Raw genomic sequence first — 144,179 nt, forward strand, 5'->3', positions numbered from 1 at the left:
GGATAATTTAGGTCTTGTATTGTTCCCGTCTTACGGTTTTGTTCCCTCCGTACCCACTCAGCCTGTTCGGCAAGCAGCTCGCCCCTATTTACCAAGTCTTGGTAATGTCTCCAAAAGGAACAGCATCATTACTTACCTGTTGTTTTATATATATATATATATATATATATATATATATATATATATATATATATATATATATATATATATATATATATATATATATACTCAGCTCACAATACACCCTTTGAGGCCGAGTGAAATCATAGCTGTAATGATTACCTCTGATACATTGACATCTAGGTCAATAAGTAGCTCTGTTAAGTGTGTGATGTGATGACGTTTTTTCAACGGCGAAGCTCTGATCTGTCGGTTTCTGTTCAAGCATGCACATTTACTCTGAGGCAGAACTAGAAAAACTGTGTTTTAGGTTTCTCAAAAGTCATTCAGAAACAAAAGCATTTAGCTTTAAGGTAAACACCCCACTTTTACACGGGGCGGTGCTAGAATGGGCAGCTGCACTTCTTGAAATATCACAATGAGGATATTGAAAGTGCAGTGGCAGTTGAGGTTCTTTGTGGTAGGACAGGTAAAGCAGAAGAGAGTGGGGTGTGGGGGAACAGCACACACAGATGCTCTTGCGTTTTGTGCAAGGTAAAAATGGGGAACTCAGAAATGCAAATCAGCCTGATTTATATCACTCCTGTTTCCATACTAGAAACACCGTTCATGTCAATAAAGAGGCAGACATAGTTAAAATAAGCTTATAACTTATGCTCCATGCTGGCGACCACCCGATCAGAATATTTGAACTTCTAAACAGTTTTCGGTCTTCGATAGTTCCTGTCGAGTGCGCCGCAACATTTTTCTCAAACTGTCAAATCCTCACCCAGTTTACATGACAATACAAGACAAGCCTGAAGTTTTCCCAGTAAAAAAACAGAGTGCATTTAAGATCAAAACAAGGAAAAAGACAGCCGCCTCACATGTCTCATGCTCTGTCAGCAAACTGTGTGGGATTCGGTCTCTTTACATTCGACGGTAGTGGGAGGGAAGTGCTGCTGTCTCTGGAGCTCAGCAGACCAGTAGTCGAATGTGTTGGAAGATAAAAAGCATTTGAACTCTCAACCAAGGACAGCAAACATCATTTAAGCTAATCTAAAAAAAAAAAAAAATATGCTAGCCTCCGCGTCTAGCTCCCTGATAGTATCTACTGAAGATCCTGATTAATGAAAAACATTTGATGCATGTCAAAGAGACATACAGATAGAGTCTGTAGTCAAAGCAAAAGTCAGGGTTTTTATTAGCTCCAGGAGGCCTTGTGGTTTTCCTGCTGAGATGGCACAGGCTGTGTGTTTTTGATCTTCAGTGTTACCGTAGACGTCCTGTGGAGCCATCTTGCTTCAGGCTCATGAATATCTACATTATTTACAGTGTATACAGTACATCATAAACAATCAAGTGATGTGTGCTGGAGCTGCCTAGGAGGACCAACCATATCGCACCTTGCTTAAATAATTATCTGGTCTGTTAGTTCCCTGGTTAAAGTGTAGCTGAAATGGGTATGTAGGCATGCTCTTGAATGCCCTCACTCCCCCACCTCCCCCAACTCAAGGCCTGGACACCTGGTATGCCCCCGAGGTCCCAACTAACAATGAACACTTGTGTAAAAAGAGACAGATAAATCTTTATTCAGGCTCATCCGACAGAACCTTTTTGTCTAAGTTGCTCCTTCTTAAATCTGACCATCACTGTACTGATGCTGTTTTCATTGACCTTAAACTATTTGATTCAAATTGAATTCAGCAACATTACATCCTTGGAGATTTAAAAGGATGCCTATTCATATATTATTTGTCTGGGGGTTAGAGTATGAATATGAAGGTTTGCTATCTTCAGTCAGCTATAGTCCAGTCAGCAGGGCAGAACGCTGCCAAAGCTTAGAATGAGCTTTTCATAGATTATTTGAACTTAGTAATCATTATTGATATGAGGAATGTTATAATGTAATTTGAGTCAGTGAGGTCAAGGAGGTTATTGGCTCATTATGCATTTCAATTTAATTCCTCAAACAGCCTAAAAGTATTATTTAGAGGTCTGGCTCCCGGCACAGGGTAATAAGGAACAGTAGTATGCTGCCATCTGCTGGTCACTTGCTTTATGATACCTGAAATGACCTTTCCATTTACAAAGAAGAAGCGTTGTGGGGGGTGTTTATACTGTATGTTAAATGGATGATTTTTAAATCAGAGTTGCCTCAGTGTCTTAAGCTGTATATTCTGTCCTTTTTCCGTCCTTCTTTTTTTTTTTTTTTTTTTTTTTAATTGATCTTTTTAGAAGAAACAACATACAATGAAAACATGGAAACATGTAATCAAAGATACGCATTATACATTATACATTGTCCCCTTTTTTTTTTTTTTAAACACACAAAACCTAACTAAGGAACAGAGTCTCTGTAGCGTTAAATAATAAATAAACAGATGAGCAAGAAATGATCAAAGGAGGAAAGTAATGAATGAGCAAAAGTGCATACAAAAAACAAATGCAGTGGTAAATGCAAATGCCCATCGCTGATATCCCATTAAATGGAAATAAATAAAACATAAAATGCAACATAAATAATAATAATAAAAAACAAATAAAGGAAATGAAAAGAAAATTAAGGGAGGGGGGGTCAGTCGGTGGGTAGAGTCTTCAACGCGATAAAGTGATCTATGAAGGTCCTTCTTTTACTTTTAGAGGACTATATGGCTAAGCTTGGCAAAGGGCAGAAGTATTCCCCCTGCCTCAAACATGAGCTGAGCACTCAGCCTTAATTCTGGACACTTTATGTTGTTGTAGAATCTCGCTAAGTCGTTTGGTCTCTCAGACGCTGGTCAGTGCTTCGGCCTGTCCTCTGGTGGTTTTCTCGGTTCTCTCGCTCCTCCCTGCATCAGGCTGTGCTCAGTGTGAAACAAAAAGGCAGGTTTGAATTCCCAAAGCCTGATGAAACAAGGTGTTTGCTTGCACTCAGTGTTTGATCCATTAACATTCATTTGGGGTCTATATATTTTCTGAGCACAAGATTAACTTCTTACGAGAAGTAGGCCAGATCAAACAGCTGGTTCCCGTCTTCTTCAGCTAGTCCCTGCGGACCCTTGCAACACAACACAGAAATGAGCTCAGTGCAATGTGGCTCCACATTAGCTGAAACTGAGTATGAATTTATAATATTTTACAATGCAATAAACATAAGAGACCTAATCAGGTTATAACATTAATCTGATGTCATGTGGGTTTTTTATATTGCATTTATGATGCGCGGTGGAGGATTTAATGGTGTTTTGATAGCACATACACACATGCTCCAACACTATCAGTCCCCCCACCTCCCAGTGGTTTCTGCTGTGTTACAGCATTTCATGCTTTACATTAAATATGTGTTTGTGTTCCTTCTGCTCAGCTGGACGACCCGTCAGTATTCCCAGCTGTGATTGTGGAGCAGGTGCCTGCAACAGATCTGTTGCAGGTATACTCAGGCCTCGAATCCGATGAGGTGACCAATGGCATCATGGTGGACACCACTCTCCATGTGGTGGAGGAACCGTCTATTTTGTCAGGAGGAGTAGACCTCTCAGGTAAATATGTTTTAATTCACAATTATGTGAAACATTTTTTTTTCTGTTACATTAACTGAACCTTGTAGATCAATACAATGAGTTGGATCTGTCGAAGGTCAGAATCAAGGTCAAATTTGTTTATATAGCACATATTAAAACAACTCATGTGGACCAAAGTGCTTTCAGATGAAAGTAAAAGTATATAAATAATGCCCATGAAAACAAACGGAGTGAAAACACAACTAAGAATGATATACAGGACTGTCTCAGAAAATTTTAATATTGTAATAAAGTCCTTTATTTTCTGTAATGCAAAAATGTCATACATTCTGGATTCATTACAAATCAACTGAAATATTGCAAGCCTTTTATTATTTTAATATTGCTGATCATAGCTTACAGCTTAAGAAAACTCAAATATCCTATCTAAAAAAAATTGAATATTCTGGGAATCTTAATCTTAAACTGTAAACCATAATCAGCAATATTAAAATAATAAAAGGCTTGCAATATTTCAGTTGATTTGTAATGAATCCAGAATGTATGACATTTTTGTTTTTTTAATTGCATTACAGAAAATAAAGAACTTTATCACAATATTCAAATTTCGAGCGATCTAAAGCTCAACCCAAATTGAAGACCAGAGAGCAGAAATTTCAAGATTTGATCCAGCTTCCCGGCACAACGAAATACATTTCAGCATAGGCTGTCCAAAGAGAACAAGATAAAAAAAATAAATAAATAAAATAAAACATGGGTAGACAGGTGCCCGAGGCTGCAGCCATGTGTAGGCGCCGCCTTTTCATTAGGGTTTTCAGCAGAGATTTAAAAGCAGCAGGAGTTTGAATTGCCTTTATTTGTAAAGGTAAGTTGTTCCAGAGGGTGGGACCAGCAAAACCTGGCTCTAGGAACAACAAGGACCTTCTGATTGGATGATCTAAGCCAGGGCTCGGCAACCCTGCTTCTATGGAGCCGCATGTTTTAGATGTTTTCCTGCTTCATCATGCTGTGATCCAAGTAGCTGTGTCATTAACAGACTTGTGCAGCACTATCTAACAACCTAAAAGTGAATTTTAATTAAATCAGGTGGGTTCATGCATGGAAACATCTAACACATGCAGGACTGACTCTCTAGGACCAGGGTTGCCCACCTCTGATCTAAGCGTTCGGATCGGGGTACAAAGATGAAGACGTTTAGACAGAAATGACTGTGCCATTGCATTTAAAACTGTAAAAACTAGCAATAAAACCTTAAAATTAAACTCATTTAAAAATGAAATAAAATTGACGAGGTAACTTTTTGATCACAAAGGGCGTTTGGAGAGAGCCAAAAATTGGAGTGAACGGAAGAGTCTACAATCGCTTTTAAAAAAAAAGGGTCACACAAGGGATTGGTGATCCCAGACGTAGGAGACTTTCTGAGACCAGAAATTCTGTCTACAAAGAATTTCAGGAAGTTCCCACGCAGCGTATTTAATGGTACAACATGATCTGAGTCATGAGGACTGATGAAAGAGTTAAAACATTAAAAAGAACCCGAGGCCTATGACTGTTACTGGCTGTGATGCAAAGCAGTAAAAGTGAATTCAAACGTTCAAATGCTGCTCCACTTTACACCAGAGACAATGTTCAGTTGGTACACTTTTAATTAAACTATTACGTTCAATTAATTCATCTTTAAAAAGAGGCTTGCAGCCGCGGTAGCCACTAGGCTGTATTTGACAAAGAGCCAAATGTACGAGAATACGCAGAGTATTTACATACAAGGATTTTATTTCTATATTGATGAATGCGTGGTTTTCTGTGGGACAGAAACGAGAGTCTCTGGCACGGAGGACAACATGGAGACAAACGAAGCTGCAGCGGCTCTTCTGAACATGGAGTCTCCAAACAACATTTTGGATGAGAAGCGTATGAGTGAGTTTATTTCATTTGTGTTTCTACTGTGTATAGGTTGGTAGCATGTATGTTATTCTTTTATCCAACACATGAGGCTCATTTAGGTTATGGTCTGTTAAGGTGTTGTATGTCTTAATCTGTTCTTTCTGTGCAGTTCACAGCTACAGCACACTGCTGGAATCAGATATGGAATACACTCATCTCAGGGCCGACCAGATGGACAATGTTGCCCTTGATGTGTCGCTAGATGAGGACACTTCATCCATGGATGACATTCCTCTTAAGTGTCCCTTAAAACCTCAGAAGAAAACCAAAGGTAACGCTGTTTTCTTCTTTTCAGCTTGTGACACCACAGAGATAGTCATTCAATAAACATCCAGTGTAGTAGGTAATTCGATTGTTGCATTGTGTCCTTCCACCTCATAACACGCTACCCCTCAATTTGATCTGTAGTGCGAAAGCCACGGGCGGTGCGTCCCTGCTCTCCCATCACCACCCCGAACCTGCCACTCAAGAAGAAGAGCAAAGAGGGCAAAGGTAAGGCCCCCTAACTAGTCCAGTTCGCTGTGTTGAGCCAATAACAATCAAGGTCTCTCCTCCTCTTGTGTGCACTTGGTGTCCTCATGCGGACTGCGCAAACAGCAGTCCTCAACCCTTGCAGTCCAGCGAGGTGGGATCTGGGCGAGTTAATGGATGAGGGGGATCTCAGAGTGCTGTGTTTCGCCGAGAAACAGAAGTGATTGCAGCCTGGAGGGCACGCTGATGCTCTACTGATAGAAGCCGAGTAGAGCCGTTGGACCCTCATTGCACCATTAAATGTGAAACAAAGAGGAGGGGGCTGCAAACGGCAGGTTCAGCTGCGCACATATACATCACCCTGTCACGGTGTCTGGGATACGAGTGACTACTGGGAGCGTTGCTGTTTTTAACCACTGCTGGCCAAACCGTCTCACAAATTAGAGTAATCTACTCCGAGGCTTGGTATAATTAATTTCCTTGTGAAGCACACACACACACACACACACACACACACACACACACACACACACACACACACACACACACCCTAACTGACATAACAATAGCTGTAGGGAAGGAGCAGTTTCTCCTGTAGCTCCATGACTTCCACATATAAAATGAATTGCCAAATGAATTATAGATGCCTTTCGCACAGCTCTAAGGCTTTGCCATGAATGTCCAATGTTCCTGCATGTTTAGACTGTCTGACTCAGATTACCTCCCCCTCCAATTTGCAGGCAACACCATCTACCTGTGGGAATTCCTTTTGGCGTTACTCCAGGACAAAAACACCTGCCCCAAATACATCAAGTGGACACAGCGCGAGAAAGGCATCTTTAAACTGGTGGACTCCAAAGCAGTTTCAAAGCTGTGGGGCAAACATAAGAACAAGCCCGACATGAACTATGAAACCATGGGAAGAGCTCTGAGGTGAGAGTAACACACTAATGAGAGACATTTCCATCTTTCCAAAGTGCCATCATCATGTCCATGAGTTCTGATTTGACTCTTATCCTTGAAGTCTCAATTGCACTGTAAGTTCATATTAACACACTGAAATGGCAGTTAAGGATTGTAGAGGCTAGTAAAATGTGAACGATGATGATTTCTACAATGCGAACGGGCCCTTTCCTATTTTCTCCCTCAGGTACTACTATCAGCGAGGTATCCTTGCTAAAGTGGAGGGGCAGCGGCTGGTTTATCAGTTTAAGGAAATGCCAACTGATCTGGTGGTGATTGAGGATGAAGATGTAGGGACTGACACCAACAGCGCCTACGGGAACCAAAGATCTTCCAATGGACGGTCTGTGGTCCGAGGAGGGTCTAAAGGGCACGGGAGGCCTCACAGTCAACACCACGTGCCGGTGAAACAGATGAAGAGGGAGCCCAGTGATGAATATCTTTACCAGGACGCTAATGGTGGACAGGCTGAGCAGATCCTCCACTCTCTTCATATATTACAAGACAGCCAAGATACAGCACAAGTTATGAGGTAAGACATTCGGAACAGAAATGAACATTATTCACTAAAGCTTTCCAGACTTTGAAGTACAGAGAGACTATTGAAACGGGCCGTCATCAAAATGAAGAATAGTTCCTTTATGATTTCATTTTACTGCGGTCGATACTAGCAAACATCATTTTCTGTTAATGATCTTTAACTCCAGAGCTAGAGGTACAAGTTGTTTGGAGTAATAATAAACCAGGTGACATCCCAGTGGCAATCAGACTCCTCAAAGTAAGTTACAGCACATAGCCCATTAAATCAAAACCTGTATTTCTTCCACTCATGTTACAGTTTGGACTTGACAGTTCATTACAATTTGTTCATTGGGACTGTTTAAACGTGGAGATAAAGCCTCAGCAGAATGTGGGAGAACTTAAAGTGTGAATGTTCAAGATAAGGTACCAAGCTGCTGGCTGCAGTCCCACTATAAACTCCAAAGTAAAGATCTGAGAATAGTATTGATTGTCTCATCTAACTTTCAGCAGAAAACCACACGGGAGTCAGCCAAAATGTCAAAATATGTCTATAAGCAATCTAAAAGTCATATCTTAGTTCTTGGCACATCAAATTGTACTTTTGATGTCTTAAGATGAAATAAAAGGTGTTGCTGTAAAATATCAACGATGACTTTAAAAAAAATCCAGTGTTGGATAGACAGCCTCTACTCTAGTCTTAAAATGTAAATGTTCCAATGTTGTACAACTTTAACCCTTTAAAGCCTGACGTGCAAAATAGTACGTTCTATTTATTTGAAGTGTTTATTATATATTGAAATTAAAAACATTCCCAATTTAGTCATTAATAGTGTCTAAAAATAAATGTATTTGTATCTGTTTTTCATTTATTATATGGAGCTATTCTCTTATATTACTTTGGATTATGGGTTTTGTGCAAAAATATGTATAAAATATTATTAATAGTAATAATAACAATAATAGGATTTAAAATATATAAAATATATATATATATATATATATATATATATATATATATATATATATATATATATATATATATATATATATATATATATATATATATAAATATGTGCACTTGCTCCTGAAATGTACAGTCCTTCATCTTGTAAGTAGTGTAGTGTAGTAAATGTTACTACACATTAATACCATGAGATTAACATGCAACAAAACAAACTCATAACTTTGTAATGTTTGTTATTTCACCACCTTTTGTATACTCTGTGGTTTTTGTTGCTCTGTGATTTACTGTTCATTTTATTGTGCTGCTGTTGAGTCCACATTATGAATGTATTATCACTCCTGACATATCCAGAGCCGTTAAACATGTATGGAGTTAGGAGTAGAAGAAATACGCAGCAGAGATAGCGGAGCAGTTTGTAATATTAATAAGGGCATTAGTTATGCTGTTTAGCATCATAGCAGTACTCTTGTTAACTTTTTCAGCAGGGGTCCATTAAAAATAAACCTCAGAAATAAGTTTAAAAATACATAATGAATATTCCATGACATCATCTCTCTCTTTCGTGCTCTCTCTGCAGGAGCATCGGTGCTTCTCCAGGGCTACCTATGGTGCTGACGTCTTCTGTTTCTCTTGAGCCTGTTCCTCTCACCACTGTTCTGACCAACGGGGACTCCAGCGACTCCTCCCCTCCTCGGGTCATTCTCCACACCGTGCCCTCTACGACAGCAGGTGGTAAAGATGTCCTCACCATCCAGACAGCCTCTTTAGCAGGTGGGGCCAACAGCCTGCAGGAAGGCCTCCCGCAGCAACTTCTGGTCACCAATCTGGGCTCCTGTGCCATTTCCTCCTCTGCCTCTTCCTGCACTTCTCCTCCCGGAGTCATTAGTTCCACCTCCAACTTCGGCAATCTTGCCCGCCTCGTCACCATCAACACCACGGGGGGGCAGACCATGGTGGCGCAGCAGCCTGGCACCGTAATAGCCACCGTGCTGAAATCCAGCGACCTCTCTTTGGGGCTGCACGTCAAAGAGGAAATGCTGGACCCCAGCTACTTTCAGTCGATGGTGAACGGTGACCCGTCGCTGATGGCACATACATTTGAGAAGGAAGAAATGGAAGCAGGAGAGGCGGAGTTGCAGTACCGGACTGTTATCATTGATACAAGTCAAAGCCAGGTCCATGGGGCTGCATGTGAAACGATAATTAATAGACAGTCTTCCCAGAGCAGCAGCCCCAGTGAGGGCCTGACCCCTGTGGAGGAGCTGGAGGTACGTGGAGAGATGTCCCTGCAGCCTGAGCAGGGAATCAAAGGCCTGCAAGAGCTGCCACTGTCTGTTCAATTGCCTGCAAACTTTATCCAGATAAAAGCAGAGCCTGCAGAGGCTTAGGGCTGCAAGACATTTTTCCACACAAGCTCAACCAAAAAAAAAACAAACAAACAAAAAAAAAAAGACCCAACTGAATCCATTTTGACCACAAACCTAATATTTTCTTTTCCTACCACAACAATCTGATTTCGTATCAGAAGTGAGGGATCTTGCAGCATGTTGCTCTTAAAAGTTGGTCAGTTCAGCCTCAGGATTTATTGTTTACTCACATATCTTGTGACCATGTGCCTAATTTAAAAAAAAAAATAATCAAGGGAGTGATTAGTTCATTTTAAAGTTGTTGTTTTTTTTTTTTTAAACGTATTTTTCTGATTTAGAATTATCCTTTGCAGAAATGAACTCAAACACACAGAAGATGTGGACACCAAACCCCACATGTACACAGGAAAATTCCTTCCTCTTTGAGAAAGCAGCCCTCGGAAACTTGGATCTTTGTCTACCAAATGTGCCAGTTTGTTTCTTTCTTTTACGTCACATTGGACTAATATGTCTAAAGAGGAGTAGGCAACAAACCAAAAATGGGAAAAGAATGCCAAACAGACAAATGTAATTTGACATCTGAAGAAGTCTGCTGTGTTAATATTTTCGCCTTCAACAATATGGATGAGAAGTGGATGTTGTGTCATGGTATCCAATCTACTGGAAAGAAACAACAACAACAACAAAACAACCAAAAAACTGATGAATCTCAGAGTTTAGTTGAAGACTGCTCCATGGGGAGTTTAAACGCTCTAGACTCGGTTGGTGTCTGTGGAAAGGATGAAAACAAAATATTTTATTGTTTATACATTCAAGAACTTAATATTCATTTATTTTGATATAAACAGAGCAGATATACATATACTCCTTATTAGCCCTGGCCTTAAAACACTGTGTTACTATGGAAATGGGCATTTTCTGTTCACCAAGGACAGTGCAACATCAAAACTGTTTATAGAGATGCAGACTGGAGGCACAGCAAGATAGGGAGGCACAAATGGAGAGAAAGAATACGCAGTATAAAACAGATTTTATTGGTCCTTGCCTCTGAGGCTCTATGGTTGAAATCCTGTTTATATAAAGTAAAATATATATGAATTTATATATCTGTATATATATACATGTATACATACATATATATATATGTATATGTGTATATATATATATATATATATATATATATATATATGTATGTATATGTATATATATATATATATATATATATATATATATATATATATATATATATATATATATATATATATATATATATATAATATGTATGTATACATGTAATGTGCAATTGAGATTCAATTTTAAGGCCACAACAAATTTATTTATTTTGTGAATTCCAAAATTCTGTATAAAAAGGCACATTTGTGTTTTATTTACATGTGTAAACCTGAGGGAAAATGACAAAGATCATGAACGTTAATGCCAGAAAGCTTATTTTTTTTGGTCTTTTTTATGTAAGATTGCCTTTTTTCCACTTGTATAGCATTCCATATAATCAGCTTTGATATTGTCTTGAGTTCCGGTCTTGAGTGCTCATTGCAGCATCATTATTCCACTGTTATTATCTCTTGTTGTGCATATCCTCTGTTATGTGTCTGATTTTAACGTGTACCGAATGTGCGTTTTGTTTCCACTTTTCAGCGGACATACCTCTTTACTTTTACCAACATTCAAGCAGTCGAAGCCATGCATTGAGCGTATGTTGTTTCTGTTGCATAAGTATAAAATGAATCTATCAATACTGTATTCCTGTGAAATGTTATCTCAAGTTTCTTCATTTGTTGGGCATAAAGATGCACCAGTGCATTTTATTTTTCATTTTTTAAAGCTGTGCTCCTCTTCTCCTCGTCTTCTCTTCTTCTGTCCTGGTCTCGGGTCAGTTGAGTCTGTGCCTTCTTTATCTGCTGTCTCACTTGGTTAAGAACCTCTTAGCCCTGCCATCCGATTGGCTCCCTGATCCTACAAGGTGTGAATCCATATTGATCCTAAATGGTATCAGGGCTAAATTGGTTGTATTTTCCAGCCATCCTGCAGCTGCAGAGCGAGGACATTCAGACATGGTGACCTCCATCCACACTGGCACCTCAGTTCAGGAGTTAAAGGCTTCTTCACAAGCTCACATGAGCCCAAGGGCTCAATATCTGCAGACACTCTGAATGTACGCTTATTTTTTTAAGGAGGCTGTGTAAAATTTTCAACAATCGATACTTAAACAGGGTTAAATATCAGCTTCATAATGTATAAACTGTTTTTCACTTAAAGCATGGTTGTCTGTGAAATGTTGAGGTATGTCCACTGTTTTATCTTTCTCCCTTTGTTTTGGGGTTTTTCAGTGGCTTCCTTTATGCTGAATTTAGAGTAGATTTTTAAGAAAAAGTCGGTATGCTAATTAAAAAAATCTTTGCTGATATTCTTTGTATTTTATTTATTTATTTTTTGTTCCTGCTGTGGTTGGAAATGGTTGTGAGCCACAGATAAAATAATAATGAAAACTAAATTAAGTCTGGAAAACAAATAGCAGTTACATGAAGTCAATTAATGTCTGCCGTCAAGATAGTGAAGCAGTTTCTACCTGGAGGATATTTGATCTCACGGTATTGGTAAAGAAAGTAAAAGCTGCTGTAGGAACCTGGATTTGGAGCCTTTAGCGCTCCAAACACTGCTGGGACTCTATTTAAAGGAGATGTGTTATGACCTTTTTTCACACGTTGACACAATGCTCTGCTTAAATACTACAGAGAGGTGGTACAAACGTTCCCTTTACAACAGTGTTTGAACACCTCTGTTCTCACAGACAGTCAGACAGTCCACCTCATTTGAGAGCTGTCATACAGCTTTGTACTTTGCACCACAGTATCTCCAGCATGACAAGAAGATTGATTGAAATCTTACTGTAATCTGTGTCTGTGATGTCATAGTATCCTATAAACATTAATGGTTCACTGAATTACCTATTTTTAAACTTAAGGGACCCCAATAATTTGGTACTCACTTTTGACACCCAAACACGTACAGGACTGTCTCAGAAAATTAGAATATTGTGATAAAGTTCTTTATTTTCTGTAATGCAATTAAAAAAAAAAAAAAAAAATGTCATACATTCTGGATTCATTACAAATCAACTGAAATATTGCAAGCCTTTTATTATTTTAATATTGCTGATTATGGTTTACAGTTTAAGATGAAGATTCACAGAATATTCTAATTTTTTGAGATAGGATATTTGAGTTTTCTTAAGCTGTAAGACATGATCAGCAATATTAAAATAATAAAAGGCTTGCAATATTTCAGTTGCTTTGTAATGAATCCAGAATGTATGACATTTTTGCATTACAGAAAATAAAGGACTTTATCACAATATTCAAATTTTCTGAGACAGTCCTGTATATTACATCCTTAAAGAAAATGACAATTCAATTTTTGCAAACATGTCAATCTCAATCTTCTTCGGTTAGCGTTTGTTTGAATTCAATTCAGGAGGTAGCGATCAATATGAGATGATATCATATTTTGATTGAACACTAGCACTTCCTTTCATGTCAAATTGCTGTAAGTAACTAAAATCTCTCAGTTTTTTTTTTTTATTTCTTTTTTCTATAGGCCTATTTTTATTCCCGATTTTTTTTCCCATTTTTACAACCATTTTTACCACCCCGTGCTCCTACCTAAGTCAGTCCTGGGCATTGCCATCCTCTACCAACCCCGGGAGGGCCCTGCACTGAGCTCAGGTCTCCTCCTTAACCTGAGGAGTGAGCAGGCCACTTCTTTTCACCAGACATGTGTAGCCCAGGACTGCTGCATGTTTTTGTGAGGGTAGCTCACATTAGCTACCCAAAGGAACACGGGGAGAACACGCAAACTCCACACAGAAAGACCCTTTCTCCAACCCCACCCAGGGTGTGGGCGCCGAAGTCATGGGGGAACTTAACACGCATTCAGTGCCCACAGCGTCCCCGGCGGGAATTGAACCAGGACCTTCTTGCTGGGTTGAACCAGAATATTAAACGAAAAATGATCTGTTCCTTTAATAAAAAAAACACAAAAAAACTACAAACAAGATTACAACAGACTACTTGATAGCATGTATTGATGAGGATTATAAACATTGACATTGATGATCGACAGTATTAATGCTATTGGATTATTCATCATTAAATTGATGTATCAATGCAGATTGATTGATCATTTCATACCTAGTGACATTACCAGAGCTGAAGACATGACTTCAATGTCTGCCAACAGAACTGGCATCATGAAATAAGTGTGTGTGAGAATGCACGTGATGGATTTGGCTAGGATTGACTGTGTGTGTGTGTGTGTGTGTGTGTGTGTGTGTTTGGGGTGGTGGTGGTGTTTAGGACTCTGTCTGGCAGCAGGGCTTGCCTACTGTGCCTGGCTCTGTTTACACCCGCATGCCCACAGCTGTGTACAACACAATCCAGTCTTGTCATAAGAGTTAACACAGGCTCAGAAAAACCAGGCCGCGAGTTTGCACAAAGCCACACCACAGACACCACCTTCTTCACCCCGGCAAACATCTTCCCAAGCTTTTTACTGAAGGGAAAAATATTTGAAATGAGAGTTAAATCATTGCACACACTGCCCCGTTCGGCAACAAACAACCCTCCATTCCATTCAAACAGACACTTTACTTTTCTGTTGAGTGGTTCATCGATCTCTTGCCTTATGGTAAGCTGAGGTTCTAATGGATTACTAAAAAAAAAATAAAAATGAAAGGCTACTAGCAGCTGTTATATGAGTGCTATTCCTTTGGTTTGTGAGTCAAAGACCCTGAAGACGGAGTGAGAGCCTGGTCCGGAGAGAGGAAGACTATTTCTGTGACGCCTGCAGCCACTGACACAGTGCGACTGTTTACTGCTGTGCCATACTGCCTCTCACAGTGGGAGCGGGTGAAGGATGACGGCTGACATAATTGTGCCTCCAGCTTGTAGTGGGAAACAGTACAGGGAGAGCTTATTTAACCATAGGGTCACCAGGCTGACTGCAACATTAGAGAAAATGAGTTGACAGCATTCTCATGGACACTGCAGCTGCTCTCAGTCCCTTAACTTGAAGTTGTTATGGTTGGATTTAGTTTTTTATAGTCCTTTAGAGACATGAGAGAGCTGATTAAAGGACAATGGATGCATCTAGATTAAAAAAAAAAAAATCTATGGAAATGGCAGTAGTACAGTTATAGTTTTATATGAAGTACATCTTTTTGAACGCATGGTGGCAGTAGTGATACACGAGTCCCCAGCATGCATTTGAGAGAATTATTCCTCCAGGTCACTAATCTAAATACAGATGCTTCTCATACTTTGGTTTTTCGCTCTCTTCTGCCCCAGAATAGCAGCTCTCGCATCCAAACCAACGAGAGATTATTTGAAATGAAAATAAGCAGCTGGGAGGTAAAGTTTTCATGCATTTCCGATAAGTAACAAAAAGAATTAATTCACTCGTGAGCTTCAATGAAAGTGGCCATTCCTCAGGCTAGGTGGGGAGGGGGGGGAGAAAAAAAATCCTTTGAACTGTGATAACCTGGTAAATGCTCAGTATCTGTGTTTATCCTGCAGAGCAGTCGATCTTGTTTCCCCCTCTCATCAAAACAGAGATAAACAAGTACTGGAGGGGGTTGCCTATATAAAATGCATGAGAAAAACAGTGCAGGACTTCATATTAAATTATATATCCTTTAATTCTGGTCTGGAGGGAGGAGTTCACTGTCACAGACAGCCTCATAGTAGACAGTATTGAGCCCCTTCATACATTGTAGGAATGCAAATACATTTGCATTTTGAGTTATGAAAAGCCCTTTGGTAGTAATCAGATATTTGATATTTTGAAATGTATTTTGATTATTTATTTATTTATGTTTTCTCTTCCCCCTTTTGGGTTAACTACGTTCCTCTTGGTTGCTTGCTGTCTCTACTGTATTTGCAGCTCAGCGACCCCAAATTTTAGATTTTTGTGTCTACCTTTTTTCTGATCCATTCAGGGATTTTATTTTTTATTTTTTATCAAAATGAATCTGCTTTTTACAGTAAGTGAATCAGACCTCCAATTTTCACTTTCATTATTTAGTGAGTTTAAGGGTTCAAAAAGGCTACACAGAAATGTTCCTCTAATTTAGCTAAAGTGGACATAAATGACATAAAGTGAACATAAATGATATTAAAAATATGTATTGGAATAGCATTCAGTTCTGTGCATTTATTATTCAATTATACACTTAATGAAGCCATGATGATGTTCTGCTTATTGCGTCATTCACATGACCAGTGCATGCATATATGAAAGTGACTGTAAACATGGTATGCAAGCAACGGTGCAAGTGTGAATTATGCTTTTTATCAGATTTTTATCCGGCAGTAGCTGGACCCAGATCATGTTTTTGTTCTCATATAATTTAATCTGCAGTATCGCTACCATCCAGTGTCAATCCAAATTTTCTCATGCAATAACTTTTAATCATAAGATGTCTGTTCTTTAAAGTTTGACTTTCATGGTTAATATTGGACTTGTGTCCCAACAGGCACGAGGAGCTCTCAGGGAGCCAGCTGTAATATCTGTGTCAGCCTCTCCAGTTGGGGTGAGCCGTCCCAATCTGACCGACTCTCAAAGCCTCCATGGCAATTTACTCTCACGACTACACAAAAGAGTCCTCGGGGTCCTCAGAGGCACCGCTCACCAGATAGACAACTTACACAAATCATACAAGAAATACTTAATTGTACTATTTTTCCAACGCTGTGAGTCAGAAAGCTCAAACAACGGGATGCTGAATGTATCCATTTTAATAAACACTTTACTATTTGATGTGATCAGCGGAAAATAGTGGGAAATGAATTATATAAACACTGATTTTATGAACTTTTCATAACTGCCTCAGGAGCTTTGCAGTACACTTGTCAGTTTATTTGAAGTATGTTTGCAATTACTGCATTTGTTAACTCATACCAGCATTTTTTACTTGACACGTTGCTTTGGGCTATTGACATTATTGATTTAAAAATAAAAATATGGTTGCTGTCTGAACTCCATTTATGAGCATATTCATGAAACATTTACATATACTGTATTTATACAGCATTTTAACCTCTTTTTTCAAAAAAATCCATGTCACTGCCAATATTTTTGATATCATTGACTTTATTATAATACTGAGCCCACATGAGTCAACATCTATATTTACATAGTGGGCGAGATCGTTTCATATCACTCTTAATAAAGTGTTATGATCCACTGCATGCACAGAAAGTGTCAAGATATGAAAGAGAAACAATAAGCTAAATAAATGCCTATTTTATCTTGTCAAGCAGATACTGTATGATGCTAAATGTTTCTGCAAATGAGGAATGCGATTAATGGAGAGGAGAGGAGGAGATTTGTCTGGATTTCATGAGCTAGATTCAGATCAATACTGCTATGAGTTTTCTGACAAACACCACTGGCTATGAAGAGTCTTTCAAGGAAATGTTAGTATTTCATGTGATATGAAAACAGAGATTATTCACACAATGAAATTTAATTGAAAAAACAAGGAAAGCCATGGAATCATACATAAGTCTTCAAAACAAACTATCTTAACATGAGTGCTTCAGTTTTGTCTCTCTGTTTAGCGTCTGAGTATTCTCACATAGCTCCAATACTCTTGGGCGTTTATGCACCTTGTTATTGTGATGACAGAACATCAATTACAAATGCATATCTCGCTTGCTTATCTGCGTGTTGCAGACGAGAGTTGTTTCAGCTCGACACGCCGAGATGCATTGCTACAGATTAAAATTGCCTCAGCAAAGAGGAAAATGTTTAAACAGTAGCACTATTTTAAGCAGCTCGCAGATTGCAACAGCCATGAAAACAAAAGAGGATAATACATCAGTAAAGTACATCACAAAAGACAGCTGAGGTCTGAGCATCTTTAATTATACATCCTTAGTTTAACATGATGCCAAAACAGAAGAGAACTGGTAAAGAACATGGAGTCAGGCATGGACTGTCAAGGCACGAGCATCACCAGCTTCCTTTGTTTCTCGTTACCATTTTTTCCTTATTGCACCATTTTCATTCAGATGGTGATGTATGACCTAAGGAAGCTTGTATATCATGTCGATCTTAATATTCTGGAGATCATGTGTGCTGGGTTTTGTGGTGTCACACCAGTGGCTGGCATTATAGCAGCCATGTATCTCAATATCTAAACTCTTCCCTTTTTAATTGCATTTGCATTATTTATATGTTTTCTGTATTATAAGGCATGCTCGAACTGGGTTTTTGTGATCAGGGAGTATCGTAAATCTTGGCTTGTATCTGCTGGTTCTTTAAGCAATGAAAAAAAGAAGCAGACATGCACTCTGCTGGGAATACCTGTGCAATCCCATGCAACCCAGTTGAACACTGCAGCCATAAATACTGTTTACAAGCTTTTATATGTCTTAATAGAAGTTGTAAGAAAGGTGATATTTACTCCTGAGGTGGACGTGTACTGGACTGCAGCACTAATACATTCCATGCATGTTAACGGGTGGACAAATTATTAGGAAGACCTTTTAGAATAATGCAGTCCAATAAATCACCATCAATAGCTGAATAGGATTAAGAATTTATAGCAGGACTGTTTTATCAGATTGCACCGGTGCTCCTGTAGTGTTTGGGGAGTCTCTATCTCCTCAATAAAAGAACAAAACTCCTTTTATTTCTTTTTTTGTTGACAAGCATTACTCCCAAACTTTCCGATGTGTCACCAGGCACCTTAAGAAGTGCAGCGCTGCATCTGAAGCTTATTTGTTAATTTTTTTTATTATTTTTCTCAACATTTTCATCAGCTGACCTTCAATGGATTGCAAGCAGAGCTTAAATCACAGTTCAAATAGTAAGGAAAGACTGATTTATGACTTCCAGGTTTATCTGCTTATCCTAACATGCTTGTGACTAACTAATGTTGGCGTCTACTCAGAAAATTACATTACAGTACACTGCAATACACTGCATACATATACATTACAATATTTGCAAAAAAAAACTATTCTAAAGTCATGAAGTAAAAATTAAATGCAATGCAAAGAAAGAGCAGAAACTGTTGAAGTATTAGAATTAGATTCTATTGACATCTTTTAAAGTAATTGCTCTAAATGAACAGCACCATAAAGAGAACTAAATGAAGGGAAATGAGATGTCTATAAACAAGCAACTCCTAAGAATCAAAACATTTCACCTTCCATGTTTAGACTGCATTTGATGGAATAGAAAAGTTACAAAAAAATGTGTGCACTGCACAGTTTTGGTCTCTGAAGTGGTCTGTAATATTTATCAAAGAGAAGAGTTTCACCTTTAGCAACATAAACAATTTAAATCCCAGACAGCGTCTGCCCCTCAGATCCTCCCCAGCATACGAGCGATCCACCAGTTGCACGGCATCACAATTTGACAGATGACCCGGCCTCCTTGGTAGTAGTACGGCCAGGGGTTGAAGCCGCCCAGGGGCTCGTGGTAGCGGCGGCAGTGGTGGTAACCACGGCGACAGTACTGGCAGCAGTAGCCACCTTCATCCAGACGGTTATCCAGCTCGATTCCCATATCCCTCTGCAGAGGACACAAGAGTAAAGGCAGGGTCACAATCACACACATGACAAATGCCAGTCCTCCAGAGGCAAGGGCACGGGAGAAGGTAGAGGGGATGGTGACATGAATTGATGAGGCTGCTTTGGTTGTAGGTCAACAGAATGTATGCAAAGAGCAAACAAGAGTGAAAAGATCAGAACTGATGTCAGTGAAAATGCAAAGTTGTGTCATGCCTGACGACTGTGACAAAGAGCTTGAGATAGCTGTTAGAGTGAGCAGGCTTTAAGAGCATCAAATCTGATATAATACCCTTGACCTTTCTCCTATTCATGAGGTAGCACAACTGGCTGTTGCACGGTGAATCCAGCTTTAACACCTCTCTACCAGAACTATCTTCGGCCAAAGGGACTCTAGGTTGCTAGTTGCCGATATAATTACGCTATTTCTTTCATCCTTGACCTCTTTACTCCCTCAAACGGAGCACGTGCTGCACTAAAATGGCTGCCCCTCCTCCAACAGGGCATTCAAATTAGAGCTCCTCATGTCTTGGCGCCCTCCCCCTGACCTTGACTTTAACTGGAAGGCACATTTCTAAAGCAATTAGCAGAGTAATGATCGCCTAAGAAGGATTCGTTCATTTGCTCTTGCTGGCTGCCTCGGAATTTATAGCGGGTCCAAATGAAACCCAAACGAAAGGTAAATTGGGTAGAATTAATGGACCCTGGATTCTTCCATTGTGCTGGTTAGTTCATGCCCCCACTGACTCGTGCGCGCTGAGAGTGCCATGCCTTTGATCAAGAACGGCTCCAAATGGGGTTTGAAGAAGCGCCGCTCAGTTCTTGAGGGTGCACGAGGAGCAGCGAGCGCCCACATTTCAGTCTCTTTTAGTAAATGATTCCATAGAGGAGGCGCAGCGCCGGCGTGTTGTTAAACTGCTTAGATCCAGGACAGCCCCGCGATGACTTAACATTTAAAAGCAAACTGGTGCATGAATGCTCATAATGATTCAGCTAAATGTAGTCACTCAGAACAAAACACTGTTGGGAATAGAAAATGTGTGGGAAACGTTCAAGAGGACAGGACCCTCAGGGAAACATGCTTGAGTCCCTCCAGGCCCCCAATCACCTTCCACAGGGCAATAAAGGGATTTAACAGTGGCTTCACACATTTTGTATTTGTTTTCTATTGTGCCAGAATTCCCTACAAGCAAAACTAACTAAAGAAATATGCTGTGTTTGACGTGAGCTATGATAAAGTGAGTAACATTATACACTTGTGAGACATATTTAAAACACATAGAAAGGGTGCGACAAATGATTTTGAGGATAGGTGGGTTTGATTTATTGCTATGACTGGCAGGGGTATAGGCTTTAAGGATTTATTGTTTCAGTCGCGTTTCAGGTCATCAGCTTCCAGGCAACAATCTGTTATGGAAACAACACGAAAGCTGTCAATGGACCAAAGATAATCTTATCTGCTTTTCACAGCCAGAACTGGGCTGGTGTGAAAGTCTGGAGCTCCAGCTCCACAAAATGAAGAAAATGCTTTTATTCAAATGATGTTTGTCAAAACAAAACAGCCAATAGGTAGCGTCGCACCCTTAAAGACAATTAATCAGAGCTATCCCTTTTAAAACAGAGGGTACATATTAATCACTCCGGCTTTGAGACGCCGTCTCCAGTGGGAAGCTGCCGTGATAAGAGGGGTTCACCTTGGGAAATGTGAGACAGTCACTCACAAACAAGCAGCATTAATGAAGAGTAAAAGCCATTACCCTCTTGCTGCATCTGATTTCATCACACACTCGCACACCACTACACACACACCTTTACGTATAATATGAGACGCTGGATGCGAATGATTCGGCAGAGTAGAAAAACTGTGTCAGTCATTCAATAAGATGTAACGAATCAAAGCATGACTCCTCTAATCTCCACACTTGTTGGTATTATTTCACACATGCTGATCATGAGCTTGAAGCTCATGCCTGGGCTGTGTTATTAAAACTCATAACAGTGCTCGTCGCATTCATCCCAGAATCAAAACAGCACAGATAACATTTCTGTTTCCCAGCCTGCTTTATATTGAAAAAAAAATAGGCTTATTTTATGTAGATACATGGGATGGAGGAATATATGAGATGCTTTTTGCAGTGAGTCTTGACCTCAGATATTCATCTCACTGTGCTCCGCACGGAGGTGGACTGACAATGGAATTGGATGTATATTAATTCAACAGCGCACAGTCATGTATTTCAGTCTACTGAAAGCGATAAGAAGCTTTAGCTTCAGTGTAAAGATTCCTCTTGAGGCACAAATAACACCTGCATTCATGGATTTGAATTCCTTCGGCTTTTTTACACCTCTTTTATGCACGATGCTGCACTCAGAGGTTTGTGAGGATTTAACAAGTTTGACACACAATATGAACTGTTGGACATAACAAACATGTTCAAGTGTGTGTGTGTGTGTGTGTGTGTGTGTGTGTGTGTGTGTGGTGGGGTCTTATTGGAAGCTCACGTTTGCTGTACGAGTCAAGGACAGTGGTACAATCCCTTCAGGCTTGTCAGAGGGTAGTTATTCAGTTTGAAATTTCCAGGGCCACCTCTGAGACGCACTGCACTCTGACATGGCAGTCATGGCAAAGTTCAGCAACATATATCTGTCAGCCTCTGTCACAAGGACTCAGACGATTATTCTGCTTTATGAGCCTGCACCGTGGCCAGACATGGCACTGGGTTTCAGGCTTATGAAATGCAGATGAAGTGAATACATGATTTTTCTGTCTGCTTCCGTGACAGAGGAAAGGATGTCGGGAAAGAGAAACAGTCTGAGTAGCACACTGTGTAGGTGTGTGTGTGTGTGTGCGTGCGTGCGTGCGTGCGTGCGTGCGTGCGTGCGTGCGTGCGTGCGTGCGTGCGTGCGTGCGTGCGTGTGCCGGCCCACTGGCATGAGCGAGAGTTCAGACTCCCAATTACAGACTGCTGCTTGCCCTCCGCTTGGCCACAAAGGCCTTTGTTATCAACAGACCCACAAACAGCACGCAGACGTGCTGCTGGAATGGATTGCAATGGAATGCATTACTCAGCTGATAGTGGCACCACGTTTCAAAAGGAGAGCCGGGTTTTTCATCCCCTGGTATGTTTTAATTGCATAGTGCTGCATCTCCTGCTACAGACAATGAGGGGGAAGACAGAGGGCTGGGGGGGGAATTGAGGATTTGAGTGAGTGGGAGGCGTTTTCTGGGACCGGACTGATAAGTGTCAACATTATAGGACATCTCCTTTCTTTGCATGTCTCTCACCATCTCCCCCTCCTCTGAGAAGGAGACTGAGCCTGGCTCATTTCTCTTGAAACTGGCGTTTGTGACAATTCACCTGTAGATGTTGGATGTTTCTCTGTGTGTGTGTGTGTGTGTGTGTGTGTGTGTGTGTGTGTGTGTGTGTGTGTGTGTGTGTGTATGTGTGTGTGTGTATATCCCTGCTCTTGTGTATACTGCTTTAGCAAGCAACTACAGCTTTCTACAGTCACGAGTGTGTACTTTTCAAGTAATATACTATGCAATCTGAATTTCCCTCAGAGTACGGGAAAATGAATCATACAGTATTGAGTGGTTTACATGCAGCACGCCAAAATATGCCACTCAGCCTCTCCATTTTTTGAATGTGCTTTGATAATTAAAGCATTATTAAAAAATTTAGTTGATCTGTACAGCAGTGGGTGACCTTGAGAGGGTTTTCTTTTTTTTTTTTGTACAATGCTTTCACTGCCACGAGGAAGAAAAGAAAGGAAGAAAAAAAAAGGACTAACGGCTGCTGTGAGGCACAAGTTGCTGCCTTTGAAAGCCTGGAATTTCCTCTCAATTAATGGAGACATTAAGGGAGTCTTCAATGAACTAGCCTTACCTAAACAGATATATAGAGCTATTTCTATGCCCTCTGGTGCACAAAGTCAGTTTTAACATCAATTAGTGGGCGATTTATATGCAGAAAGAGTCGAGAGCAGAGCCGGAGCTGACTGAGGCAGCTCTACTGTATGTGTGTGTCACCATGTGTGTGTGTGTGTGTGTGTGTGTGTGTGTGTGTGTGTGTGGTCCCCGGGGGAAGTAGTGGAGAAGGATGGCTCCACTTACGTAGTCATTTACAGGAAGGTGGTCCTGGACATCACGGGTAAAACGCTGACCTACGGCCTCAGCGTCAGGTGTGTCCACATCCTGGGTTTCAGCTTCTGAATGCACAGGGAAGGCAAGAGGGCAAAGAGATTTTCTAAATGATTATGTTATTTGAAGAAAAATGAAAACCCTATTAGATTAATGTTTGGCTTGCAGGCTCATGATTGTGATCCCATATGGCTTCATGTTTCTAACTCTCAAGTTAAATCTGCTCAAATTCATTCCAGCATCTTTCTCTTGCTGTTGTTGTTTTTGTGAAATTAGAACGCAGAGACTAATTTGCAAAACCTCGTCATCTCAATGAGAAATCTCCTTCTCTAGTTAATCAAAAAGAGACAGTTTGTGTGGCAGGGTATATTTATGCGATTAGATTTAAGATATATTTCTTTTTTACTCTCCTTGAAAGTCAGTTACTTCTAATTCACAAAAATTTTGAGAAAAATACAACATTTTGCTGATTGCTTTGTAGACACTTCACATATTTCACGCATGGTTTCACGCATCATTGTGATGAGACATTATTTTCTGGCTTTGTTTAATGAATCTCTGCCATGTGGTGGAAAAATTTCAACTAACTGAATAAAACTTTACTCGTTGAACATATTTTCAAGGAATTTTTAAACAAGCAACACCTGACATCACCTTTTTCAAGTTAATATGTCTTTTCAGTCAACGCTTTTGCACATTTCCACAACAGGCGGAGAAAAAAATAAATAACCAAAGACACACTGAATTATTGTCTCTGATCACCTGGCAAGCGCTTACGTTATTTTCAATTTTTTTTCTTATCTTTACCAAAACAAAAACTGCATAGCGGCAACAGGCTTCACGGTGAGCTGCTGCTGCTGGTTGTTAACTGTGTCCACCTGCTGTTTCACGCCGAACTTGTAGTGGAACATTTCAGATGCAAAGAGAGACATGAAAAAGTTGCAGATCAGACAGCGACACAACGAGCCGAAGGAGCTTAAAGTTAAGGGCTTGCATGTTCATCCCGAAAACTGTCCAGTGTCACATTATTGCATTGCTTTGCCGCTGCTGTTTGTGTGGTTATTTTTTCTTAATAACATACGTATTAATCATAGTTTTTAACTTTTGTCTCCCCCGTCTGCTTTCCTTTAAAACTGAAATCCTCCCTCAACTCTGGTACACTGGCTGCTGGATGAGAGCAAAAGTCCAAAATTCCTTTAAAAATGTAGAGAGGAGATTTGTAGACAAATAAATTGACCAAGAATTGCTCTTCTACGAAGCTGGCCACTGTTAAAAAGTATATAAACACAAACATCGCTAACAAATAGCTAAATTGTTGTCAGACAATAACACATGGCTTTAAAATACAACTGTGAAGCATTTTTCCATGTGTTGTGGCCCACACACTGCTGCATCTCTGCATCCCATTAAAGCAAATGGGCCACAAGCAGAAACTAGAAAGGTTACAGTAATCTGAAAATCTGCGGAAGCCGGAACATTTGACCGTGCTTGAACTTATTCTCTAAAGATGTTATCTGAAGATCATTATTTGCTTTATTTCACAATAACAGAGTTTCTTTTGTTGTAATAATGGTTTGCTGGCAGAGAGGAGGGAGTTTGGCCAACCTCTGACCTTACATGCGTACTACAAGACGGAGCTGATAACTTTGAAAATAACTACGCAAACCTACGTATTTAGGTCCCTTGCAGATCTTTCCATAAAGTCATGAAAGATGTGAGCAAGTGTGACCGAACTTCTTCTGTTTTCTAGTCATTGTAATTATCCTGTGATCTTAAAAAAACAATGCTTCTTTTTCTTGTTATTATGGGTTCTTTTTTCTCATCCTCTGAAGACAAAAAGCAGCTTTCAAGACAAATATTTAATGATTGTATTCCTCATTTACTATGCTCTTCTTTTCTTTATAGCTTGCTTTTTCAAGATTACAAAATTCTCATATACAATTGTAGATGCAGCTGTTGTATTTGGCAGAGACTATATCCAGTCTCTGAAGCAAGGGTTATTTTTTTTTTTATACATTTGCTTGGACGCTTCCATGGTTTTTCTGCCGCAATCCTAGTTGTTTTAACCTTTTCCATCTCACAGTTGCTCCCTTCTTCGGTTCTTGCAAGCTGTTCATTGCTGGCTGACTCAGAAGGCTCTGATATCTGTGCGCCGCTGTGGTAAGTCCCCGCGGACAGCAGGTTGAACAATTTTTGCAAACTGTGAAACGCATAGATTTAACAGGGGTCTTATATTTATTCTTCTTTGTGTGAACTTGTCAGACAACTTGCAGGTCTTCATCGTGACTTCTAAAAAGTTCTTACAGCAGATAGAAACAGGCTGAGGTTTTAGTAACTCAAATGTTTGACCCCCCCCCCCAAAAAAAAAAACCCACCAGACTAAGTTGACTAAGAGAATATCAGTTAAGATATCAGTTCATTTAATCTCTCGAGGAATTGGTTTGAACATTAAAGCCTATATATCATTAATTAATTACTGTGTATGTTAAAAAAAACACGCCTGATGAGTATTAGTGAGGATTGTCACTAAAATACATTCGCTGATATGCAGTACTCGAGTTGTAAAAAAAAAATCAGGGGGGATGGTGGATTTTATCATATGGGGACAGATAATTTGTGCTGATTACAAATAATATAATATATTACAAATAATAGCACTGACCAAAACACCTGCAGGAATGACATAGCAGCAGTTAAATGCAGCCTTCTGTAAGCTTTAAATATCCACTGGGCTTACATCAAATACATCAAAACACAACTATAAAAAACAGTTTTCTGAACTTATCAATATGACTCTGTCCTTCATAGGATAAGTAAAATGGTTCACTGCAAAAACTCAAAATAAGAATATTTGTCCTATTTCTAGTTAAAATTTCTCATTTTAGTAAAAAATCTTATTACACTTAAAACAGGACTCATCACTGGAAAAAAAAACAACAATTTTCACCTGTTTCAAGTAGATTTTCACTTAAAATAAGTAGAAAAATCTGCCAGGGGAACAATATTTTTTTTTGCTTGTAATGAGAAGATAAATCTTGTCCCACTGGCAGATTTTTCTACTTATTTCAAGTGAAAATTTACTTGAAACAGGTGAAAATTGTCAAATAAGTTATTTTTATGGTGTTATTTTTCTGGTGATGACTCTAAATGTTGAAATAGCAGTAATACCACATTCATTGATGAAATGACATAAGGGATGGAAAGGGGGGATGGCAGTTTTACAGGGGGGATGATTTTTACTGTTTTTATTTCAGGGGGGATGCCGTCCCCCTCATCCCCCCTCAACTCGAGTACTGCTGATATGAATGAAAGACTTTTACTTGCAATATTTTGTCACTACAGCGATGATATTTTGTGTGAGTAAAGGGTCTGCATCCTTCTTCCAGCACAGCCCTTTAGTGTCTAAACTTTCCTGACACACAGAGAGCAGCCTGGGCCAACAGCTCATACAGTTGCTAAATCATCCTGTCTCTATGGACCTGTGCATGGCCTGCGGGGATGCCCTCCAGCCAGAGTGTTAATAGTCTGGATTTAGAGGCAGAGCTGCCCCCCCCCTGCTCTCACCGGCCAGGGAGGAGGGATGAATCCAGTGGATGGGCAGCTGCTGGCAAATCTCCCAGATCTTGGAGTCAAGGAGGAAGTCTGGGTTAATGATAGGCTCCTCAGCAGGAACCCACACTTGGGAGTCCACCACCTTCATATCCACGGCCTCGGTTTCATCGACCTGCAAAGGAAAACAACCCACAGTCACACATGTTGGATCTACAAATATCAGATTCTGCAAAAAAAAAAAAAAAGAAGACCTGGGCCCCCTCATAAAGGAGAAAAAAATAGAAGAAGAAAAATCTGTCCTGCATTTTCACTCTCCTCCCCTGAGTCAGGCAGCAGTTTCATCCGTGTAGTTTCATCCATCACCTTTCTGCCTGCTGAGAGGACAGCAACTTCCTGACTCCTGACTCCCACTGCCCCGACTCCTTCCTCACTTCCACTCTCACTCTCTCCTCAAGCCTCGGGCATGCTCTTTCTATTATAGATCATTGAAATTCACAGACAGTGATGATTTGACTTTTAAATGACTTTAGAAGCGGTCTTCATTACTCCGAGTGTGGCTGCAATATCGTTTAATGTGACAGACACAATAAAGCCGTGTATTCTCCTTCTGCCCTCCGCCTCCCCCCTTCCCTCTCTTACACCAACCCCCCCCCCCCTCATACCACCACAATGCTTCACTTGGCACCCAGCGCTATCAGTGGGCTTAATTTGTTGATACTGTAGTCCATGAGCTGTAAAGTAAACTATTATTGCTTAATGATAGGGACTACATGTCAGTGTTGTCTAATAGAGACATATGAAGGGGCTTTGGTAATGCTCTCCCCTAACAGTGCGGATATTTATTTTCTTCATGTATATGTAAATACACACACAAACAAACCCCTCTTCCCATTCCCTTGTTAATTAGCAGCCCAGAACAGAAAAACAGCTCACTTGACAAATGTTTTTACAAGGTGATTTTCTTCCAGTCTACGGCTTAATTGCACATTAGTTAAGCTTGATGTAGAATCCTGGGGCTATATAGGAGCAGGAATCATTTATATCAGGCCATGCCCACCCTCCACCCCCCCCATGTTCACCCCTGTCACTCTCGCTTCAATTAAAATTTCGCTTTCCATGGCGCTTCTTGTTTGTCACCCAGTGATGCAGACGTGACCCGCTGAGGTCGACGATTAGAAAAAAAAAAACGAATCCAAAGCGACACGATTTAAGTACATTTTGTCCCACCAGAGATTGTGTTCAGTCCAAGAGGTGTTCAGTCAAGCTTTTGACACACTTTTCTCCCACTTTTAAGCTCCGACCAGCAGACTAATGACGACTCGGAGGACTGATGTATAGGGGTGGCGGTGCCGGGGCGGCGGGAAGGGGGTGCTCTGTTCCCGGGGCTGCAGAAATTAGAATCAAACTCAAAGAACACAAACAGCGCTCCCTAATTGGACCTCTTAACCGCTGAAGCCAAGTGAGTCTTCTGTGGAAAGTAAATGGAGGTCAAGACATGGGGCTCGCAACATGACTTTGACTTCACAGTTGAGAAACGAGTCCAATAACTCGTAGGACGGAGCGCCTGGGGCGGAAGTGGTAAAGGTCAACATTTTAGCATGGGGCACGGGTTTCTAAATACCAGTTGACAAGCACAAAGACAACAAAATTACAGTCTGCCAGCCTGTACACACTTTTGAAAGGCTTTTGTATTTTGCTATTGACAAATGATATATTATCAGGACACAAGCAACTTTTTTATCAAGTATTGGACCTTGAGACTGATGGTAATTTGTTTTCTACAGCCCGCTCCTGGTAAATGTATGCTTTTTGCCTACAGCACGCAACTTAATTATACACCAGTTGTGCTGCAGTTAACGAATTTACCCTCTCCTGCCACTGTCTCCTAAGGGAGGGAAACACTGTCGACATGATGCATCGTTTAAAGTAGCGCTATAGCTTCGCCAGAAATCAACAAAGATTTTCCCACCCTATCCAAGAGCTTTCACTCACTGGATCCAACACAGCCGAGGGTTTTTCTTTTTCTTTTCTTTTGTCACGGAGATAATTCAACCAGGTTCTGAATTTCGCCTCACAAACTCCTTCAAGCAGCTTACAGTGAATACTGTTATCTGGGCACTAATAATGCAAGATAATAGCAACAGTTAAAAACTGAACCTTAAAGGAGCTTGAGGCCGGATTGTGGCAAGATTTATGAAAAAAATCCATATACGTTTTAAGTTTTCTAGTAATAATGTCAGATGAAGCGTTCCAAACCCAAAAGAATGAGCCCTCTAGTGTATCTCCTTTGCCTTGAACAGGCTGTGTGCTGCAAAATGTGCTGCAATTCGGTCCCGAATTTCCCGCACTGGGCTGCGGATGTGACGTCACATGACGCTGCATGCGCGTTCTCCCCGTTCTCCCGTGCCGGCTTCACTGTTGGCTGCAGTACCCCCAACGGCCGTCGTGGTGAAGGGTGGCGCTAGAGAGTCTCATTTCTTAAAAGGAGCCTCAAGCTCCTTTAATAAAATAAAATAAAAGAACAACCTGGAAGAACATTTCTCATATTATTAGCTATGTTGCACCGTTACATTTTATCAGACCATGCTCCATCAGTCAGAGAGAGTAACGGGTTTCCAGAGGTGATAACATGTTTTTGGCTGGAGCGTAATTGTCAATGCCAACCACGCCCCGCCATGCAGCCCATAATATACATTCATTAACTAGGAACACACAATGTACCAAATATCATACAACTTGTTTTTGCAATTACCACAAGGAAGCAGAGGATGCATTTTCCTGTCTCATTTTCTGTGAAACTGAGCATAATAACACATAAATAAGCAGGGGAAGGCGCAGTCTTCCTGGCCACCCTGCCCTGAGCTCATGCAGATGGACATCAGACAGTCCACTCTGTGCACGGCAGGACTTCACACCCTCTGCAGTGGTGTGATTTCTTCACATGCTGTCTTTTTATTTGCAGTTGTTGCCCGAGTGGGAGGTTTAGGGCAGCTGGGTGAGCGCTGGCCGTCCATATTAAGTGGCTGTTTAATGGACCAAGTAATATCCACTGACAATGTTAAAGTCTGTGAGGGAGGCGGACGGCGATTTTCTGTGTCAGACTTGGGGGGAGAACTTGAATGAAGCTCAGGGATTACTCCCTAAGACATTTCCTACAGAAGGTAAATTGAAAAATGAAGAAAAAAAAAATCCTGGCAAACAATTCATGTTTGTCACCTGGTTCACCCTCACAGGGGCTGCGTTCTCCTTATCAGCCCCTTGCAGTTTTTCCACAGTTTTTCCTTTGTTTTTCATCCCAAGCTCTAAAGTCTGCCGCTTCTGCTCTTAGCTGTTTTTTTTTTTTGGTCAAAGCCTGTGGCTGGGTTAAGCTTGGAACCATTAGTGCTTGGCTTTAACCCCTGTGAGCGTCGTGTGTTTCTCCATTTGTGAGGCAGAACGTGGGTGGACTCTCACAGAGGATAGATCAAAGGCTGCTGTGTATGTGAGGACAGATACAAGTCACTGTTTATTACCTAAATATCCCCTCCCTGATGTTTACAGGGTTTCTGTAGTCCAACCTCGTGTTTTGTGTTGAAATCGTGTTTTACAACATTTGCAGCAGCAGTATAAAGTACAAGCAACAGTTCTAACAGCGTAAGGAGTGACAGCAAAAATAGATTGAATGGCGCTTTAGTACACTGTATGCTATGTATTGATTAATATATGTGCCAATATGAGCTGCGTGATGTAGTGGTGATTACTGACATCTCACAGCAAGAAGCTGAACCCCTTTCTGTGTGGAAAGTTCCCTTGATGCCTGAGCGGGTTCTCACCAGGTAATCTGGCTTCCTCCCACAGTCACGGTCACAAGTCTGCATAGTCATGTGACGGACAACGATCCAGTCCAGGGTGTAACTCACCTCCTCCTCAATAACAGCTCGGATACACTATAGTCTGGAAAATAGATGTATGTACCTGGATAGATGGATGTTATAAGAGAGTAACTAAATTCTTTTTTGTTATTCCTGCTGACCCCCCTGAACCAAAACAGGGAAAAGCATGTATAGATAATGGTTGGATGAGGGACGAGTAACTGAAAGACAAAAGGTAACAAGGCTTAAAATCTGGAACACAGTGTAAAAACTTTGACGATGAGCTGCATCCACCAGAGTGGTGAGTCCCCTGCAAACCTCTTCAAATATACTTTACATTCACATCCTCTGGTGCTGACAGCGGTAATACCAAGACAAAGACGGCCCTTTTATGACGAGTATTTTTTCTTCATGTTTATTGCTGTCTAACTTTCAGTAGAATAAACTAGTTCTCTAAGGAGGTTCTTTGTTGCTGTGTTCTTTAAACTACATTTTTTGTAAGCATTAAGTTATATATATTTATGGTGCTGTCCACATCCTACATGAGTTAGTTAAAAGTCTAGGGGAAATTGATACATTTTTTGTAATTATTTTTTAACAAACCATGCTCATTTATTTCCTCCACAAGGATTTTTAGTACGGTCATAAATACTTATAGATGTTCATTTAATTTTGTTCTTTGGTGCCAGTGAGATTAATCCTGTTTTGTTCAAGCAGTTTTGTACTGCAATAAGTAACAAGGTATTCATATGAAAATATAATATTTGCAGGTGTGTTTTTTAAATTCATACATTTTTGATGCATTTGTAAAAATGGACGATTTTTTTTCTAAACTGTAGAAGCAATTATTGATTATTAAAATCAAACGAACCAAACACAAGGTGTATCTAAAATTTAAAGGGGACCTATTATGAAAAACACTTTTTCTCTCTCTTTTTCTTTAAAATGGTCTCCCCTCAGCCTGCCAACTCAGAGAAGGAGGAAAGCAACCAAATTCTGCAGTGTCTGTACAGCCGCCCGGATGAGCCATCCAGTGTGATGTGGCTTCTACGAGCCGTTCAGATTCTGCTCCCTTTGCGATTTACATAGGTTGGCCTCCGATGTGTGAAACCACGCCCACAACTAACTCCGCCGGCCGGAGCTTCTGCCATTTTTTTCGTAGCGGTGTATCGCGTCATTCAGGCAGCCAATCAGCACAGAGCCTCATTATCATAGCCCCGCCCACTCAGAATCCCGCATAGATAATGAGGTTAGAGAATGGGAAGATAAATACATGGCTCAGAGGCTGAATTTCTAATTTATTTAGCAAAAACAATCAAAAGCTTGTTTTTAAGACATTCAAGGCCTGTTTAAAATAGGTATTAGATGCCATAATAGGTCCCCTTTAAATATAAACGTACATACATGCCACCCAAAATACTACAGCTAATACCTACATTTTTCATGCATATTGATTTATGTTTAAACATTTGTGTCATTCTTGGAACAAAAATTCTCAAAAGTAATCAGTCTTTGTAAGCATATGTTCATAGCTCTTTAAATCTTACTTTTTCTTCATTTGTTTATGATCTTACTTTTGATTAAAGCTCAAACGTATCCTGTTGTTATTTGCATCAGAATATTAGATTACCTTGTGCTTGCGGGGCTGCGTCAGAAAGGGCATCAGGTGTAAACCTTGCTGAACCATGTGTGCGGGCTACAAGGCCCTGCTGTGGCGACTCCTCTGTCAGGGGAGGGACATGGCTGAAACGTGATAACTATTTGCATCAGTTTATTAGTGGCAGACAAGTTTGCCCGAGGTTCCACACAGTCTTTGACTGACACTATCCTCACAAATGGAGCCAGTTAAGACCATTAAGCCTGTGCACAACTGGAATCACAGATAATGAATTAGCAACGTTGGCATTCACAGCGTCTCACAGCTAGATGGTTGCAAGTTTTAATCCCAGCTGAGACCTTTCTGTCTGGAGTTTCCATGTGTAGGCTTGTGTAGGTTCCTCCCAGCACTCCAGCTTCCTCTGACAGTCCAAAAACAAGCCTGGTCGATGTCTGCAGGAATGATTGCGAGCATGATGCTTCATGACCCTGAATAGGACTGAAGTGTGTATCGAAAATCAACGATTAGCCTTAGCAGCAAACTGCAATCTGTGGAAAAGATACTTGTGAAGGCAGAGCCTGAAAAATCTACAAACCTCCTCGAAAATGATTTGAATGACATTTGTTCGACTTTCAAGTGAGAACCATGCGGTTTCTATCAGCAACAGCTAACCTGGACCAGGCGCACAGAAGAAGGCCACTGACATTATTTCAGGTGAGACAAACACGTGTATATGTTTTACTTACATAATATATTTTTTCTATCTTTATTTCTAATTTTATTACAAAAACCTCGCCAGTTTTCAGAATCAGAATCAGTTATAAATGATAATAACCTTAATCATACTCTGTAACAATGCACCTTTCATTACCATGTCTACCTCATACTGCTGCACCCTTCACTTTAAAAAAAAAGTATATATGTTAATAAGAGTCATCTGTCATTTGTCTATTTACTGTACAGTGAGCGAAACAACCACAGTCAAATTCCCTGTCTGGCATGTTCATACTTGGCCAATAAACCTGATTCTGATTCTGATTCTGCAGAGGTTGGCAAGTGGGAGGAGGAGGGAGGAGAGGGATGGACTGATCTCAGGGCAGTGAGGCCACACAACACAAACTGCTCCCAAATAAATTGTATTTCATCCGTACAATTTAAATAGACCCATATACCTACATGTAATTAATTGGGTAAGGTGAAAAAAAAACAAAAAACAACCAAACAAAAAAAAATAAAAATCCTTGCAGTCATATTCGTGATTCAAGTGATTCTGGTTGATTGACGGGTGAATGGACGGTAATAAGAAAGTTAATGATGTCAAGTCTCTTCATCATGGAGCAAACTAGTAAAAAACCAAAGAAGCCACCAGGTTCCCAGTTCAGAGAAAGATGAAGAGGAGAAACGGGCAAAAGATAAAGGTATGGAGATTTCTATGAGTGATGTTGTATATATGTATACGTAATAGCCTATGCTGCTATTATCCACAGGAGACGACTGCGTTTCTTTTTTTAGTTTTGCTGAACTAGCAACTATAAAAACTGAGGCTTTATGTCATGTAACTAATTTCCCCCACAGGCAACCTTGTCTGGTTTGTTTTGGAAACAATGCGCAAATTCCCACCGACATCCTGATTGTGTAATTATTTTATTGCTTTATGCTAGATGCTTGGTAAAATAACTTTTAATATACATCGACATGGCATTTCGTAATCTAGATGTAACAAAGCTTTTTAAACAATTTGTAGTGTGTCATGCTTAATTAATAGGATGCCTGTGTACATTGTACATTTGGTGAAATAAAGTCATTCTGATTCTGAAAGCGTTGTCAGACAACTTATAAAGTAACATAAATGGCTTTTACCTTTTAACAGCAAATACCTTCCTAGTTTGACAAGGCATTTTGTAAACACAGAAGAAAAATCCCTTGTGTCAAACAGCTAATGTCTTGGTTATGATTCAGTTTTTAGGCACATTGTGGTCATGCGTTGAACATGCAGAAAACTTGTGTTGCTTTTAGAAACATGGATAAAGCCTTAGACTTACTTTCCCTAACCCTCAATTTACTACCTGGAATATTATAATAGAGAACAGAGCAACGTGCACTGCAAATATGTATGTTTTTTCAGGTCTTTTTGTAACTAAATATTTCATTAAACAGGGGAAAAAAACAACTTAAATCTGCTTGGACCAAATGAAATTCCTTTTCAAGTATGTTTGTTGCGGAAACGTGACCTGCATGCTTGAAAATGCTGATCACAGCTTAACAGTTTGTTGTGCTCAGTCAGGCAAAATTCCCATATCTCGATGATAAAACAACAAAGGTATTGTTCATATTTATTCTATTCAAAGATGACATCTGACATCCTACTCGTCTGTTGTGTAGTGACTGAAACCACTGCTGTGAATCTTCGAGTAGGTGTCCACCTTTAGCAGAGCAGAGCTAAGTCCTTTCCTGGACTGTGTGATGACATCCTGGAACTGTCTGAATTGTGATTTATGGTTTTACGTAAAGTAGCAACTCGCCTACGTAAGGGACCTACGTCATAGTCAGCATTTATACTTTACCAACAAATGCCAACTGGTGGTGGAGGTTCTTTTCTGCATTACAGGGCTCCTTTTGTTTACTTCCTTTATGTACCTCAGACATGACAATAGAGCAAATAAAGCACATGCAAGATGGGGCTGCTTAACAGCTTACTGAGGAACAGTTATTTTTTTAACTTGTTTTTATGCAGTGCTACCAAGCAGATCAATCAGATTTGTTGCAGGCGATGCGTAGTTGCATTTCTGGGGAGGTGCATCTCCGTCTCTGTCGACGGTTACAATGTTGACTTCCCTGCTATGAAGCTCTATTTGGAAGACTGAATAAACAAAAACCTGCATCAGATGGAATCCTTGGATTATGTTTTGATTTTAAAGCTGTTAGGTGCAGGTGCTTAAGGAGACATCTTTTTTTTCTGCACAAGCTGAAACAATTACACCAGCTGGTTTCAGGAGGTGGAGTCAAGCACTCAGCTCCACTCCATCCATATTCGGTATGATGTGCCTCCTCTGTGATGATCGGCATAGACGTATGCTTCTATACAAGTGTAAATTTAAATGCAAATAACACTTGATCATCCTTGAATCACGTTATACTGATTATGCACATTGAGTTGGCATGTTTATTCCACAACCCTTACATTTCCCTCATCTGCACTTCATCACGGACAGTTGACACTTATGCCTCTTTTAGGTACAAACTCATCCTGCAATCTCATTGTGAGTCATGTATTGAACCAACCCATGTTTTTAAAGACCATACCATGGTAAGGAAGGCTGAAGTAACATTACAGCCTGCTGACGGTTGATAGAGGAGTCATCATCATTTTGATTCCTTCTTCATATATGGCACTTTTCCACTAGTACCTACTCAGCCTACTTGGCTTGCCTCCACTCGGTTTGGTGCTTTACCAACTAACGTGCCGAGTAGATACTTTTCTGTATCTATGCTGCCGAGGTTCTAAGCGGCTGAGTCGGGCTGTATCTGACGTCATCACACTACAGGACACCGATTGGTCGGGGGGTTGGAGTCAGACGTCTGAGTCAGGATGTGAACCTCAGCTGAAGAGCGACTCTGACGGATTCTTGTTGATTTTATTTGACAGGCAATGGCAGCATAAGTCTGTTTCATGATCCAAATCTGAGGTGCAGATGTTCATAAACCTGGTGTTTGAGTGAGAGAATTAAAAAGGGATCTATGTGGGACATAAGGAACAACCAGATCTACCAGGAGCTCTGTCAGTCCATAGCTGCTTGCGGCTACCAACGGACTTTTTAGCAGCGCCGAGAAAAACTAAAAAAAAAATTAAAAAGTGTCGCCGCTTGAAGCTTCTCTCACTCACAACGGAGTGTTAGGGCCAAACTAAGACAAAAAAATAATTGGAAATTACGAGAATAAAGTCGTAATATAATGAGAATAAAGTCGTAACATTACGAGAATAAAGTCATAATGTTGCGAGAATAAAGTCGTAATAGAATAAAGTCGTAATATTATGAGAATAAAGTCGTAACATTCAGAGAATAAAGTTGTAATATTATATTACGAGAATAAAGTCGTGACATTACGAGAATAAAGTCGTAATATTATATTACAAGAATAAAGTTATATTATGTATATTACGTAATATTATGAGAATATAATTTATGAGAACTCTAACAGGAAGAGCAGTCTTCTCCCTGTGTTAAAATGAGGAATATTGAGCATCTTGTGAAGTTATGCTTATATATTTATAATATATTTAATATTACAAATGTATTCTCGTAATATTACGACTTTATTCTCAAAATATTACAACTTTATTCTCGTAATATTATGACTTTATTCTCGTAATTTTACGACTTTATTCTCATATTATTATGACTTTATTCTCGTAATTTCCATTTTTGTTTTGTCTTAGTTTGGCCCTAATACTCCGTCGTACATATGTAACATAGTTGAATAACTTGTAGTTAAAATTCCGCAAAATGGGGAAACTACGCCCCCTGCTGTTCTACATGCATCAGGCTTCATGTTAGCGGGGAATTGTGGGAAATCCTCAGTGCTGGAGGATTCCCATGAGGCAGGTAATGCGTCTGCATGTCTGTGGACAAAACACATTACAAACGTTTTAAAAAGCACTTAAAAATTAATCTGGGATAGATGTCTGAAAGCTAACTACATTAGACCAACTTTGTCACGTTTTTTGTTCAGTCAAACATATATTCTGTGCATGTTTATTACTTGTAAAAAAAACGTCTCCAGTACAAGTAGCTGACAGGTTGTATTGTTGTTTTCCCAGACAGACCATGTGCTTTGGTCCACACACATCTGAGTTAATGTGTCTCCTGTACCCCTTTTCTGTTCAATGCTGCAGGTATGTCGAGTGTCACAATTTCATGTTTTGTGCAAATTCATTGTATTTGATAAGTAAGCTAAAATAATACATAAAAAATGGCAACAGTCCATGGTAAAACGATACTACATGTATTTTACATTTTCTGTATTTCATATACCGGTATTAGACATTTGATTTATTTCACTTTAATGCAACTGTATCAAATCCACTATACGATCAATATAAAGCAATCAGAACACAGTATAGTATACTAGTACTAGTACTAGTATACTAGAGTGTGCTGGAGGATTCCCATGAGGCAGACAGACCATGTGCTTTGGTCCACACATATCTGAGTTAATGTGCACTGTCTCCTGTACCCCTTTTCTGTTCAATGCTGCAGAATAAACACCCTCAGAGCTGTTACCACCACATGAGTTCCAGAGTGAGATTAATGCACAGAAGACGTACATCGGTCACATAAAACCTCCTCCATTATCTACATCTTAAGTGTTGTTGTCTTCTTCGTTTAGATCACACAATCAAATACGTCACAGCAGCTTCGCTCCAACCCTCCTACTTCTGCTCCTGGTACTGAATTGTTATGGAAAAGACACCAGGCCAAGTTGAGTCGAGCCGAGCTGAGATGAGCAGAGCCGAGCAGGTACTAGTGGAAAAGTGCCAATAGAGTATAGGCCTGATTATCCCTCAACATCACTGTTCCACTGCTGATTTAACTTTTCAGATGCTAATTTTAAATGGTTGAAGCAAACACTGCATTAGATGCATTTACAGTACATCACTTGTGCTCTAATAAGCAGTGAAATGGGCACACAGATCGTAAATACTAATATCTTGTCTTTTGTACCTTTTGACAGCATGTCTGTGTCTCTCCTCTTGTTTCTTCATTCTCTTTCTGATCTCCCTTTTCCTGCTCTACCCGGCTGGTTTTCAGCAGGAGGGCTCTGAGCCAGGTCCTGCTCAAGGTTTCTTCCCTCTTAAAGGGGAATTTTGTCTTGCCACTGTTTGGCATAAGGCTTTTCTCCTACTTGGGGAGTTTTTACCTGCCATTGTTTATGTAATTATTGCTCTGGTGTAGGAATGGGCGATATTTTACCGTTCACGATATACCGTCTAAAAAATTCCCCACGGTAGGAAATTGCCATCTCGCGGTAAAAACGATAAAGGAAGGAAGGAAGGAAGATGAAAGAAAGAAATGAGCCAGAAAGAAAGAAAGAAATGAGCGAGGAAGAAAGAAAGAAAGAAATGAGCCAGAAAGAAAGAAAGAAAGAAATGAGCCAGAAAGAAAGAAAGAAAGAAATGAGCCAGAAAGAAAGAAAGAAAGAAAGAAATGAGCCAGAAAGAAAGAAAGAAAGAAAGAAAGAAAGAAAGAAAGAAAGAAAGAAATGAGCCTGAAAGAAAGAAAGAAATGAGCTAGAAAGAAAGAAAGAAAGAAAGAAAGAAAGAAAGAAATGAGCGAGAAAGAAAGAAAGAAAGAAATGAGCCAGAAAGAAAGAAAGAAAGAAATGAGCCTGAAAGAAATGAGCCAGAAAGAAAGAAAGAAATGAGCGAGAAAGAAAGAAAGAAAGAAAGAAATGAGTCTGAAAGAAATGAGCCAGAAAGAAAGAAAGAAATGATGATGAGATAGGTTTATATTTACAAAGGTTGAGTTGAATTAGTATTTTTTTTTTTATCGTCATTTTTATCGGGATAAATGCCAGAAATTATCGTGATAAATTTTTTAGTCCATACCGCCCATCCCTACTCTGGTGTCATGTTCTGGGTCTCTGGAAAGCGCCTAGAGACAACTTGTATTGTAATAGATGCTATATAAATAAAATTGAATTGAATTGAACCGAGCATCTATGTTGAACCAAGGTCTGCGGTCTGTGTAACATGATCTGTTTTCCAGCCATGTTGTGAGGACCCAGTCCATGTTATTGTCATATCCATAAGTGACGCCGTGCAAAAATCCATAACATATTCAAACTGAGAGGGCTGTGACTGCTATTCACTGCAGTAAATACGCAAACTTCTCTTTAGTACTTTAAACCGCCCCCTTAATCAAGAAATGTTCATCATATTTAATTATGAAGCAAAGAGCAAGCGCAAGAAGGTTTTCGAGTTCTGAGGTGGAGTGCATGCAGTGTAATTTAAAGTTGTGGATGAGATAATAGGAGGAGATAAAGATGGACACTTTCTGAGCTGGTTCTGTAATGTACCGGTACCGTGATAATCTGGGTGGATGAGAGAGCATCACACCCAAGCGAGAGTCTTTTAGTTGGTTTTCCTTTAGATATCAATAATACCAATATGCTTCCAAGCATTGCAAAATGGATGTCTCATCAATATGTCCACCTTTAAATAATAGGTTTTTGAATAAAAAAAATGTGGAATTTCTGCCCATACGGATGAGTAAATTCATTTTCATTTTATGTCTTTATTTAACCATGAAGCCAGGTTGTACACCTCCACTTCAGAAATGCCATATGTGTCAATCAAACCAGTAACTGTTTTCGCCAGAACATTCAAAACAAATTAGTCATTGAAAGTAATAAAAAAATGTTGGAAAAAACAAAGCAGATATGTTCTTTCATTTACTGGGTATAACTTTGCATATTTGCAGTCAGTAAAAAGATCCCGTATGAATCCTTTTTAAGGCAACGTTGTAACCGTGAGAACAGCCAAATATAAAACTCAAGTTCAAAACACCTTTCGAATTATTATTTTATAAAACATAAGGGGCTCCACAGACACTAGTATGAGCCCCAGTTACAATGCTGGCCTTAAACGATTTGCTTCGAGCTGTGAATTGAGCCAATTATACTTCACAGCACAAAAAAGAAGAAAAAGATGGCATGGACGTTTGGTGTTGCCAGGCCAATTAGTGTCTGTAAATTTGGATAAGACAATATAAAGATGATATAAAGATGAAAGGAATAAGAAAGAGAAATCTTTTTTTTTTGTAGTGTAACAGCTATGTTTTTTTTTTTACTAAAGTTAACACTCATGCAAGAGTGACAGTTCGCTTTCTTTTTTCCTTTTTTCTTTTTTGAATTTATTTATTTATTTTTTTAATGAAGCACTGACTGCGGAGCATCAGATACTCACCAGACACTGCTTCTCTGCTCCGATGTGAAATGTAAATTAGAGCATGCTTGCGGTTGGGACATTTGAGAGAGGGATTTTTTCTTTGAACATGCAGCACATTCAATGAATTGCACTGTGACACTCAAAAATTGGAAATTTGATTGACTGAATTTCTTCCATTTCTCATTCTGCAGTTCACATTCAACTATGAAAACCCAGAGAAGTAAAATGAATCACCCTGAACTTGGAGAGGGAGCGTTGTGAGTTTCATATAAAAAAAAAAAGAAGCACCATTTTAATGGTTTACTTCTCACTCCGACCTGTGTTGCACCCTTCCCCCTTCAGGCTATTTGGGTTGAGCCTTTGGAGGAGATGATTAAAAATTAATATTGGCTGAAGATTGACAGCAAGCATCATTTGATGTTAGCCACAAAGAGGCTACTGGCTTGTGGTTAGTTTTCTGGCAGTTTCACAGGCAGTACAAACCCTAGTTTATTCCACAGTGAGAGGGGTGGGAAGATAGGATGAGACTGACAGGCTGAGGATTTATGTGGTGCTCACAGAGCTCTGCACTGGTTATCTCCTGACAATATGCATCACAGCCACTGCAAGACTACGGGGAGTCCATCGTACGTGGAGCAGAGTGTGTGGGGGCAATACTGTACCAGCATTTCTCTGTCCCGAGTCTCCACTTCTGCCACCATGGGTAGTTTCTTCGTTTGGGTCCTGATGTAGCATCTCTGATGTTCAGCAAACCGAATCCCAGTGATCCCCTTTGAAAGCGAAAAAGAAATGAAGCGATACTCAGAAATTCAGATATATCTATCATTCATTGGCTGTCTGTGATGTGGGTATCCCATAAGCAGTGGCGCGTTCTTTTTAAAATGGTCAGGTTTCTGCTGATAATCAAAGCTGTCAAAGCTAGAACCTAATAAATGGGAAAGAATGTGTGTTTTCATCTTTTTCGTTTTTCAAATATCACCATGAAATTGATGAGTGCATGGCATTAGAAAGTGACGCCCTGACTTTACAGCTGAGTGAGGTGTAATACTTCATGGCAGGATATAACGCACAGGAGAGCAAAGTGACAGAAGTGTTGAGAATTATTTTTTTCCCTCTACACTGAGTGCCCCCATTGAATTAGCCAGTCATAGGTCCTTGTCACTCTCTTAATCTGTGCAGTCAAGTGTGGATTCTCTCTCTTCAGCTCCACTGATGATCCTCCACTACGTGGACTTTGCCTCCATTCAATCTGACACGCAGAGCCTCAATAAGCAAGAAAGAGCTGTTAATTCTCTCTTGCCACTATTCTATGTTAATCTAAGATGTTCAGCCAGAACAAGTCTGAAAGACCTTCAGATCAGATTGTATCCAATTTATTTTCTGCAGAGCGGGGGTGCTCATTCAGCATACTGTATTAGAACAGACGGCTGGATCTACATCTGACACTGCTGCTTTAAAATTCTATCAACTGAAATTTGTATGAGCTGTACCATGCAAATGGACTTGATCCAATCTAAATTTAATTACAGTAACACAGTGATTGTTATGACATCTCCCGTGAATCAGTTAACTTGACCATGTGCGTGTGAGTTCCACGTTTTCCGTGGGGCTGTCACTGTTCGAATCAGATACCAGCTGCATGAGATAAAGTACAAAGTGATGGCCGTCATAATCTACCACATGTAATTTCATCTCTTTGAAAAAGGGATGGGGCAATAATAGTCTCAAGCACAAAAGCATGATGTTTATGCCGGGCTTTATTGTGACGAGTCTTTGTTTAATTTAGGTCTGCTGCGTTGGCGAGCTGCAGCAAAAGAGAATGGGGCAATGTTGTGATGAGACACGATGATTACCGGGCTTGGTCAACCAGAAAATGAAGAAAGACGCATTAACAGAGGGAACAGAGATGGAAATGCAATGTAATTTTAATAGACAATGCTGAAATATCCACATGCTCAGGCTCCGAGCCTCTGAGAACATCTAACCGCATGCATCATTCAGCTCATTCAGAGCTAAAATCATTTCAGCACGTATTAGTTTTGTTGATACCTTGATAATACAAAGGGATCTGTACATTAATACTTAAGTATCTTTTTGCCACTGTTAGAAAATTCCATGTTTTTAACCTTAAATACATCAAATGTGACTATTTGAAATGGCTGTATTAGCTTATAACGAATCATAAACTTATCATACATTTATTTTGATTTTACAATCCCTGGACGCAATCAATCAATCAATCAAACATCCAAGCAGGATGTTATGTAGGCTGTCCTCTATATCATCTATAATTTACCTGCTGCTCATGAATAAAAAAACAAACAAACAAAAAAAACCTCCAAAGGGAATATAGATGGGTGATTGCCAGAAGCGAGTTTTGATGCTTCCGTTTCATTTACTACGTGAAGAAGAGGGTTGTAAAGTGCATAGGAGCAGAAAAAGGTTAGACTCCCTCCAATTTCCCTTTGACCAACATGCCCCCACAGCTAGAGGGTGTGAGAAATAAAGAGAACTGAATAGGTGTAAACCTGCAAAATAGCATTTTATGTGGAACTTAAATAAACATTATTTGTAAATCACCAGACCAGGCGCATTTGGTTCCAGGGTTTGCCTGCTATGTGATAGTTAACAGGTGAGAGAGGGAGAGAAAGTGAACCAAGACCTGTTAAGATGGAGTTTGCTCATTACAAAAACGGATGCACTCACCAGCTGTTTCTCTCAGCATCTGTGTCAACGTATGAATATTGGCTACCTCATCATTCAGGCAGTCCAAAACGGATTATAAACAACTTCTGCAGTATCAACAGAACCAAAGTGGATATATTTGTGAAAAAAAAAAACAAAACGAGCTAAAGGTCCTCTGGTTTTCTCTCACACTCCTCCTGTTCCTCCACAACTAGATATGATTGTGAGTGTGATGTAAAATACATGCTGAAGGTGTCTTGCCTCTTGTCCAGTATTACTGGCATCATTTATAGTTTGAAAATAGCAGCGGCATCAACCAATTCTCTAGTCCATGCACATATGTATTATAGGGCTGCACGATTAATCGTTAAAAAATCGCGATCTCGATTCATGCTTGAATGCAATCTCATTTCCAAATGACGACGATTTAAAAATAATTTTAATTTTTTTTTTTTTTTTTTTTTTTTCTATGTTCAATGTCAGCTGTTACAAAGTTGATGCCAGTCTTTTATCAGGCACCATCATATTTTTTGTAACGTTTACCTTTTGTATCGGCAGCTTCTTAATAGCAGCAAAAGGCAATGGGGGGTTCATCCCAGCCAGAGGAATAATTTGTTGCCTCAGAACTACAGGATCTGTTACAAGTCCCCTTTCTGAAAGGGTGTTCAACTCAGGGAGGAACAAATATTGTTCAAAATTGTTATTATTGTTTAAATTATTCAAAGGTTTGTGTAAAGAAGACAAGAGATGTTTATTGTTATTATATTTTTGTTCAGCTGTTGCAAAGTTAAAGTAATAAGTGCAATAAATTTTATATTGGAAAAAAATCGTGAGAGAATCGTGATCTCAATTCTAAGCAAAAAAATCGTGATTCTCATTTTGTCCAGAATCGTGCAGCCCTAATGTATTATTTAAAATAAGTGGTTTTTCTCTTTGTTCTTAAAACTAAATTTGACAGTGATTGCTTCAGTACATCACTGTCTCACCTTTATTCTCCAATGACGTGCACACGTCCACCATATCAGACCAACCTGTCTTCTTAGAAAAGTTTATTTTTTCCTGTCTGCATGTCAAGGCAGCAAGTCGAGTTTCTGGATACTTTTACCCTTCAAGGAGTTTTCTAAAGGGTTCACTTTCAGTGACCTAAAACTTTGTTGCAAATGGATGAAAGGCCAAAATACTTCCACACAACTACTTTAAAAAGAGCTGTGAAGAAGCTTGAAGACTCTTAATGCTCCTGCTTAGGCGGTTTCCATCCTTTCCTCTCCTCTTAGAGGTTTCTAGCTCTGTGAGATTTCTGGGTTGTCTTGTCTGAACTGCTTTTGAGATGCAGCCACATCTTTTCTATGATCTTTAGGTTGATGGGACTGTGAGGGACATGGCAAAACGTTGATTACATCAACCAACATGGACACAATTGCAGAGGTGCTGTCTGTTCAAAATTATACATACCGGTAATTCTTTTCTCCAAATCCCTGATGCTTGGAATAAAAAAAAAACAGCCAACTTTTGTATGTTTTGGCTTGTTCAACTGAGATAGACTTTCTGAGATAGACGATAAGGCCATATTTGTGCATATTTTGCTGCACCGCAGATCAGTAAGTCATCAGTAATGTGGGAAATCTTCTTTAAGGTCTTTTGCTAGCAAGTATCTTTTTCTTTTCTTTTTGGCAATCACATGAGTAGTTATGATTTCTTGGGCCTTAGACCTTAACCTGGCATCCATCATTATATCATCTGCCATCATCTAGTCGTTACAAACTAAGGCACATATACTTATACATATGAACTCCCACAGCCTTTTCTGCTTTGTGGAAACTAGCCAATATTTATAATGCTAAAAAGTCGCTTGGAAGAGTCACTGACTGTTTATTATTGGAATAATGTTTTGTTTTGTTCATGATTTTTGTGTTAGGTTTTTGATTTCTTCTTCTGTTTTTCTTGGATTTCCTCATTTTGTATTCTAGTTCCTGTTTTTATTTTGAAAGTCCATGTTTTGGTATTTAAATACCAGTTTGACTTCTCTCGTTCCACCTGTCCTGTTTGTTTGCACCTGTTTCTCATCAGCCCTGTATACATATTGTCTCGGCATCTTTTCCTCTCTGCTGGTCCGTTTGTCTTTCACTCCTGTCTGTTTGCCCGTCTTCATCTCTTTTCTGTATTTTCTGTTAAACGTTTTTGTATTCAGTTTTTTGACTCCTGCCTGAGCAGTGATGCCAGATTCCAGAAACACAAGATGAGATGTTGATTCCTGTGCGAGCACATATAAATGACTGGTGAATTGTCGGTGAATGGTGGACTGAATTGAATTTACGGGACGCATCGTCAGTAGTGTTCCTGTGGGTCATGGGGTGTTTCGGCCTTTGACTCTACACACCCTCCCCAGAGGCGGCCAGCTGCAGGCTGATCAGACCTCAGCTTGCGTCCCGAGCCCAATTAGCCATGAGAGTTGCCCTGTTGTCAAGTGGCAGACATCTCAGGGGACTATGCATGGCAGGGGCATCCTGTTCCCGGAGTCAAGCCTAAGGCCACCGCATTCCTCCTGGCTCACTACCTACCAGATGCACGATAATTATCGTATTTGTACGATAACTTTGACAGTTGGAATTGTACATTAATTTCACAATCCTTATTGAAAATCAAGTATTTAATCACAACTGTTATTCACTATTAGTCTGATTTGGAATTAGGTTCAGCAGATTAATTTGTTGATCTCATGTTTTGTCACAGTTCGAAGGCCCTATTGTATCTGTAGGAAATGTTTTGGTTTTTCTCGGTTTTCTCGTTTTTCTTCTGACGAAATGAGGGGCTTTTTGCCCCCCTAAACGTTCCCCAAAAGTCAACAAATTTTGCACGCAAGCCAGGCCTGGCGAAAAATGTGATATTTAATGGTTTGCATTAATGGGCGTGGTCTAATGGCTCAACAGCGCCCCCTAGAAAACTTTGTGCCTCAAGCCCCACAATACGGTTTGACGTACATGCACGAAAATCGGTGCACACCTGTATCATTTCGCAACTTAAAGAAAAGTCTCCTGGCGCCATGGCCGAAACCGAACAGGAAGTCAGCCATTTTGAATTAATCGTGTAATTTTGGCACAATTTATGCCATTTCTTCGTCTGTTAATGCGGCCCAAACCATAACGTGCACCCAGGTGTGTTATACATCAAAATGTGCGTCTCGATCCTGCGACAATGCGCATTACTTTTCTCAGTCAAAAGCGTTACCGTGGCGACGTTAGGCGCCAAAAAGCACGCCCCCACTTCATCTGATTGGTACATATTTAATAGTTCCTACTTTTTGCCATAACCTTTGAATGGTATGACATACAGAGTCGTGGGTGGTGTCATCGGACTCGGTTTTGACTCCTTCACCTTAATTGGTGCAAATGAGCCCCGCCCCTTCTTCTGATTGGACGATATTTGATAGTCCCTATTTTCTGCAATAACTTTTGAATGGTTTGATATAGAGAGTTGTGGGTGGTGTCATCCGCTAAATGTCCAGGCCTGAAGAATCTACATGCGAGTCATACAAGCTTCCACTGCAGCACGCCTGAACGTGCACAAGGGTGCGAGGGCCCGTTCATCGCTGCTTCCAGCTTTAATGTTTATTTTATTCTCACTTTCTCTCTCACACAGACACGCCTCCTTAGCCCCACGCCGTCAACAAACTTGTTTCTCATTCGCCATTGTTGTAGTCTACGATCATTTTATGCGAAATACGATAATTTCGTGCTCTCTGACGAACATTTAGTTTTGAGTATCTGGCAACACTGTGCCCAGGCATCTCCTTTTAATTACAATAAAGTGCTTTTTGTTTGTTCTCCTGCCGCCTCAGTCTCCTGCGTTTGGATCCTATAACTAAACCTGTGACAGGCGTGTACTTATAAGCTTTGAAATTTGCATCATCTGGCCTTTCCTGATGCCTGTGAACAAACCATATCATATCCCTAACAGGGAAATTTTAAGCTCTCATTTTACGCTGGAGGCTCTTTTATAATGCAGGATCACTTTCATAATTCTTTGAAATTTTTGATGGTATTTCCTCCATTGTATTACACTTCTGAACCTACTTTCACTCACAGGACCTGTGAGCCCTTTAAGCTACTTTCTTGAACAAAAATAGCATAAAATATCATTTTTTTAGCTCCTACTTTAGTGTATCAACCTTCCCAAAATGAAAGGAGCCATCTGTATCATAATTGCACGATGCAAATCGGCCAAACTTAGAGTAGCAACTAAATAAATCTCTCTTTAACTAAGCAGTGGAGGATTCTTGTAATGAGATGCATGTGTGACACTTGTTGCCCTCATGGCTGATTCATTTTAGAATCAAATACCATTAAAAAAAATGGAAAAGAAAAACACTGAATGTAGTTATTTTTGTTTTTGTTTGGGATGATGTGTATCCTTGAATATTCAGTCTTGCAACACAGTTTCACAGTAAACAATGCTGTGAGAGTGGGAGCATTTTGACACTAGGTAATCCGAGCACAAGTGGTCCCTAAAGTCTGGTGTGTTTGGCTGGTGAGTGTGCTCATGCAAGGCTTTCTTGTCTCTGGCCTGATTGGAAGAGGTGTGGATGGGTACAGTAAGGTTGCAGATGTACTTTGAAGAGCACACGACGAGTGCACGGCATGTAGATGAGGCAAACGAGGAAACCGTGCCTGAGGATGTCCCAGTTCATCTCAGCTAGTGTGAGTGTGTCCTCAATAGACCTTGCTCCCCTGGAGGATAACGTCTCTTCACTCAGAAGAAGATTCAATCACAAAACGCACCTTTAAGGTTTGTCATTCATCTTGAAATCTAGTTTTAAGTTTTTTGTTCTTTTATGGAGTCAGTGGGTTAGATGTCAGGTCTTGAGAACTCTCAGCTGAGCAGGTTGCTGTGACAAGATTTTTTCTTTCATCTTAAATGATAAATATTATGATGATGAATGATAAGTAAATTAGTCCTTAGATGTCATGACTTCAACAAATACTCCATAGCAAGCCCGATCTTAGATCTGAAACCAAGAAAGGTACTAAGAGTTTACAGCTCTTCATGAGCAGGACCAAAAAAATACAGCTTGGCCTTATTGACATTGGTCGATTCATGTCTAGCGATATGGATTTGTCCTTTCTTCTCCTGGGCATGTCGACACAAAAAAATCATAATTTTTACTGGCTAAATACAGAGAAAGAAGTCGCTCTTTGGAGGCTATCGGTTTTGGTAGCCGACTTGTACGTTAGTTCACCAGAATGGCTGCGTTTGTCTCCGCATTTACTTTCTTCCAGTATCTTATATTGTTTTAATGTGAAAACGAGTCGGGTAATTCTCTCTCAAGATGCTTCTTTTTCCACGTCTACAGTCCTGGTGGCATAATCCTCTCATTTTCCACTCCTAACTCAGCCCTCAGGCTTGGTGAAGATTGTTTTAAAAGTGCTGTGGGTTTTTTTTAATGGCATGACACCTTCCCTTTTTTGTATTAGAAAAAAATCAATTCCAACATCAGCTCACAAGCTCCTACTTAGTAAATCCTTTTTCAAGTTTTGTCTGAGGCTTTTTTTTTTTTGTCAGCAAGGTTTGAATTACTCTGCTCAGTCGGTTGTTACTTTAGTCTTCCATGGTGGAGCACTGAATCAAGCAATCTCCTCCAGGGATGTGCTTCACCGACAGGATTTGGAACAAGCAACAGGCACACGTGTTTATGCATGTAAGGCGGACACACGCACGCACACAGGCACACACACACACACATGCCTTAGGTTTAGTGGAGAAGGGAGAAACAGACTGATTTCAGGGGTTCAAGTTTGCCTTTGTTGTGATTATTCCAACACTAATTAGTTTTAGATTCAAAAAGAACATTGTAGCATAAACAAAATCGTTTAGTGTAGTGTTTTTTTTCTGCTATCAATGATGTGTATCCTTTAACATTCAGTCTTGAAACACAACATTTCACAGTAGATAACGCCATGAGAGAAGAGGCATTCATTACGCAGTCGAGAAGCTTGGAGCCTTTTTCTTAGGTGCATCATGTGTAAACTCTTCCACACTCGAGCAGGATTCAGGAATGAAAGGGAACTTAATGAATTCTGTTGGAAACAAAATTGCAGTTGGAAAAAAGGTGTGAGAAACAAATAGAGAAGGGCTTCTTAATGGTGTTTGTTTCTGTACTGCAAAGGAGTTGCTGTATAGAATTAGTGGGAAGAATTGTTTTTTTTTTGTGTTCAGTGAGACTGTTCGCTTTGGGCTGTTGCATGCACATAAATCTTCACTTGTGCTGTTGCCTCACTATCAATTACTGATGTGCATGTGCAGCATTTCAAAAAAGGTTTGAGATGATTCAGAGATTTGCCAAACTGTTTTTTCTCCATTGAGAATGACAAAGAAGAGTGAAAAAGAAAATAGGGTTTCAAGGATGGATACATGCTGTCAGTTGGCTCTTTGAAAAGATCAGGACTGTCTTTTGAAATATTTTGTCTTCTTAAATGAAGACATGAATATAGCATACATCTTTCATCAGGAGGGGAAATAAAAACGTTTACATGGGCTTGTTTAAGCCCAACTTACATGTTTGAAGTCATGCACCTCAAGCACTTCCTGACTCCCATTTCCCATCTTGAAGATCTCAATGCGGTCGTTGGGATCAATCTCCATGATACTCTCCATCTCCACACCATCCACCATGGCTTTGTATTGATGGTCATACACCTGCAATGATAAATATCCACATAGCTCAGAAACTGTTCTACCATATCACACTAAACTATAGCGGGTGGGAGAAAAATGTATTTTGAAACGGATGACGTCAACAGGTGATTGTTATGATAATGTTAATCTTGTACCGAGCTTGCATCAACATCTCTGGACTCAACGGCATCTGTGATGAATCACATTGTGAAAATGTGTATTTAGCTTTTCAACTGGCAGTTAAGTTTTAATTTTCTGGAGCACTGTGTGGTCTGAGTCACGTTCTTCACAAAGCAGATACAAATAATACAAAAGAGGAAATAGAGTACATTGAAAGCAACAACAAACATTAAACAAATAAAACCATGTTTGAACCTAAAGCCTGTTTTTAAAAGGAAAAGTCTAACTAGAGTATTCCATCGCTGCAAAGGAGCAGGAGAAGGTTTTTGGAACCACAATTAACCTCAGACCTGCTGAAGATTGCAAGTCACGATATAAGGTTGTAGTAGGTCTGAAATATTAGAATTATAGACTTTTTACACACTACAAAGATATAGCATGGCAGAGTGGACTGGTCTGGAGCCCCAACTTTTCCCCAGAAGAGAACGTGTGGAAAATCTTGAGAAGAAAAATGTTATGAGGTCCCTTTAAGATGTGATTGCACGAAATGAAATGCATCATTGATTGCTCTCCTCAATGCGAGAACACCTTTTTGCTGTTGTGAGAAGTAGTTAAAGCTTTATCGTCCTAACCTTTATGGACCGTGATGCATGCTTGAGATGTTTGTTCACAAACAAAATTTAAATGATGATTAAAAAAGTGGTAGGAGCGAAGGTTGGCAAAAAAAGGTAACAAATGTGAACTAGGGACATCTTTTATAGGTCTGTTGTACAAATAACATATGAGCAAATTATTTTTAAACACATTTTAATGTCTTTTTTTGTTAGGGATTTATCAGGTCAAAAAATATGTGTAATCTTGTTCTTGTCTTTCTAACTGAAGACATGATGAACTTGATTGAACTAGGTCAAAAGGCAAAGTAAGTTTATTTGTATAGCACATTTCCTGTACAAGACAATTTAAGGTGCTTTACATAAAAACATAAAAAAATGCATTAAAAAGCAAAAGCGTTAAGAAGCTGAATTAAGACACATGCAAAAGTTATGGATAAACCAAATGAGATGCAATAAATAAAGGTGTGGGAGATTACAGAAATGCAGCAGTAAATAAAAAGGTTTTCAACCTTGACTTTAAGCAACTGAGTTTCTTCAGCCTGATGCATTTTGGGAGTTTATGCCACAGGTGAGGAGCATAAAAGCTGAATCATACATCATTGTATTTGGTTCTAACTCTGGGTACAGAAAGTAGGCGTGACCCTGATGACCTGAGGGTTCTGGTTGGTTCATAATGGACCTGGAGATCAGATATATATTTAGGCCCTTAAAGGTATAGTCTGTAATCGTATTCAAAAACATTTATTGTTATACTGGGTGAAATGGTCCTTCCATCCTGAGAGTAGCCAGTGAATAATGTGTTCAGAAAAAGGAAAGAAAAACATCCAACCTCTCTGACAGCTTTAATCCTGTAAAAATTCTGACCAATCTGTTATTTGCGCTCCGAGTGGTACGGATTGGTCAGAGGACCAGAGGATTGGCAGGGGGGAAAGAACCAATCAGATGCCTTCATTTTAAGCCCCACCCACGCCCCCCTCCGTCCCATGTGCGCACTCGTCACGTCTCTCTGCTTCCAGCTGCCTCCAGCCCCCGTGTCCGCTTCCCACGGGTCCTCCTCGGCTCAGACTGTTCCAGTGTAACCCCCCCCGCTCCTCCAGACCGACTGGCAACCGCGGCCTGACATCGGAGGGCCCCCGCCGCTCCCGGCTTTACCGCCGGCTTGCGGCCGGTCACGTCGAATGTAACGGCTCACCCTGCTAAAAAGGCTAAAAAAAAAAAAGTGCAATTCTGCAGTGCAGGTTGTCCGCTACTGGGGGTCTGCCACGGACCCCCAGTAGCGGAACGGCGGAGCGCCGGAGCGCTGGAGCGCCGGTGCGCCGGAGCACCGATGTGGGTGGCGGTGGCTGCGGTGCTGCGGTGCCCTGCAGGCTCTGGAGGCACGGCTATGCCGTAGGGTACGGCGTAGCCTACGGCATAGCGTACGCGGCGACGCGCACCATTCTGCATTGGTGTAACGCGGAAACATAAATCAGCATTCAGTGTGTGCTCTGTGTGCTGTTCTGAACTTCTCTGTTGTGCTCATTTTGCTGGGACGTCGGGTCCCTCTGCCGAGACACAACTTTTGCAGTATGCGTTCATTTTTGTCTTTAAAAATGATGCCACCCAATCAGGAACGGTACAGATATTCTTTTTTTTTTTTTTTATGTTTTTATCCCGGTTTTTTTCCCATTTTTACCACCCCGTGCGCGGGGAGTGAGCGGGCCGCATCTTTTCACCAGACAGGGTGGGGTTTCTCCGGCCGGACGTAGCGCGTGGAAGGATCACGTTATTCCGGCCGGATCCTCCCCACATGTATAGCATGTATAGCCCAGGACTGTGTGCATGTTTTTGTGAGGGTAGCTCACATTGCTACGGGAACACGGGGAGAACATGCAAACTCCACACCCATGGTGTGGGCGCTGAAGTCATGGGGGAACTAACACGCACTTCAGCACCCACAGCGTCCCCCGGCGGGAATCGAACCCAGGACCTTCTTGCTGTGAGACGGCTGCACTACCAGCTGCGCCACCGTGCCCCCCATGGAACATTACAGATATTCTGTGATATTTTTTTATATTTATAAAAAAAAAAATTATAAAACAATAAAGGATCCCCATATCTTTGATTGGGTGGGCAGGACGCACGTTTGCCCCCCCCCCCCCCCCCCCCCTAAAACCAGCCTCGCTTACAGGTGAATGAGACATGGGGTAGTTTTGTTGAAAATGTGCTGTCCAAAATGTCCTGGAAAACTCGACTCCTGCAAATGCGCGTTCCCCAAAGTTTGTGGGGGCGTGGCTTTGGACGGAGCACTAACGAGAGGGGGAGGAGGGGGCGGGGCTTAGAGGAGGTGCCACTTTCAAATCTTGCTAGCTCTCCAACATCAGGGACTATACCTTTAACCATTGTAATGGGAAAATATGGTCTGGTACGTGTGTTATTCTAGTTCTAGTATTGGTACCAATAACTGTCTGTCTCTCCCTATCTTTCTTTATGACATGGGATTTTGGGCCTTCCCTTCAGAAAATGCTGATTCAGGGGAGCTTAGTTGTTTCTGTCGCAGGCCCAGGCCATAAAGGGGGTCGCACGTTGTAAACCAGGTCACAAGTAATAAAAGTCTGCAACTGTATTGTGGATGTTGTAGAATAAGTGGTCTCTGGTTTTGGTTTACTGTATACTTTGTTTGTGTGACTCTTTCTCCCTTTCTATTGAGATTGAGGTTATATAAGGATAGACACTGTTATAAAACAGAAATGCAACGTGCTGTGGTTGGAGCATTTCAGACAGATACCAGAGTGTGTGTATGGACTGCTCTCCTTGCAAGTAAAATAAAGGTCTTATTTTAATCCTTGATATGTTCTTTAGGTGATAACAGGCTGACTTCACAACTGTCTTCATTCGGCTATTAAAATTCAGTCCAGAAGCACTCCCAGAATTTTGGCTTGGCTATTGTTTTTTTAGTTTTACTGCTTGAAGTGTTGACATCTAATCTTTCTTCCTTGGCTCCAAAGGCTATTATCTGTGTTTTATTTCCATTAAACTGAAGAAAATGCTGGCATAACCACTCTTTAATTTGACCAATGTTTGAATTGGATTTTAGTCTCGTGGTTAGATGGTTATAAAGATTTGTGTTACATCTGCATGGTAATGGTAATACATTTAGTTCTTTTTCATAATCTGAGTTAAACAACCAAGGCTCTAGAATTGAACCTTGGGGAACTCCACATATTATTTTTGTTAGCTTTGATATGTAGTTACCAAAGGTATAAAATAGTACCTGTCTTTTAGATGGGACTCAAACCAAATTGCTCTGCCAGAAAGTGTAACCTAGTTCTTCGAGGGGTCGAGATGACAGTATCAAATGCAGCACCAAAATCCAGTAAGACCAAGACAAGACACTATCTCTATTGGAAGGGATGTTACAAGGACCGTTACTTGAGCTCAGTGTTGAGTCTCAGTGCTGTGGTGTGGCCGTAAGCCTGACTTGAAGACATTAAAACAGAGAGGTCTTACAGGTGTTAAAAAAAGCTTTTTCTATTATTTTACTAAGAAAGCAGGGGTTACAGGCCTCCAGCTGTTCCTGAGTGATCTGTCTAGACTGTTCTTTTTAAAAAGTGGCTTAATGACGGACGTTTTTCACCCCTGAAGAAAGATACTTGAAAGCAGAGATGTATTTAGAATCTCTAGAAAATCTGAGGCCATACGATGTGCAGCATTAAAAAAACAAAAAACAAAACTGAATTAAAATAATCCATTAAAACGACATCACTGCAGAGCTACATCCAGGAAGTATGTATGTGGTTCTAAACTTCATGAATTTTAACCCACTCAGAGAGATTTGTTCTCTAATAACAGGAATGACAAAAATCAACATGTTTCATTAAGTTGTAATGGGTTAAAATCAACCGTTGCAGAAATGTTCTTGTACCCCTCCTCCAGTTTAGGCCTTGACACAGTCTCTCTTTTTCTTGGTTTCCATTCTGAAAAACCACCATCACCTCTGCCAGCCAATGTAAACAAGCGTGAACTCAGTTCCAAATGTGTACACAAGGTCTGAATTTGTATGTATGAGATGGTTCAGTCTTATCAGTACGAGTTTTGAGAAAGATCACTTGAAAGATCAGCTTTGTCACTACAGGGGAGATGAATTGAAAGAATTTATTCTATTCAGACATGGATGATTTCAAATTTGAAAGAATCTGAAAGCCATAGCACCAGTAGGCTCTTCCCAGGTTTCATAGCAACCTGTTTTGTCAAAGCAGGTTGCATCTCTGTGATATACACAAGATTTCCTTGAGTTCTGTGGTGGCACACCTGCTGCTCAGTATGGTACACTGGCAGCAAACACTGATTTATTGCCAAGTAAAGTACACACAAGCAGGGTGAAATAGTCGCTGGTGACTTTTGCTTTAGTACCGTGCAGAAAGATGTGCATTCAGTGTTCTATATTTTTGACCATGGGGAGTGGATATTATACTTGAGCTGATTTGTCCAAAATAAACTGAAGAAAAAGTGAATTCCGAGCATAAGCTATTAAAGCTATTAAAGCAGCTGCTTAAACATTCTTTTGGGAGGGTTTTTAGCCCCCAAAACAGTAATATATATATATATATTATATATTATATATATATATAAATATACTGTATTCATTTTGGAAAAAAGTTATCTTCATTTATATTGCTTTATGTTTTTCTTAAAAATAAGAGACTCTTTGTTGCTGTGTTATGCCACAAAATATTGCCAATAGCAATTTATAACGATTTAAAATACCCATACATTTTACTGCAGATCTCCAATGTTTTTTATTTTATTTTTTAAACCCAAACGAAAAAAAAAACAAAACAGAAAAACTGAAGGTACATAGCGTTTTATCCTGACCATATAACGTCCTAACAAAGAGGCAGGAGGGAGTGTGCTGGCTTTTCCCTCTGCTGTCAGGCGTTAGGTTGGAAGAGTAAAGTGCTGTCTACTGAGTCTTGAGCTGAGGTAATTACAGTCATACGAGCCTACCACTCAGCAACATCAGAAAGAAATACAAAGAAATAGGCTAAAGAGGCTCTCAAATTGAAGGAAACCCCAAAACTGGTTTATGATCTCTATTCTTGGATAGTTTCTTTCTAAAGGAACCTTTTCACAGTTTTCAAAACTATTAGAGGAGATACAATTAAGGCTGATTGAACACAGAAGTGCTTTTAGGAACCTCTTCTTTTAGCTCCTACTTTACAGTAGTAGCATTGATAACAGGACCATCTTTGATGTAAATGTAATGGGATCGAGTGGCACTGTGTAAGTGTTCAAACTGCTGTGCTGAAAACTTGACAACAACTCCAGTCTGACAAATCTATGTGAAACACACAGGAACAGAGCAATCACGACACCCAGAATTTACTAAGTTGTGCGCAGAGATATAATGACGTGATTTCCAATCATCTACCGTCCACTGGCTGGCCAGCGCTTCACTTAAGCGTTCCTGTCTGCGGGGGAATCCCCCATATGGGTCCATTGTCCTTCAGGGAGCTCCTTGGTTCACATACTCCCACTTTTAGAAGTTTTTGGTCTGCATATTTACTGCTGCGGCTTTAAGTTAAAGATTTCCATCAACGTCTCACTAAGCTACTGTACATGTGAACATCAGTAACATCAACAGCATTTTCGGAATAAGTAGAAAGTCACCTTGAAAGTAGCATCTCACTGATGTAGTCACACTGACAGCTACATAAATTGCTTTTTATACAAACCATCAGCGATAATGATCACTTTCTTAATTAAAATGCTTTTGTGTCGAAAAATCGAGAGATGAAATATGAAAATGCATTTAAATTTTGCCCGCAGAAAACAAAATAAACACATTTTAAATCTCTCGTACAGTTGAGCCTTCTCTTCAGCGCGTTGCCGGAGCAATGTTGTTTATCACAACTGCTCGCTTATGTACTGTTCTTTGACACGCATGGATGGCTTTTAAAATTCCCTGTCGGAAAAATGATTCATGCCCACCAGCTGAAAATATGCTATTAATATTTATGTGAGGGTTGTGTTATGATGAGAAATATATTGCTGAGTTCATCTTCATCTGTCTCAGTGGCAAATCAGAGCTTCGCCAATGAGACGCGTGATTAATGAACACACTTAGATGGGAGTCCATCAGGATTTATATCCCCCATCAGAACCATCTGAATGTCCTCTAAAGATCTAACACAAAATTAGCTTACACTTTAAACACTTTTACATGTACAGTATTTAACATGTTTTGCATCCCCCTGCTTAAACTCGTCTTTGAGGACATTTAATATTCTGCGCTACAGTGATCACATTTCTCCATTTTGTGGGAAGGGGGCAAGTCTCATAATATTCAAATGGAATATAATTCTTAATAGAAGATGACTGTTAGAATGGCGGTACCCTATAAATCTCCATTACCAGGGGTCACAATAGCCTCGTCCACAAAGAGAAGTCGAACTTAAAATTGAAAGGAGACGCCAAATTAAGATGGGCTTGAAATTTAAGTGTCAATTGAGTAGTTATGGATAAAATTGGGGCTATTAAACTGTTTTGAAAGTCCATGTGGTGAATTAAAGTTCTATTTGAGAATTTCTTATATATTAACGTATGGTGGGAATGAGGGAATAGATTTTGGAGGCTTATTGATTTATACTAAAACAGTGAATTACATTTTCAGCGGGGCCATCTCTTTTGATGAAAATCCAGCAGTGAGAATCTCCCCACCACACCAGGTTGAAATAGATAATAATGTATTACAACAGTTTGACTTAAGCTGGTTCAATAGCAAAAGCAGCTGCTATGCACAATAATTGGCATTCAGAAATCTAGGAATGAATAGTCTCTGTATGGCCCCTTTTTATACTTTAATAGACGCTCAAATGCACTGGGAAAATTGCAGTGTGATTTAAAATAAGAGGAAGATTTAAGTGTGCAATACAAAAATTTAGTTCAATGTAAGGATGGTGATCATTAAGATTCATTTTTGGACACATATCCCATCATGTCTGCAATATGCAAAAGGAGACATAAACAAAACTGTTTCTTTTTTTTTAAATGCTCTCCTCTTAAGACCAAAGTTTGTTTGTTTCACACATGACAATGAACAGCCAGTAAAACACCTGCACATGCAATAGAAAAAGCTCCAATTCATGTTTAAATTCCCTGTTCAAGGACTCTGAAAGGCTGTTATGTGAACTCTTTGGACACAGACATTTATAAGTTGGCAGCCATACCACTGGAAAAAAGTTTGATACATTTGCCCATGGAAGTGGAAAAATACCAGAAATATGGCAGCAAAGCATGAAGGTTATGGAATGTCAACAAATGTGACTGGGACTGAAATATGGATGGAGAAAAAGAAAAAGAGAAAAAGTGTCATGGCATTCTGCTCCTGCATGAATATGACTCCAGATTACTTCTTACTAGTCAGATGTGAATGAGACAGTGATTGAGACACATGACTGAACCAGCTGATCCAAATCAGCAAATGCAAACACGAATGTTGTGCCACGCACAAATTAATGCTATGCCCCACTTTGCTGGATTCTCTCTCATTTCATCTGCTGCTGAGCGAAGTTTGTCTGATATGCTTTGGCGTGGATCTTGAGTTGAGATATCATTGCCGGTTTGAACCCTCGTTTCTACCAAACAACAGGCAAAATGCAGGGAAAATCTGCTTCCAAATGACAAAAACACATAGTACAAGATAGTATCAATATCAACCTGCTGTTTTTTTTTTATTTGCACTGGGCTAGGCTGCATTAGCATTCAGTATTTCATCTTTTCCAGGTCTTTCATCAGCTCCTTAGAGAATGTCTCACACTTACTCTTCGACTGCAGAATACTGCACTAAACTGTTAAAAAACTATATGCATGATCACCCATGTGTGGGGTTTTATTGAAGACTCAAGTGCTGTCCGAGTGTAGCCGCCTCCTATGGTAAAGTCAAACACAATCAAGCAGAACACACAACCCCATTTTTACCAATTGTGTAATGTAAGATATGCAGTGCACAGGAACAGTAATATGAAGTAACTGCCCAAATGGTGGTACCGTGGCTAAATAAATGCTCCAAATGCTCTTTGATGCTGAACAGTAATTTGGTGGGTTTCTCAGAGCTTTTTCATTGAAAACAACAGATATGCTGACCCACAATTCAGAAAGTGAATCAAACAGATGCAAGCAATGAGGTCACAACAGTGAACTGGGAGATGCAAAAATACTCTCATTTTCTGCAGGTTCATCACTAAAGTTTTAGTTTCTTAAAAATGTTTTATTAAACCAGGGGCACAAAAGCATTCTGAAGGTCTTTCAACAATTTCCACCAAAAATATTTAAGTGTTATGGACTGAAGAAAGAAAATGAGTCATAATTTAAACGGAATAGAAAAATATTTCTCATTGAGTTAAACATGCAAAATTGCAATTTAAAAGATAATTGTCTTCCCCAATCTAAGCAATTACACGCAGCTCTCTGCTGTTTACACTAATTAACCTTAATTGGAGGTTCATAAAGTCCAGTGAAATTAGGCAAAAATGCTGCAGATACAGGAACTTAAAAGATGCATTTCTACCTGTAGAGTTAGATAATATAACACTAATAACATTCAATGATCTTATTTTTTTTGTCATCGCTGGGATACAACCTCCTCTAGAATAAACAGTTCTGTTTATATTTTATCTCTCACAATATGACACAGGAATCTTATCCTAAGAGACCTTACTGCTTAAGAAAATGAAATGGCAAATGATTTTAAATACACAATTTAATGAAACATTAAAATTGTAGTGACATTTGCAGCAGTATATATATATATATATAATAATGGTAATAAGTTGGAATAAAATAAACATGAAGCATCAAAAATATATCTAGGAATGAGATAAAACTTTTAAAATGGATGAAATATTAATTTTCTTTATCTGTATACCCGACGAATAAAAGTGGAGAAGATTAGAGAATGTTGATTCAAGTTAACCAGCTAAACTGTATATAACTGGTGTTGAATACATTAAAAGTGAACATCTACTCACAATCTTTGCCTCAGTGGGAGCGTATTTTGCAACTTTTGCATCAAGTTTTCTTACTTGATCTTCACGGGTGAGGAGTGAAGGAGCAGAGACGGCCACATTCAGGTAGCGTCAAACCAAGTTGATTCTCCTGAACTTGGCTCTTTAAACCTTTCCTCTGCTCCAAATCTGTCCCACCCCCAGATAAACTCAACATAAAGCTGGTGGACTCTCTACTCATGACCTTGAAGGCCGATGTTGGTGGACTGGAGCCACAACTGTCATTGTGGATGGCAGCTGCTGGATCCAGGCAAAAAAGATACAGTATGTATCATGCAACGTCTTTAAATGCTAATTACTTCTAATTAGACCCAAAGAATTATCTAGCAGCAAAAACATGCAAACAACAACAAAAATACTCGGGGCACATTCAGTTAAACTCAAGGTAAATAGACTCTAATTAAAAAAATACTTTTAAAAAGAGAAGAAAAATACCTTCAATCTGTTCTGCTCCACTAATATTAGCAAGCACATCATTTCATCCATATTAATTCATGCACTATTGTGAAATAATATTTTGGATTTGATGGACTTCACTCATGTACAGTACATGCACATTTACTGTATATCTGCATCTGTGACTGGTTGATCTAGTACAGGGGTCGGCAACCCGCGGCTCTAGAGCCGCATGTGGCTCTTTAGCGCCGCCCTAGTGGCTCCTGGAGAAAATTGCCTTTTTTTTTCATTTTTTTTTCTTTTTTTCTTTTTTTTCTCTTCTTTTCTCTTTTTTTCCTCTTTTTCTTTTTTGATTTTTTTCTTCTATTCTTTTTTTTCATTTTTTTCTCTTTTCTCTTTTTTCTTCTTTTCTTCCTTTTTTCCTCTTTTTCTTCCTTTTATCCTTTCCTTTTTAGTCTCGACATTTTGACTTTTTTCTCAACATTTCGACTCTTTCCCCGAGATTGTACTTCAACATTCATCTCGACTTTTTTCTTGAAATTGTGACTTTTTCTCGACATTTCGACTTTTTTTCACGAAATTTTGATTATTTCCTCAACATTTCGACTTTTTTCTCGACATTTCGACTTTTTTCTCAAGATTGTACTTCAACATTAATCTTGACATTGCGACTTTTTTCTCGAAATTTCGACTTTTTTCTCGATATTTCGATTTTTTTTCGAAGTGCATAATGAAAAATAAAAATCTTCCCCCAGTTATAACTAATATAGAAACATGCAGCATGTGTTGCCTTCATTCTAAGGCTGATACAAGACTTTTCATTTTTTGCGGCTCCAGAAATATTTGTTTTTTGTGTTTTTGGTCCAAAATGGCTCTTTCAACATTTTGGGTTGCCGACCCCTGATCTAGTAGATTTACAGGTGGCAGAAGTGACCCATGTCAGAATTATATATATTTCTTTGTGACTATGTGACTCAAATCTGATTTTCAGATCAGGATTGTCACTGCAGGACGTGGTTTCATATAAGATCTATTATCAAACACGTAACCGTGTGACATGAGAATACATTTCAGATTTGGTGTGGCTTTTTGTCTGTAGACAGACACTGAGCGTCGTGCTGGAGGCGATGCATTTCTCGGCTGGCGCGGGGGATTCAGCATACCGTGGCAAAAACTGACAGTCAGTGGTGGGATGTCACCAAAAACACTGCTGTGATCTCTTCATTCTGAACTGTTTGTATCCTGCCTAAGAAAAATCTCCCACTTCAGTAAGATCTCACAAAGGATGTTTTCTGTTGTTGCTGATTAATAACACATGCTGAACAGAATCTGTTGTAAGAGCTTGTTTCAGAGGGCTGATGCATTCATATGAAAGTCTGATGGAAGAAGTTCAGAGAACCACATCTTCATAGAATGACTGAACACTTTATTTGGAGGTTAGGTGGTGTCAGATTTATTTATGATAAGAAAAAAAACCTGGAGTCCTGGAAGGTCCCTAGGAAGGTAAGAGAGAAGGAAAAGTTCATACTTTTCCAGGATTTAGTGAGTAGGTGTAAATCTGTCTCTTTTGGAGATCCTTTTAAAGGTGGCTGTCTTTGTTTGATCGAATAGGCTCTGACATGTCTGCAGGTTTGTTTATTGGTGGTTTATTAGTGGTAGCTGGCACAGGCAATTACTGGGTTCCCAGGGTTCATCTAGAGTTCTTGAATGTTTATCTTCTGGAGAAAGATGTCTTACTGTTGAAAGGAAAGGAACAAAGACCTGAGGGTTTGTCCTTGTGGCCTCCGTGAAACTATCCAGTGTGTGTATACTACATAGCTGTGTGCATCAGTTGAAAGGTTTCCCCTAAAATTAAAGCCTCAGCAAGCATAATATTTTTTCTCTTTCACTATATCTTTAGTAAACCGGGTTTTGGAAGAAAGTGTCTTGGTTAAGGAATCTGACCATTCTTTGAACTTCTGCATAAATCTCTTGCCAGCACAGCCTGTGATATTTAAGATATGACTTTTTTCAAATTCAAGTTTTCTCCACTATGTGAAGTTTTGCGCTGTGGCTACAAGCAACAAACTCTAAACTGAAGTCAAGAGTCATGACGTCTCAGTGTTATAAACCAATTTGGCAACTTGTTTTTGCACTTCAGCATGCTCTCAGAGTTTCTAGGAAAGCAAAGCGAGGACAGTACAAGGATGTATTTGGATGTTGTTACTTCTCAAAACTGAAAAGTGCATTGGAATACTTAAAGGTTGCACAGCAGACAACCCATGGCACCAGAGTGAAATGAAAATTGGCTACAAAAAGAATATTACTGAGAATAAACCTTGTTAGTTATTTGAAAACTTGACTTCCACTGTGTATGATAGCCCCTCAAAACTGCTGATCCTTATATTCGCGTTACAAGATGCCTCAGACTTTTCCACTGCACCAGAGGAAAAATTCACATCTCCACAAGCAGAAAAAAACATCCAAGCTTGGGAGCACGAGGCGATCTGTGTGCAAGCCTGCACAGACAATGCCTTGTTTATTTCCTCTTCTCAAGGTTTCTGTCTGAAGTGGTTCTTAACAACCCCCACCTAGATGGTTTCAAAACACAGACTCACAAGAAAAAAAAATGAATGAGAAGCGGCAGGCACAGTCAGACCTGCAGGCTGTTTGTGCGAATGCGTTCTGGTGTGGCTCCCGAGGACATTAAGCAAAGGTCACGTAGTTGCTGTTACAGGTGAGTGGGTCGCAGTCGGCTCTTGTCTGTGTGTGTGTGTGTGTGTGTGTGTGTGTGTGTGTGTGAGTGGGAAGAGAGAGTGTATGCATATGTGCATCTATGGAGGAGGCAGACATAGGAATGAGGGAGATGAGCTGATGACAATATGTCCTCTTAGTTGTCCTTGAGGGTTGGAAGATAGAGGCTCCAGTCAGGCGGAACTGGACGCCTGTCACTCATAGCGGGGTGGTAATGGTGGTGGAGCCTGGCGGGTGGACGGTTCGGGGGCGGTGTGGTGTTGCACATTGCACAGGCCCTCCTGGGAGCCATAGCCAGCCCTGTGATAGATTGAGGTGGGCAGCAGCAAAGACAGCCACACCACTGAACATTGTGTCCTTTTTGGCTTTAGTCTTTAAGTATTGCTGTTTTGGAAACATCACGGCCTTAAACTCGTGAGGCTCAAACATACCTTGCTCTTCACTCTTACATGTCTATAATAGACAGCTAAATATTTCATCAGACAAAATTTGAATAATGAATCTCGATAAGGGAAAAAAAATGCATGGTCAGTTCTTCTTTAAGCCCTGTGATTAGTTTAAATACTTTTACCTTTAACACTGTGCAGTAGTGATTGATGCCATATATGATTTGCTAGTGACTAAACGTTACTAAGAAGATTTGATTAATGTCAGTTTTACACACCTTAAGCAGAAAAATGGTGATGTACTATGTTAATTAGCAAATCATTTCTTTCCCCTGCAAATTAATAGAGTCTAACGTAGCACAGTCACATTACAATAGATCCTCTGAACTCCATATATCAACCGTTCTTTGAAAGTGGAAAGAAAGAGTAGAATTGGTGCTACATTTTTCATTTAACTGCATCTGAGTCTTGTGGGCTACCAGCTATTGATTTATAAAGTAACTTCACTTGTGAAACAGAGAATGTTTGTTTAGGAGGTTTTTGTGTTGCAAGAAAACATCAAGATGACAGATATTGGGCTAAAATGTCCTGTTTTATTCATGTAAGAATCATCGTTTGATTGTGTACACATTTAATGAAACTGATAAACATCTAAAGTTAGACATAAAGTTAGGAATTATAGTTTCTTGCAAACTAAAGGGTCTTTAAGTGTGCAGTACTCTACAGTTCCCATTACAGTTAAATTCAGGAAAACTGATGTTTAAGCAAAGAATTTCCATCATTACCGTAAAAGAGTTTTGTTTTGTACTTTTGAAATGTCACAAAGTAGAAAAAAAATGTAACACGTTGATATTAACTGAGACGGAGAGAATAGTCTTGCCTGTGTTGTCACCTAGGGGTGGCAGTATAAAAAATGTGTCACCCGTGGTTGGAGTTGACAGAGAAGCAAGTGAGATGTTGCCAACCTCGAGCAAAAGCACACCCCGGCCGAGAGAAAGGTCCTCGGTGTCTGTCACCAGTAATTATTTCACGTCAGCTAGTATTAGCCGTGGTTTTTCACTAAAAACATCTGGTTATTCATGCGATCAGACATGTGAGCCACATTTTTCCTACTTGAGAGAATATGCAGAGAATGTTTTTTCCATCTTCACTTGCAGGCAGAAATAAAGGCACTCAGTGCTGTAGTCGTCCCCAGTGTGGTTGGGACACGGGGTGACCTCTTGCATCACTGAGGATCTGGAGAGTAAACAATCGAACCATTCTCCCAACTCCTCTTTGCTTTTCATTAAAAGTGGTTCCTGTCTTAATGCAATTCAAGTCATGGTTGAAGCAAAAAAAAAAAGCTCAATTTCTTCATCTCTCCAACTTCCTCCTGAATGACTAGCATATCCAGATGTTGTTTGTAGGACACCACATGTTGACTTCTGTGATGAGGTCAAAGGTCAGGTTTTCTCTCTGGTGACTCTTTGTCTTTCCTTCTCCGAGCATCAGTGCTGCTCTCCTGAACACCGCGGCTCTACTGACATCTTCAGCAGGCAAAGTTTCATCCTGCATTGATTCTCAGCAGTTTTATCTGACAGCCTTCCCCGATCCCGTCTTGATGTACACGCTCGCCTGTAGATGCCATTTCTTAAGGACAGCTCAGTCGGTCTAAATTCCAAGCCAGAAACTCTGATGTCTCTTTATCACCTTTCTCTGCTTTGTTGACAAATAGGTCTGTCTTTCCTCCATCGAATGACACAGAAAGATTGGTGCCAGTTTCTCAGCAAGGTGCCATTCATCAAGGCTATTGCATGTACTACATATAAAAAGCAAGTAATATACAAATACCGCACAACATGACACAACATGGTTTGTTGCTCATATGTCACGGCACAAGTGTGGTTAGTTGTCAAGGGATTTATTGTTTTCATGGCTATAACATTTGAAAATGATTGCTATAGCTTTTGGAGAACAATCAATTCCAGTGATTGATTTTTCTGATCCCCTGGTTAATCTTTTACCAGATTATTTGATCAGAATCACATCATAAAATTACATATAATTGGCTTTGTGTTGTTGCATAATTTCATCAATGTTAGGAAATACTTACAGGCAACTTTGGGTAACCAGGTACTAAAATAAGTATAAAGGACACTTTGAGGAAGCTAAGTCAGTTTAAAGGATGCTTTTGAAATGCTGGAATACTCATTTATTCACATTTGACCTAGACTAAAGTCCTTGTCCCTCATTATTTGTGCATAAGTCACCTTTGCCCGTTCGAACGGAGGAGTTTAATGCTCTATTAGTGTTTGCTATTACAGTGTCAGAGGAGTGATGACATGCTGGCTGTCTCTTTCACGCACACACTCACGCACACGCTTTGATTCCCTCCGTTACTACCGTCGCTGCAGGATCAGAGGTGCAGCATCTTATTCAACTTCTGAATCTTCCAAACAGGACACTGACGGCCAAACGGAGGTGCAACAGTCCCCTCTTGACTGATCGATATGAAAAGGGCTCGTGCCTTACTTCGTTGCCAATTACAGAATAAATTTGCCACTCGAGACGGTGAATGAAACACTTCACCGTGTTTGAGCTCAGTCGGCTGACATCCCTTGAAGTATCCTTGAGGAAACCTCAGGGTTGTACTCTCAATCAAACTGCAGACAGTCCCGTTGTTGAGATGCTGAGTCACGCAGAATTCAACGTTTCTAACCCCTTTATCCGCAGCAGATGTATTGTCGTTTGTGTAACGGCAAATACTTCAGATGTTTATTTCTCTCAGCCTATGGAGCTTTTATTTGTATCTCAGTGTCCAGGATTTCCACCTGAGAAGTATTATTGTTGGCCAACATATTGGAGTAAAAACTACAAACGCTGTACTGTAACACGGGTATCTAATGTCTTTATAAATGATTTAGATGAGTCAATTCCAGTTGTCTCTCAGGTGTAAAAGGAATCATCTTACTACTTTTCTCTTTTTTTCTAACAGCAGAGCTTGAACTCAAGACGCGGGCAGACTCAGTTGATCACCCCAGCTTTACTTGCCAGTGATGCAGAGGATGCTTTCTTTCCCTCACTGTCTCCTTTTGTCTTCAAGCAGCCAGCAACCTATTTTTCTGAGCTCAAGTCCCCTCACATGGGCACTCACACGAGAACTACTAATGTCTCCCAAGTACTCTGGTTGCACTCTGTTTGGCAATGTTTCTTCTGCTTTTTTTTTTCTTCCTTTTTAAGCATTTCTCATTTTCTCAGGAGCAAAAATGGAACATCTCTGTCAGACATATTGAAAATTGCCAGCACAGAAATGTAACCTTTTTACAAAACAGCAAACACAGTCACCGGTAGAATAATGAATCCTCCTCCTGTAGAATACTGACAGTGAAAGACGCAAATACACGCACAGAAGTTCCACCTGAAACGCTGGGAAATTGCACATATTAAAACAAAGCTGGGGGAACTGTTTGCAGCAGAAGACATTAAGCAGATAGAAAAGTAGGAAGAGGTTCCAGTGGAAATATTACTTGAAAATGAGGATCCACAAAGGAAGTAATTACAGCTGGCATGGAGCCCCCACCCAGAAAGAGCAGTGCAGATGGCCTTCTCATATGTGAAGGCCTTCTTCCATACACTGCATACGTGTGTATTTATAGATGTGTTTTCCTTGCAGGATGATTTTTTTTTTTTTTTTTTAACACAGTTCATACATAAATGAGAAAAGAGGGTAGTGGGATTTGATTGTGTGGTGTCTTGAGACCATGGGGATTATGCTTGTGGACACTGATTACCAAGCCTGTCAAGCCTCAAGGTCTGGTGAATTTGGATAAATGAAGTAGGAATGCTCTCCAGCTGCCAAACACATGCAGGCTTCTGTTTGGGGATGCCTGCTGAATACAGGCAGCAGGTTTTGGACGCACGCCAGAGCAGAAAATTCAATTTAGAAAATACTGGTCAGTCACTAATGCATCATCAACTTAGTCAGTACAGGGTAAAATGAGCCCACTGGCAGAGCATGACATTAATCTCACTGAGGACAGCCTGACGTTGAGAACAATACAACATGTTGCAAAACATCACAAATACAACATGTGGCTGTACAGCAGCCATTTTATGATTACCATCCATCTTCTTTTCCTTTTTTTTTTGTATTTTCTTCAAAGTTCTGTCAGTGAATATATTATATATAGTTAAAAATCCTGAAAATGAAAAGTATCAGACGGATTAATGGATTAGACTACCTGCAGTTTGTTATTGTTTTTTTTGTAACCCCCCCACACACACACACACATACACATTTCTGCAATGTTAATACCAATATGACCTGTTTTGGGGTTTAAGTAATTATAATTTTTCAACAGAAGCTTACAGTGACTGTAATAATCAGGGGTGCACACAAGCCGGTACTCGAGGGCCAGTCTATTGCACGTTTTAGATGTTTCCCTGACTCAACACAACCCTGATAGACAAGGCTGTGTCACCAACAGAGTTGTGTAAACCTTGATGACATGTTGATGACGACCAGTGGTTAGAATCAGGTGTGTTGAAGACGGGGAAACATCTAAAACATGCAGGAGACTAGCCCTCGAGTCCCGGCTTGTGTGCACCCCTGGTAATAATGTCAGAGCTGTGCAGGTTAAATCACTTAAATGAGGCTACTTGTAAGTCACAAAATAAAACTACATATTTATTTGCAAAAAGTCCAGTTCTTTCTTAGGCGTGTAGGCAGATCTTCAGTACCGGGTCACTCAGGCATCAGGACTGACTCTGCTCTGACATCCGCATTTCAACTGGTACCTTCTTTTCAAACATCTATTTTAGATTCATATTTGTTCCCACATCAAGCAGCGATTTCTCCGGCTTCAATGGCATTCCTGTCGACTTTTAAAATCAAATCATTTCATCCGTACCCGATTCCCACTACCTTTTTATGCAGGCAAACGCTCAGAACCTTACTGGTATGAGCTCAGACAAGATGTATTCACGTTACAGTGACAAAGTGCCTCCTAAATGGTGGTTGTGTCAAATCCTAAACTACTCACACGTAATGGCTAAAAAGGAGCGAACAGGAAACATTTCTTGAAAAAACATGACTGCATGTGCTTAAGATATTTCCCCACTCGAGGCTAACATGCTGGAGATCCTTGACTAGAGATGGCAGGGTTTCCGCGGGGTTTTAAAAAGTATTAAAAAGTGATAAACGAAAATTGCCAAATTTAAGGCCATTAAAAGTGTTAAATTCACTGTCAGAGGTATTATTTTTTTTAAATTGGTATTATTTTTTACATTTTAATCAGTCTATTTTATTGTCATTCACAAAGTGAAATAAATGTGAAACATCTGGTCAACATCAATGAGTCTATAAATCTGTTCTGTATAGTGTTCTATTGTTCAAAATCTGTATTAATGTTAAAAGGTCCGTGATTAACACTTAATGTTGTGACAGTTTTTAAAAAAAATCTGAAGGTAGTGAAAAAGGTATTAAATTGGTATTAAATTTAACATAAGGATTGCTGTATAAACCCTGGATGGCAAATTTTAAGTGAATGCGTTGATGGAGAGAAAAATGTAATTTTGTCTTTAATTCATATGAGTCATACCCCTTCATGGGTGCACAAGTGCTCACAAGAATTTAACTACTGATATCCTCGTAGATGACTAAACTAATACTGACACATACCAAGGTAAGAATTAACCCCTAACAGAGGACAATTTGAAATTCAGTAAACACAATTTTTAAAAACTGAAAAGCAGGTCATCAAAATTTGGTGTTGGGTACAGATCGACTCAAAAGAGTCTGTGCTTGAGTAATGAGCATTTTGGAAAGCCAAAGAGAAAAAAATCAATTTAGATCTCAAATTTGTGTTGAAATATGACACATTACTTTAAATGCAAGGTCCTTCTCCTCTAATGAGAGCTGATGGTCAGCTTAGCATCCCGCAGTCTGCCTCATAAGACGTTCATATCTGTTGTCATCCTTGTCTGATATCAGACAACTCATTACCCTCTTTTTTATAAGTGTGTCTGAAGTTTCAAAATCAAATTATCACAGAGCCTACAGGAAGTTGTCCTGTTACCTCGTGTTCATAATTGCAATTGGTCCACTTGGTGTGCTGTATTTGTGCTGCACACTGCTCCTGTGGAGTAGGAAAGATTGCAAACTATAACAGGATATAATCGTCTAGGGTTGGTTTGTAAGCTAATGCACTGATGTGAAGTTCACCTGCAGCGATTAAAGCTCTGCCAGTCAGTGTCAAGTTTTGTTTCAAGATTTTGATCTGGTTCCCTGTTTTCTGTATTGTAGTAATTTCAGAGAATAGCATGGAGATTTGGTCACTTGCACTGATCCGTCACATCTAAAAAGGTCCCTGGTCCAAATCTCAGCGGTGTGGAGTTGGCATGTTTTCCCTGTCCTTTTGCGGCTGTTCTCTGGGTACTCCAGTTTCCTTTCACGGTCCAAAAACTCGCATTTAAGGCTGATTGGTGACTCTAAATAGGCCGTGTGTGTGGTCTGTGTGTGCCCCTTGTGATATACCTGCCCAGGCTGTACCCTGCCCTTCTCTCTAAGCAGGCTCCAGCAGACCTCTGCGACTCTTAATAATAAGAGGTGGGTATAGATGATGGATGGATGGCTGTATTAGGTCAAACTAACAATGAATCATGAAGCAAGTGTCCTGCTTTCACACAACATCATTTTCAGCACTGGAAGATTGCTGTGCTGTTCAGACAACGATATGATGTCTTGTATTCTTGAAATAATCATGTTCACTCTATGTGACTGATCTGGATGGCTTTGGGCTTCACACACTATACAGTCGGAGTGTCTTCCCCCACATAACAACAAAAACAAGCACTGCCAATTTGAATCTTTCCATGCCATTGTACAAAACAGGAACTGCACTTGTTGGTAAGTTAAAAACACCAAATGTGCTGATTCTCTGATCGTTCTCAATTAAAAGATATGGACAAAGGCAAAAAGGACAATGCATTCATATACAAGACATTTTGGTCATTTGCTTCTTTCCTTCATGTTTGATATAGTTAATACAGTGCTTTTTGAGGTGCGGTCATCAGACAAGGGTCAAGGTACAACCTGGACAGGACACCACTCCATACCAGCTCACAGACAGGTATTATCACACTTTTAGTTTATTAAGAATCACCTCTTAACCTAGTGTGTTTGTTTTCTTGAAAGATGCTGTGGCTGTAGTGGCCTTTATTCAAGGGGAACAGACAGGAAGGGGGCAGAGAGAAGGAGAGAATGGGGAGGACATGCAGCAAAGGGCCGCAGGGCAGGACTCAAACCTGCAATCGCAGCAGGAGGGTTGTAGCCTCAGTGCATGGGCCTCTTGCTCTAACCACTGCGCCACCTAATGGAACATTGCTTTCTTTTGTTGACTGTGTAACCGAAAAACCAAAATATGTATGTGTTGAACCTGCAAACGCTACTTAAAATCACTTCAGTCAGGATTCAAATCTCTGTATCACAAATAACAGTACTAACCACCACACCACTATGCTGCTCCCATACAGTAAGCCATAACTACAATTACAAAATCAACAACTGCAAGGAATATAGATGGAAATGAACATAAGCTACACTTTTATTTTTTTCATACAATAACAACAATTTAAACCAAATGTTAAAGGAGCTTGAGGCTCCTTTTAAGAAATGAGACTCTCTAGCGCCACCCTTCACCACGACGGCCGTTGGGGGTACTGCAGCCAACAGTGAAGCCGGCACGGGAGAACGGGGAGAACGTGCATGCAGCGTCATGTGACGTCACATCCGCAGCCCAGCGCGGGAAATTCAGGACCGAATTGCAGCACATTTTGCAGCACACAGCCTGTTCAAGGCAACGGAGAGATACACTAGAGGGCTCATTCTTTTGGGTTTGGAACGCTTCATCTGACATTATTACTAGAAAACTTAAAATGTATACGGATTTTTTTCATAAATCTTGCCACAATCCGGCCTCAAACTCCTTTAAGGTCCAATCACCAGAGCTGAGTTGAGCTACGTAAGCAAGAATCCTGCAGTCCCTGAAGGAAAGTTTGTGTTTTCAATAATGGAGTCTGGAGTTGGTATTCCTACGACATTCCTACCACCAGCTTAACTACAAAAATGTGTCAACGGTTTGTTTTAGCTGGACAGTCTCTCTACTCTTGGAAGGTTTCGTGAAACTGGATCAAAAAAGAAAAGGGAAAAAAAAGCGCTGGTAGTCCACTTTGATATGCTTCTGTTAATTCATGTTACATATTTAGTAACTACAATATGCTTAACATTCAGAATAGCCACCACACTGAGTTCTTTGAGAGAAAATCCAGAGGAATGTCGTCCTCCAATTAAGAAAACCAAGACGTGTAGTTTGGATATTCCTCTGGAACTCGTATGCACGTCAGTGTGTAATGAAAGGACCAAAAAAGTAGAGTGCTGCTCTAAATATAAACACTTGTAAGGCACTGCAGCATTTCTGCATTGTAATTAGCCCAAACTTCTGTGTGGTTTTTGTTGTATATGGAGGTAAATTGTTTTTTAAGGTAAACGGCAATTAAACCCTTTAAACATGCCTATATTTTTATCCTCAGGAAGTTCCAGTAATAGCATCAATGAACGCCACACGGATGTTTCAGCTCCACTAAAAATTCCATTTGGCTGACATTTTGAAGACATCTTATTTTGATCTCGCTAAATTTTCTTGTGTTGTTGCATTGTTGAGTTTGAACTCCCATTTTGGATGCCATACAGAAATCACAATCTGTTTAAGCGGTGTATGTGGCATTCAATACAAAGCTAAAACTATGTTGGAGTGAGGTTGAAGTGCTTTGGGAATTCATCCAAGCAATTACTTAAAGCTTCCATTTGTTGTTAAAATGTTTTACAGCTGGTAATGCCAAAGGGCATTTGAGCAAAATGCTAAGGTCATTCACCTTTCAAAGAATAAGCTACAACATGTCAATATGCAAAAGCTTAATGGAGCTATCCTCCTAAAGGACATTAACACTGTTAAAAACAAACAGCTACTGGCAATGTGCCTTGTATGTACCTCCCTTCTGAGCATATTTGTTGCTTGATAGGATTTTTTTTTTCTCATTTTAACAGACAACTTTGACACACGTGGATATTTCCAGCAAAGCTGCTTTTGGAGTCTAATCACAGAAACGTGTATAACCATCTAAGTTATACATGAAGTTGTGAAGGTCTGAGTTTTAAAGGCACTTATAGGAGCAAAGATCAAAAGATTGCTTCCAGTCTCTCCATTTGCTACTGATGTTAAATCATCACTCAAATCTACTGAGGAAGGAAAGGTGCAAAATCTTTTGCTGGTAGAAAACCTGTCCGTCCTGAATGTTAAGTCTGAGTTTAGGGTAATAAAATTGTGAGACTGGGTCTGTATCTGTGTGGGAGTATGTTAGAATAAGATGGTGAAATTTAACAACCAAAACAAAAGTTTTTTGTTTCTGCTTGTTGCTTTTGGGTTTACAGGCATTTAATCTGATCGTTTTCAGGTGAGAATTGAGAAGCACAAATGGAAAGTTATTTACTTGTTCATTAACAGTGATTTCCCCCAAGTCTTTAAGGGAGCAGTGAATTTGATTTACAAATATCTAGTTGTGAAGCTACAAATTGCAACCAACCAAATTGGTCCAGCTTCCTCTACCCACGCCTGACTTAAAATGCAAAAACCATAAAAAGGCACTTTATAGAGCCAGAGTTTGCACTGTCCTCCATAGCATACAGATTGTTGTTTCTCATGACTTGATTTAAGATAATGACAATACAATTATTTTTATCTTTATTAATGAAATATGTTCATAAATACTCATGAGCCAAAAAAAACCCATCAAGGATGAATTGAGCAAGAAGCTTCTACTTTTTTACGACTGATGAATGTAACATGTTTCAAAAGTCAATAAGTAATCTTTTGAAATTTCATGCTTTCAGTGTCGATCAAAATAAATGATTTTCTTTTATAATTGAACAGTTCTACTATCTTTGTCAGCATCTTGGTGTTTAACGTTTAGTGTTGAGTATTTGTTGACCTCTAAAAGCTCAAATTGTAAACTGCAACCAACTGTATCTAATAAAGTGGCCAGTGTGTTCAAGTGTAACTTTTCCACCTCCTGCCAATAGTTTGATTAAACGTATGTACTTTCAAAAAAAACAACAACTATTGGAGGTAGAGTTTTGAAAAGGCACTGGTGCTGAATAGCAGACATTGATGGTCTGTATGATTGGAGGCGCTGCACAGAGTGTTAAAGGCTGGTCATTTTAGCAGCTGTTACCTCAACTGTCTGACTTTGAGTGTCAGCGGGAATACATCCATAGTTCACTTTGTGAACCACATATTTCTTGTGAGACTCATGTACCGTCTTGCTTCCTGTGGCATTTTCTCCAATGTGAAACTGTGTTTCACCTTCCATTAGCTTCATCCATTTTCATATTATTCCCAAATCTTGTTTGTGGTTGTTTCTCTTTTTTTTTTTTTTCTTTTAATATTTGCATGGTAGTTTTAATAATCTGTGACGATCATCAATTTTTTTTTCAGTGTTGGACATCAAAGGCACGGGGGTCAAGTGCAGGCTAACTTGCACTTGACCCCCATGTGATCCGCCTGGATGATTTAAAACACAGTCCTAATGATGAGTCATGACATGTAAACCAAACCTAAGTAGAAAGGAAATATCTTTCAAGCTGTGTTTACATTTGAAAAATCATCTTGATCTGTGCACAGGGCACAGTATAAAAAGCTGTGCAATCCTACATAAAGCATCAAACGCTAGCATAACAACAGGAAGCCAAAGCCCTGTTTCCACTGAGTGGTTCGCTCCAGGCTGGTACAGTCAAGTGCCCTATTGTGTGTTTTCATTACAAAAGGCTCCCATACAACCAAACCAAACCACGCCATTTTTGGGCTCCCATTCAGTTGCATGTCCATAGGAAAATGGTACGGGATGGTTAGGGCGGTGCGCTACCAGCATCACACGATATAATCCGCCCACGACAAAAGCAAGCACGAAACAAAAACCAAGTTGCCATTCAGTCTACGTTGGAAAAATAATAGGAAAAGAGTGCCTGCAATAGTTGCTATAGTTGGTGATAGCTAACAATTACAAAAACGACCTGCTGGACAGTGTTGCCAACTTAGCGACTTTGTCGCTAGATTTAGCGACTTTTCAGACCCCTATAGCGACAGAGCAGAGCAGAGAGGAGACCCTCACCACTCCGCGTCCAGACTGCAAATGAAATGCGCTTGCGCAAAGCCGCCGCTGGCTTGCAGAGCGGGATGTAAATGTAATCGTTTCTTTTGGGTCACTTTGCAGGTCCCAAGCCCGGATAAAGGAGGAGGGTTGGTTGTAGAGCTAGCAATTTCACCCTACAAAACAATCTTTTGATTAAATTTGCTGTTATAACATTTAACAATACAGGACAAAACTGATGTGTGTAATGTGGATCTAGACAAAGCATTAAAATCATTAAATGTTGTTAATGTTGAAATTATTTTTGTACATTTGTAGTTCTAAACATATTTAAGGTGTTTTTTACTCACTTTTGTATCTCCCATGACGTTATTCCTCTCTCCTACAGCGTCCATTACAGTTATATGCAAATGGCAAATTATGCAAATTAGGCGATGACGTCATTTAGCGACTTCTAGCGACTTTTGGGACAGCCAATAGCTACTTTCCTTACTGAGGAGTTGGCAACACTGCTGCTGGATGACTTTCTGGATGACTTTCATTGTTGTTGTCTGTAGTGTCACGTTTGTTGTTGTCGCACTAGTATGATGCCACGCTAGGCCTTATGTCTAAACCCTGCATGCCCAGTGGTGATCCGGCTTGCAGTGGGAATGCTCACCTGAACTGGTGGACCATTCTAACCCTTCCAAACCGTACCGGCCCGGACCGAACCGCCTAGTGGAATCATAAGTATTGTGATGTTTTTTGTTTTTTGATGGGTACAAGACTGATGGGTCCACAGAGGTTTCAGCAGGATCGGCTGTTCACGTATCAAGAAAGCTCTGCAAAAATGGTCCTTTTTTGGTCATCAGTCGAACAGTTTCCTCCTGTCTTTATGGCAAGTTAGATGAATGTTTCTCAACCAAAGGAGTGGCATTAGTGTTCTTATAAAAGTCTTAAATGAACTGCTTAACAACTTGTTTTAAACAAGCTAAAAATATGATAAACAAATCTCTTTGGATTTTTCCACTTTAGACAGAGAGAGAGAAGAAAGGGAAACTTGGAACTCTTTCTAAAAAAATGAAAGAAAAAAAAGATCCAGATTAAAAAAAGTTGCCTCTAGAAACACCTTTTTCCTTTTTGTCAGGAATAATGGAGCGTGCAGATATCTGAGGGCTTACGGAATATATGGAGCATATTTGTGCAGTCGCTCGGGATGAATTTTGGCAGGCGTCTCCGGGTATCATCCTTCCTACACTTTATTTTCATTGCTGCAGTCAATTCATTGCAGGGCTTCTGACTCTTGAACCGAGCCTGCTTCTTGCCTTTGTCAACATTTTCATACCTGAAAGGAGTGTAATGACCCCCTTGACCCTTGTCCCCTTGCGACTCTGACGTTTACCCCATTTGACCACCTTACCGTGGTCAACTTCACTCTGCAGCTGCTGTTAATTTACAGCAGCACTGTGCACTGCCTTTTTTGCTCTGAAGCACATATGACTAATCACACCAGTCATTTTAAACAACTTGAGCTCTCTCAGGCTATAAATCACCATGATGCGGGCTACTGTGCCCATAATTGAGCTGCATTCAGGAGGGAGGAGGGCAGGGGGGACTTGGGGAACTATTCAGAACTAATGGTCAATGGTCAGCACACTATTGTGAAACAAACTCAGGCTTTGGCACTTATTGTTGTTGTGGTTTGATGTGTTGTTTGTTTCTATGAGCTCAATAAAATCAAGGTGAAAACAACAAAGGGATGTATATTCTTTGCACACAGGTCCATATATATATTTCCCTAGACTTTTACCTTTTATAAAAGGCATATTTTCCTTCCGTCTCAAAGTTGCAAGGCAGTGAGCAGCAGTAGAGCTTCCTCAAGACACAAATATGCTGTATCTGTTTCAAACAAATGTTACAAAGATCGTACCCAGGCTGGAGATACTGTTGCTAACTTGCATTTAACCGATGTTTGATCCTCTTTGAACTTGTTAAAAGTTGGAGCCAAACCCCAGTTACACACGAAAAGAGGCAAAACTGCCTTTTTTCTTTGACTCAATCACATGAAGAAGAAAACAACTTCCAAACTGCTCAAGAGTGTAATTTTTTTCCCTGTTCTTTTTAATCTGAGCCTGCCAACTGAGAGAAGAGAGAGACTTCACATAGCCTTTAAAGAACTGATAAATGATGAGACATTCCCCAAATTCCTCCATCCAACATAAGATAGATACACTTTCCACACTATTCACAGCTAGGAAAAATTTGTGGCTGAGTTTTGCCATCAGTGCTACTTTGTTCACTCCACTGTTCTGTGCTGTATTTTCCATTTATGCCTTTCCATGCCAAGTAACTAGGGTGAGGAAAAACGTGCTCCTTGTCAGGAGTGCTGAATGCATCCTCTTGCTCATTGTTAAGGTGAACACATTATTTGAATATGACCAATCTCTTGTAAAAGGACTGTTGTGGTTTATGAAATATTCATCAAAGGTATCCCCCGGAGACTAAGATGCATTCAGATGTGTATCTCAGAATCTGAAACGGGCTTCAACAGACCAAAGATTGCAACCAGTGATTGGGCGCTTCTGAACTATAAGGTTGACAGTCACGAGAGGAGTGACCTCTGCAGTGGATGTGTCTCCTTGCCGCTCTGCTGGTTTTTTAGCCGGTCTACCTGCTAATAAATCAACAAGAGCACACTCTGTGATCCAGCAGCTAAGTGGCATTTATGAAACAGCTTGCAGGACCTGTACGGCTGTAATTTGGATCATTTAGATGCAAGGTAATAATTTTGATAGTTTAACAGCAACTGGAAAGTTTATTTATTAATTTTAAAGCGCTGAAAAGGAAAGTAAAAGTCAAAGTAACATTTATTAAAAGTCAATGAATGCTGAATTTCCCGTTGCTCAGAAGGTTAAAAAGGGTTTCTGTTTGCTCGGGTTAACTCAGGTTGGAGGTTTTGACACATTTTGAATTTAACTGCAATGTACCAGACAATGATGATTATGATGGTATTTGCTCTTGTGCATTTGTCTTTGTACCATCTTATGCATGAAAAAGAGTGAATATAAAGCAATTTAAAAAAAGCTAAAAACCAAAACAACAACAGCAAAACTTAAAAGCAGTATCCTGCAGAATTACAAAGACGTTGTCCTGACATACATTCTACCAGCATAAACTGCAGCAAACATTTATAGTTTAGTCAGGATGATCAAAGAGAGCACTGCTGCTACGAGAGCTCAACCACCTCTGTTCTCTCACGATCAAAACACAGCTGATTTCTCCCAGAACCCCCACCTCTGCTTCATCTGTGCCTTATGACGCATAGTACAAGCCAGATATGCCCATTACGAGGAAGACGTTTTAGAGCAATTCTAAACAGAGCTACAGAGATATACAGGCTTATAATTGTTCAAACATTGTTTACACCAAGCTTGTGCCTTGAAGACACAATAAAAGGGGAAGTGATAGTCCTTTGCAGAGTCACCGGGCTGTTATACTGGGACTGCTGGTACTGATGAGAAACTCTTGGTCTGTTGCCATGGCCCCCGTGCGGGTTTGCGTGCCAGTGCTGGTCTGACCTTTTTTTTTTTTCTTTAATAACACTGAACAAATACTTTAATAACCCACAGGGGGAACACAACAAATTACAGTCCCAATGGCTTGGTTCTGTGATTCTTACAGCCTAACATTGTCTCACGACTTGAACAAAATAAAAGAGCAGACAAAATAAAGACTCCCCATCATTTGATCATTCAACTTCGTTTTTCAGCACAAACGATCAACCTTACGAAACGTGTGCAGATAAAACACTTTGTGAGAGCAAATTAGTGCTTTCGCAGTGTTCTTGTACCTGGTTGGAAGTGAAAAATTAGAGGATCTGGATTTCCTTGCACGGAAACATCCATGATTCTTTTTTTTCTTTCTTCTGGCTGAGGTAAATGTTTACGCCTTCTCAGATTAAGCAGACAGCATTTAAAAGGGCTACATTTAACACCCCGCACTGACAAGTAGCCAGTGTCCCTTCCATTAATTACCTATTCGTGTCCAGTTCAGGTCAAGTATTGGAAAGTGAAAACCATTTACTCCAAGGCTGATGGAATCGTTTTTGCAATGATTAGAGCTGACAACTAATTAATCACAAGTTGGTTTATTGCATTTGTGTAATGGGGTGGTTGTAGGGAGGGTTTTTGATTAAAAGATATAGATTGATACGCGCTGCATTTACAGCTGGACTTGATTAAGAATCAGTTTGGTAAAAGCCTGAAGACAGAAGTAGGTTTTTGAAATGATGCCACAGTTTAAATCAGATGTGATGTCTTGTTGAACATAACCAGGGCTCAAAATTAAATGACAGAATGTATCATTTATCCATGTCGCTTTGATGGAAACAAGCATGGAGATATTTATGGTCCGATCCAGAGAAAGGTAACGATCAAGATTTTATTTCAATATTATGGAACAATCGTGGTCAAGCTTAAGGCCGGGACACACCAACCTGATAATCAGCCTTCGGGCGAGGGCAAGTCGGGTTGGTGTACGCCTTGGTGTACGCCCTGGTGTACGCCTTGCGCCAGTGCAGAAATATGTATGCTCTAGTCTGCGTCGGGTTGGTGTAGAGCTGGGCGATATGGACCAAAAGTCATATCTCGATATTTTCTAGCTAAATGGCGATACTCGATATATATCTCGATATTTTTTCTGTGCCTTAATTGGGGTTCCCCCCAAAGCATTATAGCATAGCATCTCTGTTAGCTTCATTTTTTTCTGAGGCAAACCCTTAAAAAAACAGTCAGTTTTAATACAAAGCCTTGTGCCAAATGTCACACAGGTTCCTTTATTAACAGAGGTCTGCACAATATCAAAATGTATAAAACAAATGAAATAAAAATAAACTGCCTGCATATATAGAATAAAAATGCTTCTTGAATAAAATAAAACAAATATCCCTTTCCTGCATAACAATTAAATTAAAATACACTGTACAATTAATACAATGTAGACAGTAACAGGCAGACTTTTCCACTGAGGTTGACAGTTGTGCAAATAACAAAACATTTGTGCAAATCTCAAATAAAACATTCAAGTCAATTTGTCAAAAAATAAGCTATATCAAAATCATTAAAAAAAATCTAATTGGTGGAGTGCTAGCCCTTCACTAGCGAATCAGAGTTAACCGGAAATGACGATGGTAAATTTACTAGCTGAACAGTGACGGTACAAACTTTAAACTATACTCTATTATCATGTCGGCTTGAATTTGGCTTGTGTTTGATTGTATTATATTGTCATTATTAGCCATCCTATTTTCGATCCTTCTTGACTTCTTTCAGTGTGAAAATAGTTCAGAACTCGAGACGAGTGATCTGTCATTTCGGTTGTTCTTTTTTACCTTTGTTTTTGTGCGACATCCCAGATTAGCGCTGCCTACAGTTATGGGAACATATTACACCTTGCGCACGCGCAGAATATGTATGCTCTAGTCTGCGTCGGGTTGGTGTGTTCGGGAGTATTTTTTTGACCGACTTTCAGCCCGACTGCTTTTCTGCCGACAGTCGGCCGTTGGGTTGGTGTCTCCCGGCCTTTAGACAGGTTAGGGGTTAGGGTTGCTCTTTCATTCACCTCATTCTCCCCACGAAAACAGCGTTGTGTCTTACTTTTCAGTTTTGATTGCTTTCTTTTAACTGTAACTTTTGATCTTTTTGGGGTTTGCCCAATGTTCAATTTTTTAATTTATATCTTTGTTACTATTCTGTGTTTAGTTAGGTCCTTTGTCTTCGTGGCCCTTGAATAGCTTTTCATATTTTTTTGCATCATTTGCAGCAAAAACAGGGCAGCACGGTGGCTTAGTGGTTAGCGCTGTTGCCTCACAGCAAGAAGGTTCCCGGTTCGACTCCCTGGCCTCCCACACTCCAAAAACATGCATACTAGGTACATTGATGATTCTAAATTGCCCATGAGTGTGTCTGGTTCTTTGTGTATCTATGTGGGCCTTTGATAGACTGGCAACCTGTCCGGGGTGAACCCCTGCCTCTCGCCTGAAATGAGCTGGGATAGGCTCCAGCAGACCCCCGTGACCCTGCAAAGGATAAAACGGGCATAGAAAATGGATGGATGGATGCAGCAAAAACAAAAATGAAAGAAAGCAATTAATTTTTTATTTCAATTGCCATTTTTTCATAAGCTGGATTTAAATCTGGCTTTCTTGTCTCCTTTTGCCTGCTCTGTTCTGCATTTTGGTCGGTCCAGTTTCACCGGCTACATGTTGCTCTGTAATTACATCCTCTCACTTTGTTCTTTCATCCCTTCATACCCACTAAGACTTCTCGGCGTACTTTCTCCAAGAGTTATGTTTATGGTAGCCTCAATTATAAATGTTGTGGCAATCGTGACCTCAGTAATCTCATTCTGGATTGTTAAATTTAGCTGAATTTGATCGTAGGCATGCACCACGCCCTGATGCTTTGCAGCGATGTCAAGGAGGGGGCTGCACGTGAACAGGAAAATGTCTGCAACAATCTCCGCTGACTTTTGTTGAGATAACCCGGTCAGCTACCTGGTAAGATCAGAGAGTGTCACAGCATGTGAATGCAGCAACACACAGCCTGCAGCATTTATGCTGTTCAACCCAGATGCCACTCTGTAATGTTAATAGCTTTGAAAATGTATCTGCTGTGAAGTACAGATGTGAACAGCAACTGTTCAGGAAGTCTGGACTAAAATTTCCTGTGTGAAATGGCTTTGGTGTTTTCCAATCACAAGGGGAAAATAAAATAAATAAACGAAACAAAAATGCAAAAACGCACATCCCCAAATTAACTTTTGTTCCTCTTTCACTTAGAGTATCACATGAACCATGATGTTGTTGTGTTAAGTTATTAAAGCGCCCCATCTTTTAGGAAGGCTTTCGCATTGATGGTGGAAAAGTTGCACCGTTGCACATCCCAAAGATTCTTATTGGGGTTAAGGTGGCCAACTCATGTGTGAAAATGTTCCCTGAACCGCCCTTTTGTGATTTGAACCCAATGAATCCTGGCATTGTCATCTTGGAATAAGCCTGTGCCTTTAGGAAAGGAAAAGGAAAACATTGTGTGATGGAAAAACTTTTCTTTTCTTTCTCCTTTGACCATCAAGCTGATTATTCCCAATACCTTGACTTGCATTCTGCATATGGACCGGTCAGGCTTTGGCTCTTTAACATTACTGTGAGCTTCTTCGATCAGGGTTTGCAAAATGATAACATAAACAAAATGAATCAATTTTTTCTTCTTTTTTTACATGAACATGATGGTTCATCACAATCCTTTCAGGGTGTAGCACAGAGGAAGCTTTCCAATATTTTACACTTACATCAATTTTACAACACTGTAATATTTATTTTTGTTTAGTCTCATACGCACTCATTCTCTCGTGTTTCTCTTCCATCACTATTTAGATCTAATGAGATTGAAACCGCCTACTCACTGTGCCAGTCAGAATGAAAGATTTTATCTAAATTATACTAATTATTGCAGTCTTTTTCCTTCATTTACATTTATCCTTAGTCAAACTGAGCTGGTGACGCTACAAAGCAGGTATGAGTAAAGAGACCTGTGTTGAATAAATGTGAAAGGTCGCCAGAAAAAAAAAAGTGCATTTAGACAATACTTTACTCTCAGAAGATGCGGGAAATGGTTACAAATATTTATAAGCTACTATGTCACAGCTATTAAACAGTATCTTGACTCTGAATGTTCACTGGTCTGTAATACTCCTGGAGATCACAGGAGAATAATTTTGAAGAAAGAAGAAGATTGAATTCCTTGCTAGAGCGTCAGTGACATTTGGATTCATCTTCCGTGCATAGGTCTAAATGACAGGACATTCTTTCCATTATTAATGAGTTCTGGCTCTAGGTTCACCTGAAGTCAGGACTCCGCAGCTTGTGCAATATGAAGATTTTAGTTGAAATTCCTGCACCAACCAATTAATTTGTAATGTCATTAACATGACTGTACAGCAATGCAATTTAGAGATGTGAAGTCAGAAAGTCCCATTTGAGCTTATGTGTTTGGATGCTTATACCCGAGCTCTGATAGACAACATGAAAATCTATTTCACAGCGGGAATGAATTTGGATATTAATATTTAGTGTACGACTGCATTGTTGTTAATTAAACCCTGCAACATTTCACCCAGGCTATTATTTGTTCCAGGCAGACGGCTAATGAGCCTCGCATTATCTCAGCAAGAGACAAAAGCCCAGAGGACACGCTGCTCTTTAAGAAGTCTCAGCCACTAAGAACACAACAACATTTCCGGACTATGAGGAGAAGAAGAAGTCCAAATCCTCCTATGCCAATATTTAACCTAAATTAGTCACTTTGCATCTCATCCATTCATGCTTTGACTGCTCATGCAGGTCAACGGGTCAGTCCTGCTGCCACCAGGAAACTTGACAAGCATCATCTCCATCCACTGAGAGTGAGGAACAGTCTCCAGGCAAATGAGACATAGCAGCTGAGCAGCAGCTGTCATCCATCACACTTGTGGTGATGATTGCTGGATAACTAACCATCCACTTGAGAGGAAAAATCATAAATGCTTCAGTGCATCTAATGCTTTAAAATCTAATTGTTCCATTTTAAGTGGTTGTTTGGGCAACTGAGTCCTCGAAAAATGACCGCTTAACTTTTGGGTACGCAGCTTTGGAATAAAAGTGGAACTAACAACATGGAAATACAGGGAAGACTGTATGTAATGAGGTTATCCACTATTGCTAATGCGCTTATATTATAGACCTGCATGTTTAAATTATATTTAACTTTATTTGATATTTAGTGTGTACTTTAATGAAGAACATGCACTGAGACAGAACCTCACACGCCACCCGAACATTATATATATGACCTTTAAAAACAAATTGTAAGCCTCTGACATGTCTCTAATTAGACAGAAATTGCAAATTTAAATGTATCCAAGAGATATTTTTAAGTTCAAGAGCTGCATCTCTTCATACGTTTTTCTCTTTACTTTCTGCTGTACAAATGAAAAATGTATGTTAAACTTTGCTTAAACTGTCAGGGCTTTTAGCCACAGAAGATGGGACACAGTGACAATGAATGTGGTGACAGGGAACTTGAGAGGAGGATTGAGTCCTTCATCCTCTGGATTTGTCAGACATTTCCTTAATGAGCTTCTCCAGTTTTACTTTTCTTCACAGTCAAAGATCTGCTCATCTTTTACGATACATGTAGGTTTTCTTTCCGCATAAATTTGCCCCCCTGGATCTTCAAACCAGTGTTATTGAAATTTATCATTTGAAAACAAGGTATTTTTGAGTTGTCTTGTCTTTAGTTTAGCTGCTATTGATGATTACATTAAATAACTTACAATACATCATGCAATGCAATTTAATAGGTATTTCTGAGACATTTTTACCACCCCATAATCAAGAAAGAAAAAAAACAAGTTTTATACCTACCAAATAATTATAAAAAACGATTACAAAAATTGCATTAACTTACCTATTGTATTCATAGTGATAAAATAAATTATTATTTAGAAATGATTAAATTTGAAGTGTTTTTGATTTCAATATATAATCAACATTTAAATATTTTCTTTTGTGTGTTATTTCATATGCCAGCCATTAAAGTGTTAAATGTAGTCCTTGAAAAGATTCACTAGTAGCCACATTTCCATTTTACTTTTGGCACAAAACTGTAAAAAAAGAAAAAAAATTATGATGAAACTCAACAGCAAAATCACTGCTTCCATTCACTCATGTTACGCCAAACTGTTGCGTTTTCTCCTTTTATTATAAATCTTTCCAAGAATCATGGCAATATGTCGAAAACCTCTTCAATTTTGGCTTTTTCTGAAACCACTCTAGCCGTCATTATGTTCAGTTGAAAAAGATGTGGATGTCTTCAAGGAACTGTTGCAAGGCAAGCCCCCTCTACATGGAGCCGTTCATGTCTGAGGGATTTCTCAGAAATCACTGTCCACAATTTTAAGAGCAGTGGGTGTTACATGTGCTACTTCATGCCTAAGGGGGCCAACTCCTGCAGAAAAGAGAATGTGACTCTTTTTGGTAAGTGATGTGACCTAGAAGATGCGACCAAGCGCTCCGCTTTGGAGTTGCATTTGGAATTGTCTAAACATAACTATTGTTAGGACAGAGTGCTGAATCATTGCTGTTGGAAATTGAAACTATTGTGTAGGAGATAAAAGTTATAATTAAGTAGATTACTTGAAATCTACTCTATATTAATCTAGACATAACCATCTCTCATTCCCAGAGAGTCATTTTGCCCATTTTATCACAGTAGATGGAGCCTCTACACACGCTCTCGGTAGCCTCTGGATTTTATGTCATGCACCATCAGTCATGAACCGTGATGAGCTGCTGTTGAAACTGCTATCACTTTGGAGACACAGGTTTGCCTCCCCTGACAGACTCGCCTCGTTTTGCCTTGAGCAGCCTGGTCTGGCCCGTCGTGGGTCACCCGTTGCCATTTCACTGCACACCTCGTTCAGCTTTAGGCAAGAAAAATTGGTAACGTTTGCAAGTCAGGACTACTCAGGCTGAGTATCAAAACCTACTTGCTGAGGAATGTTAAAGAAAAAAGTTTTTTCTTAGAGTACCCACTGTGTAAGTGTTGAATATGTATTGTGAGAAGATGCGGATGTATTCATCTATTATTTTAGAGTCAGAGTCAGTCTCACATACTGGCCATGATATCTTCAAAACTACAAAAAAAAAACTACATTTTCTAGTTTCCACATCTTTATTTCCATCCAATTTCACGTTAAGTTCTGTTTTCTACACCTCAGAAGAGAATAAAACTCTCTCCAACATATCCACTCTACATTGTTACAGTTCACATTTTTTTTATTATTATTATATTAGGCTCTATAACATTTGGAAATTAATCATTCATTATAAAAATATATTTCTTTACAGCCCTGAAAAAGGGCCTTTGCTGCCTGGTCAACAACTATTTTCCTACATTAGCACTTGATTTCACTGGATAAGAGATTTGTCTTTGCAAGGGTACTGTTTTAAGTTGCCAGACAAAGGAGTCTGGCTCAAAGGAGTCTGAAGCATCTGGATGTATGTCATTAAAATGAGTGACTATTTTTACTTTTAGAGCTGCCACGAGCTCTCATATTCTCACATTTGAAAATGAATAGATAAATAAATAAAAGGCTATCAAATAGGATTATTTAGCATAAAGATGCAGCAGCAGACAGAGAACTGCAGGGATCATTTAGATTCTGCTGCTCACCTCACATATTGAGCAGGGTGACTAATGGGACAAACTTACAAAAAGTCAGGGGAACCTTTTAATTGCTGACAAAAAATAAAAATGAAGCACACTGACATTTCTGAGATTAATCTAAAATCATCATTCATTAGCATATGCAACAATAAAACGGCCAAATTTCTGATCTGTAGTCTCATAGGTTAGGAGGGGCAAAAAAACAATATTTCTAGTTTAGTGTTCACTGCTTTGCCTTGGCGTTGCAACTGTGAGGGCACGTCGAGGCTGTGAGTGGTGCAGGCTTACTGGGAGAGGGAAAGTGGATGTGAAAGCTCCATCACGTTCTAAATTGTACAACAGAACAGAGTTTAGTTGGCAGTCACACTGGTGAGACAGGGAGGGGGGGCACAAAAGAAATGGCATGCATTTATGTCTGTTTACCCACCACACAGCACATACAACATGCTCCACACGAGCTGCTGGTGGATTGGCAAAATAAAGCACTGGCAATTAAGAGTCTGCTTTCTCCCACACATGTATTATTGGAGCTTCAAGAAACAAAATCGCGTAGACTGAAATGCTGCGTGTCAATATAATTTCTGTAGCAGTCACCATTCCGGATAAAGGCAATGTGCCACAGCCGCAATGAAGCTTTCTGACTTCAGGCACTTCACTGGCAACAATTTAAAACGACTCTCTTTTGTTGTTCCCAGACTGCAATTCTTTCCACCTGCTGACTGTTCCCTGCATAGAAGGCATAATGCATCATCTTAGGAGGGAGCCGGTGTTGGCCTAATTTAACAGCCAGGGAGAAACACCGGTGGACATTGGCTTGCTAATGAATGAATGAACCTGACAAGTAAATTCAGAAAAGATTACAGACTGAGGGCCAAGCCTCCCGCAAGGTCCAGCTGTTTAGATAAGGTCCGTTCGTTCCTCAGAATAATAATATCCACACACCAGACTGGGAAAATAAACCCAGTCCTGACAGTCCTGAGTGTTAAAAAGTGAGGATTTTCTTGTTTTATTCCTGCAGAAGACCAAAGAAAAGGCCTGCATGACAGGGAGGTGGGATTATATCGCAGTCGTATCTTGTGTCTTCCTCCCCTGTTGCATGTTGACATCTGGACACGAAGGGGACTGTTGGGTATACACAGCCTACAAGCAATAAATAAACAAAGGCGGACTCGGCCTTGGAAAGCCGTACACCTGTGACCGGTGGAAAAGCAGCCGCCGCAGCGGTGTTCATTAAAGACGCCGGTCCTGACAGTGAGGCCTTCAAGAGGCCATCAGGAGCGACAACTCTGCAGCTGCCTTGGGACCAAAGGGGGGAAAGCATCAAGGAGAGCAATGCAATTTCAGCTTGAATAATGGAGCACTTTCCTCGGGTTTGACATTCATGAATATCTCAGGCAGCTTTGCCTTACAGAGCAACAGCACCTGTGAGCAATTCAAGGTTCCCCAAGAAAAACTGGTTTACATCATCTACAGGTTCACAATAACTGTGCATGACTGCTGGTTTGTAGATAATCTCACTCAAAGTGGTTCATGAATTAGAAATGCTATAAATATGGAAAATCTAATGTGGTCATGAAATATTAAAATTTGAGTTTTAAATGCTCTGTGCTACAGACATACATACAGCACACATCCTCGACTATATACACGGAATAAAGCTCACAAATTATTTCATTAAGGGAAATTATTTTAGTTTTTTTTCTCTTTGATTCACCAGCCAGATTTCATTTTAACAGAGTTGCTGATGTGAACTGGCAATAAGAGAGGATTAATTTACAAAGAAGCAGAATCGTCCACTGAGACTTGTGGCCCAGAACAATAATGAGCACATAGTAAACAGAAATTTACTGTAATCCAAAAGTAGAGGGGTCCAATCTGCACGTTGAAACGCACAAAGCTTGTTGATGCATAAAAATGCCATGGGGGGGAGTCATTCCCAGGTGTCTATGTTATCTGTCGTCAGTGTGAATGGAAGGATGTTGTGCAATTTCCCCCTCCGACTGGAGGCTCTGGCGGCGCCGGGGCCGCTCCTTGGGGTGCGGTGGGGCCCTGGCCCGTCGACCTGGAAGGCCGGTGGGGGAGCGTGGGCGCCTACCTGCCTCCTGGCTTCGGCCTCTGCTCCCCCTCCTGCCCCCCCTACACGATTTACACGCACATAGGTTCGAGGGGTCGGGGGGTCCGGGGCGTGGGGGACACTGTCCCGTGTGCCCCGGTACTCCCCGCCCCATGATTTTAATAACATCTTAAACACTGCACACTCAACATTTAATAGACATACACTTAAAAAGGATACTTAGCGTCTTGGAGGGGGAGGTCATTGTCAAATATGATACCCTGACCTCCCCCTCCCTGTTTTTATTGCATTAGCCACAGGCACTCAACCCCAGGGGCGGGAGGGGGGGCCACATCACCTGCGTTCCTTCGTCGGCCTGGGGCGGGCTGGTTGCGGTGCCCAGGTCCTGGCGGGGCTCGCCGTACGGCCTGGGGGGCTACCTGGCGGTGCTGAACCCCCCCGGGGAGGGGGAAACGGTGCGTGAATGGGTGTCCTTGTCTTTGTAGGTGAGAGTGGGAGCACAGATTTTGGGCCACCATGCCTGGGTCCGAGCCCTCCGTTGTCGGGCCCGCGCGGGTGTCGCCCTGTTGGAGGGTTCCCTCTCTCCGGGCCCGTCTCAGGTCCCCCCCGCTGCCCATGCGGCGGGCGCTCCTTTGGTCCTGGAGGGCCGCTTTCGTGGGGGCGGGTGCGCCTGCCCGCGTCGGCGGCCGGGGCAGCTCTGTCTCTCCGGGCATGCCAGCCCCTCGCCGGATGGGGGTCGTTGGCCTGGGGGGTGTGGGCCTCCTGGCCGCATGTCCGGCCCGGGCCTGGTGGACGGGGTTTGCCTGGGTCCCGGTCCGCCGCCGTGGGTTCCCTGGCTGCCTCTTCCCGTGGTCGTCGGGGGCCCGCCCACGGGTCCCCTCGGCTGCCGCTGGGGGGGGGGGGGGGCCTCGGCCTCGCTAGCGGTGGGTTTCCTCCCGCCCTCTTCTCGCCCTCCGTGGGGTTGCTGATGGCCTGGGTTCTGGGTTCTTCCTTGTCGGCCTCTGGTCCCTTGGGTGGCGGGGTTGCCCCCTCTCCCCCACTATAGATACACTTCAGGTGGAGCATCGAACAGTTGCACGCAAGCACGCAAGCACGCACGCACGCACGCACGCACGCACGCACGCACGCACGCACACACACACACACACAGCTACACAGACATACACATCTGCTTGTTCACCTGCATGCTCGCTCCGCAGTTTTGGGGGTCAGATAGTCGCGGTAGCCTAGCTTAGCTCTGATTGGGTCCCTCTCTTGCAGATTTGCAGATGCGTTGTGTATATATATATATATATATATATATATATATATATTAATACAATAAATATATGTGACATATTTAAGAATATATCATATATATTCTATATAAAAATGCACATATATATGCTTTAGGTTCTTACCAGCATGGTTAACCATTAATATATATGCAGACAAGGTAAAAAAAGGAAGAAAAAAATGCCATGCCTGCAAGCTCAACCACGCCCTTTGTTCTCTCTCTCTCTCTCTCTCTCTCTCTCTCTCTCTCTCTCTCTCTCTCTCTCTCTCTCTCTCTCTCTCTGAAATTACAGCATCATCCCCAAGCCTGTGTAGCAACATATGTTTGCAGGTAATTAAAAGAAGTTCCCAGGCGGTTATCATGTCATACTGGAAAACAATCCAGAGCAAATTGCTTTTTTTTGTAGTGATTTATACAGAGCGGGGTACGTGTGGTCATGTTGCTTTCTTGATCTGCAATAACAGTGTTCATGACTGTCTTCTAATTACAACACTAAGGTCAAATCCCACTGTAATTTTATATATTTAGTACATGTCTGTATATGCGCGTGTGTGTGTGTGTGTGTGTGTGTGTGTGTGTATGTGACAGTACTTTTTCATAATTTATTTTAATAAGATTATATGCAGAGCTGAAACTGTCGAGAGTGTAACAGATCTGAGCACATACCGAGTTTGCTTGAGAGCTTAAAACTAATTCCTACAGAGAACAAATGTTGTAACTGTTTTAAGGGAAAAATTCTGCCAGCATTGTAAAAGCTTTATGTGCTTGATAAAGTTGCGAATGATCAGATATGACAGTTTCAGTTTATATCATTTGCATACATTTTCCAACTCAAAAGTGAGTACCCTTTTCATTGTATTAAAATCAAAATGAGCATTTCATTAAAAAGAATAAAAAATGACATTTTGTTTTGAGGCGGTTCTTGATTGAGAATGTTTCTGTGAAAAGAAAATGATTCTAATTTGCATTTCTCACTTGCGAAATCTGTCTAAACAGCTGGAGGAAACTGTCAGAATAGATTTCAAAAATCAAAGTAGACCACAGCAAGATTTTTTTTTTTCCCATCAAAACTTCTGAATGTCACTGACTTTTTCTATACGTCTTAAAAACTTTACTTCTTCAGATTTTAAAATGCTGTATATTCCGTCCACACAAATGTGTGCTTTATAAACTTTTTCTGGAAACTTGACAACCAGATGTTGTTTGCTGCGATTATCCTCCCAAACAAATGAGGTTTCTCTAATTATTTTGAGAAAACAGCATTCAGACATGGAGCAGCACTCGGATTCATCTGGGGAAATGCTTTCCTTGTTTGGAAATTCCCATTATCTTCTCTCCTTTTTGCCCTGGTTTGGTCATTTTGAGAAAGAAAACGTGCTGCTCTGATGTTGAATGCTTTATGTTATTTGTCCACTAGTGCAGAGGATGAATGAAGCAAATCAGAGAAAAAAAAATGTGCAGATATATTTGACTTTTTTCTCACAGCACTTGAACGAGGTTCTGCCATTAAGCAAGCGGTTAAAGGTTTCATTTCTCGCCTTGTCTCATTCTTCCGGCAAACAAATCTTTAGATCTGCAGCAGTGCAAGGTCGTCATTGACTTGATTCCTTTCTGTTAAATTCCTTCACACATTATCCTTTTGGGACAGGCAAGGACTGCAGATAGCCAGGCCAGTTCCTGTACCCTCTTCCTCGTCAGTCATGCCTTTGAAATATGTGCAGAGTGTCACGTCTCATCTCCCTGTTGAAAAAAGAATGTATGTCCCTGAAAAAGGCATCATCTTGAAGGAAGGATATATTTCTCAAAAAATCTCTCTGGACTTTATTAGCATTAAATTGACATTCTGAGAAAAATCATATTTTCTGTGGCTTGTGAGCAGGTGTTTTGGTTTCTAAGTTGACTAAAGAATCAAAAATGTTTGCACAATACCACAGTTTCACTTCCTTTGGGGAAAGATCTAAGACAAAATGTCATTGATTGCACTGTTCTGATTTGCAGGGTTCTGTGACATCATAGACGCAGCTCTGCACAGAATTATGAAGTCTCTCCCTCTTTTCCTCCACCCATCTTCATGTCATGCTACATTTGCTTTTCCTTTGAAGCTGGTAGTGCAAAGCTGTAACACTGATCTCAGAAGACGTACACCTTGCAGAAGAAGGTGCCACTTGATACCCTCTTGTCAAGTAGCACCCATCCCTCTAAAATTGGCTGTCACAAACCAGAATTTTAAATATGAAGAAAAAAAAGAAACAAAACAGCTGCGGCACTATATCACTGGTATTTTGATCAACATGTCTCTGTAGTGCTGCAATTAAAGGAGATGAAATGGTCTGTTTGGGGGATGTTGGTAAAAGGCCACACCCTTGCAGACTGATCGGGCTTATGAACGTATTGCTGGATGGTCCAGATCACAGGGTGCCAATTTTTTTCAAAAAAGGTAGTGAAAGAAATTATCACAATATACATTACCACTGAATGAGGGTCCATCCCAGATCCCAGATCAGTCTCTGGACAAGGCTGACATACTTCTTTTTTTGTACAGTAAAACGTTTTAAAGTACCTAGTAGTGCTTAAAAGTACTACCAGGGAAAGTTGGTGTAAATCTATTAAAACATCTCCCAAAATAATATCTTGCTCATGATATTAGATCAGCTATGCAGCAACATCAGAGGGGTCAGATATCATGGTTGTCCAATCTCCGCTTGCAGCTTGAAATTTAGTCAGATTCTTTGACCTTCTTACCCTATAATGTAATTTGAAAGAATGAAAAAGCAAGTCATCTTAAATGTTTCTTTGGGGAACATTTTTTCTAAACATTGTCATTGTTTTTTTTTACTCCACCCATTTATTGACAAAGGGAAGATCCTTTCTTATCACTACTTATCCATGCTGTACCTTCCTATGTGATTTCTTGCTTGTGTTGTTCTCTCAGATGTAAGTGGCTTTAGATAAAAGCGTCTGCTAAAGGACAGTATTGGTAGTAGTAGATCCTCTACCCATCTTTGCTCTTTAAAGACTAATCTTTTTCATGGATTCTGCTTTTGTACCAAATCATTATAACAGTCACCTGTTGACTTCACTTGTTTGGAATAACTTCAGTATTTTCTTTCTTTATTTCCCCACCCTTACTTGGGCTCAATTGCCCCAGCACTGACTTCTTTTGGGATATGTAGCAGACTTAAAACATGACAATTAATGTTTATTGACAAATTAAATGATGCTAAGAAAAGGCATCCTATGTCTTGGTTTTTACACTATCTCAAAGACAAATACAAAGTCAAAATACATTTAAGGGCCCTTTTTTTCTCCTTTTGCATTTTCCATACTAACCCAGCTCGCTATTATCATGGGTTGTAGCTTTGCAGCCATTTGTCTTTAACACAGGTGAGATGTCCTTAATTAATATTGTGTTGATTAATATCAACACATATAAGCAGTATTCATTATGGATAAGTAGGAAGATTTATCTTGAAGTGAAATAGTGAAAGAAACGTCCACGGTGTAGTTTTAGAATCACGTTCCAGCTCCTCTGCCATCCACCCTGCTACCTCTCCAGATAGTTTCTACTTCAGTTATGAGAATGCGCCTCATGTGGAGAATCGCCTGCTGTGAAAGTGCATGTGTGCTCAACCAACTGCTCAGAAAGTCTGCACCTATTTCTCAATGTGTATGAAAACAGCCAATATGTGTCAGATTTATCAGACAACCTTTCACAAATATTTACAGGTACATTATTCATTATTTCAGCTAATAGACTCGGTTTCAGTGCAAATATTCCAGAGTTTAGATGCTGAGCAATGCCCTAGAAACTTTAACATCCTTAGAAGTCATGATTAGTGTTGCTTTAAATATCGCCCACATGAGGGCTTTTTTGGGGTAATGCTTGAAACTACTCTTTAGCATCTGAATACACTGACTCAGTCGCCCATTTTAATTTGAACATGTTTCCTAGCAGCATGGAGATGAAGGAAGAAATTTAACTCTGGGAGCCATGGCAACAAACAGCATACATGTATGTATCTGCTGCATCAAAACTTATTTAACTTGTTTGGAGATTCTCTTAGAAGTTCTATGCTTAAGATGAGTTTTGGTTACAAAACACTGCCCCTTCTAACACTTACAAACACACACTAGAAGTAAACATTGCAGCTCAGGAATAGTTGGGGAATCAAACAGTGTCCTGCTGTGTAGCATCTCCCACCCTCTCATCAAACAGGGTACAGGCTGCTACTTTCATGCAGGGGAACTAATCAATCCATCAATCCATCTTTTGCCTTCACATTATTGGCCTCAGCAAGGACGTACACCTAAGTTTTACTAAATTTGAGGGGGGTTACTTGCTGTTGGACATGTTGGCGACTCTCTTTTGAAGTGGCTTCATCTCATTCCCTGATATGGAAGCTAGGCAATGAATGTCCCCCTCAAGGCCCCATTAAAACAAAACCCAGGGTCCGCAAGTCTGATATTCATCGCCTGGGCAACCTCTGCCATCAACACATTTCCAGCCACGTGAGAATGATCACAGCTTATTAAAGTGGAAATAATGACTGCTCTGCCTCCGGCATGAAATATTTAACAAGGACAAAGGAGATGGCTCAAAGGTGATTCATATCTTTGTTGAAAGGAGAGCACGTGGACAATACTATCTATACAGGAAGTGTAGATGACCCTTTGTCAACCTGAGCTTAGAAGGGACTCTGCTATTGAAATTTGTGCTTCACTTAGAGCAGAAGCAGATGAGTAATGGCTGAAAGTGTTCTGAATTAATGTTTATTAGCTATAACAAAGATCTTAGTATAACAGCTAGTGACTTCCAGCACACTACTCTCCCCCTCTGCTCACCTTGTGGCATTTATAGTGCATGCAAGTACCTTCATGAATTCAGACTAGAAATATACAGTATGTGCTCATTTTAAAGCATCATTTCAGTTTAATCTTTTTCTCTCTTTCTGATCCCAGCTTGGAACATATAGAGCATCCAATTTGTGGATGTAAAATTATTGATGCATTTTTCCTCCTAGCTTGGGTAAATTAGCTTTTTTTTCATGGCCCTTTGGGAGAAATCTGGTGAAAGTGAAAATGTTCTCCATCAAGTGTGATTGGATTTGATTTTACAAGATGAATAGCCAGGACAAGAGTTTATTCCAATTACAGTGCCAAGAGGTTCAGTCCTTCTGCAGCCACTCCGCTCTACAGCAATTAGTGTCAGCTTTTAGTTATCAGGATGGGTTATTGTGAAAGGATGTTTACAGTCTGAGCAGAAGGTAAATACGTGCAGCAGTCCAGCATCTGCAGCAGTACAAAAAAATAGTCTGTGGTCTGAGTTAAGAATTCACCTCCATAGCCCACATATGCTTGAATCTGCTGGAATACAATAAAAGTGCAGAGACTTCCTCTTTTTTTTCCTGTCTCTTCATCCATTTCCCTTCTCATTTCTCTTTTCTTTGATGTAACCTGTATGATTTGCAGATGTGGAAACTCATGGTGTCTTTCATCTGTCTGCCATTAAGCCCATATTTACCACACACAGTAGCAATAAGGCAAATCACAGGCGAGTGCTGTGGTGACACTTAGTCTTACCTTCCCCAGACTGGGGCCCCACAGATACCTCAGTCCGAAAACGCAGAGAGCCAAAACCAGGAGGACCAGAGCCAGGACCAGAGCCGCCCACTGGTAGGTGTGATACTTGGCCTTCTTCTCTTTTCCACCTTCAACCTGCAAAAGAATAAATCAAAAACAATGTATATCTGAAGAATTAAAAAAGTTCAAAATGTTTCTACTATATACATGTTAATGGCAAATAAATACAGTATATTTCACAGATTTGAACCATAAAGCAATTGCTAAGTGTGATACTGGAATATCGTTGTTTTGTTCTTTTAAGCTCTTCCAGTGTTAGCACATCTGCATATTTGTTGTGGAGTAATGAGCAAGAGACAAGGATGTTTGCTTCCTTTGCAATACCATTATTTTTACACCATGTTTGATGTTATTTTCAAACACAACTTTTGGTAAAGGACGTGACTTAATTTAAAACAGAACCCAGGGAGAAATGTGTTGTTTCATTTTAAATGAAAATTTGATGGAAGCACATTAGTTAATGTGGAATTCTATTTTTATAGATGAGACGCATCTGTATCAACACATTACTTCTGCTTTAGTTACCCCATGTTGAATGTTTTTGCACGAGTGATCTTTGCATGTGGGGAGCGGCCCGTATTGTTGCCCTCTGAGTCAAGATACTAAAAGCCTTTGTCGGGGGAACGAAATACTTGCCATGTTGTCGAAGCTGGTAACATCTTTGTGGTGCACATGGGATGTTGTTTCTTTATGATAATATGTGGAAAAAGGTAGAAAATACTGCTATATTAATAAGAAAAACCCCATCTGCAGCAGGTAGGGTAGTAGTGGAATAAGTTGGAAGTCTCCCATGAGACCTGTGTGGTGTTTTTATTTTCTCCTTTGGTACCACTAATTTATTTCCTGTTTTTCTCACTTTTCTGTCTTTATATCTCGATACTGTGACTTATTTTTCTAACTTAAAACATTCATTCTCTGACCTTTACCACACTTTAATACAAGACACTTGGGTGCCTTACAGTGTAACTCCATGAGGATTTTGACAAAGCAGTTGTTCTCATTGTATTGTGAGAGAAGACCTGATAATGTGGCCTGGTATCGTGTCAAATCATGGAAAAGACATACAACTTTTGTTGTGTACGTGGACACAAATACCTTTACATTTTTTTTTCCCATACCCAAGATGCCTATCAGTGGAAAATCCCTTTCGTCTCTAACATGAGGCAGCTGTGGCGATGTCTACCTTAAAGCAACTCAGAACATTTTTCAAATGGTCCAGAAGCCTAAATCCAGTGAATAAAAGCTAAAAAGGCAATTTGTCTGCATGCTCATTAAGACTCTTTGCTGCTTTTGCAGCCCTGTCTCACTGCAAAACATGAAAGAGTGACACTTATCCACACTGCAAGGGTATAATATTGTCATGTTTAAGTGCTCCAGAATTATGAAAGGCAACATATTATACAAACTATTGTTTTGTGGGGGTTTAAAAAAAATAGATTTTAGTTTCTAAGGCCAATGATGGCACCATCACCATGCAGAGAAGAACATGACTACACATGTCACAGAAAGGTTACATTTATTAAACTTCTCTTCAAATTAAAACTTTGCCCACTGTAGCCAATTCCCCAAGCTTAAAGCCACAAATTAATAAAGACAGGCTTTTGTTCCACCCGAGCTCCAGCCAGGAGAAAATGAAAGCTACTTATTCGCACCAGACCACATTTGAAGGTCTCAGAGGACAACAGAAAGGCAGATATGTTTTTTTTTTTTTTTTTTACAAAACGGGAACTTACTTCAATTAGCAAAATTGGTGTTGCTTATCTGTCTGTCTTTTAAACTGATGATAAAGCAGCTTTAGTTTTCTATTTTGACTCAGGTTGTTAGTTACTTAACAGTGGTGGATTTACTGGCACTTTCACAGGCTGTTTTTAATTGAATGTGTTGAATTATGTGTTTTTAATTATTAGTTGTCCAACCTAAAATCATAAAAAGTTGGAACAATATGGAAAATTATTCTTACCTATACTCTGACTTTTGTTTCCTTGTAGATAATATGAATATAAATCGTGTTTTTTTTACTTCTCACCTTCATTCCTTGAGTTGCTCAGTGACATGATGGACTGTAGAAGGAGAAACAGGCAAATTCCTTCCAGTTTCTCATGCAGCTGTTTTTCAAAACGTTAATCATTTTATAGGCAAAATAGACATCTTTGCCCTCCCCCAAATCCCCAACCTTTCATTGAAATGCCTTTTGCAAGAAATCATCATTAGTCATCTGATTTGTGCTTTGTGTATTAAAAAAAAAAAAAATTATAAGCACTGATTTGTCCCTGTACCAACATTTTTGGAGTGAGTTGCAGCTCTGAAATGCAACCGTGGATGCACAAGGACAAGTGAAATTAAGCTAAAACAAAAACCATGAAATATCTTCATGGCATTTTTTTCCTTTCCATTTTTCATATAACCCCAGCTTTGGTGGTTGCATAATTTTATTTATATCAATGATAATGACTTCTTCGTGGTTTGCATGCTCATCATCGCATTTTCATGTGATATATATTCCATGAAGGAAGAATTATTGTGTATTAGTGGCATACAGGTGATTTTAATATGTATCTGGCAAGGAGATTATTAGTGTGACAGGAGGAAAAATCTTTAAAAACTCTGTCTTTACCATTTATTGAACGCTACAGTACCTGCATGATTCTTCATGTGAAATATGAGAGACAGTAGCCACAAAAAGGCACATCAAAGTATTGTACATCCCTGGGGCAAAATGAAAAACGCAGATCTACAGTAGGAGCCAGAAATTCCAGACTCTCTGAACTTGTCAGTGAGAAGGAAGAAAAATCTGGTGGATGAAATCTGCTCTCCTGTGGCAGGTTGCATAAGCAGTGGAAACTTAACTCGAGGACAAACCTCTCTCTGCCTGTGCTTTTAATATCAAATACTCAGAGGAAGAAGGTGGGATAGAAAGACAGACACAGACATAAATAAAGTCAGGGATGGAGACAGAGTGAACAGTCTGAGTGCAGAGCACCTGCCAACTAGTGTTTAAAGGTTTAGGAGTTCAGAATCAGCCAGGCAATTCCTCCTGGGCTCAGTCATGAAGAGTGCCCAGGGCCCCCTGCTATTATCACGCCAAGAATGAAGGAAAGAGAAGTAGCCAACATAACCAACAAGAAAATGCAGTGGTTTATCACACAAAGCGAAACTCGTAGAAGTATTTGAAGCCCCTGCAAAAGTTAAAAGAGATCACTGGTGTTTTTATATTCTTATTTTTCTTCACACTGTTTGCTTTTCTCACCACTAACTGAATTTCCATGATATTCACCTGTTGGCAAAGTACGTTTGCTTGGATGGACAGTAAAAGAGTTAACTTGTGAATATTTAAGTGATCTACATTATGATAATAATAATAATCATCATCATGTGCTGTGAAGGTCACCTGTTTGGTTTTTCTTTTTGTGAGAAAACAAAGAGAAGAATATGCCATGGCCGCAACATTTTTCTTCTCCTTGTCCTTGCGGTTGAAATTTGAGTTATTCAGCTTCATTCCTGTGTATTTCAAGATCCACCGTAAAGACATAAAGCTGTAACTTTTATATTATAAAGGCAGACCTTAAAAATATAAAAGGGACATTTTACACTCTAATATCAAATTAGTCTTCTATTTTGAAGTCCTCCAGGTAGCAGTAAAAGTACATATATAATATATAATATATATATATATATATATATATATATATATATATATATATATATATATATATATATATATATATATATATATATATATATATATATATATTTTTTTTTTTTTTTTAAAAATAGTCAAGGAAATTTAAAATGTAAATAAATAAAGTAAATAAAAATGTACTCACATCTTTCCACAGTATTTGCTGACTGTTGGATTGACTTCCAGCTTCCATGATGCAAGCCCGCAGTAGGAATCTTTCTGATCCTCTTAGTTGGGGAAAATAGTAACCCTCTGAAAGGCAAAGAGCCCCGGCTTCATTCCACTGCTGTAATTTGGGAGTGTGCTGAAGGGGAGGGCAGTTTTAGATGGAGTGGAATAACAGAAACATTTGTGATACCCATTAAAAGCAAAGCAGATGTCCCTCCTGCTGGCCTGCTCCCATTTCAAAGTTAGAAAACCGCAAATAATTTCAGGCTGAAAGACAAACCCTCTGTTGAATAAATTACATGCTAAGATAATAATACTGCTGTGATTCCGCCACTTCACACCACCTTGAAGGACACAAAGTTTGAATGATAAATAATTATGTAACTGACATACATTTTTGCATTATGAAGGTGAAATTGATCTTTTCTTTCTTTTTACCCTGTAGTGAAATGCCATTGTGAGTTCATCAACCTTGTTGTTGTTGTTGTTGTTGTTGTTCGTTGGGTGAGTCTGCAAACTCACACACAATCACACAGAAACAAAAAGCTTAAGAACACAAAAGCTGAGATGGCTGAATAGAAGCATGCCAGAAAAATCCACTTTATAAAATGAAAATAATTTGCACTTGTGCACATACAGGCAGAAAAGCGGAATAAAGCGGGCTGAGTTTGTAATCCAAGGACAGAAGTTAGTTTAGATGCAAGCATGATGGAAGATAGAAAAGTGTAATATTAAATCCATTCCTCCATCAACTAAAAACTCTAACAGTCCAGATAGGAAAATAAAAATAAACGCTGGTTCATGTTGTATCCCAAGTATGTAGGTACAACCTCCTTCACTGAAAAATGCATTTTTAATATATCTGCTTGTGCACTCAGTGTTACATCACGTGTGTGTGAACTATGTTGCACACTGGAGTCTGACAAGTTTAGTAGTGAGATGATAAAATGTAAACCCTGCTGCACAAGTTTTAACCGATATTTAAGGTGAGCACAGAGAAAGTTTTCATCTCAAACAGATCAACATGAACACATACAGTGTCAAGTGCTGCAAATACATCAAACATCCTCCGAGTGCAATTAGTAGTAAACCCGTTTACTACTGGAGCTGGAGCTCCTCACACTAACAACCTCAGGACTGTGTGGCTCTCTATGCAAGGTAAATAATCCTATCTGATAGCCTGCAGTTATTTTTCTTAACTGTACAATACACAATATATGAGCTTTTTTTTTCCTTTTCTTTTTTTAATAATAAACTCAGAGGTACCAGCAACAACAGGCATGAGGCCTATAGAACCAGTTTTCTCATCACTGTATGAAGCTCTTTTTATTCATGTATTTTTTTTATATATTTTTTTTTTGGTGAATAAAGAAAGTGAGTGGGATATAGGGGCGGTGGTGAAACATCTGCTGCAAATCTGAAAGACAAGAAAACACACAATGGGGCACACAACATTTGGAATCTGAAAGGGAGGGAGAAACAAGTAAAAAAACAGAAGCAGGCAGAGACAGAAACAGAAACCATCTCAGGTCTGGAAAACCGAATCAAGACCACTGCAGTTATTTGTCCCCAAAGGAGCCATTTCTTTTTTTTTTCATCTTTTGTTACAGGAAAAGAAGTCTGTGTTTCAGGGTGTGGTTTAACCTGCATCTTTGTTGTTTTGTCCATCAACGTTCGGTCCAAGAAAAAAAATTACAATAGAACCTCGATATGTTTTCAGGTCAGTTTTACATTAGGATTAGGTTTATTCAGTTTGGCTGAAGGATAACTTGTACAAGGAAGAGTGAGTGGGGAACCGTGCCTTTTGTTATGTACGCAACTTAAAGCTCATATAAAGATTTCTCTCCAGCTTCTGTATATTTAGCTACAGATACAAAAATCTGTATGCGTCATTGCATCCGTACCAGAATTCTGCAGTCAGATTATAATGCCAACAGGAAGGACCTTGTCCTTTTTTCAGCATCCATCAGATCCCTGTGACCCTGAATAGGAATAAGTGGGTATAGTTTCATGAATGGGTGTTTGGATTCAGTAACAATGTCATATTACTCCCCATAGGTTGCAAAAAGTTACCAATTTTAAACTGACAGTATGATTGATAAGCATGATTGATTGTTACGATTAGGGTTAGACAATATTCTACGGAAGATGTTATGCGTTACAGTAGGTTTGGGAAAACATGCTGAGCAGTGACAGTGAATGTAGAGTAAATTATTAGACGCAGCATCACCCATGTGGAAGTCATTCTTGAAGGACTGAGCCTTTCCTTCCACATTTCTCTGAACTTATCATGGTTGAATGTCCACGGGCAAGGCATCAAGACATAATTGTGACTTTTTTTTTTGATTAGGACCTTCTTCTTCTTTTCTTTAAAAAATGTTTTTATTAAAGCAACAAGGGGCAGACTGGGGTAACAACAATACAGAGGCAAGCTTTCATACAAAAAAAGCATTGTAAAGTGTACATAAACTTTTCTTCTTCGCATGTGGAATCTTGTATTACTGGATCATAATTTGTCTATTATAGAGAATGATACTTTGCAATTTGAATTCAGAATTTAGCAGTGTATCTGTGATTCGTTTCTTGGAGACCTCTCATCCCTTAGTGCACTTTATTGATGAGTGTTGCCATGCTTACTTGACCCTGTGATTACAATGCTATGATTATTACCACAGATCTTGGATATCAAATAGTGTCTTTACAACATGCCACGTTTTCCTCTGTTGTAAGACAGAAATGACACATTGCACGACTCATTTTTTCTTTTAGTTTATCTCGAGGAAATGAAAGATTTAGAATCAAAAGAACTGCAGCTGCAAGGTTTTCCTTTTTTTTTTTTTTTTTTTACAGTACAACCCACTCGTCAGGCTCCTTCCATGTTATCTGCACACAAAGCATATGTTAAGTGCTGAATATACATATATATATACACACACATATGTAATTATAGAAGGATCAAATTAATTAAAAACACTATTTCCCTTCCTCAGGGTTTCACCTCACACTCAATTTCCAGACGCAAAAAACAGCAGGTAAATGGTCAACCTGAAAGTCTTCAGTGTGCCAGGCAACATTTGAACACATATTAAGTCTGTCAGATCTGATAGCCACGGGACCTCGTCAGCTCTTTCCCATTGATATAAATCTTGACAATTACTCTGACATTTTGCTTGGGTAAATCAAACTGCGGTTCTTTCAGCAATTTGTTGTGTCAGCAGCAGTGTTGGGCATCTTGGCCCCCTTGTTCCCCTGACAGCATTCAGCACCAGCCTGGAGCTTTGAGACATACAGAACAGAATAAACAGCAATTTAGTTTGGACTGAATACCAGATACTCACGGATTAGAGCAAAAGGTCGATGAAAGCCACCTTAGCAGGAGCAGGAAGAATGGTAAAATAAATATTTGCTCTTTAGCTACCAACCTTCCTTCCCAATAGATTTGACTGGTAATTCTTCTATTTGTGTTGTTTTTGCCATTGTACATAAAGTGCTGCCAATAAATGTGTCTAACTCATTATAAATCCAACACAAGAACTACCAGACATCACTAACTGTCCTCAAAATGACTTGCAAGTTTTGCAGGAAGGTGTTGCCTCTAGGATATTGTCCTCTATGGCCGAGGCCATCTGGAAAAAAGATGTTCCTTGTTAACTTTTTGAAAAAAAAAGAAAACAAATAAACCTCTTAAACTATCCTCTAAAGCCTCGTTCAGCTTCTGTCACTCAAAGAGAAAGTTGTGTAGGGAACCCACACATTTCCCACATTGCACATCAGCATTCATTAGCAGCCCCTTCCTACATGAAGGGAGACTGTCACAGCTAAAGATGGAGGAAAAAGATGGAGGAGGAATTTGTCTGACAGTAATAGTGACATAGAGAAAAAGAACCTGTGTGAGAATTTGTCAAAACTTTTTTAAGGGGAAGTATGGTCTCACAGACGGTGAAAAAGTGAAAAACACAAGTCGATGGAACTGTACTTTTTAAACCAGAAATTGGGCCTTTAAGGTCAAATGTGACACAGAATCTTTTGATTTGATTATCTGCTTGCCACTTCGATCTTGCTATATCGCCTCCGTCTGCCATTACATGGAAAGGAGAGGTGGGGCAGAAAGGGTTCAGCATGAAGAGGCTGTAAAGAGATTCTGACTAGGCTTAGACTGAAAATCTGAGAGCCTCCATCCATCATCTTTCAGGATTCTCTTCACGCTTCAGTGGCTGTGGGAAGGAAGTGTACCTCTGCACAGGAAGTTTCCAAAGTGCTGTTTCCCAGGAGCTGCTTGGATCTTCAGCAGACTGTGGCAAAGGCCTGACACATTGTGCCGAGGTATTGCTGCAAATTCTTCAGTGCAAAATACCAAGTGTGGCTCTGCAAGGGTTTCTCTCTTCTCAATATCACTTATCTTCAATTAAGCTTTTTCTTTTTAATAGCATTTATTATTCATCAGAAAAACTGGGGAAATCAAAATTATCAAGATGTTTTTAGCTCCTCACCTTACATCTAGTTAGTTGATTAGACATTTAAGTAGTTCGTGACCTTTCAGCGGACAGCATTGGAAAAACATGTTTTTTCATTTACTACCTCCAAAGATTGAATTTGCAAAAAAAAAATACTGAGGTCCTTCACAGTTTATGAATAATTTACAAACTAGTTTATTTAGTATACCAGATGTACCTAATAAAATGGCAGTTTAAAAATGTTGTTTAACCTAAAAGCAAACTAAATAAAAAGAAAGAATTTACTTACTTTACAATTGAAGACTATAATATCCAGTCAAAATATACATTCACCGGCCACTTTATTGCTAGTAGTAGTTTGACCCCCTTTTGCCTTTCACACATCCACTCCAGCTCCATACCTGCCCCGCTCACCTGCAGAGCTGGGTAGAGTAGCCAAAAATTGTACTCAAGTAAAAGTACTGTTACTTCAGAATAATATGACTCAAGTAGAAGTAAAAAGTACTCATCCAAATAATTACTTGAGTAAAAGTAAAAAGGTACTTGGTGAAAAAACTACTCAAGTACTGAGTAACTGTTAAGTAACGTCTGATTTATTTTTTAACACAACCATTCAAATAGACAAAAGTACAAAATAATCATCTCCAGGCAAATTAAATCAATAAAATAATAAAATAAATAAAAAATAGCTTAAATTTAAATAATCTTAAAGTAAATTCAAGTACTTTAATAAATAATAAAATAAATAAAATAATAACAATAAAAAAATTAATTAAGCACAAGTAGCACAACATTTCAAGCCTTTGTACTTTTCTTTTTTAACCAGGCAGAACTAGAACAAGCCCATGAACTCATAGAAACTCTGTGTGTGTTTGAGTCTGTGTAAATGTGACAAAACATGCAAAAACAAACATTTTTCACAAAGAATCACTCAGTGATGTCATGAGATTGACGCGTACGTGGATAAAAGGGATAAAAGAAAAGTAACAGCTCAACGTAGACTAATGTAGCGGAGTAAGAGTAACAGTTTCTTCTTCACAAATCTACTCAAGTAAAAGTAAAAGTAAAAAGTATAGTGATTCAAAACTACTCCTAAAAGTACAAAATTTCCCAAAACTTACTCAAGTAAATGTAACGGAGTAAATGTAACTCGTTACTACCCACCTCTGCTCACCTGCCAGCTCCGCTTCCTCATGTCACCATGGTGTCTCCCGTCCTCCACACCTGCTCCACATCTGCAACCAGCCCTGGGCTTCTACCTAAGCACTCCACTCCCAGCCAGTCACTGCCAGGTTGTTCTTTGTGTTATGCAAGTCTTTTCCAGCACTCACACTTGGCCTCATCACTCGGTTTTGACCCTGCCTGTCCCCGACGTGTTCCCCTGTCTCCGTCCTGGTAATCACCTCAGCCTTCTGTCCCCGACAACAAGTTCTGCCTGAGCGTTTCTGGTTTCTGTTTGCTGCTCCCTGGGCTGCCTAGCCATTCCTCGGACTGACCGGCGTCTCAGTTCCTGTGTTCCGGCTTCCAGATCTAGTCGGCAGCTGTTTTCTGGGATTTGCTCTCCTGCCACTCTGAGTGTTACCACGATCCTGAGGTCTGAACTCTGCTCTACTGCTTTCTGTGAGGTTGACTTTAAAAAAGACTTTTACTGAAAACTCTGGGCCGTTATGCTGCATGTGGGTCCGCCATATTCCCTTTTGCTTTCAGAACTGCGTTAATCCTTTGTGGCATAGATTCAACGTCATACTGGAAACATTCCTCAGAGTTTGGTCCATATTGACATAACATCCCGCAGTTGCTGCGGATTTGTCGGCTGCACATCCATGATGATGCGTATCTCCTGATCCAGCCCGTTAAGAGTACAGTGAACTCGGTGACATGTTCAAGAAACCGGTCTAAGATCTGTGCTTTAAGACATGGTGCGTTATCCTGCTGGAAGTAGCCATCAGAAGATGGTACAGTGGTCAGGAAGGATGGATCCATGCTTTCATGTTGTCGATGCCAAATTCTGACCCTAGATCAGGGGTAGGGAACCCTGGTCCTAGAGAGCCGCAGTCCTGCATGTTTTAGATGTTTCCCTGCTTCTTTACACTCTGATACAAAGGACTGTGTCACTAACACACTTGTGCAGACCTGAATGAGAAGCTGGTGACGATCATTAATTAGAATCAGGTGTGTTGCAAGGAGATATCCAAAACATGCAGGACTACGGCTCTCTAGGACCAGGGTTCCTTACCCTTGCCCTAGATCAGGGGTCGGCAACCCGTGGCTCTAGAGCCGCATGCGGCTCTTTAGAGCCACCCTAGTGGCTCCTAGAGCTTTTTCAAAAATGTTTGACCTTTTTTTCCTTTTTTTTTTCTTCTTTTTTCCCTTTTTTCCTTTTTCCCTTTCCTTTTTAATCGTGACATTTCAACTTTTTTCTCGAAATTTTGACTTTTTTCTCAACATTTCAACTTTTTTCTCAACATTTCGACTTTTTTCTCAACATTTCGACTTTTTTCTCGACATTTCGACTTCTTTCTCGACATTTCGACTTTTTTCTCGAAGTGCATAATGAAAAAAAAAACTTCCCCCAGTTATAACTAATATAGATACATGCAGGATGTGTTGCCTTCATTCTAAGGCTTATACGAGACTTTTCATTTTTTGCGGCTCCAGACATATTTGTTTTTTGTGTTTTTGGTCCAATATGGCTCTTTCAACATGTTGGGTTGCCGACCCCTGCCCTAGATGCTCTTCTGCATACCTTGGTTGTAACATGTGGTTATTTGAGTTACTGTTGCCTTTCTATCAGTCTGGCACCAACAACCATGCCACGTTCAAAGTCACTTAAAATCACCTTTCTTCCCCACTCTGATGCTGGTTTGAACTGCAGCAGATCGTCTTGACCATGTCTACATGCCTAAATGCATTGAGTTGCTGCCATTTAATTGGCTGATTGGCTGCGTTAACGAGCAGTTGGACAGGTGTACCTAATAAAGTGGCCGGTAAGTGTAGTTACAGTATCTGCAAGTGAACATAAAATTGATCATTTGCTCTTATGAGTTTTTTGTTTCTGGTTTCACTCTGATTTTCTGATTTGTTACTGGTTAGTCTTTACACAAGGCATGGATCAATTAGTGGTATATCTGGATTTCAAAGAGTCACAGTTTTCAAAATCACTACTCGACTTAACTTATGCCCTCTCATTTCAGCCAGCGGGTTCCTGTAAGCAGCCAACAAGCAGTCTGGAGGGTAATAATGTATGATTGAGTTGAGGTAGGTGCGAGCCGACCCAGATATCACTCTGTAGGACGGCAGAAGTGATTTAAAGTTGATTCAAGCTGCTACTGGTCGCCAGTGTAGCTTAATGAGCAGTGGAGTGACATGAGCCCTTTTAGGTTTAATTGAAAATCAGACTTGCCGCTGCGTTCTGGACCAACTGTAAAGGACATGAAAGAAGGAAAGTTCCTTTGGTTTAAAGTTTATAATTGCAGAAAAAAAAGAATCTAGTTTTAGATTAGGCAGCTAAAGAGGAAATGTTCTAAAACTCCAGTAAAAGCACAACAGTTTTAAATTGGAACAGTACTCTTTTGCATATACTGCACATGTATTTTTTGTACATGTATGCACATGTATTATTTATTGATGTCATAATATAGCCTACAGGTGAAGGTCGGAAAATTTGAATATATTGCAAAACTTCATTCGTGGTAAATTCAACTTAAGGTGAAACAAATGCATTATTTCCCAATCCCCACTACATGCAAAGTGAGATATTTCAAGCCTTTATTTGTTATAATTTTGGTGATTATGGCTCACAGTTTATGAAAACCCTGAATAAAAAATGTAAAAAAATTTGAATATACAGTATTATGAAATCAATAAACAATTCAGTCATCAGAATTATAACAAATAAAGGCTTAACATATCTTGCTTTGCCTGTAATGAGACTATGTACATGGATTAGTTTCACCTTTTTAAGTTGAATTATTGAAATAAATTAACTTTTACACCATATTCTACATCTTGGCTGATGTGGACATACATAGCATTTCAGTTGCTAGTATGGTTGTCTGTCTGTACAGTCATGCAAGTTCAATGCTATTAAAGAACTTTAAACTTAACCTAAAGTTTTGGGGATGTTCCCTTTTTTTGGCGCCTGCGCTGCTGAAATCGGGGTGTCCCTTATTTCTATTTCTGAAAGGTGGCAACCCTAGCGCTGCGTAAGTCCACTTAGAGCCTAGCCAAGGTCGCTGATTTGGTGCTCTGCTTCTACAGTGGACGTGCTGAAACATCCCTCACTTCGGACACTTCAACACCATATGCTCCCTGCTTCAGTCATGCGTTTGTCTGTCTGGAGAAAACTAGCTACACAGGCTAAAAACCTGTAGGCCTACAGGCAAATACATGCAGGTGAATATGGCTTGTAGTGCAAAGTGTTCTGAGTGGTCAACAAGAAAAGCACTGCAACTACCAGTTCATGAAAGAAAAAACTTTCATTCTGTTTTCATGGGAATAGTAGAAGTAAAAGCAAATGTGTTAGCAGCTATTGCAGCAATACTGTTATGGAAAAATAGGGTAAAAAGATATGAGTTTACATGTCTACCAATACATAACCATTGAATCAGTCAATATTCACCGATCTTTAGCTTTTTACTCTCCAGTGGAAAACATTGGACTTTCTAGCTGCTGTATCTGTCCACCACCAACTTGCAGCTAACAGATACAGCTATTTCTCAGCTGCCAGATGTGTCTAAAAACATTAAGAGTGGCAGTTGGAATTAATCAAAACAGTAAATCTTTTGAGAGCAGCCTAAACTCCCACAACTAAGATGTCATAATATGTATGTATATTTAGAGAAGAGATCTGTGTAACTTATTAAAACTGTTAAGGACTACCTTCTCATAGAAATGATTATATTTTACCATTAATACAGAAGTTCATCTTCCAATAAAATTTTATTAAATTAGGAATGTACTTCAATTGCAGTGCCATATAATAAAATATTCATCGTTACTGTATACAATGCTAAAGACATCAACTGTGAGCAGTTTATTTGATATACTGAGGAATAAGTGAATAAGTATGTGGATCGTGGCCCTGTAAATCCTCCATGGTGATTTATTCAATTTCAAATCTCACCTTGAGAGCAAAGGTACTTGTAATTTCTTGCTTGATGAAACAGATGTATTTACTTACGTAATTGTATTCCTCATCAAATTTATAATGAGATTTAATACTAATACAAATATGAGTTTGGAGAGATGCAGATCTGGAATATTTATCGAGACAGCAGTGTTGTGAAATTGTTCTACTTTCCTTTGCAGCTTTTTCAAACAGCCATAAACTGAACAAAAGGAATGACAGAAGAAAAATACATAAAATAAGGCTCCCTGAGTGAAAGGTAAAAATAGGAGGAACTATTATTTGCTGTGATGATCTTGAGTCATTTTGACTGAGCCTTGTGTAGTTAGTAGCACAGATCTCCAGGGGAACATTGAATGGTGTAGTCAATGTGGAGCTTTCAACATCAAGTCCCCAATATCACGGCATGTGTGCAAAGTCAGACAATGAAGTCGAACACAAGTCATAGCCAAATCATAATTACCTCTGATCCCCACAGAAGCAGACCAATTGACCCCTCTAGATGAATGACAACAGGTAAAGGGCAGTGATTAGCCGCAAGACTTGGAGGCTTTGTTTCATGCAGAGGGAAAGAAAACTCTCTATATAGGCCAGAAGATACAGTGGGGCAAAAAGTATTTAGTCATACACCAGTTGTGCAAATTCTCCCACTTAAAAAGATGACAGCCCTGTAATTTTCCTCACAGGTATACCTCAACTATGAGAGACAGAATGGAAGAAAAGAAAATCCAGAAAATCAGAGTCTAATTTTTAAAGAATTTATTTGCAAATTATAGTGAAAAATAAGTATTTGGTCAATAACAAAAGTTCCTCTCAATACTTTGTTATATACACTTTGTTGGCAATGACAGAGGTCAAACGTTTTCACAAGTCTTCACAAGGTTTTCACACCTTGCTGGTATTTTGGCCCATTCCTCCATGCCTCCATGCAACACGGACTTTCAGCTCCCTCCAAAGATTTTCAATGGGGTTGAGATCTGGAGACTGGCTAGGCCACTCCAGGACCTTGAAATGTTTCTTACGAAGCCACTCCTTTGTTGCCCGGGCTGTGTGTTTGGGATCATTGTCATGCTGAAAGACCCAGCCACGTTTCATCTTCAATGCCTTGCTGATGGAAGGAGGTTTTCACTCAAAATCTCACGATACATGGCCCCATTCATTTTTTCCCTTACACGGATCAGTTGTCCTGGTCCCTTTGCAGAAAAACATCCCCAAAGCATGATGTTTCCACCCCCATGCTTCACAGTAGGTACGGTGTTCTTTGGATGCAACTCAGCTTTCTTTCTCCTCCAAACACGACAAGTTATGTTTCTACCAAAAAGTTCTATTTTGGTTTCATCTGACCATATAACGGGTGACCAAATAATTATTTTACCAATTTACCAATTAATTCAGTAAAAATCCTACAATGTGATTTCCTGGATTCTTTCCCCACATTCTGTCTCTCATATTCATATAGTCTCGTATAGTCTTATATCATTTTGTGAATTTATCCATCCTAAAAAGGTGTGGCCTGGAAACTTAGCTTTAAACTCCAGAAACTATAAATCACACTCTTTTTCACAGCATGTGTCTGCGTGTGTGTGTTTTTAAGATATTGATATTGCTAAACCCTGAAACATGTTTTCCACTTTTCCATCCTTCCCTGCACAAAATAACTTTCTTGTTTATTATTAAATATTAATGAAATTAATTACAATCAATAAGGGTGTAATGATTCATTCAGTGCAAGGCTTCATTAATTATGAATGATGCTGATTCAACAGCATTCCTTTCATAAAATAAACAGAATAAATCCCTTCAGCAACAATCAATATTAAATTATTTGAACTCAGCCATTCATAAATCTTTTCAAAAATTGTTGAATATTTTTTAGGCAATCTAGCACATTCCGAAAGCGGTTTCATTTATTTTTTAATGATCTGGATATGTATGGCAGCATGTTTCCATCGAGCACAGGTTTTGTTTTTAGAGGAGACGTATCAAAGCACTCTACTGCTTTGCTAGCAAGCAAAGGCCAAAACAAAACACAAAAAAAGAAGACTGAATATTGACCTGGGCTTCTTCCTAACCTACTTTCAATTATCTTTAGGGTTTTCTTTAGGGCCACTCTCAAACATCAGATTTACATTTACATTTATGTAACTCTTTGAACAGCATGTCGTAGGAAGATATATTCATGAATAAAGACTGGCAAAGCGTTGGAAAATGTATGTTAGTAAAAGGAGGGATCCTTTAAAATTGTTATGTCCTCAAATGTTTATTTTACCATTAGAATTAAGTTGCAAGAAGTAAGGAAAATGATGTAGCCTTTAACTGCACAATTCCTCAGAGAAATACAAAGCTTACTTCCCCTTTGTTAATGATTCAGGTTTGAAGTTCATTAATGGCTTGGTTTGACTTGGAGCAATGCATTTGTTCAACAATGAAAATCAATCCCGAGGAATATACTTTCCCCTACTAAATAGAGCATGCAGTGTTAAGAGAGACAATGCAGCATCTTAAGTTATCTACTTTGAAAGCCGCAGTAATTGAAAGCGTTAACAACTTTTATCCATCTAATTTCTCACAAAATATAATGCGGAATAGCTACTTGGAGAGAATCTCTGAAGCATAAACAATAGTGACACAGGTGGAACAATGTGTGAAAGCGAACAGTGAGCCACTGAAGTGCACGAGGATTAAATGATTATCGTCTGCTGTGATATCACTATTACACCTGTTGAGCTGTGACAGCAGGCAGGCTCAGCATCTCAACAGCAAATCCTTCTAGTATTCAGAAAATGTGGTAATAACTGTAATAATGTGATTTATCTTTGATATAATATGATAATACAATGTGATGAATGTAAGCCAGCTGTTGCGAGTCTGCTATCATTCATTTTGAACAAAATCTATGAGATAATACAGTTGGGGAGTGTACAAAAATGATGCTTTAATTGGATTATAATATGAAGCTATCAATAATTGTAATCTTAATCCCCTACAGAGGACCCATCTGGAACTCCAGTGATGAAAGTAAGCAACTTTTGACTAAATGATGCAAATAATCTCCTGGAAACAAGCATTAAAACAGGGCGAGGTGAATAGAACAAAGAACATTAAACCCTGTAGGCTTTAGACAAGCAGGATAAGTAGCAACTGTATAGACAGCTCTTGCAAAGAGGGCTCCATGGGAAGAGGGAAGTGGTTCCTAAGCAACTATTCACTGCTGGAAACTGCAGTCGTTCTATTGAAAACTGGTCTGTTATGAAAATTAACCTCAACAATTTCCAAAAGGCTCTGTCTTGTGCAGTTAAGTACACATTATGAGGCACTATGACAAAATTGCACTATAAGGCACTGTCATGCAAAGCCTGCTTTCCTTAAATCAAACTACAACTCAAGGTGTTAATGTCATGCATGAACAAACCTCGCTGCTGCTTCTCTAACATTTGGTTATGGCAATCTCACCAGATCAAAAATACAATAACAACAGCAGCAACATTTCCTCCTTGTTTTTCTCCTTCTTGTAATACTGGGACAATACAAGACAGGGTACTAACGGTGATGGATAATCATAAGAAGAGAAGCAGTCAATTAGGTTTACCGTTTACATCATGCTGTATTTACCTGGTATCCCATATATTATGTGTGTGTGTGAATACATTTGTGCACCTTTGTTCTACTGAACATTGTCAAGTACCGGTATAACTAACTGGTAGTGGATTTAAGGAAATATAAGTAATGAGTAAATGAATGTGAGAAAGCTCTTTGAGCTGCACGTTTCATTATAAGTGAATATTTTCAACTGTACAAATCAACCAATGCTATAATCCACTTGATTAGTTTATTAGTTGAATATTATTTTTTATGGTTAGGACAAGACCTTAACTATAAATGGATTTGCAGAGTTTTGGTGTGGTATAACTTCTCATATGGGCATTTATGGTGAAGTAAAAGACAACATTTTTCTCTATTATCAAATCAAATCAAACTTTATTTATATAGCACTTATATATACACAATGAAATGCAGCACAAAGTGCTTAACAGTAAAAACAAAGTCGATACCAACCATCCACCCCCTTCCCCACCAACCGTAATCCATATCCATGATAAAACACAATCAAAGATTAAAAGAAATAATGATAACATGAAAAACATTGCTGGGCACAGGAGAACCAATGAGGGAACACTATCACACTATCACAGGGAGCCGTGTGCATCGGGAGGCGGCTGCTATGCCTGTGGGCCAGGCTGGTTAGCAGGGGGGCACAACCCACCCCGGGGGTAGAGTGCCAAACACCACCTCAGCAGGATGGATGGATGGACCTCAACACAACCCAGGGATGAGCAGATGTCGGGCCATTGCCACAGCAATCGGAGTCAACAGCCCTTCCAATACAGCGGGCTCCCACTGAGGAAAGACTGGAGTTAAAACGTAATAGGTATGAAAAATATAAAAATAAGAAAAATGAATAAATATATGAACATAAAAAATAACAAATAATAGATAGAAATTAATAATATTAATAAATGTTATATAAAAATAAGTAAATTAATAAGATATCAGCAATACATAACAGTTAAATGTGTTAGAAAAACAGGGGCTTCATAGAAAATCTAAGATAGAAAGTCTAAAACAGGATCAAAACAAAGGTAATATCAGTTAAAAGACAGTTTTAAAAAGTAGGTCTTCAGCATGTAATTAAAACATCAACATTCTCTGCAGCCTTCATATTCTACAGTAAGGTGTTCTATAAATGTGGACCATAGTATTGGAAAGCAGCCTCACCGTGGTTTCTTGTATTAATTGGAATTTTAAGAAGGTCCATCAGGGTTCATAAGGTAAAAGCATATCAGTAAGATAAGAAGTCGCAAGACCATTAAGACTTTTAAAAACCACCTTAAGTACCACCTTAAAATCTATCGTGAAAGATACAGGGAGCCAATGTAATGATTGTAAGAACCGGTGTAATGTGAGCTTGCTTTCTGGTCCTCGTCAACACACGTCCAGCCGAGTTCAGAAGAAGCTGAAGTGATGAAGTTTTCTTGGGGGAGAGACCAGAAAGCAGGGCATTACAATAAACAATGTGATTTGAGATAAAAGCATGCATTAGAGAGAAAATCAGGTGGGCTATATTCTTCAGACAATAAAAACCTGTTTTAACCATATGCTTAACACATATCACAATTATATATGCATGAATGTAACACTTACTGATGAATAAACTTAAACATGTAGAACAAATGTTCAGCTGTTGTCATCCACCATTGTTATTTTTAAACAACTTTTACACCCTTGGGGTGCTAATTTGAGATGTCATGGTGATACTATATAATGTAGGAAAACAGACTTAGTGAGGACTTAAGTGATGCACCCAACTTCATTTATGTCCAATTTGTAAATGGGAAATGCGGCAATGCCACACTTGTAGTTTTCTTTGCCATTTTCTAAGGCATTTCTGAATGAGGCAGTGAGGAACAATAGAAACATGACTAATGTATGAGTTTGCCACTCAAACAGCTAAAGCTGCCTCGTTAGATTGAAAGGAACCTTTTTTCAATCTAAATAAAGGGGATTCCTAATTAATATCATTGCAAATGTCTGTATGGCTTATGGGTACAAGTCAAATCTCTTCTTTATTCAGATTAGATCAACTTTATTTTTATTTAAAATCAATAAATGAGGGAAAAAAAACAGAAATGTAATCATTACAGCTCATGAGTAGACAACAATGAAAATGTATATAGAGATTTATTCTAGTTCTTTCGTTCACTCCTGTTCATTCAGTGTATCATGGCAAGGCCAAATAGCCTCACTCCATTGCCTCTCCACAGGGATACCCCAGGGCTCAGTGCTGGGACCGCCTCTTTTTCGATATACTGTATATCACCACTCCAGGCTCACATGGTTTCTCGTGCTATTGCTAAGCAAGTGATGCTAAACTGTGCCTGTAATTCTAAAACAAGTGACATGGTCCAACCGTTATCTGTACTATCCGTAATCTCTTGTCTATCATTGATACACCCAACAACTGTAGAGTCATCTGAGTATTTCTGTAGATGACTTGTACTGTAAATCTTTAGGTTTACAGCGTGAAGAGGAATGGTGAGATTACTAAAGCTGTAATTGATTTATTAATGATGCGGCCTGGCTCAACTGAAATTCTGATTGGTGGATTCTGGTTGAATGAATGAATGAATGAATGAATGAATTTTTATTTCGAACATGTATATGAAAAAATAAAAATAAAGTAAACAGTAACATCTTCATATTCACATATGTTCGAAAAAAGGAATAGGAAGAAGTATAATTTTTTTCCTAGTTCCTACCCCTTTATAACTATATGAATTTACATTATTGTTAGTATTATATCTACACAATATCCATATAAATATAGTCTATATAAATACTACGTACACATGCCTATTACTACATAATTATCCATATAAGTATATAGAAAATATAAATATTACATAAATATTATATCAATATATAGAAAATACAAATATTATATAAATCTATATAAATATACACTATATAAAATACATAAATATGCCTATAAATATATATGTGCTATATACCTAATAAATATTCTTTAATTTAATATAATTTAATTTAATCGGGAGGAAAGTACCAAATCCTAAAGGAGGTTTTTCAGATCACACCTCAGTAGTAATGGTCTGTCTTTGGGCACCCCCTTGTTTTTGCTGTTTTGGGCTAGCCCAACCCACTGACTAGAGATGGATAGTTTAGGTAGAAGGACGAGGTCCGGGGATTTGTTGAACTCTATCATGTCAAAGACATCTGCAATAGTTGAATGCAAACTTTGCAAGCAACAGTTTGGATATCACAGCTCCACATCAAACATGGCGCACGCCTCTCACCTGAAAACGGTAAGCCAATCTGCCCCGTCCGTTTTGACAATATGAACATATCAGAATTGGCGTATTTCAATGTTTTAGTCTAATAATTATTTTGTACCTGAAAGCAGCAACAGCGGCTGTGTAATGTAACACCTGTGTAATGTAACGAGCGTCGTCTCTCGCTTGCTTGCTCTTTCTCCACTCTGTGCGCTCCGGCCTGTTTTTAGTTTTGTGTTGTTGTAATAAATATATATTCACATTTAAATTCTGGCATTTATTTGAGCCCAACCAAAATATTGGTTAGCGCAGACATGGGCAAAGTACGGCCCCCTGGGCCTTTTTAATCTGGCCCGCCGGACTCGTCCAAATTATAATAAAAATCTTGTTCATTTTCCCCTTTCCCTGCAATGCCCACGTTTCCCCAATAGATGGCGCATGCGCACTCAAACACATTGACCGTTGTCGGAGTGGCTCGTATTTCATTTCGTTTCATGTCGCCATTCGAGCCCTTCTGTAAAAATCAGCTGATCAAAGGGAAGGAAAGTGGACAGTGAGTGCAGAGTATTTAATCCCTCTGGAAGACGGCACAGAATGTGCTGGTGTTGTTTGGCTCAACCTACTTGTGTGAGCAGACTTTCAGCGTCATGAACATCAACACAGCCCGTCACAGATCCCAGTTACTGACAAACACCTCACATCTATCCTGAGCTTTGCCACAACAAAACTCCACACTTTGATGCACTGGCAAAAAAAACGGAGACCAACAACACTGTTCCCACTGAAATGTACGGAAGCTTATTGCATTCACCTGAAAGAAAAAAAAAAAATCTGCTCTGTTTTTCTGAATTAACAAGATCATTATTTCAGAATTCTGAGAAAAGTTTAAATGAAAAAAAATCTGCTCTGTTTTTCTGAATTAACGAGATAATTTATTAGAATTCTGAGAAAAGTTTAAATGAAAAAAAATCTGCTCATCTGATACATGGACGTCGGAACTATTTTCTGAGAAGGGGGGCGGGATTTTATTTGGGAGGGTCGGGGGAGAGACGCACACTTACAGTATCAATGATTAACGAACTATAATGCAGCATCTTAATTGTTAAGAAAATGAAACGAAATAAATGAATGAATAAATCAAGCCTTTATTAAGACACATAACACTAGGCTATAAAAACAGCATTCAGAAAAAGAACAGTTTGCGCTCCAAAGGGCTTTCACACTTTTCCAAAAGTGGACCTTCTCTCAGTTGACCTGCTGATGAATTCTTCAAGCAGGGCCGAAACATCGCATTCATCAATAAGGTCACTATGCGCATTCATAATGGCCAAATGCGTGAGTCTTTCCTGCTTCATAGTATTGCGCAGCCAGGTTTTCAATCAATCTCTTTATTATGAGATAAATGTAGTAAGTCAGACAAATTCAGTTTAAATTCAAATTCTTTATTTTTATTTTTTAAGCATAATGCTGTGGGTAGGGAGGCTGATGGGGGGGTGGGGGGGGCGGATGGGAGGGGGTGCGGCCGCACCCCCCGCACCCCTAGTTCCGACGTCTATGATCTGATAATGATTTCGTTAATTCAGAAAAACAGAGCAGATTCTTTTTTTCTCAAGTGAATACAATACACTTCCGTAGAAATTGGTCAGTTTTTCTGTTGTTATGAAAAAATGCATATGGAAGTGCGTCTTTTAATTATAAGTAATGTGTGCATTTACGCACAGCAGCAGTACAGTGGCTTCATTAACACGCTGCATATCGCTCTTAATTTCAATTTCTAGTTTCTGCTGCAGCTAGGATATTTACTCCAGCCTATGTCTGTGTGCTTGGCCACTGTAGTTGAAGCAGAAAAAAATACTCGCTGCCACCGCGTGCATTGCAAAATGACAGTGTTGGTCAATTATTAAAAAATAACAAACAATTGTTGTATATAGATAATATTCCTCATATTAATTTCAACATGTGTGTAAATAATTTCAGTCTAAAACATTAGATTAAAAACTATTTACTATACAGTATATCAAATCGACGACAACAACCCCCCCCCAAAACAAAACAAAACATGTTTTTAAAGTAAAAATAGCCAATTAGTCGAATTTTAGTCGAAATTTGAGGGCTTCAGTCGACCAAGAACAGAGTGGAACAGAGTCCAACCCCTCTCGAGGAGATTGGTCCGAGAGCCCGAGCCAAGCGTGAGTCTGATTTCTCAAGCTCTTCCCCCACCAGAGAGGTGACATTCTGCAGCTGAGGATCGGACCGCCAGGGTCCCCGCTTTCAGCCACCACCCAACTCACACTGCACCAACCCCTCTGGCCCTCCCACAGGTGCTGGCCCGTGGGAAGGGGGACCCACATCTCCTTTTCCAGCTGTGCCCGGGCCTCATTGGTGCAGGCCTAACCACCAGGCGCTCGGAATCGAGCCCCACCCTCAGGTCTGGCTCCAGGGTGTAACCCGGGTCCGATTAAAGGTAAAATGGTGATCCTTTTTCTTAGTCTTCATATGAGGTCTTTTGCTATGTCTGGCTCCTCACCTAGGACCTGTTTGTCTTGGGTGACCCTACCAGGGGCATAAAGCCCCGTACCACTGAGCTCCTAGGATTCTTGAAACATGCAAACCCCTCCGCCATGGTAAGGTGGCAGTTCAAGAAAGAGCTCTTCAAGCTCATCCATCTTAATTGATTGTTTTCGTCGGACAAGAATATTTAGGTTTTTTAAATACCGGACAAGTTTCGGCAATTCCTTTCGGCTTCATCAGAGTCCATCTTATTTGCAAGATATCTCTCGTTGCCCAAAATCATATTTGAAAGTGCTGATTTTAATTTCCTAATTGTCTCTCTGCACTTTACTCCAGCTCTACATCCGCAACATCTCCTTTTCAGCTTGTGGAGGATTTGTGGTTTCAGTCTGGGTACAATTTGGCTTTTTGATATTTCAATCAGCTGCTTTGCTTGTGAACAACTCACCTGTGGCTATGGTCACTCATCATAACAGGTGGTTAAAGATGAAAAAGGAACGAAGGAAATCCCTCTGGCAACACATCATCCAAAATGGAATAAAAAAAATAGTCCAAAAAACAATGCTATAAATAAAAGAGAATAAGTTGAAAAAGTCAAAACTATGTAACAAATCTTGTAACAATTGAAAGAGCTATAGTAAGCCCCCACCACGGGTGGCACTATTCTACTACTACTACTACTACTCCTACTACTACTACTACTACTACTACTATTCTGAAACTGAAAAAGACTCCTTTTATTGTGTAGCTTGAAAATGAACCAACAGAAAAACAGAAAGAAAAAGAATCATGAAGCTACAAACCCTTGAAATTGCTCTGTTCTTAACAAGTAAAGTTAAAGTTAAATGTGGAATGAGGTCTCTTGGGGTGGAGTGATGCAAGTAAGACAAGGCAGGACAGCAAACAACAGTGGCAGGGATGGATTAGCAATGCAGGCACTCTTGATGAAGATGTCTTTTTGATTCTGCAGAATACAAGGGTAAACACACAAGGAGAGCAAACAGCTACACGTGCAGCATAACTTATCTTAGATTTCTTCTGATGTGTCCGCTGAGTATAGGTAAATCAGCACAGAGAGCCAAACTAATAGTATTGTATTGAACAGTTAACTGTTGCATGTTTTGCACCATGTTAGAGTAATAATCTAAATCTTTCATTGGGAGAAAATTAAATCTAAACAAAAGTTTTAAAGTTGTATTTTATAACACAAGGAGTAGTAGATGAACATAGAGTGAGGCAATGAATCTTTGATAAATTATGGACTACTGCTCCCAAAAATTAAGTTTGTTTAAATATAGGAAAGCAAAACATACAATATATGTCTAAGAATTGTAACAGAACTAACAATAATGAATGAAAGTAGCTACCTTAAGTTTGCATGCATTTACTCTATTGTAGTGCTGCATTTACTGCAATATTCTCCCATCTAAGAATCATTTTTGAAAAAGTTTCTTACTTTTAATGGCAAATTAAGAACTAACCGACATTAAGCATAAATACAGTGTGGTGTCATGTATGAAATATTTGTTTTACTTCAGAATATGTCAGCGTTTTCAAGGTTTTCCCCAGTAATTTGAGGTATTCACAGCTTTTGCAACAGTTCTTCTGCAACAGTTTATGAGCCATCTGTTGGAAAATTCCTCACAACTTTGATTGAAAGCATCTGCAGAAACTCACATTTGTACCATTAAGACTTAACACTGGTTTTTAGCCAAAACCAGACCTCGATCAGGAGCTCAACTGAAATTGTACTGGCCTTTTAACAACACAGCCAAATAGGTTTGTGTCCTTTAAGAGCAAAAACCTCAATTTCAGGTATGAAAAGCAGTGGCCGTATTTTGCTTGAATTACAAGGAAATGTAAATACAAATACTGGAAAGATAACAACCTTGTTTATTTGTAATAGTTGCCATCATAATGTTATAATTGTGGATTGCAATTAAAAGAAGGTTATGAATACCAGCTCACATAGGGCATATTTTTTATAGTAAAAAACTGATTTAAACTGGAGGCTACCGAAGACAAAGACAGAATTTATTATGTCTGTGCTCATATGCAGAGAGACAAACTAGACATATTCATTGCTGATTATTACTGGGAATGTATTTTGGAGGCCACAGATTATTCAAATAGACCTTTGCTTTCTGAAACCCCTAATTCAAAGAGGGGCTTTAAATTATTGTATTGCTGTAATTTTTCTCTTCCTTTCATAAGATGAGGCCATGGGTGGCACACAGCTACATTTTAATTTGCCAGAGAGCGATAATTCACCTCATTGCTTTGAATCAGTATGCATGCAGTTTTATATTAAATAATGGCAGTGCATGTAGTTCTTTTCAGACCATAGATGGTGGTTCAGACAGCCAAGGTTGGGCAAGGCATTTAAGGATGACACCAGCACTCAAATAAGAGGACAGACTTTCTACTGCATGTTTTCAATTTAACACGAATTGTGATAGAACACCTGGGAGACTGTTGATGTGCAAATGTCCCCTGAGTGATCAATGCACTTTTGTTATAAATATTTTTCTTTGCAGAGGTTCATCTGAAATGTTAGCAATGTAGTAACACAAAACTATATGTAAAAAACAGTGTACAAGTATTTGTTTCAAATCCTAAACCAAAAAGTCCTGGCCGATGTTTGGAAACTTTAATCTGAAAAAATACGCCCCAAATTCAGTCAACAAGAGCTTAAAAAGTGTAAAGCCAAATTAAACTACCTTGCGTGTTGTGGATGAGGGACTTTCACAAAAACTTCCGATATACTCTATCTTCACCGCCAGGCAATAACATGCCTTGCGTTTACACTGCCCAGCGCGTTTTAAACAGTTACATAACATTTATAAGCATATATAAGTAGCATGGCCTATTATCTTAACATCATGACAAAGATACGGACGATGCAACCAAGTTGAGGCGAGTGCAGGTGTAAAAGAGCCAGTAGGTGGCAACCTTGTTTTGAAAAAGCTCTAGTTTGTACAGCACAAAAATTAACCTTATAGAACATCTTTTGTAGCCAATTTTAAACATATCTAAACAATTTCACAATTTTAAGTATAGTTTATCAGCTTTGAAAGACCATTGATCTAGTGCAAACGTGCCATGCTGTGATTTGTAAAGTAAACATTTGACCATAAATTACCTAGCCTGCTTCACCAAACAGAGTTCATGGGATCATTTTCATCCCAAGCAAAAGCAAAGTATAGTAATTCAGTTGCTGCCTTCATCCCATAGAAATTATGGCAGTTGCAGTGGATACAGTGGTATTATATAATGATATTTACCTATATCCAATGCATATACCCTTGTGACATGCAGGTAAAATAGAGAAATGCTTCTGCATTAAGCTTTATGTGGAGACCATTAAAAAGAAAAGAAGCCCAGAACCAGCAAAGGAGTGGAAAAAAAGATGAATGACATGTGTACCTGATACAAAACTTTCTATCTGGCATCAAGTTTGAAGCCTAGTCTGACAGCACAAAGCCTTTAGGGTACAACGAAAGCTCCAGTTACATGTATAGTTCAGTTTTCTGTTACCATGGCAACTTAAGCACAGAGGCCTACTCCATTTCCAGGTTTTGTCACCTGTCAAACTGTGACATGTTGTCAGTGAAGTCCATCTATAGTGTGTGTCATTATACTCTACACACTCAACATTTAAAGTTTGTTAATTACATGGTATCAAAACACAGACTACCAGGCTGAGGAACAGCTTTTTTCTCAGAGCTGTTGGCTCCATTACACCCTCTCCCTCCCTCCTTCCCTCTTCCTCAAACTAGTTAGAACTCTTACTCCCCCCACCTCACTCTTCCCTGCTTCCAAACACTCATTGATACAATAATTTTTTTCTTTGTATATTTATGTTTGTATCACATGGTTTTATAAAGTGTTTTTTGTCATTTGTAAAAGTGCCAAAAAAGTTTTGTTGTAGACATGTAATGACAATAAATATCCTTGATCTTTGACCCTGGGTAATTGTTTAACAAGACATAAGGCCTTGATGACGGATCAGGGGATTCATATCTGCAAATTACTTCACTTCTCACCTGGGGAATGGGCTGCGCAAAAAACAGATATTGTGGTCTGATTTTTGAAACACTACATGTCCCCCGATAACGCTAGTCTCATACGAATTGGGCAACAGTGCCATTGTTAAAAAATTAATTGATTACACAAAATATAAATGTCAAAAATTTCAGTTTTTAACCCACGTGTTCTGAACAACCTTTTTTTTTTAGTCTAAAGTACTGACCAATTCATTTAAAAAGGAAAATACCGGAGGTTAAAAGATAATGAAAATGTTTGAAGCTTTTAATGTTAGATATAAAAGCCTAATAGTTGTTTTAAAACCCATTCCTACTAAAACTTCTGGCTGAAAGAATTCAGCTTTTAATCATGAACTGTATTGTTGTCTTGCATTCCTCCTGTTTGGTTGCTTAGGTTTCCTGCTGATACTCATCAGTCCTCTCAATAAAGAATCTAACCCGAGCTTGTGTCAGTCTGGATGCATGGCGGAAGCTCTAAAAGATAATAATAATGTGGATGTTTGGTTAGGTTCTGTGTAGGACAAAAACTGAGTGATAACCAGTAAACACAGGACGGTGGTGCTTGAATTCAAATGCATTTAAACTTGAATACACATCTGAAAAATATTGCTAAATTGTAATTATTACCAGCATGGCAGAAGGACCATAACTTATCAACTTATCAGTGAATTTAAACAATGGTACCAAACTGGTGAAACTATATTTGGTTAATAATTGTTACGTAACTAGGTCGTGCAAGGTCATATGTTGGTGTTATTCATTATTTTATTCATTTTCACCATTTGTTGCTTGAGTTTGCTGATTGTGACGTACAGGACACTTCGGTTTCCAGTTTCACCGGGGATCGCACTTTGGGAACTGTGTCGTCGATCCATCTGGGTCCACAAGGTGCTGCAAACTTGGTAACTCCACAGGGAATTTCATCGTCTGATATCGGAACTCTTTGATTCTCTCCTTAACAAGGTTGGTCCCCGGATCAACAGGATGGACATCAACCATCGGCGAGCCATTGGTCCTAGTGAACGACAGACAGACTCTCTGTGGTGAGCACCACTGACACATACACTGGGTAGTTGCGAATTTGGTCACATTATTTCAACTCTGTTTTGTGATAAATAAGCACTGTTTTTAATGATTTTGCGTTGGATCGATTTATTCGATTGGATCGAATAAAATTGTTCAGACCAGACAGCTCCTTAACCATCAGTTAGCTCACATTTTTCACATGAGGAGAGTTCAGGTCAAAACAGCAGTCAAGTCAACAAAAATGTCGGTTTGCTAGATGAAATATATTAATTCTTGATAAAATAAGTTTGTATGTGCACAGCTATGCTCATGTATTCATGTGCATGAGTGTATGTTTGTGTGTACATAAAAGTACAATGTGCATTGGACAACGCTTCTTGTTTTGGGAATCCCGGTCTGATTGGACGCTGCTTTGGCATCGCCAGCTGCTCATTTGCGTAAAGTTGAAATTCTCGCCTCTCGCAGCGAGCGTTCATAGATAATGAATGGCAGCCGGATGCTGTGGCGCTTTCGGTGTGAATGCACAGTTGGACTTTTGTTGGACTCTTGTAAGTTTATAGGAGACCATAGGCGTTTCTAGCCTGTTTTTAGGGGTTCTGCAGCACCCCTAAAACCAAAAGTTTTATTTTTTGTTGTATGTCCATGTTTAATAAGCTGCTGAAATGTCAAAACCATATACATTATATGGTTTAAACATAATATTTTAACAAACGAGCAGCACCCACCATGCTTTGAAAATGGTTTGACCCCCCACCTTCCCCTGTCCGAGCGTTTAGCAGTGTAAGTTACCTGGCCTCAACCAGGATATGTGACATATTTCTTTACTTCTGCCACTAAATACCAACATATTATTATCGTGACCAGTCCTTATTTCTGCTGCATTTCATCGTGTATCATGTTTATGTTGTTAGGAGTTAGCTGAAATGTTACAGGTGGTCAGTCAACCACTTCTTCTGTTTAAATGATTAGCTGATGAGCTAGCTGACTGAACTGATGCCCATTAACGTTATATACTATCCTACTGTGTGTGTGTGTGTGTGTGTGTGTGTGTGTGTGTGTGTGTGTGTGTGTGTGTGTGTGTGTGTGTGTACACAGACAGACGGAAAGCCTTATCATGGACGTACAGATGTTTTTCTAGAAAAAAAGAGCCAGGTTCAGGTAAGAGTGTATGATCACATGGTGTGACGTAATTTCCCATTGCAACCAAATATTCAGTTAGAATGATGTAATTTGGCTCAATTTATATCACTTATTAGATGTAAAAAACATTGTTTGGTTGTTATTGTATATTTGCTTGACAGTACAAAGAAAGAGAGGACCAGAAAAAGTACTTTAATAGTATTTTTATTATTTTTTTATATTCATGTAATTTTCATCTAGTTGAATACAATATATTTGTGTATGATTGTCAGTGCAAAGATGGAGAGATGAAAGAGGGGAATGGGGAGGAGACAGTGCAGGCTCAGGAAGAACCAGGTAAGAAAACAGACAATGACTGTTAAACTGAAAAAGAAAAAACATTCTATTCACAATTTAATTTATCATACACATCATGGACATAAACCTTAATGTACGAGAGAAAAAAATAAAAAGTATGATGCTACATATAAGCTTGGAGTTGTAAAATGTATAAATGCCTCGTCTACCGATTGTTTAAATACTGGTACATACGGTTTGCAATATTTGTATGTACAGATATGTTTACTTTATACCTTACAGTACCTTTGTACTAACAAATATGTTGGACAGTAACTGTCATCACAATAATGTCTTGGTGCAGCTCTGTGTAGAAATAAAGGCGGCGAATAACTGCCTGGTTCTTTTAAACACCTGGGGTCCAAGTTGATTTTGGTAATTAAACACCCAGACTATTAATTGGGGAAATATGATGTATATATTTATTTTATGGTTATAATCTATTCTTTTGCTGTGACTCAGCTTTTAAATAACTTTTCTTAGTAATTCGTTTATTTACAGTGTTTCCTCTACCGAAAATGTGTTATGCTCTTCTTTCACAAAAGTGGGAATGATGGTCTAAAATTGCGTTAAAACGTACAAAACAGTGACATTTAGTGATCAGCACCTCTAAAGCTCTGATCCTAGAATTGCCCCTGAAGTAGACAAATATAGGTGTGTAAACACGTGTGTAGGTGAAAAACAGACCACTCAAATGACTTTTTGGAAGTGGTTTGGAAGTAGGCTTTTAGCTCACTTTCAAAGCTGTTTCTTGCTTTATGCAGACTATGCAATTATATAAGGCTCAATGAGCCACCAGGCAGCTGCAAAGCTGAATGTTCATCTGCATCTGTGAAGAATTAAAATGACATTGTATAGGCCCAACCCCCTAAACAATGTGGCCATGTATATAAATGTTTAATCATTTGTTGTTTTTATTTCACCATAAATTCCAAGCGAGAGACCTCCACTCCATTCTGGCTTTTCACTAAAATAGTTTTGGTTTTAATGAAATCCAGTCTATGTTTTCCGGTACCAGTGAAACTGCTCTGTTGTGTCACCATTAACTCAATTTGTATTTTCTTTGAAGGAAAGTCCATGTTAATGAAAATCCAATCTGTTTTCCCAACACCTTTCACTTACTACACAGATACTGAAAGCTGCTGGGTAGTCAACAGAGATGTCATGGATAAACTCATTTTCAAGAGGAAAGTAAATAATTATCACTGAACTCCAAATAACAAAGAGGAGAATCTCTTTTAATCAATGAAGCAGAAATTCTTTTGACAAATCTGTGACTAGTGCGTTCCTGGAAGGAGAGGAAAGTAAATTCAGCTTTTTTTATTCATAATAAATGACAATAAATAATACATTTTATAATAACCATGCCACCTTGATGACATTTAAACACATAGTTATATAATTTTATAGAAATGAATAGGTACAGTAAAAGGGAAACATGCTAGTCAAAGTGTACAACATAAGGATTCATTAATGTCTTTAATTGATGAAGAAAAGGTAACATTAGAAAGGGGGGGAAGTCTAAAGTTGTAGGTCTGGAGACATTTGTTTGTTGGTACTTTTCAATAAATAAAGAAAAACCTACACTAGTTTCAGAAATAACTTGAAACCAACAGAAGTTATAATATTGACTGAACAATGACCAGTGATAGTTGTATCTTCTCTAGACTGCAGGTTTTAGCTCTTACCACAAATGTTCAATAAGGTTTAAATCAGGACTCATCGAAGGCCACTTCAGGAGAAGGTCCAAGCCTTTACCTTCATCATGCGTGTCTAAAATGTCTATTCTGATCTCCTCAGACAATTCTCCCTTTGCTTTCTCTGGTGCATGATGGTTAGTGTGGTGAAAACCATGATACTAAACAGCAGAGTCACAACTTTAAACCCTTTAAATAGTCTGACTGACTGACTGAAGATTAAAGATACCAGTGATGTTATTTATAAGGCGCACTTTAGTTTAACGTTACGTTACCATTGTCACATTATTTTACATCTTTTCTAGATGTACCACCATACATGCATGCATGTACGTACGCATGTACGTACGTATGTACGTATATGTAGGCCTATTACCTGTATCTTTTCAACTCTACATTGACTTTTTTCCAGTGTGAGCATAATAAAGCAATCATTCAGGCCAATCATCAAGACCAACATTTTTTAAATTATGAAATACCCACATAAACACAAATCTAAAGATAATCAAAGGTTTTTCAAATTTCATATGATGCAGGACACATAAGCAAAGTGGCTATTAAATTATGCTATTTGGCTGAGGATTCGCAGAAATTAAGGAAATGGAAGTAAGCGAGCATGAAAAAATGATAGAGAGCATACAGAGAAGTTTCATTAAGCGTTTGACATTTCAACAGGCTGGAGATTTAAAACTGATTTCACGGTGCAACTGGTAACTTTAACAAGAGCTTGCATGTTTTTCTCTGAGGACACTTGTAAATTTATTACAGCCGAATTGTTAATGCCTGATCCAAGAAAATAATGATGAAAATTTAAGCAAGTATTGAGCTGCGGAAAAAATTATATATTCCTACAGGTATTATCAATAGCTGCTTTACTCCTTGCTCAGTGTTTACTCTTAGGGGCATGGTTGGAATGAGTTACAATAATTGATTGGATGCAGAGGGGTAGATGGAGCATTGAGCTGTCCACTTTACACGACCGATCCCCTTGACATGGCACGGCTCCCTCCTCCCACTTTCTCCGCACGTTTCTGTCTCTCATCTTCAGAGGTCACCCTAATGCACGACCATTGTGTAGAGGTCAGCGGTGATGTCCAAGTCCTGCCGAGGTATCTCGTCATGCAGAGCGCTGCATGCTTCAGGGAGTAATCACAAGCCTACAGCTTTCCCCATCAACATTCTCTGCTGCCCTTAGGCCAACAAGCCAGATTTTTCATGTCAGCTGGCATGCATCTTCAACTCATAAGTAGCTGTTTGACTTTCACAAGTCTCGCATCATTTGAGCATGCACACTTCCAGGGAAGGTTGCAATATCCTTGGTCCATAATTATATGCCAGTTATAAGTGTCCACTTGTGCATGCAGATGGGATGGGTTTCATAAAAATCCAGGTAGCAGGCTGAACCTGTCAACACAGATTAATTATTATTTTCTAAAGAATCAGTCCTCATTGTCATAAAAATAATAATTACAAATACTTTTCATTACCTATGTTTTATTTTTTTACACTGGTTTTCAGATTCACAAGCACCATCTTTCACATTTTAAATCCGAAGAATTTTTCAAACTGATTTTCCATCTTTTTGTATTGTATATGAGGCGTTAGACTGTTTTTAGAAGATGAAATAGCTGTGTGATTTCAGAACATGTTAATTTAATTTGTGGCACGTACGCACTTTAACATCATGCTCTGTCTAACACAACACAAAAAATAGCAACTGGTTTCGAAGGAAAGCATGTTAAAGCAAATGATCTTTCAAAACAGTGACCAATTTTATCACATCTTGATCGCAGCTCATCATCTGAAGTGACGAAGATTCTCATTTGAAATGCATGAAACATGTTTAACAAAGGTCTGACGAGCATATAAAAACGCTGCATACGGCTACAGTGTCAAATGTCATGTAAGGGAGGTGGTATACATCTATGCATTGCTAACTAAATTACATAGAAAAGAGGTTCAGATGAGTTCAGCTTGTCTCGTCACTGCATCATCTGCGTTTAAATGTGCTTGAGCCAAAATAATGTTCAGGTCAACAAGCCGTCTTGACTCTGTGAGGATTAACATTAAAAACTGACTAAGGAGAAGTTATGCACAACTCTGATAAAGCAGGTAATTTACAAAAAACAATTGGCTGTTATTTTATATGTTTATGAGACACCTTATGGAGTGTAAATGTTTAGACTATGCTTGGATTTTTCCTTCTTCATGCTAATAAGTTGTCTGTGATAGACTTTGTGTGTGATATGAACAGTAGAACATGTGGAGAGTCTGTGGAGAATTATTTTTCTTGCACACTATATTAACATTTATCAATCCATCAACACTTATATTAACACCTGTCCCTCTGTCACGTTTCCAGTTGGTCTGCTTTAACAAATTTGTTGTTGACGTTGAGTGTTCACTAATTACCTCATGTCAATAGTAAGAATGAACTAGAAAATTTCTGGAAATTTTGATATGGGCATGCCCTACTGCCCATTCGTCCCCTCTCGCCGCTTTGGTTTAGGGCTGTAGTGTTTGTGTTCGGGGCGGTTCTATGTCAGTTTGAGGTGTTTACGGTTGTATTGCATTCATTCCTGTGCTCCCAATAGCTATTAATGGGGCGCGCTTTTTGCCGTCTAGCGTCCCCACTGTAACGCTTTTGACTGAGAAAAGTAATGCCCATCGAGGCACGATGGAGAAGCATCTAACGGTGTATGCCGTGCATGGGTGCACGTTCCGGTTCAGACTACGTTAACGGATAGGGTTTTTTTCCACCGTGGTTAAAAAAAACCATCCGAATGAATGGGGCCGTTTGGCATGGATTTTACATTAAAGCTTCCTTAAATCACAGCTTCATGAAATTGGAATATGTTGAAGATCACAGCTTGCCGAGTCGGGGAACATTTGTATCATGTCTCTACCATAATCTGTTGCCTAGCAACAAGCATCCAAAGTCAAACGGAAATTTAAAAAAAAAAGAAAGGTCAATATCGCAAAAACTTTGAAAGTTGGCATAATGAGGTTCTAGGGTCCGTTAGTGCCAATCAGGCCGAGTGTTTGAAAGTTTGAACGATGTCTCTACGATAAAGTCCGGCCGAGCAATAAGCGTCTGAATTTTCGCCTTTTTTTTTGCTTTTTGGCATCTAGCGTTGCCACGGTAACACTTTTGACTGAGAAAAGTAATGCCCATTGAGGCACGATGGAGACGCATCCAACGATATATGCCATGCATGGGTGCACATTGCGGTCCGAGCAGCATTAGGTTTTTGTTGCCATGGTAACAAGCCCCATAGGATAGAATGGGACAATTTAGCTTCAATATCTCCAAAGCTGTAAACGACAGCGTAATGAGACCTCAGTATGGTGTAGTCCACATCAAGCTGAGTCTTTTAACGTTGGAACCAAGTCTCTACGATACTGCGTTGCCGCGCAACAAGCATCCGAAGTTCCGTTAGCATCAAAATGAACAATGTGGAATATCTCAAAAACCGTAATAGCAAGCATGACGAGACTAAAATATGTTGCAGTACAAAGCGTCCCGGGTTTGTCAATGTTGTAATGATGTCTGTACGATAAACCGTTGCCTAGCAACAAGCGTCCAAAATAAAATAGATTTTTTTTTAAAATTGAAAGTTAAATATCGCAAAAACCGTAATAAGTAGCATGATGAAGTTTTATGGTCCTTTAGGGACAATCGGGCCGAGTGTTTGAAAGTTTGAACGATGTCTCTACGATAAAGTTCGGCCGAGCAATAAGCGTGGGAATTTTCGCCTTTTTTTTTGCTTTTTGGCAACTAGCGTTGCCACGGTAACCCCTATTACGGAGAAAAGTAATGCCCATCGAATCACGATGGAGACGCATCCAACGATGTATGCCATGCATGGGTGCACGTTGCGGTTCGGGCCGTATTAACGGACGAAAAAAAGTGCGGAATAAGAATAATAATAACTAGAAAATTTCTGGAAATTTTGATATGGGCATGCCCTACCGCCCATTCGAGCCCTCTCGCTGCTCTGGTTTGGGGCTGCAGTGTTTGTGTTCGGGGCGGTTTTATGTCAGTTTGAGGTGTTTACGGTTGTATTTCATTCATTCCTGTGCTCCCAATAGCTATTAATGGGGCGCGCTTTTTGCCGTCTAGCGTCCCCACGGTAACGCTTTTGACTGAGAAAAGCAATGCCCATCGAGGCACGATGGAGACGCATCCAACGATGTATGCCATGCATGGGTGCACGTTCCGGTTCAGGCTACGTTAACGGATAGGTTTTTTTTCCACCATGGTTTAAAAAAACCCATCCGAATGAATGGGGCCATTTGGCATTGATTTTACATTAAACTTTCCTTAAATCACAGCTTCATGAAATTTTAATACGTTGAAGGTCACAGCGTGCCGAGTCAGGGAACATTTGTATGATGTCTCTACGATAATCTGTTGCCTAGCAACAAGCGTCCAAAGTCAAACGGAAATTTAAAAAAAAATGAAAGGTCAATATCACAAAAACTTAAAAAAATGGCATAATGAGGTTCTAGGCTCCGTTAGTGCCAATCGGGCCGAGTGTTTGAAAGTTTGAACTATGTCTCTACGATAAAGTCTGGCCGAGCAATAAGCGTCTGAATTTTCGCCTTTTTTTTGGCTTTTTGGCATCTAGCGTTGCCACGGTAGCACTTTTGACTGAAAAAAGTAATGCCCATCGAGGCACGATGGAGACGCATCCAACGATATATGCCATGCATGGGTGCACATTGCGGTCCGAGCAGTATTAACAGATTGTTTATTCACATGCTCTCCCATACAAATGCATAGGTTTTTGTTGCCATGGTAACAAGCCCCATAGGATAGAATGGGACAATTTGGCTTTAATATCTCAAAAGCTGTAAACGAGAGCGTAATGAGACCTCAGTATGTTGTAGTCCACATCAACCTGAGTCTTTTAACGTTGGAACAAAGTCTCTGCGATACCGCGTTGCCGCGCAACAAGCATCCGAAGTTCCGTTAGCATCAAAATGAACAATGTGGAATATCTCAAAAACCGTAATAGCAAGCATGACGAGACTAAAATATGTTGCAGTACAAAGCGTCCCGGGTTTGTCAATGTTGTAATGATGTCTGTACGATAAACCGTTGCCTAGCAACAAGCGTCCAAAATAAAATAGATTTTTTTTTTAAATTGAAAGTTAAATATCGCAAAAACCGTAATAAGTAGCATGATGACGTTTTATGGTCCTTTAGTGACTATCGGGCCGAGTGTTTGAAAGTTTGAACGATGTCTCTACGATAAAGTTCGGCCGAGCAATAAGCGTGGGAATTTTCGCCTTTTTTTTTGCTTTTTGGCAACTAGCGTTGCCACGGTAACCCCTATTACGGAGAAAAGTAATGCCCATCGAATCACGATGGAGACGCATCCAACGATGTATGCCATGCATGGGTGCACGTTGCGGTTCGGGCCGTATTAACGGACGAAAAAAAGTGCGGAATAAGAATAATAATAACTAGAAAATTTCATGAAATTTTGATATGGGCATGCCCTACCGCCCATTCGACCCCTCTTGCTGCTTTGGTTTGGGGCTGTAGTGGTTGTGTTTGGGGTGGTTCTATGTCAGTTTGAGGTGTTTACGGTTGTATTGCATTCATTCCTGTGCTCCCAATAGTTAAAAATGGGGCGCGCTTTTTGGCGTCTAGCGCCCCCCACTGGGACACTTTTGACTGAAAAAAGTAATGCCCATCGAGGCAACATGGAGACGCATCTAACGATGTATGCCATGCATGGGTGCACGTTGCGGTTCAGGCTACATGATAGACAATGACAATGGATAGGTTTTTTTTTCACCGTGGTAAAAAATCCCATCCGAATGAATGGGGCCATTTGGCCTGGATTTTGACATAAAATTTCCTTAAATCCCAGCTTCATGAAATTTGAATATGTGGACGGCCACAGCGTGCCGAGTCGGGGAACATTTGTACGATGTCTCTACGATAATCTGTCGCCTAGCAACAAGCGTCCAAAGTCAAATGGAAATTAAAAAAAAAAATGAAAGGTCAATATCGCAAAAATTTTAATAATTGGCATAATGAGCTTGTACGGCCCGTTAGTGCCAATCGGGCCGAGTGTTTGAAAGTTTGAACGATGTCTCTACGATAAAGTTCGACCGAGCAATAAGCGTCTGAATTTTTGCCTTTTTTTTTGCTTTATGGCATCTAGCGTTGCCACGGTAACACTTTTGACTGAGAAAAGTAATGCCCATCGAGGCACGATGGAGACGCATCCAACGATATATGCCATGCATGGGTGCACTTTCCGGTTCGGGCAGCATTAACAGATTGTTTATTCACATGGTCCCCCATACAAATGCATTGGTTTTTGTTGCCATGGTAACAAGCCCCATAGGATAGAATGGGACAATTTGGCTTTAATATCTCAAAAGCTGTAAACGACAGCGTAATGAGACCTCAGTATGTTGTAGTCCACATGAAGCTGAGTCTTTTAACGTTGGAACCAAGTCTCTGCGATACCGCGTTGCCGCGCAACAAGCATCCGAAGTTCCGTTAGCATCAAAATGAACAATGTGGAATATCTCAAAAACCGTAATAGCAAGCATGACGAGACTAAAATATGTTGCAGTACAAAGCGTCCCGGGTTGGTCAATGTTGTAATGATGTCTGTACGATAAACCGTTGCCTAGCAACAAGCGTCCAAAATAAAAGTGATTTTTTTTTTAAATTGAAAGTTAAATATCGCAAAAACCGTAATAACTAGCATGATGAAGTTGTATGGTCCTTTAAAGACTATCGGGCCGAGTGTTTCAAAGTTTGAACGATGTCTCTACGATAAAGTTCGGCCGAGCAATAAGCGCGGGAATTTTCGCCTTTTTTTTTGCTTTTTGGCATCTAGCGTTGCCACGGTAACCCCTATTACTGAGAAAAGTAATACCCATCGAATCACGATGGAGACGCATCCAACGATGTATGCCATGCATGGCTGCACGTTGCGGTTCGGGCCGTATTAACGGACGAAAAAAGAGTGCGGAATAATAATAATAATAACTAGAAAATTTCTGGAAATTTTTATATGGGCATGCCCTACCGCCCATTCGAGCCCTCTCGCTGCTCTGGTTTGGGGCTGCAGTGTTTGTGTTCGGGGCGGTTTTATGTCAGTTTGAGGTGTTTACGGTTGTATTTCATTCATTCCTGTGCTCCCAATAGCTATTAATGGGGCGCGCTTTTTGCCGTCTAGCGTCCCCACGGTAACGCTTTTGACTGAGAAAAGCAATGCCCATCGAGGCACGATGGAGACGCATCCAACGATGTATGCCGTGCATGGGTGCATGTTCCGGTTCAGGCTACGTTAACGGATAGGTTTTTTTTCCACCATGGTTTAAAAAAAACCCATCCGAATGAATGGGGCCATTTGGCATGGATTTTACATTAAACTTTCCTTAAATCACAGCTTCATGAAATTTTAATACGTTGAAGGTCACAGCGTGCCGAGTCAGGGAACATTTGTATGATGTCTCTACGATAATCTGTTGCCTAGCAACAAGCGTCCAAAGTCAAACGGAAATAAAAAAAAAAATGAAAGGTCAATATCACAAAAACTTAAAAAAAATGGCATAATGAGGTTCTAGGCTCCGTTAGTGCCAATCGGGCCGAGTGTTTGAAAGTTTGAACTATGTCTCTACGATAAAGTCCGGCCGAGCAATAAGCGTCTGAATTTTCGCCTTTTTTTTGGCTTTTTGGCATCTAGCGTTGCCACGGTAGCACTTTTGACTGAAAAAAGTAATGCCCATCGAGGCACGATGGAGACGCATCCAACGATATATGCCATGCATGGGTGCACATTACGGTCCGAGCAGTATTAACAGATTGTTTATTCACATGCTCTCCCATACAAATGCATAGGTTTTTGTTGCCATGGTAACAAGCCCCATAGGATAGAATGGGACAATTTGGCTTTAATATCTCAAAAGCTGTAAACGACAGCGTAATGAGACCTCAGTATGTTGTAGTCCACATCAACCTGAGTCTTTTAACGTTGGAACAAAGTCTCTGCGATACCGCGTTGCCGCGCAACAAGCATCTGAAGTTCCGTTAGCATCAAAATGAACAATGTGGAATATCTCAAAAACCGTAATAGCAAGCATGACGAGACTAAAATATGTTGCAGTACAAAGCGTCCCGGGTTTGTCAATGTTGTAATGATGTCTGTACGATAAACCGTTGCCTAGCAACAAGCGTCCAAAATAAAATAGATTTTTTTTTTAAATTGAAAGTTAAATATCGCAAAAACCGTAATAAGTAGCATGATGAAGTTTTATGGTCCTTTAGTGACTATCGGGCCGAGTGTTTGAAAGTTTGAACGATGTCTCTACGATAAAGTTCGGCCGAGCAATAAGCGTGGGAATTTTCGCCTTTTTTTTTGCTTTTTGGCAACTAGCGTTGCCACGGTAACCCCTATTACGGAGAAAAGTAATGCCCATCGAATCACGATGGAGACACATCCAACGATGTATGCCATGCATGGGTGCAGGTTGCGGTTCGGGCCCTATTAACGGACGAAAAAAAGTGCGGAATAAGAATAATAATAACTAGAAAATTTCTGGAAATTTTGATATGGGCATGCCCTACCGCCCATTCGAGCCCTCTCGCTGCTTTGGTTTGGGGCTGCAGTGTTTGTGTTCGGGGCGGTTTTATGTCAGTTTGAGGTGTTTACGGTTGTATTTCATTCATTCCTGTGCTCCCAATAGCTATTAATGGGGCGCGCTTTTTGCCGTCTAGCGTCCCCACGGTAACGCTTTTGACTGAGAAAAGCAATGGCCATCGAGGCACGATGGAGACGCATCCAACGATGTATGCCATGCATGGGTGCACGTTCCGGTTCAGGCTACGTTAACGGATAGTTTTTTTTTCCACCATGGTTTTAAAAAACCCATCCGAATGAATGGGGCCATTTGGCATGGATTTTACATTAAACTTTCCTTAAATCACAGCTTCATGAAATTTTAATACGTTGAAGGTCACAGCGTGCCGAGTCAGGGAACATTTGTATGATGTCTCTACGATAATCTGTTGCCTAGCAACAAGCGTCCAAAGTCAAACGGAAATTAAAAAAAAAATGAAAGGTCAATATCACAAAAACTTAAAAAAATGGCATAATGAGGTTCTAGGCTCCGTTAGTGCCAATCGGGCAGAGTGTTTGAAAGTTTGAACTATGTCTCTACGATAAAGTCCGGCCGAGCAATAAGCGTCTGAATTTTCGCCTTTTTTTTGGCTTTTTGGCATCTAGCGTTGCCACGGTAGCACTTTTGACTGAAAAAAGTAATGCCCATCGAGGCACGATGGAGACGCATCCAACGATATATGCCATGCATGGGTGCACATTGCGGTCCGAGCAGTATTAACAGATTGTTTATTCACATGCTCTCCCATACAAATGCATAGGTTTTTGTTGCCATGGTAACAAGCCCCATAGGATAGAATGGGACAATTTGGCTTTAATATCTCAAAAGCTGTAAACGACAGCGTAATGAGACCTCAGTATGTTGTAGTCCACATCAACCTGAGTCTTTTAACGTTGGAACAAAGTCTCTGCGATACCGCGTTGCCGCGCAACAAGCATCCGAAGTTCCGTTAGCATCAAAATGAACAATGTGGAATATCTCAAAAACCGTAATAGCAAGCATGACGAGACTAAAATATGTTGCAGTACAAAGCGTCCCGGGTTTGTCAATGTTGTAATGATGTCTGTACGATAAACCGTTGCCTAGCAACAAGCGTCCAAAATAAAATAGATTTTTTTTTTAAATTGAAAGTTAAATATCGCAAAAATCGTAATAAGTAGCATGATGAAGTTTTATGGTCCTTTAGTGACTATCGGGCCGAGTGTTTGAAAGTTTGAACGATGTCTCTACGATAAAGTTCGGCCGAGCAATAAGCGTGGGAATTTTCGCCTTTTTTTTTGCTTTTTGGCAACTAGCGTTGCCACGGTAACCCCTATTACGGAGAAAAGTAATGCCCATCGAATCACGATGGAGACGCATCCAACGATGTATGCCATGCATCGGTGCACGTTGCGGTTCGGGCCGTATTAACGGACGAAAAAAAGTGCGGAATAAGAATAATAATAATAATAATAATAAAAATAAGAAAAGGGAAACCTTTTCTGGGTACTAATTTACGCCTTCATTTTCATGTTTTTCCTCATTTTTTCGGCCGTGTTTTACTTTTTGGGGATTTTTTTTTTCCACATCAGTGCGGGGTCATGCTGTACACCCGCTGGTGTGCAGTGGGACTTTTGCGACTTTAGCATGCTAGCAGCATTGCCCTTTGGGCCATTCTGGACGATTGCAATATGGTCATGCCACTACTTGGCATGCCCATAATAATAAAAAAAGGGAAACCTTTCTAGATACTAATTTAACGCCTTCATTTTTCAGGTTTTCTCGGCCGTGTTTCTTTTTTTGGGGATTTTTTTTTTCCACAACAGAGCGGGGTCATGCTTTACACCCGCTGGTGCGCAGTGGGACCTTTGCAACTTTAGCATGTTAGCGAAACGCTAGCAACATTGCCTTTTGGGCCATTCTGGACGATTGCAATATGGTCATGCCACTACTTGGCATGCCCATAATAATAAGAAAAGGGAAACCTTTTCTGGGTACTAATTTACGCCTTCATTTTCATGTTTTTCCTCATTTTTTCGGCCGTCTTTTACTTTTTGGGGATTTTTTTTTTCCACATCAGTGCGGGGTCATGCTGTACACCCGCTGGTGCGCAGTGGGACTTTTGCGACTTTAGCATGTTAGCAACATTGCCTTTTGGGCCATTCTGGACGATTGCAATATGGTCATGCCATTACTTGGCATGCCCATAACTAGAAAATTTCACGAAATTTTGACATGGGCATGCCCTACGGCCCATTCGACCCCTCCAGCTGCTTTGGTTTAGGGCTGTAGTGGTTGTGTTCGGGGTGGTTCTATGTCAGTTTGAGGTGTTTACAGTTGTATTGCATTCATTCCTGTGCTCCCAATAGTTATTAAAGGTGTGCGCTTTTTGGCGTCTAGCGCCCCCCACGGTGACACTTTTGACTGAAAAAAGTAATGCCCATCGAGGCAACATGGAGACGCATCTAACGATGTATGCCGTGCATGGGTGCACGTTGCGGTTCAGGCTACATTAATGGATAGGTTTTTGTTTCACCGTGGTAAAAAAATCCCATCCGAATGAATGGGGCCATTTGGCATGGATTTTGACATAAAATTTCCTTAAATCCCAGCTTCATGAAATTTGAATATGTTGACGGCCACAGCGTGCCGAGTCGGGGAACATTTGTACGATGTCTCTACGATAATCTGTCGCCTAGCAACAAGCGTCCAAAGTCAAATGGAAATTAAAAAAAAAAATGAAAGGTCAATATCGCAAAAATTTTAATAATTGGCATAATGAGCTTGTACGGCCCGTTAGTGCCAATCGGGCCGAGTGTTTGAAAGTTTGAACGATGTCTCTACGATAAAGTTCGACCGAGCAATAAGCGTCTGAATTTTTGCCTTTTTTTTTGCTTTATGGCATCTAGCGTTGCCACGGTAACACTTTTGACTGAGAAAAGTAATGCCCATCGAGGCACGATGGAGACGCATCCAACGATATATGCCATGCATGGGTGCACATTCCGGTTCGGGCAGCATTAACAGATTGTTTATTCACATGGTCCCCCATACAAATGCATTGGTTTTTGTTGCCATGGTAACAAGCCCCATAGGATAGAATGGGACAATTTGGCTTTAATATCTCAAAAGCTGTAAACGACAGCGTAATGAGACCTCAGTATGTTGTAGTCCACATCAACCTGAGTCTTTTAACGTTGGAACCAAGTCTCTGCGATACCGCGTTGCCGCGCAACAAGCATCCGAAGTTCCGTTAGCATCAAAATGAACAATGTGGAATATCTCAAAAACCGTAATAGCAAGCATGACGAGACTAAAATATGTTGCAGTACAAAGCGTCCCGGGTTGGTCAATGTTGTAATGATGTCTGTACGATAAACCGTTGCCTAGCAACAAGCGTCCAAAATAAAAGTGATTTTTTTTTTAAATTGAAAGTTAAATATCGCAAAAACCGTAATAACTAGAATGATGAAGTTGTATGGTCCTTTAAAGACTATCGGGCCGAGTGTTTCAAAGTTTGAACGATGTCTCTACGATAAAGTTCGGCCGAGCAATAAGCGCGGGAATTTTCGCCTTTTTTTTTGCTTTTTAGCAACTAGCGTTGCCATGGTAACCCCTATTACTGAGAAAAGTAATGCCCATCGAATCACGATGGAGACGCATCCAACGATGTATGCCATGCATGGGTGCACGTTGCGGTTCGGGCCGTATTAATGGACGAAAAAAAGTGCGGAATAATAAGAATAATAATAATAACTAGAAAATTTCATGAAATTTTGATATGGGCATGCCCTACCGCCCATTCGACCCCTCTTGCTGCTTTGGTTTGGGGCTGTAGTGGTTGTGTTTGGGGTGGTTCTATGTCAATTTGAGGTGTTTACGGTTGTATTGCATTCATTCCTGTGCTCCCAATAGTTAAAAATGGGGCGCGCTTTTTGGCGTCTAGCGCCCCCCACGGTGACACTTTTGACTGAAAAAAGTAATGCCCATCGAGGCAACATGGAGACGCATCTAACGATGTATGCCATGCATGGGTGCACGTTGCGGTTCAGGCTACATGATAGACAATGACAATGGATAGTTTTTTTTTCACCGTGGTAAAAAACCCCATCCGAATGAATGGGGCCATTTGGCATGGATTTTGACATAAAATTTTCTTAAATCCCAGCTTCATGAAATTTGAATATGTTGAAGTCCACAGCGTGCCGAGTCGGGGAACATTTGTACGATGTCTCTACGATAATCTGTCGCCTAGCAACAAGCGTCCAAAGTCAAATGGAAATTAAAAAAAAAAATGAAAGGTCAATATTGCAAAAACTTTAATAATTGGCATAAGGAGCTTGTACAGCCCGTTAGTGCCAATCGGGCCGAGTGTTTGAAAGTTTGAACGATGTCTCTACGATAAAGTTCGACCGAGCAATAAGCGTCTGAATTTTTGCCTTTTTTTTTGCTTTATGGCATCTAGCGTTGCCACGGTAACACTTTTGACTGAGAAAAGTAATGCCCATCGAGGCACGATGGAGACGCATCCAACGATATATGCCATGCATGGGTGCACATTCCGGTTGGGGCAGCATTAACAGATTGTTTATTCACATGGTCCCCCATACAAATGCATTGGTTTTTGTTGCCATGGTAACAAGCCCCATAGGATAGAATGGGACAATTTGGCTTTAATATCTCAAAAGCTGTAAACGACAGCGTAATGAGACCTCAGTATGTTGTAGTCCACATGAAGCTGAGTCTTTTAACGTTGGAACCAAGTCCCTGCGATACCGCGTTGCCGCGCAACAAGCATCCGAAGTTCCGTTAGCATCAAAATGAACAATGTGGAATATCTCAAAAACCGTAATAGCAAGCATGACGAGACTAAAATATGTTGCAGTACAAAGCGTCCCGGGTTGGTCAATGTTGTAATGATGTCTGTACGATAAACCGTTGCCTAGCAACAAGCGTCCAAAATAAAAGTGATTTTTTTTTTAAATTGAAAGTTAAATATCGCAAAAACCGTAATAACTAGCATGATGAAGTTGTATGGTCCTTTAAAGACTATCAGGCCGAGTGTTTCAAAGTTTGAACGATGTCTCTACGATAAAGTTCGGCCGAGTGATAAGCGCGGGAATTTTCGCCTTTTTTTTTGCTTTTTGGCAACTAGCGTTGCCACGGTAACCCCTATTACGGAGAAAAGTAATGCCCATCGAGGCACGATGGAGACGCATCCAACGATATATGCCATGCATGGGTGCACATTCCGGTTGGGGCAGCATTAACAGATTGTTTATTCACATGGTCCCCCATACAAATGCATTGGTTTTTGTTGCCATGGTAACAAGCCCCATAGGATAGAATGGGACAATTTGGCTTTAATATCTCAAAAGCTGTAAACGACAGCGTAATGAGACCTCAGTATGTTGTAGTCCACATGAAGCTGAGTCTTTTAACGTTGGAACCAAGTCCCTGCGATACCGCGTTGCCGCGCAACAAGCATCCGAAGTTCCGTTAGCATCAAAATGAACAATGTGGAATATCTCAAAAACCGTAATAGCAAGCATGACAAGACTAAAATATGTTGCAGTACAAAGCGTCCCGGGTTGGTCAATGTTGTAATGATGTCTGTACGATAAACCGTTGCCTAGCAACAAGCGTCCAAAATAAAAGTGATTTTTTTTTTAAATTGAAAGTTAAATATCGCAAAAACCGTAATAACTAGCATGATGAAGTTGTATGGTCCTTTAAAGACTATCAGGCCGAGTGTTTCAAAGTTTGAACGATGTCTCTACGATAAAGTTCGGCCGAGTGATAAGCGCGGGAATTTTCGCCTTTTTTTTTGCTTTTTGGCAACTAGCGTTGCCACGGTAACCCCTATTACGGAGAAAAGTAATGCCCATCGAATCACGATGGAGACGCATCCAACGATGTATGCCATGCATGGGCGCACGTTGCGGTTCGGGCCGTATTAACGGACGAAAAAAAGTGCGGAATAAGAATAATAATAATAATAAGAAAAGGGAAACCTTTTCTGGGTACTAATTTACGCCTTCATTTTCATGTTTTTCCTCATTTTTTCGGCCGTCTTTTACTTTTTGGGGATTTTTTTTTCCCACATCAGTGCGGGGTCATGCTGTACAGCCGCTGGTGCGCAGTGGGACTTTTGCGACTTTAGCATGCTAGCAGCATTGCCCTTTGGGCCATTCTGGACGATTGCAATATGGTCATGCCACTACTTGGCATGCCCATAATAAGAAAAGGGAAACCTTTTCTAGATACTAATATATCGCCTTCATTTTCATGTTTTTCCTCATTTTTTCGGCCGTGTTTTACTTTTTGGGGATTTTTTTTTTCCACATCAGTGCGGGGTCATGCTGTACACCCGCTGGTGCGCAGTGGGACTTTTGCGACTTTAGCATGCTAGCAGCATTGCCCTTTGGGCCATTCTGGACGATTGCAATATGGTCATGCCACTACTTGGCATGCCCATAACTAGAAAATTTCTGGAAATTTTGATATGGGCATGCCCTACCGCCCATTCGTCCCCTCTCGCTGCTTTGGTTTGGGACTGTAGTGGTTGTGTTTAGGGTGGTTCTATGTCAGTTTGAGGTGTTTTTACGCTTGTATTTCATTCATTCCTGTGCTCCCAATAGTTATTAATGGGGCGCGCTTTTTGGCATCTAGCGTTGCCACGGTAACACTTTTGACTGAGAAAAGTAATGCCCATCGAGGCACGATGGAGACGCATCCAACGATGTATGCCATGCATGGGTGCACGTTCCGGTTCAGGCAGCATTAACAGATTGTTTATTCACATGCTCCCCCATACAAATGCATTGGTTTTTGTTGCCATGGTAACAAGCCCCATAGGATAGAATGGGACAATTTGGCTTCAATATCTCAAAAGATGTAAACGACAGCGTAATGAGCCCTCAGTATGTTGTAGTCCACATCAAACTAAGTATTTTAACGTTGAATCAAAGTCTCTGCGATACCGCGTTGCCGCGCAACAAGCATCCGAAGTTCCGTTAGCATCAAAATGAACAATGTGGAATATCTCAAAAACCGTAATAGCAAGCATGACGAGACTAAAATATGTTGCAGTACAAAGCGTCCCGGGTTTGTCAATGTTGTAATGATGTCTGTACGATAAACCGTTGCCTAGCAACAAGCGTCCAAAATAAAATTGATTTTTTTTTTAAATTGAAAGTTAAATATCGCAAAAACCGTGATAAGTAGCATGATGAAGTTTTATGGTCCTTTAGTGACTATCGGGCCGAGTGTTTGAAAGTTTGAACGATGTCTCTACGATAAAGTTCGGCCGAGCAATAAGCGTGGGAATTTTCGCCTTTTTTTTTGCTTTTTGGCAACTAGCGTTGCCACGGTAACCCCTATTACGGAGAAAAGTAATGCCCATCGAATCACGATGGAGACGCATCCAACGATGTATGCCATGCATGGGTGCACGTTGCGGTTCGGGCCGTATTAACGGACGAAAAAAAGTGCGGAATAAGAATAATAATAACTAGAAAATTTCTGGAAATTTTGATATGGGCATGCCCTACCGCCCATTCGACCCCTCTCGCTGCTTTGGTTTGGGGCTGTAGTGGTTGTGTTTAGGGTGGTTCTATGTCAGTTTGAGGTGTTTTTACGCTTGTATTTCATTCATTCCTGTGCTCCCAATAGTTATTAATGGGGCGCGCTTTTTGGCATCTAGCGTTGCCACGGTAACGCTTTTGACTGAGAAAAGTAATGCCCATCGAGGCAAGATGGAGACGCATCTAACGATGTATGCCGTGCATGGGTGCACGTTCCGGTTCAGGCTACGTTAACGGATAGGTTTTTTTTTTCACCGTGGTACAAAACCCCATCCGAATGAATGGGGCCATTTGGCCTGGATTTTGACATAAAATTTCCTTAAATCCCAGCTTCATGAAATTTGAGTATGTTGAGGTCCACAGCGTGCTGAGTCAGGGGACATTTGTACGATGTCTCTACGATAACCTGTTGCCTAGCAACAAGCGTTCAAATTCAAACAGAAATAAAAAAAAAAAAATGAAAGGTCAATATCGCGAAAACTGTAGTAATTAGCATAATGAGGTTGTAGGGTCCGTTAGTGCCAATCGGGCCGAGTGTTTGAAAGTTTGAACGATGTCTCTACGATAAAGTTCGGCCGAGCAATAAGCGTCCGAATTTTCGCCTTTTTTTTTGCTTTTTGGCGTCTAGCGTTGCCACGGTAACACTTTTTACTGAGAAAAGTAATGCCCATCGAGGAACGATGGAGACGCATCCAACGATGTATGCCATGTATGGGTGCATGTTCCGGTTCAGGCTATGTTAACGGATAGGTTTATTTTTCACCATGGTAAAAAACTCCATCCGAATGAATGGGGCCATGTGGCCTGGATTTTGACATAAAATTTCCTTAAATCCCAGCTTCATGAAATTTGAGTATGTTGAAGTCCACAGCGTGCCGAGTCGGGAAACATTTGTACGATGTCTCTACGATAACCTGTTGCCTAGCAACAAGCGTCCAAAGTCAAATGGAAAAAAAAAAAAAAATTAAAGGTCAATATCACAAAAACTGTAATACTTGGCATAATGAGCTTGTACGTACCTTTAGGGACAATCAGGCCGAGTGTTTAAAAGTTTGAACGATGTCTCTACGACAAAGTTCGGCCGAGCAATAAGCGTCTGAATTTTCGCCTTTTTTTTTGCTTTTTGGCAACTAGCGTTGCCACGGTAACCCCTATTACGGAGAAAAGTAATGCCCATCGAGGCATGATGGAGACGCATCCAACGATGTATGCCATGCATGGGTGCACGTTCCGGTTCGGGCCGCATTAACGGACGAAAAAAAGTGCGGAATAATAAGAAAAGGGAAACCTTTTCTAGATACTAATATATCGCCTTCATTTTCATGTTTTTCCTCGTTTTTCCGACCATGTTTTAGTTTTTGGGGATTTTTTTTTTCCACATCCGAGCGGGGTCATGCTGTACACCCGCTGGTGCGCAGTGGGACTTTTGCGACTTTAGCTTGTTAGCAAAATGCTAGCAACATTGCCCTTTGGGCCATTCTGGACGATTGCAATATGGTCATGCCACTACTTGGCATGCCCATAACTAGAAAATTTCTGGAAATTTTGATATGGGCATGCCCTACCGCCCATTCGAGCCCTCTCGCTGCTTTGGTTTGGGGCTGCAGTGTTTGTGTTCGGGGCGGTTTTATGTCAGTTTGAGGTGTTTTACGGTTGTATTTCATTCATTCCTGTGCTCCCAATAGCTATTAATGGGGCGCGCTTTTTGCCGTCTAGCGTCCCCACGGTAACGCTTTTGACTGAGAAAAGCAATGGCCATCGAGGCACGATGGAGACGCATCCAACGATGTATGCCATGCATGGGTGCACGTTCCGGTTCAGGCTACGTTAACGGATAGTTTTTTTTTCCACCATGGTTTTAAAAAACCCATCCGAATGAATGGGGCCATTTGGCATGGATTTTACATTAAACTTTCCTTAAATCACAGCTTCATGAAATTTTAATACGTTGAAGGTCACAGCGTGCCGAGTCAGGGAACATTTGTATGATGTCTCTACGATAATCTGTTGCCTAGCAACAAGCGTCCAAAGTCAAACGGAAATTAAAAAAAAAATGAAAGGTCAATATCACAAAAACTTAAAAAAATGGCATAATGAGGTTCTAGGCTCCGTTAGTGCCAATCGGGCCGAGTGTTTGAAAGTTTGAACTATGTCTCTACGATAAAGTCCGGCCGAGCAATAAGCGTCTGAATTTTCGCCTTTTTTTTGGCTTTTTGGCATCTAGCGTTGCCACGGTAGCACTTTTGACTGAAAAAAGTAATGCCCATCGAGGCACGATGGAGACGCATCCAACGATATATGCCATGCATGGGTGCACATTGCGGTCCGAGCAGTATTAACAGAT

General features: G+C 39.9%; 2 protein-coding genes across 3 annotated transcripts in view; one reads left to right on the forward strand and one right to left on the reverse strand.

Moving 5' to 3' along the window:
• Positions 1–10,986, forward strand: part of elf1 (E74-like ETS transcription factor 1) — a 39,453-nt gene extending 28,467 nt beyond the window's left edge. For both annotated transcript variants that reach the window (XM_061725694.1, XM_061725693.1), the window contains exons 3-9: positions 3,446–3,620; positions 5,415–5,519; positions 5,656–5,817; positions 5,955–6,038; positions 6,758–6,950; positions 7,168–7,512; positions 9,044–10,986. In XM_061725694.1, coding sequence (XP_061581678.1) covers positions 3,446–3,620; positions 5,415–5,519; positions 5,656–5,817; positions 5,955–6,038; positions 6,758–6,950; positions 7,168–7,512; positions 9,044–9,854 — 1,875 coding nt within the window. In that variant the 3' untranslated portion in view covers positions 9,855–10,986. The remainder of the gene's footprint in view (positions 1–3,445; positions 3,621–5,414; positions 5,520–5,655; positions 5,818–5,954; positions 6,039–6,757; positions 6,951–7,167; positions 7,513–9,043) is intronic.
• A 6,371-nt stretch (positions 10,987–17,357) lies between these two features.
• On the reverse strand, positions 17,358–98,562 carry tnmd (tenomodulin). The gene is made up of 7 exons (XM_061725695.1): positions 98,404–98,562; positions 94,520–94,654; positions 49,753–49,893; positions 41,181–41,288; positions 27,135–27,294; positions 23,544–23,638; positions 17,358–19,433 (listed from the first exon to the last, which is right to left on the reverse strand). The coding sequence occupies exons 1-7, from the start codon at positions 98,449–98,451 to the stop codon at positions 19,224–19,226; spliced, it is 897 nt and encodes a 298-aa protein (XP_061581679.1). The 5' UTR covers positions 98,452–98,562; the 3' UTR covers positions 17,358–19,223.
• Positions 98,563–144,179: the final 45,617 nt, after the last annotated feature.

This window comes from Cololabis saira, chromosome 7 (genome assembly GCF_033807715.1).
Source record: "Cololabis saira isolate AMF1-May2022 chromosome 7, fColSai1.1, whole genome shotgun sequence".
Lineage (NCBI taxonomy): Eukaryota > Metazoa > Chordata > Actinopteri > Beloniformes > Belonidae > Cololabis > Cololabis saira.

Bases quoted from the DNA above. Each gene is read 5' to 3' on its own strand.
- tnmd (XM_061725695.1), bottom strand. From the start codon at position 98,451: ATGGAAGCTGGAAGTCAATCCAACAGTCAGCAAATACTGTGGAAAGAT. The intron at 94,655-98,403 runs GTGAGTACATTT...ATTCTTTTGCAG, and splicing joins AGCAAATACTGTGGAAAGAT to GTTGAAGGTGGAAAAGAGAA. The intron at 19,434-23,543 runs GTAAGTGGAGCC...TGTCCTCTGCAG, and splicing joins ACCTTCCTGTAAATGACTAC to AGGGATATGGGAATCGAGCT.